The sequence below is a fragment of the Coffea arabica genome, chromosome 3e, assembly GCF_036785885.1.
Source record: "Coffea arabica cultivar ET-39 chromosome 3e, Coffea Arabica ET-39 HiFi, whole genome shotgun sequence".
Classification (NCBI taxonomy): Eukaryota; Viridiplantae; Streptophyta; class Magnoliopsida; order Gentianales; family Rubiaceae; genus Coffea; species Coffea arabica.
In genome coordinates this window covers 3,154,980-3,267,955 of record NC_092315.1, presented here as the reverse complement: position 1 = coordinate 3,267,955, position 112,976 = coordinate 3,154,980, and the positions used below count along the sequence as shown (strand labels likewise).

Sequence of the window (112,976 nt, the reverse complement as noted above, 5' to 3'; positions counted from 1 at the left end):
AAGTGTGTATATTGACAAAAATATTAACAGTTAAAAAAATACGCAAATCACTAAAAATGCTATGCACATCTAATACATAAAATAGCCTTCTTTTTATATTTATTCACTTATTTATTAATTTTCTCCAAAATATATATATTAGAAAAACTATTAAATATGAAAAAATATGCAAATTCCTAAAAATCCTACGTACATCTAATATATGCAGATGAATAAAAATTCTATGTGTATCCAATCAGTATATATAAATTAATTATACTGTTTCGTATTAATACAAATCAATGAAAATCATATGTACTTAACATGTATCTAATATATATATATTTAATTAATTTTCTCCAAAATGTATATATTAGCAAAAATATTAAATATGAAAAAATATGCAAATCGCTAAAAATCCTACGTGCATCTAATATATGCAAATGAATACAAATTCTATGTGTATGCAGTCAATATATATAAATTGATTATACTATTTCATATTAATACAAATGAATGAAAATCATATGTACTTGACATGTATCTAATATATATAAACTTAAAATTAAATCAATCCAATATTTATTGATTCAAAAAACAATTATTCGATCAATAAATACAAATATATGCTTCTAAATTTATAATTTCAAATTGTTAAAAATCATTAATTTGTATATATTATATTTATGAATTTATATTCTTCACTATATTTCTTTTCTTTTAGTTTTTCAATACTAAACTCTTACACTATCTAACACACGATCTTGAATCTTTGGTGAGTTTCATACAAATTACATTCCAATCAATATAATTCATGCACTACATTGCTACTCTCATTTCATAATACAACTACGTTTTTTCCCTATTTTCTATCTCAGGTACTCATTGGTGATATACCCTCGCATATACAAACAAACAACATAGGAGTTATCAATTGCTATCATGCTAAAACTCGATGGATCTTTCAGCTAGAAGGAATAGAAATAACAGAAGGTTGGCCAATATTCGCACAAAAACACTTCTTACATGAAGGAAGTGTCATCCTGTTCACTCTACTCAATGAAAACAATTATCATCTGCAGCTCTTCAGCAGAGACTTTATCCAACAATCATAATTAAACGTGTCCACTATAACTTCTTGCACATAGCAATTATCTATTCCCTAAATTTTCTTTATTCTACTTCCACTTATATTTAACAATATAAAAATAAACATATCGAAATTATTTCGAATTATTAATTTATCTCAACTATTAAAAAATGATTTACATTCCATTAATTTAAATAATATTTACATCCTATTACTCTTAAAAAATTAAATACAAATCACAACAATATTACTATATCTATTTATAAATATATTAATCCAATATATTGTTCCTCTATTTATTATTCCAACTCTACTATCATATAAAACACTCTAAACATTAATTATTAAATAAATCTTACATTATCCTTAAACAATCAATAATGGGCACCCCGCGAAACTCGCGGGGCACAATGCCTAGTATTACTTAAAGCCGCGAAGCCTGATGAACAGTTGATTGTGCCGGTTTCGCTGTGGTTTTGCAGCTCATTTTGTCCTTTTTCGTCTTTTCGCGGGCTTCATGTAGCGCCCTTGCTTCTGCTTCCGCTTGTCCTTGTCGCTTTTTTTGTTGCTTTGTTCCCATTCTGCCCTTTCCCTTGGTTCGCCTGTAATTTTGTCCCCAATTTTGTCCTTTTGTTTCTCCTGGATCTTCCGCTGTTGCCTGACTTTACTCACAAATGTTAGCTTTTCTCCCCAATTTCGTCCTTTTCTTTCTCCTCCATTTTCTTTCTTCAAACTATAATTCTCTCTTCTCTTTTATATTTATTATGATATTCATTAATCAATAAATTAATTACTCAAAATATATATATATTAACAAACATATTGATTTTGTAAAAATAATGCCTCGAGTCACCTTATTGTAATTTAAATTTCTGTAACACATAAGCTCATGTACTATTCGTTGACTTTGAATAAGATATTCATTAATCAATAAATAGATTACTTCATGATTAGATAAATATAATGAGCTAACAAGTGTTAGTAATTTTTGACATCAATGATCTAATAGACTGTTTAAAATTACTCTTTAAAATTGTGTTTTTTCTCCATAACACAGAAGCCCATGTACTATTTGTTGATTTTGAGTAACATATTCATTAATCAATAAATAAATGACTTCATGATTACATAAATATTAATGAGCTAACAACCATGATTAATTTTTCATATCAATGAGCTAATAGACTCTTTAAAATTGTGTTCGCTACAAGGAATGCAGATAACAGAAGGTGGTTCAACCGGCCATGAAACCGGGCTGGTCCAATGCTGATTTGAACCTCTGACTTCAAGCATAAAAGCTACACGCACTCACCACTAGCCTAGCAGTTCACTTGGTGCTTATTCACTCCTTCTATATTATATATTAGATTTTTATTCTTATTTTATTTCTTCAAAACAATAATTTTTTGGAATCTTTTAATAAAATTTTATTATTCTCTAAATTCTATAAATTATGAAATGGATTTAAAAAATAACATATTACACAATTCATTTTAAAAACAAATTTTATTCTTAATAACCTTTTGTGCTTAAAATTCAAAAATAAACTAGATAATTACACTTAGATAAAATTTTATACTTGAAGTTTGGTGGATTACTAATTAAATTTAGGTTTTGTTAATGCTTATAAGAATTAATGATTCTATAATAAATTGGACTAACTGAGTATTTACTATAACATAGTTTATTATAGTTTTAACCATATCAAAAATTATAAAACATAATATTTAAATATATGTAGTGACCCACCGGTTGGACCATTCACCCACCGATTGAACCAGTAACCCGTTGACCCACCTCTTTTACCGGGTTCCTCTCCGGGCCGGGTTTAATAACTATTGTTTACCCTGCTCAACGAAAACAATTATTCTATCAACCTCTTTGACAGAGACTTCATCCAGCAATCCTGATCAACAAATGTTCATTACAGCTTATGAGACATAACAGTTATATTCCCCTAAATTATCCATCATTTACGTAATGAAATAAAAAATTTACCACCAACTATGAAATTCCTCTCATTACACAACTTCACAAAATTTTACCATTACCGCCTACTCTAAATATTTACAATAATAACCACACATATATAAACAAAAAAAACAGATAATATAAACAACATCAAACAATCATAACATACATTTTCTCACCCAAAATATATATATCAAAAAAATTTCATTTTCTCAAAAATATATATATATCAACAAAAACTTCACACACATCTAATAAATATAAATCAACTATACCAATCTATCTTTAACTTCCATTCGCTTCACCAACCATTTTCTAAAAATATCCAATAATTTCTTTCTATTCAAAAAATAGTTATAATTAATTCTATACCCTTTATATATAATTTATCTTCCACAATGTATATATTAACAAAAATATTTATTCTCTAAAAACATAACTTTAATTCAATAATACAAACACAGACTTATTTTCGCTACAAAAACATATAAATATATTTTTATATCCTATTTATTACCCATTTTATATATCTCCACTTTTTCCAAAATATATTTTACTCCAACCAATTATTTTTCACAATATAACATAATTTCTCTCTATTTCAAAAATACTCCTTAAATAATATTCGTTAATAATTGAATTATTAACTTAAAGTTCTTCCATTTTTAAATTAAATAACATAACACAAATGTAACTACCATAAAACACTTATCAACAAAAAATCCATAGCTATTTAATAAATACAAATTAATTATACCACTTTCCATTACCTTCCATTAACTATATTCCAAAAATATTACTTCAATAATATTTCAAAAACTAAAAAATTCAAAATTATACAACCAAAAACCAAAATTAAAAAAAAAACTTTTCTCTAAAATTATAACCTACATTATCATTAAACAATCAACAATGGACACCCCGCGAAACTCGCGGGGCACCAGGCCTAGTATTTTTGTAACAAGGGCAATATCTTGTAATTTGATTCAAGTTTGATATAGTGATGTTACCATCTAACTTAATCTGCACTACTTCTACAGCTTCCTGATACGACGTGAAAATCAAAAGGCGAGCTTAAATTGATTTTGAAGAATACCAGGTTCAATAGCTAAGTAAATGGCAAGGATCAAAATGCAATCCTGCTAACTATAGAAGAAGAATCATGTGTTCATGCTCACCTCAAAATTTTCATACTCGTGGCTTTTAAAAAGAAATCCAAAACGAGAAGGAAAAACACCAAAAATGTGTGCAAAACTCGCAGGATTTGTAAAAGAAAACTGAAACACAACAACATCTCTAGCAGGCCCTTTACATGTTTTGTACTTCCTGAAAAGACCATCTCTACTAAATCCTGATTTCTTTAATTTTCCAGTATATGGAAACTGGAATTAGTTCTAAGCTAAAAATGATACTTTTGATACACAAAAGAAGAAGATCGAATTACAATCCTTCTAAATCAAATAAGGGAACACAACAGAATGAATGAGAAATTAGACACAGGAAACTAGTCAACTTGGTGATCGATCCGTGGAGAGAAAGCTGAACATGACAACATCTCTAGAATACCCCTTCAATATCTTGTACTTCCTGAGAACACCTTCTCTTTGGAATCCTGATTTCTCAAGAACCCTTTGTGAAGCCTTATTGTTGACATCAACTGTAGCTTCCAATCTTTCCAAATACGGCCACTCATCAAATATAGCAGAAGCCACCGTTTTCACTGCTCTCGTCATGATTCCTTTACCCCAGTAATACTTCCCAAGGACATATCCAAGCTCAGCTCTACACTTGCTATTTCCAGAATTTGGAGTCACAGAAATAGCGCCAATTGCCCGATTGTCTATACATATCACTTTTGACCATGGATGAGGAATAGCAATATTCTTGATGTAATCTAAGGCTTGTTCTCTGGAAGCGTAAGTATCCCATATGCAATATCGACTGACCTGATCATCCGTAAGCCATACCATCAAATCATCTACATCAGATAATTCAGTAGGCCTAACTGTGATCACCTCAGATGATTCTTGAAACCCTTCTGATAACTTTGAAGGTTCTTCAGCCATTTTTCCTCTGCCTTTACAGATTGATTGGTGGAGAAAGTCCATGCAACATCAAAGAATCCAAGTGGATACATTTATATACTGACAAAAGTGCTAGGCCGTGCTCTTCAAGAAGGCATGTGCAAAAGTTTAATTGGTCAACGTTGAGCTTTACTTTGTCAAATATGTTCCAAGGAATGATAAAGAAATTAGGTGCTGCTGTCCCAAAGTGTAAATTAAATTAATAGAATTCAGAAATAGCAGACTTCGCTGATTGATTCATGATCCAAGGAAAGTTCTTTTCGGTTTCACAGAAAATGGTATGAACGGTTCCAGGAGATGTTACAATAATATTTTCGTCATTAATACTACTTCATAATGATATCGATGACGTTATGCTTAATGAACAAGAAAAAAGGGCAGCATATTCTTTGTCACCAAGAAAGTATGAATTTGGCAAATCGATAAAGAAATGAATTCTGAACCAATGAGATTCAAAGATTAGTCAAATCTATAGCCTTGTTGGATTGCCATTTCTTTTAAAAAAAAATTTTACGTTTTCTGTAAATATATTTCTCAATTATCTTTTTACCTCACATATATCAAATCGTTACAGTATATTTTTCTATAAAGACTCTAGAAAATAGTTATCCAAAGATCCCTGAAAGTGAAATACATTATTGCAAACCATAAATCTCTTCATAACCAGTTTTTAAATTAACCAAGAATGAGTTTCAAGACCAATAAATGGGGAACATGTATAAGGTTTAGTAACTCAAAACTCGTATTTGTTTCAAGAGATAGTTGTGGTCTCATTTTACTTAAGTTTGGACTTTGAAAGGTCTAAAAGTGGGCTTCATTGGACCAGAGGGCCAGTGTGGCAATATTTGACTGACCTTAACCAATTAGTCCACAATCTACCATAACTAGACAATACCTTTGGTTGCTGTTATTTGCCTTGTCTTGAAGACTTAAGCGACCCTCAAAAAAAAAAAAAGGACTAAAGCGCTGGTGGCAATGTGGCATGGTTGGAGCATGCCGCTCAAGTTTAGACTACTAGCTCAGGAATATGAAGTTTGGAAAGAAAATACTATTAGATTTGAATATTGGTAAAATCTTGCAGAATTCGTGGGTTTATAAATTTTTTGATTTCGAAATTTGCACTTACAAAAGTAATTTTGGATAATTAATTTGTGACAAAGATGTTTTAACATGACAGCACACCAAAAAAAGATAACATTTTATTTTCTCCTCTTGTCTTCTGTTTTGATTCAAGCTTGGTCCAAGTCTGATTTCCTGCAGATACATTACAATTTACTGCCTATCATGCACTATTAAATATGCCCTCAGACATGTAATTTGCTTTCTGAGGCACAAAAGTAGCAAACAGTTTCTTGAATCAATGTACTGCATTTGAGCAGCTTTCCTGCTCAGCAACCAGGCTAAAAGGGCGATTAGACAAGCAAGTCGAGCACTTAGAATTTGAAGTACTTTGCTTGATTTGGTACTTCGTAGATATGGTTCTCAAGAAATCAATAACATCTCTTAACTACAAATCAGAACTCTTGGTTTGCATGCTTTCTGCCCAAACTGTAGAACCTTTTGACATCATTTTCCGGTGCCCTTAAATATCTGTACCCATCATAATTTATGTCTCTAATAAACTTAGTGACATGCACGAGAAACCAGTACAAAAGGGCAGGAAATTGCCAGGTGTAGTCAGTGGACAAAGTTTGGGTGCAGGAAAGGGGCCAAAACAGTGCATCAGTGCCTTCATTTAATCCCCTTCTTTTTTTCATTTTTCTTGCTGTTGGAGTGGGGGTGAATAAGTAGCGCATTACAGTACAGCAGCAATCATCATTGGCCCTCTTATTTATGAAACTTTTACAGAAGCAATCATATCTGACACCTAATGCACATATAATGATATAAAGGGACAAATGGATACGTAGTTTGAGATGGAGCAGAATCACTTTAAAGGGTTAAAGCATACATAGCATATAACCTCCTAAAAAGCAACGATGTTATGTTGTGTAGTAGGCTAATTAAGTAGCAGTTACAAATATATAAATTACCAAAAGTTAACTTAATCCATTTTCTATACGTATTGGACGATAAAGGGTAATGACAACAGCGTTAACTATTGTTAAATCGTTCGTGTTGTCTGTTAATCAACCTATTACCAGGGTGCTTCCGAGACACTTTGCATTGCAGCAGAAGCAGCCACAGCATGTAATCTCAGACTCAGATCTTCCAAGGCAGAGAAGCTCAACTCCATCTGAATAGCAAATTGAGATCGAGCTACAGGAACCCGGCCGACTCAATCTGAACTCTTAAATTGCACGGCCCCAATCGAATCAAGCTTTTCTAACTCAGGTTAATTAATCTACTTTCACAAGTGATATATATGGATGAGAATTCAAGCGTTCAAATAAAGACATTTGTGTGGATTTTCCGCTAGCTCTTCACAGCATATACCCATGCAAAAGCCAACAATAATATAATCATAGCCATTAATACAAGGAGTGGTGATCAATCTTCTTTCATGCTCGTTGCTTAATTATCCTTGTTTTTTATTTTGAAAAGCAAGGGCCATTTGTTGCATACACCTGGCCATTTCGACTCAATCATTAAGCTTTTGCTTGGTGGTAACTGGTAAGGGCACCGAATGAAGAAAACCTGAAACCTTTTGAAAGAAGAGAAATTAGACTAGAAAATCATAAATATAGGATTACCTGCCCCGGCAGGAGTAGCTCAACTGACGGAGACAAGTGCCTAAAGCCGTGTGATAACTGATAAATCAAATCCTCACTATAAATGTTTTGCACACCTAGCATTGCCTCGTATTATTTGCAAATCAAAAGCTAATTATTAAGCATCTAGGGTTCATAGAGTTCTCGCGTTCAATGCTTAAATTTTGGGTCTGACAGTTTAGAACAGGAAAAATATGAAGGAGGGGAAAGGGTTAAAAAAAAAAAAAAAACATTGACCCTGATACACTATATTGGAATTATAACTTAAAACATTTATTATTTACTTATGCTATTTTTTATGGGGAGTTTTTGTGAGGAAAGTGAATGAAAGAGGTGCATGAAAGAGGGTAGGGCAGCAATTTGCAAGTCTTCATGTAATCTTTTTCAAACGTTCTTGTTAAGTGGACCTATTGAAGTGACACTCGACTTGCCTTGTCTCACCAGTTCACTTCACTTCATTTGATGGGGTTCTATATTATCTTTACTTCCAAAGTGGTCCCTAAGCATGATTGATACAATTCCACCCCTATTCAGGTAAAGATAAATTCTTTCATTCATACATTGCCTATGAGGCTGTATTATGCTGTCTACTATATATGTAATACAGATATGGACACATCAAGGACACTCTAATTTGTCCATCTAGCTCCATGCAATTGTTTTGTTTTTGGCCAATTTTAGGTGTTAATAAAGACTCTGAAGCATGCATCTGCAGAGGCCCCATTAATCATCCCCACCCCTCCCTACTGATTTGACATTTATCATCAGTCAGTAACAAGTTGGACAAAAGGATACTATGTGGTACAACTACAACCTACTGCTTTAATTTGGGTTAACACTTAACACACCATTGTTGAGCACGCAAGCATCTTGAATTTGGATAAGGATTTAGAATCTTCTGATTAAGGAAACTCATCCATTATTACTGGGTCAGTGATCAGGTTTACGTGGCTTATTCTCGTATGCTTCACTCTTTCTTGCTGATTTGAAAGCATTACAAAGGCAAGTCGGGTGTGGGAAAGACTGAAAAGAGAGTCGAGTCAAGAGTGTCAAGCGCATCTCCCATCGTATTTTACTGAAGTAAACCACCACAATTCTTCCGAGTACCTTATCGTAGTTAGATTGAGTTCGAATAAAACGAAAGGGAAAAAAAGATGAGAACAGCATATTAATGGAAAATCCTACATTAATCCAGGGAATTAAAAGATGACTCACCTTCTTGATTGTACTAAAAAAAAAGGGATAATTTAAGAAACCTTTCCTAAGGTTTCTGATAATTTTACTGACAGCTCTTGAAATTTGAAAAATTGCACTTACCTCCATTGATTTGATTGTTTTAGTAACAAAATTTTAAAATAATATTAACTTTGTCAATTTTTTAAATGAATACCCAAAATGTCCTTGTGTAATGAGTTTTAATTTATTTTCTTATACAATTATAAGGTTATCTAGTATAATTATAAGAAAATTGTGCCAAATTTTTCATGTCTATACCTACTATTTGATAAACAACTATAATAATTAATTTATCACTACGATAGGATACTTTTGATAGTACTTTATTATGGATTTAGATTTATAAGATAAAAAAGAAAATATTGAAATAATTCATGTAGAGTGTATGAATTTTTTGAGTGATGGGATTATCATAATTTAATAGTGATTTTGGGCCATTTCTTTTTGATTTATTATTAATTTTAGTACCAAAAAATAGAAAACAAAGATCAGCAAAAACAGTGAATTACATATAAAATTAATTCGTCAAAAAAATCACTAGTTCGACATTTGGTTACAATAAAAACTATAAGCAATAGTGATAGTTCTATAGTTTTATTGGTGAAAAATTTTAAAAAAAGGAAAAAAATGAAAAATAATTTTAAAACTCATTCTAAGTATAAGAATACCAAATAAGAGAATTTCATTAAAAAAATTTAAGGGTAAAATTGTTATTTTAAATGACAAGGGAGATATGTATAATTTTTCAAATCTCAAAGGAACTCGGTGAAATTGTCAGGAACCTCACGGGAGGTTTCTGAAATTATCCCAAAAAAAAAAAAAAAAACCCCACCTGCACAACTAGTTTGAAGCAGTATTTTATGTATAGTGACAAAAAAAATATATTAACCTACGTATTGAAAGAATTATTAACTTGCCTGTCTATTAAGGACGGTTTTTATACCTTGATAGTGAAAAACACCTTGACGATGACTTCCTGACCAATTAATTCAATTGGGCTAAGCCAAGCCAGCTGGTTCAAACGTCTTGTTGTTTCTCATCAGACCCTTCGTTATTATCCAGTTAAATCTGTTTGCATGATTTTGAAATTTTTGCCCAATGATGCAGTAGCAGCAAAACAACGGAACTGAGGTGAATGAGAACAAAGCCCTAGGAAGATACGACATACTCACTGGTACCACTTTTATTGAGAAGTAGCAGTTATTTTAAGGTACCTAGTACGTTGATGTGGATCACAGAGATTGAAGAAGTTGTCACTAGTTAACTGTCATGAGCTGTGGCAAAAATTGTTACGTTGTAACCGATCAGTCATATGCTTTGATTTGATCCGGAAGGAGACGATGAGGAAGCAAATAAGCACCACAAGTTGCATGAGAATTTGACATGAAGCTGTGAAAGTGATTTTGGCATTTATAATAAAGTTGAGCATACTTCGACTTGGAACAAAATTTTCTTTAGTGCTGTCAAATCCTTCTGTCCTATCTTTGCTTATTACGATCAGGGTTTGGTTATAGTTTTGGACTAAATTCCATCATCTTCTTCTGTTCATAATCGGTGAGCCTAAACTAAAAGGTCATATTATTGTTAATTACGATTATGAAATTATTGCACCTCAATTAAACCATTTCAATATAGAGTGTGGGACAAAGTCTGACCACCACACCGTCCTAGCACCAATGAGATTGACCTGCGATGGAACAAGAAGACGGAGAAGTGTTTTCGACGCATATTCTTTGTGAAAGTTTTTTTCTGAATTTTTAGTGTCGTTCTATTGTGACTTTGTGAGATAAGATACTAACTATTAGTTACTACATCAAGTTTATTTTCCTTTGAAGTGATTTATCTTTGATTAATGCTACGTAAATTGTGTTGTTGATTATGCCTTTAAGTAAGAGTTAGGAAGAATAGAATGTCAGATTCAGCAAGTTACCAAACAACAAAGCAGAAGGTACAAAAGTAAGACTGTAATAATATTTCGCTTGCATCATAAATATATTTTTCAATCCATCTTTTTATCTTATATAAATCACATTATAAAAAATATTACAGTAATTATTCCAAATAATACTCTATCCAAACAAGCCCATTAATGTTTACTTTTTCACAAGCATCGGATTACCGTAATTAACTTGAAAAAAGCAAGATTAATGGTGATTGTGATATTGTGAGGGTAATTAATTTTGGCTGCCCACAATCATTATAATCCCTCCATTTCAATGATAAGTTTGAAAAAATTGTGTCATTATTGAAGAGGTATGAAAGTTTGCAGCAAGTGACTTGAACCCAATGTTAACTTTTGCCCGACTTTGAGAAAGAGTGGCGTGCCGCTTTATCCATCAATTACGACGACCAGCAGCATGGATCGCCTCTGTCATTTTATTATTATTATTTTTTTGTTTATCCCGTTACAGGAACCCATCTTTTTTAAATCAAAATAAAATTTCCATACATGAAATCATAGCATAGGAGCTTAAATCAACTTCAGTTTAAGAAGTGATATAATAAAGGACTTGTTTTCGATTGATTATTTTAATTGAGTATGAATTCTAATTTTGAATAATTAGATTATTTAATCACTAAAAAGGTAAATTTTATAATTAGTCAAAGTCAGATTTTGTAAAGTTTAAAGCAATCGAGAGCAAGCCAAAGTATGGTTTGAAGAATATGAAATGACCTAAATATCCTTTTAGAAAAAGATTGTTTAATTACATCATAAACACGTTTTTCATTCATTTTTTATTATTTTAATTACTTTTTATTTCACATACACGACATCGCAAAAAAAGTGCTATGGTGTTTTTTCAAAAAAAAAATTTTTGAGCTACATCTTCCAAATTTTTTTCTTCAAGCAGTTTCTATAGAAAAGACAAAGAAAAATATATAGATCCAATTTAGACAATTACCCAGAATAAAGTAAAAGAGAGGTGATTATGGACAAGATGATGATTCCGAAGCCCGAAGGCATACTCAATAAGCTTGGGATACATGAAGTATAAACAAATGCAAAAAGGTGTGGCAAAGGGCAAAACAGCAATTATACCCTTCAAAAAACTGAAACCAGAAAAACCAAAAATTTCATGAAACTCAAATGTCAAAAAGCACTAAACCAAAGCCAAAAACAAAGGACCGCTGTCTTGATTGTTAGACCACTGTTGATGTTAAAATTGTTGCAAATCATCTATCACTCCCAATAAATCCAGTGTTGACCACTGCTTTGACGAATCATGTTGCAAAACAAAATCTTTGTTAACTGTGCATTTTGCCCAAATTCAGCACCTCCCCTCAACCATTTGAAAAAAATGTCAACATGATAGCATCCATATTACCGTACTAAATTGTAACTAAAGCAGAATTTATATAACTTTTGACCTTACGCCCAGTAATATATTCGCAAATTCTGTCGTATAGAGTTCTTTGGTTTTCACGGTAAGCTGTTTAGCGTGTTGGTGCTAGTTGTGTCATAATCTTAGGTATAAACGAATCGAGTCGAGTCAAATTTTGACCTAATTGACTCGAGTCTCAACTTAATTTTATAAAATTCGAACTCGAGTTCTCAATATAAAGCTCGAACTTGAGCTTAAAAAAATATAAAAAATAAATTTAAAAATTTAAAAATAAATAAAATAATAATATTTTTAACAAATAATAAAATATTAGAAATATTTATGTAATTTTACTAATAAAATTAATAGATATACATATATATATATATATAATCGAGTCGTCTCGCGAGGTAACGAGTTGAGAATTTTTAAAGTCGAATTTGAATTTGAATTTCACTTGGTCAACTAGATCTCGACACGACATCGACTTGGTCAGTTAGAACTCGATGTTGATTGAGCTCGGTTCGAGCTCAGAGCCTCAGAGTCGAGCTACTCACGAGCGGCTCGATTTATTCGCATTTCTATCTTAGAATAAAGTGAACTTTCACTCCTCCATGTACTTTTTTGTTTTAATATGAAAAAAAAATGATTTTATTCTCCTTCTCTAGCAAGTCTTGTCTTCCAAGGATTTGAATACACGAGAAGTATTGTAAGATTACTGGTCGTGTGACTGGTGTATAAAGCCGGTACTAATTGGGGTACCCTAGTGGAATTTTCAGTTCAGACAATGGTGGTGAATATGGAGACACTACCATTAGAAAGTTTTGTTGGATGCAAAGATCCTTCAACATTTTGGTCAAAAGACTTTTAGCAAATTAGTTAGAAGCTACTAGCATCATAATACATTAAAACAACGTATGTTTAAAGTAGGTGCGAGTATCGCGTGGTGTATTGAAATCAATCGTTCCACAAGAGTAAGAGGGGAATCTTTCTCATCGAGTAAATATACTCATGAAGAATTCATCATACTTATGAGATGTTATTTACATTATTTAGTAAACCATGTGATATCGTCAAGTCACATATCTTGACCGTGCAATATTTTTCGTTTATCCTAAACAACATTGACTAAAACTAATTTCAATTTGTCAATGGCAACTTAACCACCATGAATGGTATTAAACTCCCTTTCTAGACTGTAACTCTGAAGATGGTGTCGCACCGCACCTATCTAGTTTAGATGATCATTCCCTTTAAGTTCTTATATTTCTTTCTTCAGAGTAGGAAAACATAGGCATTGGTGATTTTTTTAAAAAAAAAAAAAACAACATGACTAAAATTCTCATTGACTCCTTATTTTTCAATTGAGTATATTGTTCTGATTTTTTCCTTGGAAAAGGAAAGAAAAATAGTTATGGTGGGCGTCAAGCATTGAAACGATGGAGAAATGAGTTTGATGGTACGAGAGATGAAGTATAAATAAGCGGGAGTGTACGAGAAAGGGAGCGTAAATGAGACCTCCCACTTATGTTATTAAAAAAAAGAAATAAATCTACCTAAAAACTATTTCCATGTTAGGAAATACAATAGGCTCTATTTTGATTAACTGTTTTTAGGAATATTTTTGAAATATTTTATTGTAACAGTGTATATAAAAAATTTTTACTGTAGATATTTTTTTCGTGATATTTTTGAAGATGTTTTTGGTATATTTTTAAAGTTTAAAAACTTTTTGTGATATTTTTTTTAAATTACCACCACCACCCCTCCCTCTCTTTCTTCCTCATCTTCCATCTCTTTCCTCCTCCCTTTCTTTCTTCCCCTTCTCCCTCCCCGTTTCCCTTTCTTTCTCCGCCACGCCCCCACCCCACTCCTTCCCTCCCTCCGGACTCTGGTCGAGGCTAGATTGAGGCCTCTGGTCACAACATCGTGGCCTCGTAACCATAACACAGCCCCTATTTCAGGGAGGGAAAGGGAGGCGTGGGGTGTGGTGGGAAAGGGAAGGGGAATGAAGGAGAAAGAGGAGGAGGAGATGGTAGCGGTAATGGATATGGGTGGTGATAGTGGATGGCGGTAACAGATAGAAGAAGAAAATGATGTAGATTTATTTTTTTATATATGTGAAGTTATTTTTGGTATATTATATAAATGTAGTGTTTTTAGAGTTATTTTTATTTATATATTACTATAATATTATATATAAAAAATGTATTTTTCAAAAAATGGGAAATCCAAACCGACTAGTAATTTGTTTGATGAGAAAAGGCTAGAAGGATTCAATCATGGAAACAGTAGTGGGGGCACCGGTCCACTAAAGAACTGCAGTTTTGGGGTCCCACATCATAGAGTAGAGAGTTTTTGCGTTAGCCGAGGCGAGGAGAGGAGTTTATGGGTTTTGATAATGATAATGATGGTACTACAGATCTTTTACTTTGCTGGCCCATTGGACCTACACCTGCCCAGTCCGTGACTCTCCCACTCCCACCGCATCTTCTCCCCGTATTCTCTCCTCTCCTACTATTAACCATTAAGACCCTCTTGTGGACCCCATTCCCTTACTTCTGCACATCCTTTCGAATTTTGATTGAACTGCCCCATCATCTTTTTCTTGCCTATTTTGGGCATTTTGATATTTTCTTTTGCTTACGCTAATGTAAAGAAATCTTTTTGAGTTAGCAACCTATATATATATCCATAAAAGAAATTTTGTGTGATGTATTCATATCAGAAATGCTTATATCATTAATGGATCGAACCCGTTTGAATTGCTAATTTCTGAAATTTTTGTAAAAAAATAAATTTTAATAATTCGATATATACGAGGTAAAAAGGTGATTGATAAATGAATTCATTTGAAATGTGAAAAATCTTTTGGAGAAAATTGACAATGTAAACAAGTAGCTATGTTTACCGCATCAAAACTGTCTCGTTTGGATTGATATTTTTAGAAGTTTTTTGTAGAAAAATGTAATGTAGCAATTCGATATATGTGAGATAAAATGGTAATTGAAAAAGTGGTAAAATAGTAATTAAAAATGTAACTTTTTTTTTTTTAGAAAACTACAATCCAAACAATGGTAATTACCGAGTTGAAGGCTTCTAGCTACGGTCTTTGCTTACAATCCTTGGTTATTTCAGTTCAGTCATAAAAAAAAAGCGATTAAAATACACACACGCGCACAATGGTTGTTCCACAGACTTCACACGCATGGGAGAAATAGGAGGTATATCATCTTTTACTTTGTCTTTGTATCATAAAAACGTGTACGATATCAAACGTCATTAACTTTGTAGCAGGTGGTTTACTGACTGGCCCTCTAATAAGCATTAAAAATGATGAAAACATTAAAAAAAATGATGAAAAGCCTGCTTTTTTATGTTGATCAATTTAAAGTCATTCGCGCTCCTTGACAAAAACCTTGTAAAATTTCCAACTCTTCAAGTAGCCAAAGCGTACTTGTCAACGAAAAGATGCCAATGTTGACAAATACTCCAATAGCCTCAGTGCCAGATGCAGAAGTTAGGCAAATCTGTGTAAATTTTCATCCGAGTACATGTAACATCAAATTTTCAATAATAAATCATAGACAGAACTCTATAGGTGTCAAACAAATCCATTTAACTAAATTTACCCATACTCGCTCATAAATAAATGGGTATGAGTATCTTAAATTTTTGCATATGGGTATAAATGAGTTACCCAATAATACCCATTTAATAAATAGATATTGTTGAATAATCCATCAAATCCAATTAACCTATTTAAAATTATCTTCCCCCAAGTCTCCTCTCTTTCCCTATCCTTTTTTTTTTTCAGATTTTTCATTTTATCATGATGTTAACTACTTTTGTTTCAATATTATTATTTATTAGTTTTATCTTACCATTTTATTTTCTCTTAATTTGTTAACTTGCTAATTTTTCAATATTACCAATTTATGACAAGTTTTAGCCTCTTTTCCTACCTTTCCAAAATGGAATTTTATATTTACACACGAAAAAAATACTAGGAGTTCAAAAATTTTTGGATTAAATTTTTATGTTAACTTTTATAGTATTTAGTTCAAATTTTTATATTTTTATTGTTCAATTATTAAATAGTATGCAATTTTGTGACATAAAGTACGAATAGGTAAAAAATTGGTAATTGGACTTATTGAGTATTATAAGTAAATATTTAAAACTAATGATGAGTGCAAAGGGTGGTATAAATTGATAATTTAGTTTGCAAAAATGAATTTAAATGAGTTTATAAAAAGTTAAAATAAATAGTGTATAAATGGATAATTGGATTACCCAATTTATTTTTTGACTTACCTGTTTGTATCTATATAATTAAATGGATATAAATGAATTGACTCACTCATACCCATTACCCTTTTTAACCAACCCAAATACGTTCAAATCATTCATTTTGACACCTCTAGACAGAACTACACAACAAGATGAACATACATGGTAAGACCAAGATGAGCTGCATGTGATAGTCATGAGAAAACATATTACTAGTATGTTACCAACTTATCATCCTCGACCAGGGAATCCTTGCGTGTTTGGATGGAAGATTATTTGAAAAAGATACACGTGTAATATTTTTTATGATACAATGTACATGTACTAAAACAATTGAGTACAAAAAATATGTAAAAAATGTGTTCACGAAAACATAGCGATTTTTTTTCCAAATTCTTGGCCTCTCGATGACTGAAAATTGGGATTTGGCCACGGGGGAAATTACTAGCGAAAAGAAGGTCCAGTAGGGATTAGCAACAAAATTACCCCACCATGTCGTCACCCCCCACCACTGCGTGGATGTGTGTGTGTGTTCAGTTTATTCCCATCCCGCTGACAGCAGCAAAGTACGTGACTCCCACCCACTCACTCATTTCACACACTGACCGTGTACCCGGCTGAAGGCAGGCAGCATTCAGTAGATTGGATTATGGAGAAAGGAATCAGATTAATAGCAGTAAAAACAAAAAGATTATGAGATAAGCAGTTGCTACCGAAATTGAAAAACGGAAATGGAGGGGGCCCTCTTGCAAACATTGAAGTTCAAGTTTTAGATAATTCTACAGCATCTCGTTGTTAGGATACACCACATCACAAATCTAGTACACTTTCTCCTGCATGATGTTCAATGCACCTTCACTATTTAAAGTATATACTTTTGATAAATCCTGATATATTATTGTTTCCAATTATATAGCCTACCCTCAATAATTCTGAATAATTCAAGTTTCATATATTGGTATTTATATGCAATGACAAAAGCGCAGAGTTCCATTCAAAACGGAAAAAAAACGTTGAAGTCATGTGATGTTTGTGATATGATTTTTTTTAAGTGTATAAATCAATAATACAAGTCAACAGTTTTTTTTTTTTTTTTTGGGGAGGGTGAAAAGAGAAAAAGGAAAAAAAAAAAAAACTGATTTTCTGAAGAGCAAGAAAATGCAGAGAGGAATTGGTTTCATCAAAACCACTGATTCCCATGCAACACGCGTCTTTATATCACCATAACAGCTATCCCACTTCACCACTCTGGCCTAGCTCTCTCCACCTCACTCTCACTCTTTCCTTTCCTCTCTCTCTCCCCATGACTATTTTTCAGAACTGTTAAAAGGTGAAAAGAAGGGGGGAAAAAGAAAAAGAAAAACCCGATCTTTAGTGGGAAGCAAAGAAAAAAATTTCTCTGACTCTGATCACCCCACTTAGGCGAAAAAGAGAGGGAGCAAAAGGATTAGGGAGCAGAGTCTTTTTGTTCTCTAATTTGGGAGTTTTGGGATTTTTTTTTTTCCGTTTCTTTTGTTTTTTGAGCTTTTGTCTTGTAGAGAAGTCTTGAATCTACATGAGGAAAAGAAACCATTTTTGCTGAGATAATAATACTATATCGAGTTGGAAGATACAGACAAAAAAGGAGTGCTAAAAAGCAAACAAAAAATGAAAAAGATGTGAAGAAGTTCTTAAAAAGGGGTTTGTGTAAATTTTTTTGTTTGCATGTATCGGTGTCTGGTGTTGATGATGACTATTGAGGTTGGCTTTGCATGTCGGTATTTGAGAGCTGAGTGATTCTTGGTGAGAGGTTTAGGACTTTTTACTCGACCAAAATAAGAGAGCAATAGCGTGAAAATCGGGGAAAAAGTTCCAGACTTTCTGATTTCTCTCTTTCTTTTGCATTCTTTCTTTCTCAGTCTACGGACATGGAAGTTATTCAGGTCTAGAATCCGATATAGAAATGCATATTTTTTAATGCTTCCTTGGCTTCCTCAAGAGGGATTTTTCTTTTAGTCCAAAAAATTTAATCTTTCTTTAGTTCTTGCTGCAAAAAAGCAGTCTTTATCCCGTGTTTATCACAGCAATCAAATTGTGATTTCTGACTAAAGCTCTTGACTTTTTGCTGGTGAGTAATTTGTTCTATCAATTTTGTGTTCTGGATTCAAGTTTTGACAGCAGGAAGTTGAAAATTTTGGTTTGATATTTGATTCAGACAACTTATGCTGAGAAAAAGATCTAGGTCAAGGGACTGTAAACAAGCTCTAATGGCGGATTGTGGTGGTTTGTCATCTCCCAGTGAGACTCAGAGAAGGCCCATTTTTTCTTCTTTATTTAGTTCACCTAGGCTGTTTACTGGTTTTGCCTCCAAGGGGTTGACTGATTCTGAGTCTTTGATGAGCCCAACTTCAATTCTTGATAGCAAACCATTTTCTGCATTAAGGAATCCTTTCTGGTCTGACTCGAGCACTCCCAGAACCCCGAAAACAGAAAATAGGCTTCAATTGGAAAAGCTGGAGTCAAGAGGTGTTGGTCTTGGCCTTGTTGATGCTTTAACTGATGAGAAAGCTGATTCAAATGCGTGTAAACCCGAGAACAGAAAGGTTATCTTTGGTTCACAGTTAAAGATTCAGATTCCTCCCCTGCCTCCCTCTGCTGTTATTTCCCCTGTTGATTCACCAAAATCCCCTGCTGATTTTGGTATCAAGACTAGGAATTCTGTAGTGGGATCAGTCTCACCCGGATTGTCACCATCTTCTGTGAGGAAATCTCCATTTGGGTCCTCAAATTCTGGTCTGGAAAACTCAAATTCGCCAAGGGTTTTCAGTGGCCTTTCTATCAGTGAAATGGAGCGCTCTGAGGACTATACTTGTGTGATCTCTTACGGACCAAATCCAAGGACTACTCATATATTTGATGATTGCATTGTTGAGAGCTGGTCGGGTCCTGTTCAAATCTCTTCTTCAAGAGGACAGAATGGATTTTTCATCAACCGCTCATTGAGCTATCCCTCTGAGAGTTTTCTAAGTTTTTGCTGCACTTGCAAGAAGAATCTTGGGCAAGGGAAAGACATCTACATGTACAGGTTAGCTCAAATTAGCTTTCTTGATTATTGTCATTATTATTATTATTACTATCTGTTTTTGGTTTGTAGACTTCTTATTGCATGAAAATAATCCGGATGGAATCTTTTTTTAAAGTCCATTTGATTTTCATTATTGGAATGTTAATATGTGCCAAATGCATACCCTCACTAAGAATATTGTACTAGTTTTTTTCTCTGCTTCTACTGACAAGATTATGAATTCTAGGCTAGGGAGAATATAAACTATTGATATTTCTTCCATGAACGGCTTGTTACGACATATGTTTAGGTAGTAATAAATAAACAATTGGTGCTTCTTCCATGAATATTTTGTTACTAAAGATAAAGAAGATGATTAGTCTTTCTTGCTCTCCATAACCATTTAGTTTATTGTTTTTGCTATTATTTCTGATTTTTCTTGTATCTTTTATTCACGCAGTAAGTTGTCAGGCCACAGTTAATTCTTTATAATTCTTTCAATATTCTCTTGTTTCAGAGGGGAGAAGGCATTTTGCAGTAGTGAGTGCAGGGACAAAGAAATAATGTTGGAGAAAGCAAGGAAAATACCAGAGTGTGATGATGTCTATGGTATTTCCTCATCATGACAGATCTCCATGGCCTTCATAAAGCTAATAAACACACCATCAGATTTCACCGACATGGCTTCACTCTTTTAGCTAGAAGAATTGAGTTTACGTTTTTCTATATGCATCAAAGACAGATTAAGGCACAAAGTATTGTTCTTGTATCAGTATAAATTTAGATTATCTGAAGTCTGTTTTTTGATGTTTTCCTTTGCAATTTTATGCTTGGTTTTAGATGTTCTGTGTTACAGTTTCTCCTTGTTAACCTGGCAGGGGGCTGCTAGGCTGAGGTATTGTAGAGTTGATTTTGTTGAAAAAGCCAAAAAAAAAGAAAAGAAAAAAAATGTAGGTGATTGCTGTGTCTACAGTTTGTAACTCTTGAAAGTTGGATATGAATGATGATGATGATGATGATGTTGAAAGATCAAAACTTCCATTAATTTTTGTTCAGTAGTGAGCATATATTAATGGTCTCATAATTAAGCACAGATCATCAGGACCAATGACATCAGTTGAGTAGATTCTTTTTCTTTCTTTTTAGCACGTCTTTTTCAGCATCTCTTGATGTCAAAAGATCATTTACCTCGGCCATTATCTATACAAAGCCTCTCATGAGATAATTTATTTTGGAAGTATATGTTTTAGTGGGTTTTTTTTTCCTCCTATGTTCTTTCAGCCTCAGAATACAGGATGAAACCTAAAAGAGGAAAAAAAGAATCAAAGAAGTTGAGTGTATTGTTATAAAAATTCTAGATTGCCATCCATACTTAACTTTATTGCATTTCATTAAGGCAGTCAAAGGGATGGTATTATTATATGCATGCAATGGCAGGAACTAAAAGCAAGTTAAGGGCTTAATTAACGCCTTTCTGATCTGTAAAAGATGGTAGTGTGATTCTTGGAAAAGATTTTCAGCCTAAATAATTGATAATTTGAGAGGATTACTTAAAAAATTCAATGGGTGAAAGACACACTGTCGTAGCCATCATGAAAAGGCCTTTTGGACCATTGTTTTTCTACTTTTGTTTTTTGTCACATATTGGATGCATGGTGGCAGCTCATAAGTCGAATACTAGGAAAAAGTTCATCCAAAAATGAAGGGTCGAAGAAGGGGATGGTAGCTATTTACGCCCATGGTTTCTTATGTAGTCGGTTTCTTTGGAATCCGAAAGTTCTCTCAGCCTTTTATATCAACAATTAGGAGGTCCAAATCCAAAATGGTTGCTGCTGGGGGAGACAGGCATGCATGGGGACCTTAGGCCAGAAGAGAGAAAAAGGGAGGACCAGTGTGCCCTATGAACGGATGCATAAAACTCGTTTTATTTGCGTTCGATTTTTTTCAACCTACTTGGTATCTTGAGTTCAACACCTCCTACCTACAGAAAAAAATAAAATTAGAAAAAAAACCCTACTCAATGTCCAAATTGTCCCTATATAAGCTCATCAGATGAATGGTTTTTTTTTTTTTTTTTTTTGACCAGTAAACAAGATTCGACTCTGATTGGAACTCAAGTTCAATTCATTTAGAACATCGTTAAATATGTACATAAATTATTTCATAATAAAATGAATATTGTTTTTGCCTTAGGAAAGGTCTTGTTTGGACTGCATTTTTTTGAATTTTTTATAGAAAAACTACTGTAACGATTTGATATATGTGAGGTAAAAAGATGGTTGAAAAATGTGTTCACGGAAAACGTAGCATTTTTTTTTGAAAAATTGCTGTCCAAAATACATCGGAAGAGCAATAATACCAAATCTACACCTGAAAATTGCTGCAATTTAAGTTCTGAAAATAGTGTAGTAGCATTAGATTTTAAATTTTTTTCAATTCAAGGAGAGTTGGCTTTTAAACGGCTACCAAGGTTTCACTGTAGTATGAAGAGCCCATGCAGAGTTGTTGGGCTGGGCAAAATTTCTGTAATATCAGATCACTTGAAACTGAGAGGTCAGCCCAGAGCACTGTCTAGTCAAGACATTTATGAGTGTTCATAATTGCTTCTGCAGGAGCAATGTATATAGTATGTATTAGTTATCGACACGCACCCGATGCGAATGCTCCTCATTTAAAAATATTATTAGAAAATTTTAAAGAAGTTGAGAAAAGGGTTGATAGAGTAAAAGAGAGAAATAGTAGTTTAGTGGGGTAAGAAAAAAGAGAATGTGGATATTGGTTTGATTTAGTGGGGTAAATTTGAAATAGAACGTGAATATTGGATTGAAATAGTTTCGGTGGAGCAGTATTTCTGCAGGAGTTGAATAATATGAGTAAATTTAAAAATACATAAAGTGATTGAAAAATATACTTATTATATGCATTATATATAATATAAGAAATGATTGAAAAAAATATATTTAGGAAATGATAAGAAAAATTTTTTCCCAAAATAATCTTAGTATTATGTTTTTAAGGTTAGTGTCATACGTATTTTATTTGACTTACTACTTGTGGTGATTCAAATTGTCTAAAAACCTATAAAATTTTCTGTTAACAATTCTGTGCAAGTAAAGCTTATTTGCATCTATTTGAGTATATTACCCCACGACTTAGCTGAAGTTTCGCTGATACTGATTTTCATTGAAGCAATACACCTCATTTCCTTCTTCCTTCCTCTCAATCTTTGGAAGATTTCTACATTTAAAACATTCTTGGCCCAAAAAGAATTCAATTTGAAATTGCAAATATACATTACTCTCCTTTTTTTTTTTTCAAGCTTGTGAATAATGTGATAATAACTAGCTAATCCACATTCAAGAATTTGGTGGAAAAGCAAAATTATGGATAATCTGTATCTGGAAAAAGTCCATCAAAATGTTCTGGTGGCTATTACAGTATTTAAAAATGTGTAATTTTGTCATTTCATTTCATTTATCCTTATTTAGGACGTAGTATTAATTAGGAACCACTGCCCGTTGATGACAAAACAAGATAGTACTATTGACTTGTGGGCTTTCTGTATTAATGGCAACACCAAAAACTCAGGCTCCTACTTTCTCGGTCTTACCCTCGAAAATTCCATTTTTGTCCTTCTTCTCCCTCTCTGCCTCCTCACACTCTCAGGCTCGCTCCCGACGCAAACGGCAGTTTCACGTCGCCGTCGCCCGCCGGAAATCTCCACCGGGATCCGACATGTCTGTTTCCATCTCTATGCCTCCGGCATCGTCCACCCGACGTGACTCCGAGTCTGAACTTCTACTGGACTCTAGAAATCGTATGTCAGATTAACTACGCATCAAAATCCCATTTCAAATTTGAAAATGCCAACATGAATTTGTCGATCAGTTATTTATTCTTTTCCTTTTTTTTTAATAAGTGGGTCTGATTTATCTAGTTTCTTTTAAGTGGTCTCTGATTTTTTGTTTACGTGTCTTTCTATGAAGGGTTGCTGAGGAAAAGGAAAAAAGGGACAAGTTTTAGTTTTTAGTGACTTTTTTTTTCTCTTCTCTTTGTTTGGTATTTAGTGATTTTTCCCCTTCCCATTTGATTTATAAAAATTGTTATACTGAAAGTAAGAGCTGATGTGTTTTTGTATGTGGGATTCATTTGTTGTAATTAACTATACCGTGAATTGTAGTTGCATTGGGAACTTATGTTATATTCTTTGACTAGAATTGGAAAATTAAAGACTCGTAGCTCCGAGGCCATTGGAATAAGCTATTGAAAGATAGATTCTTGATTGATCCACTTAGAATATGTTAATCTCATTTGTGAGTGTCTGGAAATGTGGTTTGCAAACGATTTTTTTTTTTTTGTCTCTCTTAGAAATTAAACATGCCGTTTATGGATTCTAGTGAAGTCATTTAGCTTTTGATTCAATGTATTACTTTCTATTTACAAACTTCTGGCTATGTGGCTATGTATCACTTAAGTAAGTCTGTCATATGTTAATCTCCTCGTTTTTGGTTACGCTATGGTTGGCTTTCAAATATCAGTATCTGTTTTGCCATATGAGGGTGATGAATCAGATATTGATCAGTAAGCAATGAATACAAGAAAGGACTGCCTGATTTAGCATCCAGTTAATGATGGTAGACCTTGTTCACGCTACTAACAAGTGGTGTTCTGAAGGACTACATGATTGCTGCCTTAATCTTTCCACTGCCCTAATTAGGAAATCATTTGTCTGAACGTAATATAGTGAATCGGGACCGCTAATAATCTGTTGTTACGTGTTAAACTTTTTTGGACAATCTCTCTAACATTTTGAAGCTCCTTATCAAGGCGTTAGAAAAGGGGATTTGCCAACAACCAATGTTGAAGAAGATAGCTCCTCCTCTAGCAAAACTGTGACTCGCAGCAAGAACAGATATTCACTTAAATCTATCACATGCTTTGGAGTAGACCTGACTCCAGATACCATAGCAGTCGCTATGGTATATTTTGTTCAAGGCGTTTTAGGCATTTCAAGGCTGGCTGTAAGCTTTTACTTGAAAGATGACCTGCACCTGGATCCTGCAGAGGTATGCAACTTGTTGCATGGAAAATATCTGTGGAATTTGTAGATTAGTCAATGAGGATTTAGTTTTTTTTTGTTTATACATAGTTCTTTTTTTTTTCTCTAAATTGAAAAACGGTCTAAATTTTGGATTCTAATGCTCAATGTTCTTTTGAATTTGGTAAAAGACACCAATTATGATGGCTTCCTCAGGTTTTTTAAAACTTCAATTTTCACCATTTTGTTAGTTCTGTGAGTTTGTGTAATTATCTTCTAATCTGCATTTTCCATGAGTAAGATCTAGTTTTCCTTTATGCCAGATATTTCCATCAATTTACAACTTTTGATTATGTGCTTACATTGTTCTTTTGGATTCTTATTTTCCATTTATTTCTTTAAATGTTGAAATCTTCTGTCTGTTGATTAAATATATCAAAGCAGCTTCTTTTTGCCCCTCTTTGTATTTGTCTATTGCTGCTTATTCATTTGGCTGATTATGCCATAATAAAACTCTATAATTCGAGTGTCTTCCTTTTTTTTTTTTGTTCAGGGATTTATATTTTATTTTATTTAGACTAAGCGCCAAATGTGTTGGACTTCCAAGATTTTGCTAATTATGTTGGGCTTCAAGATTTCTTTTGTGATTGGAAAATATTGTACATAGCTGCACCCATATCCGTTGCATAGAATTCCCCGGGTGACTTTAAATGGATTGAGGACTGATGAGTTTATGTGTTTGACTAGACAGCTGTAATAACTGGTTTCTCATCATTGCCCTGGCTTGTTAAGCCTCTTTATGGATTCATCAGGTGAGCTTTATCTTTGACATTATACTTGTCTAACATGTCTTTCTTTTCAGCACGTGCGATTCAATTCTAAAAATTATTCTGTCATTGTAGTGACTCTTTCCCACTTTTTGGGTTCCGACGACGGTCGTACTTAGTGCTATCAGGACTTCTTGGAGCACTTTCATGGAGCTTGATGGCCGCTTTTGTAGATGGCAAGTACGATGCTGCTTTCTGCATACTTTTGGGATCCTTGTCTGTTGCCTTCTCAGATGTTGTAAGTATTATGTGTAGTCAATAACTCTACAAGATGCACATTTGTGGTCAAATTTAATGTAGAAGATGCAATTATTTGTTCGTTTTGTTTTAGAGGACGTGGTTTGACCACCAGTAACTTGTACTTCCAGAAAGCAATCGTTTCATATCATTTTTGTGTTTTAATAGTTTAGATCTGAATGCAAGATCTTAGAGACTCTTAAGGTTGTTCTGGTTTCAACATTGTGTCTGTGTATTCTCTGCGGGTTAAGGAGGAAAGAGGAAAGAGAGGTAATGTAGGTGGAGAAGAAGGGATTGAAGAAGACAGGAGGTTTGGTTTTAAAGCGAAGGGATCAGTGGCGGGGGTAGTCAATGGCATCAGGATAGCGGAAAGGTTTCTGTATAGGGAAGGGAGAAAGGGGATAGGTTAGGTAGAGAGGCATTGTTTCATGCTGTCCTTGGGGAGAGAAAAGGAAGCATTGGGTAGGGGGATATCACTGGCTGCATGGGATAATCATTGGCCACAATGTCGTGATTGTGGCGAGTGTGTGGTCACAGAAAAATAGCATTAGAGATCCAATGATTAGCCTCTTTTCTTAAACTACAAGTGAATGTGACAATCACTGTTTAGTCATCACTGGTTGGTGTTGACCGTAACTATTGTACTCTAAAAATTATAGTAGCTATAGTTGGTCAGTGCTTGGTGCTTTTTGATCTAGCATATCGAAATTTTGGCCTGCACATAAAAACTGAACCTTTATACAGGTAGTAGATTCAATGGTTGTGGAGAGGGCTCGTGGTGAGTCTCAGAGTATGTCAGGATCTCTTCAGTCATTATGTTGGGGCTCTTCAGCATTTGGGGGGATTGTCAGTGCCTACTTCAGTGGCTCTCTGGTTGATGCATATGGTGTAAGGTATGTATGTTTCTGTTATGACCTTAAAGATAATATTGTAATTGGTGAGTCATTGCTCATAAGCATTTTGAATCCATGCAGGTTCGTGTTTGGCGTGACTGCGTTGCTTCCTCTGATAACATCTGCAGTTGCAGTGCTTGTTAAAGAGCAGCGTGTGGTTGTTCCAGCAAGGGGTCAGAATATCTCTTTGGGAAGTCCTGGATTTTTAGAAAGCTCGAAAAATAGCATCATTGAGTTGTGGGGTGCTGTCAAACAGCCCAATGTACTTCTTCCCACATTGTTTATTTTTCTATGGCAGGCAACTCCAGTGTCTGATTCTGCCATGTTTTTCTTCACGTATGTGATTTGAGGTTTTAACCAAACATGCCAGTTTATGCTTTTATCTTTCTGAAACCTGAAGCTAAAGATTTCCTTTTCCTGATTTTAGCACAAATAAACTCGGATTCACCCCAGAATTCCTTGGACGGGTGAAGCTAGTTACATCAGTGGCATCACTTCTAGGTGTTGGTCTTTATAACGGTTTTCTAAAAAATGTACCTTTGAGAAAGATATTTATCATAACCACTGTCTTTGGTGCCGTCCTTGGAATGACGCAGGTAAACGTCTCGAGTCTTTTTTGGGGTAACTTATCTGGTGGTTTTTTCTCATAAGTTGCCTGAAGTGTAATTTGGATGTCTGCACAGGTTTTACTGGTAACTGGATTGAATAGGCAATTTGGAATAAGTGATGAGTGGTTTGCAATTGGGGATTCATTGATTTTAACAGTGCTTGGTCAGGTAATCTGGTGTTCTTAAACATTTCTCTGTAGTATAGATTGTGTTTCTGATCCTGCTCCAGAATTCCTGAAAGTTTAACTTTGTTCTCTGCCAGGCTTCTTTTATGCCTGTTCTTGTATTAGCTGCAAGAATATGTCCAGAGGGCATGGAAGCAACTCTCTTTGCTACACTTATGTCCATATCCAACGGAGGAAGTGTTCTTGGGGGCCTACTAGGTGCTGGCCTCACGCAGCTTTTCGGCGTCACCAAGGACAGATTCGATAATTTGGCTTTCCTGATAATCCTTTGCAACCTCAGCTCCTTGTTACCATTACCGCTACTCGGACTTCTCCCTCAGGATGATCCAGATACCAGTTCAAAAGATTCTGGCGATATTGAGACGAAGACTAACTGAAGTTGTTGAGTACCTACAACGGCTCCAGGAACTCCGCTCGGGATACCAGGAGACCGTGATAATTGATTCAACAAATACCTTCATGACCTGCTGTAGGATAGAATTTTGATACGAGGAGGCAAAAAAGGGTAGAATAGAAGCACAGAGTTGTAAATAGAAAGGAACATCCTTGTAAACTATAATGCCCATGCCCTCCTACAAACAGTCAGAATTGGATGTCTATACGTTCTTGGATCCATTTTCAAGCCTTTTTTAGCAACATATGTATGAGTAAGTATTATATATCCATCCAAATTCAGCTAAACGCATTCCAGACGGATCAAAATCATGGTCTAAACATGAAGAATCGACGCAGGAATACATGAGGGCAAATTCTCTAGTGCATGGTGGATGCACGATGCATCTATTCTGTGGAAATAAACAGGCAGGATTTTCAACATGAGCTAGGGACGGAGCCACTGGCCATTTGGTCCAGTGGTCATCACCATTAAAGGTGATGCTGGAGGTCAGGGGTTCAATCTCTGCCTCCCACAAATTTGCCACAATCTGTGGCGGTCTTAATTGACCTTTATCGATGGAGTCTGTACTCACATCGAACCCTCTCCCCTTAGACTAGACTAGATTAGGTTATAGGACATCTATCGTTGCGACAAAAAAAAAGAAGAAGCTAGGGACGGAACCTGTCGTGTGGCAAACTGCTGATCCTGATTGGACATCACATGGTGGGTCCTGTCTTGCAATTTTCCACATTTCTGTGGTCATATCTGAATTATCCGACAAAACTTGAGCAATTGATTGAGGTGTCACTAAGCTTTACCGACTCTGTTGAGTTTAAGCACTTTTAGCTATAATGGCAGAAAAAGGGTTACCTATTTCATTTTCTTTTTTTGTTCGATGTTGCCCCACAAATCTATCCTTCAATTCTTATTGGATAAATCCCACGCTGCGTTTCCACCAGTTAATTTCTACTTTCTGTTCATGCCTTTGTTAAGAATTTAAAATGCATCTCAAATTCTGACATATATATATATATTTTTTTTGTTGTTCGCATTTTTTCTTAATTTTTTTTCTAACAAAGAAAAGGTAGGACAGGATTTAAGAGGCGAGAAGAGCGGCAGGAACTGTTGTTTTGGTACTTTGACGTCAAACTCTTCTGCCTTTGGCTAGAATTATTAACCTACGTGCTAGAACTCATAATTACCATGATTGTTGTTTTGTGCGTTGGTTGATTGATTGATTGATTGCTCGACATTTATTCCCACATCTTTTATCAAACTAGACTCATTGCAATTGAAGTGTATGATAATTTCCCTTCATGATCAGGGGAGGGGGACAACTAATGAAGAAACTCCAATTAACGAAGGACAGGAAGCAAAACATTATCGAAACCTTCTCAACTGTTTCAGCAACCTTTTTTTTTTTTTTTTTTGGCAACATAGAGGTATCTGGATTTTCGGACTGGTAATACTTAATGATCCAACTAAACCTTTTTTTTTGTTTTGGCAACATAGAGGTATCTGGGTCTTCGGACTGGTAATACTTAATGACCCAACTAATCCTCTGCGAGTCGGAAGAGGGCTGCCCAACTTTTTTACGGACCGCTTTACCCGAGATTCGAACCTCCGTGGAGGTACCCCCAACTGGAACTGGGGTACTACCACCAGCTCTAGCCCCGAGGGGCAACTGTTTCAGCAACCTTTTGCTGTGCATATTATTTCTTAATACTGTACACTGTTGCTTCCATTATTTAAGCTCATCATGAAACCTTTAGGTCCTCAAGGTCTCGAATTGTTCCGTTGACCCTTGACAGAACATTTAAACATTTTACACATTTTCCGGATTGTCTTTTGGTACCTTTCACACAAGCGTAATTCATGTAGTATATAATCTTCACGGTTGAAGAAAGCAAGCAACACTTACCGCTACAATATGCGTATTCTGCTGTAATTTTATTTACAGATTTCGTTATATTCATACATTTTAAAAACCAATAGCCATAGGGTAAGATTCTTGGCCTTCTAGTCAACGAGTCTGGACATACCCTAAAGGTTAAAAGCAGTCATATGGGGAAGTTGGAAGTTGAGATCCCGAATCATGAATGATTGAACCTGTTATTATTGCCCAAGTGTCAGAATAAATAAACTCAACGAAGCTCCCCGTGAAGCTGAATACAACAACAAAATACTGCACAGTTTTGGCCAATGATAATATTCCCACGGTCAGAAAATGCTTGATTGATTACTACCGGGTAATCAAGAATTGATAATGCTTTTACGATAATGATAGTTATCATAAGAGAATTAGCATACTTGAGAATTGCCAACAACAATGATGGAACATGATTAACGATAGCAATTAGCTAGACTTTGTCGTTCTCTCTAAGATCAACTGCCTAAAAATGTGCAAAGTAAAAAAAAAAAAAAAAAAATTTCCCTTGCAGGCTGTACTTTTGTTTGGTTCCTATGTTCACACATATCTGGGATTTGGATGTGAGATTATACGTAAAAAATCAAAATAATTAGGCACCAAAAATGATTCTTTTAAAGAAGATTATTATTGGTTGGGAAGAGAAAGAGAAAAAAAAAATGGCTGCAGTTGCAGATTGTGCATGTGGAGAGCCATGTGATGGGCATTAAGCTACGGCAGCATCCATTAAAAATTTCGACATTCTTCCGCTTCATAATAAGGAACCTCTTAACAGCCCCCCGTGAGAAATCATTGGAGCTCTGAACAATGGATGTAGAGCTAAATTCCATGGAGATATAATTGATTGAGTGTTAAACTTACAAATTGATGGGCTATGTTGAGCAGCAGAACTCTTTTAATAATGACGAAAGACAAATGCCAAAGAACTAGGAGTACTATGTAAGGCGACCAACTGCTCCTATATCTTTAGGGCCTCCCTTCAATAATTACTTGTCTTTTATAAGTGCTCACTGCTTGTGTAAGATGTCTATGGAGAAGCAAATTAAAACATGCCACACAACACTACGATGTGCCTTGTTTCCGTCAGAAAATATTGTCGTTTTCCGTGATCACATCTCCCTATCACCTTTTTCCCTCACATATATCAAATCGCTACAGTAATTTTTCCATGAAAAATGACGAAAAATGCAATCCAAACACAACAACAGTGTTTTACTTTGTAAGCCACTCGTGGTAAACCATAAATATTGGGTTATTTTTGGGCAAAAAATTCGTCACCGCTTAAAATCATCAAGTTTCTTAGTCATAATATAGCTTTTTTTTTTTCTCTGAAAGCAATATAGTAAAGAATTTGAGTGCCTTTAATAATATAGCAAAAAAAAAAAAAATCATTCATAAGGTCTCTAAAATTTTGTGTATGAGAATTATATACGAAATTTTAGGATTTACTTTTATGTTAGGGTTGAATGAAAAGCAACTATTGATTTGATCGCCTCCGTCGTCCTCTTAAGGTCGTTTTAGCTGTTAGGTATAGGATTTGAATTTGGGGTCACACGGTTGACAGTGGAATGAGACGGGAGTACTTAAAAAAATAAACTGAAGGAATCATGTTATTTCTTTGTCCTCAATCAAGTGTCAAATTGGTAACCAATAGTCATGAATGGTTGCAACAAAAAATGTATCTCCACCAAGACAAATATCAAGGCATTTGTCTGTACTATTCTTATATGAGCGATGACGCATCAAAATACATCGAAATATATCACTATTTTAGCCACTAGAAATGCTGGTCTCCCACTAGACAAGAATTCACATGATGTATGGTGGACGATGGGTCTGTCTTTCATATGTGGCCATGGCCAAAACCTCTCAAATGGTAGTATTATATGATGGCCTTCGGGCTGAGAAACCCCACATGCTACTCCATGCCCTGTCTGTGGACCATGAGGTGGAAATGCAGACTTTTCGCCATGAAGGATAACACTACTGCAATTTAATTTACAGCTCAAAGGGATTTAACCCCCCCCCCCCCATCCCAAAAAAAAAGAAAAAAAAAAAATCTAGGTCAGCCACAATGCAGGGCTGGATCAGCCAGTTCTTGCAGTTGCAGATGATTTATCTTTAATTTGTTTCAATCGTTTGTCCACAAAAGTTGGCTTGAAAGTTGAAAGCGTAGTAGTAGATATAAGAATTTGCAGCTGACTGATTGCCTCAAGGCAAACTGGCAAAGAAATGGTGCATATATACTACTAAATAATTCCCCCTGCAAAAAAGAAAAAGAAAAAGAAGCATATGTCCACCTCCTTTATTTTCACAATTTAATTCCCACAAAAAAATTGAGAAAAGATATAATTTAAATTTTCTCCTCAGTGTGATTGGCAAAATTATTTTTAGTAGCTTTTTTGTTTTTTTTTTTAAAAAAAAATCTTGAAAGTCTTTTATTCTCAAATTGTACAAGTGCACGTACTTGAATCCATTTGCCGCAAAATTTTGACCTAGCACTCAAAAAGCTTAATGACTGGAAATTAAAAGATTTTAGCCTAGTTATGAAACAAAAAATGTGAATTGAATTTTAAATGATACAAAACTAAAACCTTTGTACTTTTCCCTCATTTAAATGCTTAAGCGCAATAATGATTATCTGATGATTAACGAATAGAAGACTGGCTCGCTTATCATCTGGGAAGGATAGATAGATGACTAGGTCCTCCTTTTATCATGTCTCATTTGGTTGTACCTCAGAATTCTGACCAATACATTTCCCAATCCTATGCTGTAAACTCCTCAATTTTGTACTATGTTCTTTTTCTGATTTCCAAAAGACGCTTATGAATTTGTGTAACACCTATTAGAGTTGAATATGCCATACTAAATCCTAATAACAAAACCGGGTAGGTTTTGTGTAGGTTCGATTGTTCAAATAATAATAATAAATAATACCATGCAATTAACGATCCAAATCAAATTAGACCGGATACCCTATTAAGTTACTAAAAGGGATTTAGGTGAGATTTGAACTACGTAAGGAAGGGAATTTAAGAAGTCCTCCCAACCAACTTGGCAAATGATTAGGGATGGCAACGGGGCGGGGTGGGGGTGGGGGCGGGGGACCCCTCCCCCGCTCCCCGCCCCGTTGCCTATTAATTCCCTCCGACCCCCGCCCCCGCGGGGTTAATAAAATTTTTCTTGCGGGGTTAATAAAATTTTATTATAGTTAAATTTTAATAAATAATCAAGTACTAAAATATCAACACATCATCAAGTTATTATTCATTGTAATTTTACAATCGAAACTCATAAAAACAATTAAACAAAAGTTATTTGAATACAATCTAACATGATGAAATAAATACAACTAAAATAGTCAAGTTTTCACTTTTGGTACAAATACAATCACTAATTCATTATTGTGTTTGTGCTTTTTTTTTGAGAAAAAAGTGTTATTCTATTAAGTGTAATTAGAAATTTAGTATAAATGTATTAGTAAATTTAGTATAACTAATTAATAAATTCTATTAGTAGACATGTCTAATTATTCATATAATTGATAATATCAATTATATTACATACACTAATATACATTATATAATACATCTAACTAATAATATCATTATCATAAGTTTATAACTAATTAAATTATATATTATATATAATTATATATATTTATTTATATATATATACTTTTTTTTTATGGGTGGCGGGGCGGGGGATGTATACCCCCGCCCCCCGCCCCATTTCTAAACGGGGGGAAAAAATTCCCCCCGGCCCCGCCCCCATTGCCATCCTCAGAGTCCCACATATTGGATGTATATCCGAATTCATTAAGCCAAAAAGCTATTGGGGAAATTGTTTAAGTAATAATAAATGTATTTTGTCTACAATGTGTGTGTCAATTCACCATAACTACATGCTTTTGATGTTTGACATGGTAATAATTCCATTATAAAATTACCTTAATCCCACTTGCATCTTGTTCCACATTACTGCAAGTAACAAAGGTGGAGGCTTCTTTAATTTACTATCAACTACCAATTAACCGCGACAAAAGCACAGTGTTTTTTTTTTTTAACATAATATGTACAATTAATGCTGGCTTTAGAAATCTCTTTTGTTGATTATGCTATGATGGACATACTGTCACGTTTTTTATTTTTCAAGTCAAATCAAATTTCCTTTTCTTGGTTCCTTTATCATTACATTACACCAAATAGGCATATTAACTTTGCAACACATAATGCACAACGATTAAATTCATTAACAAACCGTAGGAAATATGTTGAAAATCTGGCAATTAATTTCTCTCGGAAAGGGATAGTATAGTATATATTTTAGGACAATATTAATTGTATAAAAGTGACTGAAAGGTCCTTATTGCTTAATCTCAGATAATGACAGCCAAGTTTTCAACTATTTTTGACCAGCTGAAGTAACGAAATTCTTATATGGTTCTTTAAGTAGAAAATTTCATCAATTTTGGCGAGAACTAGTCAAATTAGACCACCCAATAATTGCCCATATCAAAAACCATCATGGCAGATCAACTTGATGAAAGACTGCCCCAAAAGAAAGCAACCTTCGTCATGGGAAAAAAATAATAATAGCGTAGACCAACCACAGTGCTGAAATGTGGAAAATCTAGAGTATCATGCTTTAATAATTGAAGGTTGTCAATTTTTCCGGTGAGAAAGATATGATCAACATTACGCAAGATATAGGGAACAGATGCACCAATTGAGGCTTTGATGTCTATTGAAACCGGGGGAGGGTTGGTACATTGGAAGGCAAGGTGAAAGGGATTGCAAATAAAAAATCTTGGATTTAAAGTTTTCTACTTAAAAAAGAAGAAGAATGAAACCTAGCTTTTGTGTATAAATAAAAACATAGAAAAAATTGAAGTATGATCGATCACCAAAAAGGGAAAAAGAAAAGAAAGAAAGAAAATTTATCACAAAGAGGGAATGAAAAAGAAAAAGCATATATCCTTATATTATATAAGATTGAGTTTTGTCAAAAAGGAGGTTGAATTTCAACTGCATAGGTAGGGACTTTTTGGGAATTCCTTATATTATGAAGTGTTTTGCAACCTGAAGGTACAAGTCAGGAAAGCCTGTGATTGGGTATATTAACCGAAATGGCCTCCTTTATAGACATTTAAAACTTTAAATGTGGTTGCGTGTTTGGGTATTTATGGTATGTGCAATTAATCTAGAACCATTTGTTGCTTTTGGTACAACTCATATAAGCATGTGGGTTTGTGTAATTACTGAAATGGCCTTTACACAGCACACGTTCAGCTCTTGAACCGCAGACAGCCGTTTGGGACTCGCGCTTTGGCTGAAATTTTCTAAAATGAGTCTTGGCCGCTCTCACAGACAATCGTTTGTGTCTGTAACTTGAACAGCCTTTTTTCCCGCTGTTCTTGGCCACTGTTGCCTAATGTTTCATGAGCTTTCCAGATAGCTTCATGTTTGCATCTGGGTATTAGTTTTTGTATTCTTTGGATGTTGTCTCATGATATTGTTAGCTTTACCGTCCTGATTCTCAGCTTGTCTTTTCATCTTCTCTCAGGTGTGAACTCCACTATTTTGCTGTCATTTATGCCTGAATTTAACGGCCATAAACATGGGTTTATTAATGACTCCATGTTTGGCCTTTGGGATTGGATCTGTTTCCCCCCTTTCAGCTTCGGGGATTGGGATTTTCCATGCCTCTTCCTTTCCCCTCTCATCCGAGTTGATGTCTGAAAGACCCCATTTCTTCGACATTATAGCCTCAATTAAATAGCCAAGCGTTTGTATGCTAATGCCCAAACGGCTGCGCATTGATTATGCTTATTTCAATGCCTCCTCTTTCGTCTTCTTCGGTTTCACCCTTTTAATATTCTGGGATTTGGGCTATTTTTTATGCCTTTCTACCGAGCATCTCAGAATGTTCTTTAGCCGCAGCTACTCCTGGTGATTCAGCTTGAGGTAAGATTTTTCCCGCAATTTTGTCGTTCATGTGGGTGATTTGGGCCGTGTGTGGCGTCGATGTGTGCTTAATTTCTAAAATTTGACACTTAGCCCTTGTAATTTAGCTGCAACATACAAATTTTTTCACAAATTTAGAAGGCCTCTGTAATTTGACTGGTTTGCTTATAATGTTATAGGTTCGGGATAACAGCAAGAAAAAGCTCTCGGTGGGGTTTTTGGAATAAAGTTAGCTTTTTGGGTATCAAGTCATTTGTGTGATTTTCTAATATTTGTCATTTAGGAACAACGTCTGCATCCTAGAATACTGGAAGTGCAATAAGCGCAACTGAAGTAGCCGACAACTCAGACCTCAACTCTAAAAGAACACAAATGGATGTTGCAATACAAGCAGTGGAGACAAAGAAAAGAGACAGCTCGACCACTTTGGCACCCTCACCATCTACAAAGTCCAGTGAAGGAACCAGTGGTACAACCCTTGCAAAACAAAATGAAGAAACCACCAAGAAGCAACGTATCTGAATGCTGCCTATTACAGCATCTAAAAGATTTTACTACTATTATTATCACTAAATAACTGGACATACATAATGTCCTTTTGAACTACTCTATTATCTATCTGGATCATGGGAAACCTATTTGTCCGTACATTTTTGGGAATTTGTTGCATCTACTTATTTGTCTTTGGGAACTTGCTGATTCTAATATTGGGTGGCTCTTATGTTGTTTGTCTCGTAATTGTACCTGCCTCTAATTACGTCGCACAATGTACTATTTTTAGTTCAATGAAAACGCTTCTTTAACCACAGGCACCAAACACCCGCGCGATGCGCGGGCACTCCCCTAGTATTGGCTAAAGATAATAAACATGTGAATGTCAAAAGATTCAAATAACGATACGATGAAGGTGTTGAATTTTTGTGATGGTGATGCTGGTGTTTGATTGAATGAAGGGATTCAATAGTCAATAACTGAAATAAAGACTTTAGGGTGTGTTTGGATCATTGTTTTTGGAGCTGTTTTTGAAAAACTGTTTTTCACATCCCAAATGCTACAGTAAATGTGTATTTCTAAAACAACTCCAAAAACACCATATCCAAACATTATATCAAAAACAACTACATATGTATATTTCAATTATGTATATTATATATATATATATTATATTAATATAAATTGAAATATACAAATTGAAAATTATATATATCATATATTATATAAATATTTTTATACATTAATATTATACATAATATATTATAATATACATAATATAATAAACATAATATGTAATATTGTATACATAAATGTGTAAATATTTATACATTATATATTATGTACATTATATTATAATATATACATTATTAATGTATAATATTATTATGTACATTATTGTGTATAATAATGTCTAATAATGTTAGGTATAATATATAATAAACATAATATGTAATAATGTAATAATGTATATTATGCATAATATATTATATTATATACATACAATATTATGTATATTATACAAATTGAAAATTATATATTTATATATTTATATATTATATATTATATGAATATTTATATAATGAAATATACAATAAATATTACAAATTGAAATATTATATAAACACCATATTTATAATATTATAATATTTATAATTAATATTAATGTATATTATATATATATTAAATATTTATATATTTATATATTTATTTTTACATATTATAAATATTTTATTTTACTTAAAAAATATTTTTACATATTTATAATATATTTATATGAATATTATATATTATATATAATATATAATATATAATATATATTTTACATTTATATAAATGTACATTAACATACATAATATTAATTTTACATATATACATAATATTAATACATTTGTACATTTATATTAATTATATTAATACATTTATAAATAATATTAATATATATTAATAAAATTATAATTTATACATTTATATAATATTCATTTGTAATTTATACATTTATAATAATATACACTTTTACATTTATAAATATATTTATAATATGTATTATATGTAATATAATACATAAATATATTTTTTTATAAATATTTATAAATCTATATTTATATAAAAATATATAATTTATAATTTATACATTTATACATTTATGTAATATTCATTTATAATTTATAAATTTACAATAATATACACTTATACATTTATAAATATATTTATATTATGTGTTATATGTAATATAATACATTTATAATACATTTATATATTTATATATAAATAAATAAATATATTTATTTATAAGTATTTATAAATGTATTATAAATGCATAAATGTATATTTATGTAAAAATATAAAAATATAAAAATTATAATTTATACATTTATACATTTATATAATATTCATTTATAATTTATAAATTTACAATAATATACACTTATACATTTATAAATATATTTATATTATGTATTATATATAATACAATAAATTTATCATATATTTTTATATTTTTATATAAATATATTTATTTATAAATGCATAAATGTATATTTATATAAAAATATAAAAATTATAACTTATAATTTATACATTTATATAATATTCATTTATAATTTATACATTTATAAATATATTTATATTATGTATTATATATAATATAATACATTTATATATTTTTTAGCGAATATATAAATATATTTATTTATAAATATTTATAAATGTATTATAAATGCATAAATGTATGTAAAAATAAAATTATATAAATTATAAATTATAAAAATACCCATAATATGTTTTAAAAATATCTCTAAAAATAATCCAAAAAACATCTACAGTAAAAGTTTTTCATATAGTTTTTGAAAAACAATCTCAAAAACAACTAATCCAAACGGACTTGTATTTCAAAAACTAAATGCTACAGTGCTGTTTTTAAAAAACAACCCCAAAAACAGGTAATCCAAACGGAGCCTTAGGCTTATAAACTATCTTAGCGTAACGAAAAGTAAGAAATGTGCAATATAAAGGAAAGGAAATTTTTTGTTTTGCTCCATGCCCTCGAGTTTCCATTGATTCTTTTTTCGCTGCTTGCTTAGAAGAAGTGGATATTAATACCGAATTATGCAGCACTTGAATAGAACTCCCTGACTTGAAGAATTCAATCTCTCTCTTTTTTTTTTTTTTTTTTGGATAGAGACTTCGTAATTAAAAATTTAATTAAGAATCAGAAACATAAGTAAAAAAAAAAGAAGAACACTCTTGTTTTGATTTCCTATATTAGATTTAGAATATCCAACATTAACATAACTACACATTTTTGGCCTAGTAGTAGTAAGTAGCAGTAGAACAGTTTGGAGCACATAGTTTCAGTTTTCTTTCCGGTACATGCTCTGGAAGGCGAAGCGGGTTTACCAAATAATTGATGAAAGATGGTTTGGCTCTATGGCCAACTGATCGATCTCAAATTAGTTAAAAATTTATCTAAGTTTGGCCATGCAAGAACATATTGATCAATAATTCAGAGGTGGATAAACGCTGCAACCTCCATCCTGCTAGAGATGTCGAATCAAATCTTTCAAACAAGTTTTTCAACTCAAGTGGCATATTGTTCATATATTTTATTATTGAGTAAATAGTGCATACGAACGGGTCAACAAATGCATGGGTTCAAGATGAGAATGGCCTATCCCAACATGGATACAAAGGCCATAAAGCTCGAGAAAAATCAAAAGGAAGCCAGAAAAAGCCAAACGCTGAGGCCAGATGAAGCGATTCAACTATGTCAACCGAAAGTAACCGTCAATCACCCAAAGAAAAAACTACCCCTTTAGGTCCAAAAAGCCAACAAAATGCTTCTTTAGTGAAAGCAAGCATGGGCTACGTTAGATTGGATTAAACCCCCTCAATTGATTCTTTAACGTTCAAAGGGGGCCATCGATTGGGGTCCCCCGACCACATTTGTCTCATTTTCCACTGCCCCATGTCCCTTAGAACATGGAGGAAATTATGGCAGCCTTGCCTACTATAAGTTGCCCCTCTTTTCCCTCCTGCCTCCTCCCCCTGCCGATCTCTACCTCCCTCGTTTCTTTTCTTTTATATATGCCAAACCTCATAAAGCCTCTTTTGCACCAAACCAACACATACTTGTACCGCTATATAGTTCACAAGGCAGCATCAAAAAAGTCCATAAGTTTCAATTGAAGATGTTTAGCCAAGAAGGAAAGTTTCCTTGCAAATGATTGAAAAAACATTAGATTCTTTGCAAAAGTAAGTAAAAGGGGGTCCTATCTGTTGATATTTCTTTGATCGCTTTTTGGAATACGGAAGGTTTTCATCAACAAAAGAGAGAGAAAAAAATGGAGATCGAATTGGTGAAGTGTGATTGTTGTGGACTGAAGGAAGATTGCACTCAAGATTACATTAGTGAGGTGAAGGCAAATTTTGATGGTAAATGGCTATGTGGGCTGTGCTCAGAAGCTGTGAGAGATGAAGTTAACAGAGGGAAGAAGCAATCTGGAATGGATGAAGCTGTGAAGGCTCATATGGCCTTTTGTAGGAAGTACAAATCCAATCCTGCAATCAGAGTTGCTGATGGGATGAGGCAGATGCTAAGGAGAAGATCAGGTGATTTATCATCATCATCATCGTCTTCTTCTTCTAAGAAGTACTCGAGATCATCAAGTACGTCCCAAGTGGGAGATGATTCATCTTTCTCTTGTTACTAGCTGCTTAGATTAAAAGAAAAATTGGCCCCAACTTCTGTTGGAACAAGGGATAAAAACCTTTTTATGGCCAATTCCTAGTTACGCTACTTGTTTTGTACAGAGGATGTTATCAATTTCAATGCAGGCTTTTTAGTTCTTTTCTATTTTCCTTTACAAGAATGTCCATTTCTTTTTGTCTTAAAAATACGGTAAAGAACATCTACCATGCGAGCAAATTCTAGCTTCAGTTCTCCATTTAGGCTGCACATGGTTCTCCACGATAATTGGGCTCAGAAGTACTGCATTCCATTCGAACCAATGCGATTCTGATCATCAAGGCAGCAGCAAAACTGATCTTTGAACATGAATATGATTTTCTTCATCTTCCCTCTTGATCAAGATAATAAATGCTACGTAGAACTTTTAAATTTCTCATAGCTTATCATAGGTGGATACTTTTGATGGAAAAGTGCAAATTACCATTGACCTTGTTGAGTTCTGTTCACATTTTCTTGATGATTTTCAGCGGAATACTTAGAAGAGGAGATAATGAGTGTGTAGTAATATTATAGCAAAGCAACAGAAGCAGAAGGGCTTGTTCCAAAAGGTGAAATGGCACGTTTCCGAAAGATCATTCGTTCTTTTCTTTGGAACAGCATTCTTTCATTATTTTTATTTTTTTGATAGTAAAGAGACCAAAAGAACCTGCAAAAACTTAACGTTAGAAATGTTTATTAAAAGACAACAACATTGCAGGTCAATTCCCCACTTAGCCTAAAAGGACTTTTTTGATTATTATTGCTCCAGATGCCTCAATTATACTTCTTGTTAACTCAAAGTCATTCCCCACTGTAAATAGTGGTTGTACGAAAAGTTGAGTATTCTTTTGAAGAAAAATTCTGTAGTAAACAGTGTATTTGTGATTCTGTATCGATGTTGTCCAAGTTGCTAACATATATTAATGCTTCACTTATGAGCTAAATGACAATTATTGGATGGACAATAATTTAGCCCAATTGGCCTATTAATTCTGTCATTTCATTACAGATGACTCACCAATTCAACTGCACTTACTGCATTCATTTTAGCGAATTAGTTCACCAACTTGGCTAATAAATAATCTTACACATCAAGTGGAGGACCAACTAATCCACAACTTGTACATTTTGGGCTAGGGAGCTCCGTTTGGATTACAAGTTTTTAGAGTTTTTATAAAAAATTATATTATGTCGATATCTGATATATGTGAAGCGAAAAGGTAATTGAAAAAAAATTTTCTATGAAAATTCACGTTCCAAAAAAGGTTGAAAAAGCGTTAAAACTTAACTGGAATCCTTGCTCTTTTGTAGAGGATTTCGGGGATCTTGATTTCAAACTTCTATCCATCAAGTATCCCAAAATTTAATTTTAAAAAAAAAAAAGTTAAAGCAAAACCAAAATGTGAAAGGAAATGAAACAGATGGAGGCAAAAAATTACCCTGCTGCGTTTCATTAAAATAAACTGGACAAAAAGTGACCCCAATCTTTCGGCTTCAATTATAGACTCAGTACTATTAGTATTCATATTAACTAATATTGGCGAGAAACCCAAGAAAGATATATACCAGTACTTCATGTAAGATTTGTTGCACCATTTGGGCACTTGTGACGAGCTTTTATGATTTTGTGAAGCTTAAGAAATTCCGGAGGTCAATGGGTTGCTTGAGATTAAGTCAATCAAGAATTTGAAGTTTTTGTCACCTGGCTCATCCTTTAAACCTTGTTTGATTGATAGCTTTCCTTTCAAAAAAAAAAATTTTTAATAAAATTTTTAATCACCTTCTTATCTTATAAGTATATCATTATAAGAGAGTTTCGCATCAAAAACTTACAATACAAATAGGGCTTTCGACACCATTTATGCTAGGATCCGATCAAAACCAGTTGCAATATGTCACATCAAAGATAAACATTTGAACTTCTTTGCTTTTGCCTGTTTTTGCTTGCTAATAGATGTGGCCACTGTCACTTCTGAAGTACGGAGAGGCTTATTCATGGTCCCAACAAATATACGTTTTATGTCCCTGATACGTTTTATAATTGTATCAATCGAATCGGGTAAGTACTACTTTCTTCATCTTGAGACTAACAATAAAGAGAAAGAAATATATCAGGATACTATGTGCAACTTCCAAAAGAATGGTCCAAATTAGTTTTAGATAAAAGTCCTGTTATGAGGAATGGAGGTAGTATTTTAGAATCATGACTAATAATGAAAGAATTTTAATTTTGCATATACTAACATTGTATGCACTAGCAGACATGATATGTCACATGTACAAGAATCGAAATGTAAATTTAAATTGAAATTAGGTGACATGTATCCACATCCGTTAAAGTATACAGTATCAAAAGATTTAAATTAAAAAAAAATTTACTTCATAAAACTGCTTATTGATGCATCTTAAAAAATCATTTGAGTGAAAAAAATGATGATACATGCCAAAATTTTGCAAAACTTATAGCAGACAAAGCAATTACTTTTTGGGTACAGAATTACACATGTCGAGTGAACAGAAGTTAGCAAGTGGACATTCAAACCTCTAACACCAGAATTCCTAGAGAAACAAAGAGACATGTTATTTGATAATTAGGTCCAGATGTTTAATAAGTAGTAACATAGGTTGAAGGTGACATGGAACCATCTTAATGCTGGCAAACTTATAGCTAGTTCCAGTTACGCATTAATTTTTTTCTTGACTACGTCTAGTCTTGTCCTTAGCAAGAACACCAAAATAAGATGAGAACCAGAGGGGCATTACCAAATTTGCAGGTTAATTAATGCAATCATATATAGAAGACGATAGTGATATAGCATGTTAAATTTAGCAAAGATTTTTCCAAACTGTCCTTTTGCCCCTGACACCGGGGAACAATCTTATCTATCTAATTTGGTTCTGGTTGAATTAGGCCCTTATCTATTTAATAGATCATCTAACGATGCGGGGATTTTCTTCCACGTTAGCTCGACAAATTCTTGATCAAGAAAGACTAAATCGCTTGGATTGAAAAATAGGGTAGACACGGAAGGATGCCACATGGTTATCATTCACGATGTTCGGTATAAACGAGAAAGGAAAAAACAGGATATGGCAGGTAAGTAGATTACTTCTTTGCTTTAAGATTAGCAAGCAAGATTGGAGAACATGTCCACAAAGATCGTCGGTGGCCCTCTTTAAAATCGGCCATCCATTGTTGATTTTCATTTCTGTCGAGATTGAAGAACACGTCCACAAAGATCCTTTTTACTATCGGCCATCCCATTATTGATTTTCATTTCTGTCGAGATTGAAGAACGCGTTCACAAAGATCGTGGGTGCCCGTCTTTAATATCGGGCCATGCCATTATTGATTTTCATTTCTGTTTTTAATTCAACGTGAACATTACTTTTACGAGCTCTCTATATATGCACTTTCGACCTCGTACATCGAAAAGACATTAAGAAGCCTTCGACAAAACCACATTAGTTCGTCTTTTGATTTTCAAAAGAGAGCAATTACTGCTTTGACAAACAAGTTCATAGAGCCGGGGGCTTTGGAGAATTACGTGCAACTAATTTATTGTAACTCACTAATTAAATGGATTTTCCAGAGCAAATACATCATGCTCCTTTAATCTCCAATATTAGGAGCAAAAAGTCTACTATAGATAGGAAATTTGCATAGTAAAATTAAATTTTCAAGATTAAGTAATTTATCTCTCTCACGAGATATACAAGTATTTAGGAATACATTTTATGATTTTACTAGGAATTATTGGAATTTTAAGCGTCATTAGGCTACTTTATCAGAGCCTGAAGGCCCGTAACCCACATCGTGAGTTGCACCAAATAATAATAGTAGGCAAAGGTCGCATAACAAAAAAAAAAAAAAGAAACGAAAGGCCCATTAATCATTGGACCCATTCTCATGACCGTTAGAATTCAAATTTTAAACCTTCCAAAGCTTCATCTTCACCAGCTCCAAGAAAACACCCCAACTCCCCAAAGAAAACAAGACCGACCCCCGAAACTTAGAATCAAGAAACCATGAAATCAGTACCGTTAACCCCAAATTCTTCTACAAAATCATCCACAACGGCAACCAGCTCCGGCACAAGCATGGAATCTGAATCAAGGGATAGCTATTATTTTCCGGGATGTCGAAAAGATGCCAACTGCAACTGCGAAATGTGCATAGAAAGCATGAATGCCACCCTTGATCTTATGCCCCAAAGCAATTACAGAGGCTCTATGACTAAGCGTTCAATTTCGAAGCCTACTCTTCGAAGAAGTCCCATCTCATTCAACACTTCAACTCTTTCAACCCCTAAATCAAGGACCGAAACTGTTAAGATGTCACCGCCCCTGAATTCCACTGCAAGAATCTGCTTTCATGACAAGTTGAAGAGAAAGGAGAAACATTTCAGATTTGGGGTCTCTGTGATTAGATTGCTGTGGGGTCTGAGCTTGATTTTGGCTGCGGAATTTGGATTCTCTTGGGTGGTTTCTGGGATACTTAGGCCTGAATTATCACGGGAAAAAGTGAGGATTTTGGGCGAGAAATCACTTGTATCTAAGGACTTGAATGAAAGGTTATCGTTCTTGAAGAAAGATTTATGGGGTTTGGTTGGTAAGCAGATCTCACATTATAGCTATGTTGGTTCTCCCTGGAAAATCAATCAGGTAAAATTTTCTCGGATTTTAATTATTGGCCAGTGTTCATTGTTCTTAGGGTTCGCTTAAAAATTATTATTTTTTATTTACATGCTTATGAACAATTCTGGGATTCATTCATAATTAGTTAGTTGATTATTGAATCTTCTGTCCCGTATGACAAACGCCTAGGATGGGTTTATTTTGAATTCCCGAAATGTGCTGTACAAATCCCTGACAGAAGAGGTGAGCATCTGGGGTTGGCCTTTGCAGACAGCTGGATTGCTCACAGCAGAATTTTCTTCACGGTCATTCACAATCTTATCAGGAAGAGTCACTGAGGTAACCTACTTCTGATTTTCCCCCCTTTTTCCTTGAACCGACTAGAGAATCCAGCCAAAAGCATAAGTAGCTAAATCAACCATTTGTCTTTCGTTCTCTTCTGTTGTCTGTCATAATCTTTCTGAATCATTGTGATGCTACAAGATCCCGTGTCACTGAAAAACGTTTCAGAAAGAAATATGCCTTTTTCTTTCCTTGACTTTTCTCTCTTTTACAGTGGACAAATGGGGAGGTGGGGTATTTGATTCGAAACAGTAATACTTCATGGGTACAAGGAAAATGGAGTGCTTCTGCTGTTCAATTGGATCCAAATACATGGATTCTCGAGTATCAACAAAGGCCTGTAATTGAGAACTCGAGATTGATTTCAGCAGCACTGCACTTTCTGAAATTCAGACTGATCAGAGAACTGAAAAATGTGCAGCAGGAGTTTTGGCTGATATTTGCATTTGGCAAACAGTACAGCGGTTCAACAGGACAGAACCTCAAAATCCCGACATAGACGGTTTTTAATTCGGTGTTTTAGCTACTTATGAGAAGAGAAACTTCTCATTACTTGTGAGAAGCTTTGGGTTGATTGTCTCTTCTGTCCTAAATGAAGCATGATCAATTAGAAAGTGGATTTGTTTTGTTCTATCAACATCGATGTGCATGAAGATGCACGGGTAGAAACTAGTCCTTGTACGTTAAAAAGCTGGGGGCAGTTGAGAGGTGGATGTGAATATACTTCAGAAAATTTTGTAGACAAGTAAAAAGTTCGTATAATCACCAGAAATCTTTACAAGAACAGGAGCCGTCTCTATAATGCAGAAATCTAGTCCTATCTCTAAGAATGATTTCTCTCTCAAAGAATGAAGTTCTGGCAATCCTCACAGATCCTAAGGTTCTTAATGATTGGAGTGAATGATCTCTTTTCCTCTCTAATCAGCGCATAATAAAGTGCTAACTTCTCACAGTTCCAGAGCCAGACAAATCTCCTTTTCTTTTCCTCGTCTTGATCTGCATCAATCAAAACACATCTGGCTTTTGGAGCATTAGCTACCTTCTTCAGCGTTACCAATTTACCACTTAAATAACAGCGCTTGCTTATCATTTTTATCAGCTGTCATAACCTCGTGTATCTGATTGTCAATTTCAATTTTAATACACCGCTATTAAGGAAATTCAATTAGTTTTGGAATTGCAATGAATAATATTTTTTCAATATACAACTAAAATCTAAGCTAAATAAAATATGGGTTCTTTTTAAACCTCTGAATTTGTTGATTTAGTGTAACTCATACTCAAATTATGTGTGGGAGGAGGGATGGGTTGAATTGAACGAGAGAGTGAAACGATTCAAGACCTTCCACTTACACTTAAACAAAATCCAAATTTTGTGCTTTGCTCTTTTTTTTTTTCCTTCTTTTTTTGGTTCTTCAATTTCCTATGATTTGCAGAATAAGATCACTGATTTGGTAGCAGACACAAAGTCAGTTGTTGAAGAAATCTGGAGCATGCTTCAACATTCTGAAAATCTTACCTTGGACGGACGATTTTCAAACTAAGCGTGGGAAGACAGTATATGCTGGTTGATGACAAAACGCCGTTGCTGTATGGAAAGAAGTAGAGAAGGTTAGAGGGTCTTGGCCACAGCAATTCGCAAAACTGGGAAGTTTCTAAAATTCTTGTTTAATTCAGATTTGGATGCAGGTTTTGGCATGATACTGTTTCTTAAAAACAGTAGTTGGATTGATTCTTTTGTTTTAGTGCATTTTACTACTCAGTCTCCGTTGTTCTCTAATGCAGTTCCGAGCGCCGTGTGCAGTATTGTTACGAAGGAGTTTATCTCCAAAGACTTAGGAAGGAATGAGCAAACCCACAAATATTGCTATGATTTTCTAGCTACATTCCACAAATATTACTATGATTTTCTAGCTACACTCTTTTTTCTTTATACAAAACTTTGTATGTAAAGTGTTATTGATTTTTTTTTGTTTTTTGGTCTACATGAAAAAATGAACAAGGAGGAAAAATCACATGGATGAGACATCAATTATCGCTTATACAACTGAATGAAATTAATGGGCAAGAAATTTTGCATTAAAGGTTCGTATGGTTTGTGCCTAATAAGGTGAAGTGAATATTAATTAATCCACAAAAAGGTAATTTCTTCTCTCCCATTGAAGAATACGCAGTTCAGTAATCAGTGTGTTTGGTAACACCATTTTTTTTTTTTCAAATATTATCTTGCTTGCATTATCAACATATTTTTTCAACCACTTTTTAATATTTCTAATGATTAATTGCAAAATGCAATCTCTGTTACCGGTTTGTAACTTCCACCCCAAACTTTAAATTATTGCATTAAACTACATTCATCTATGCATTTTTAGCACATTCATCTATGCATTATTTTCATCTCTTTTTTTTTTTTTTTTACACCATTTCAAAACTAATATCCATCACAATTCCAGCTTAGATTCCTTATCAACAATCATAGAATACAACTAACCCTCAACATGATCATACACCAACAAAAGTCATTGCAAACTAACCAATTAGAGAATCCAAAACAAGCCAGAGTGATAAACCCCAAGAACACAAGAATAAGAAAAACGGTGGTGATTGGTTATAGAGAAATTTTGATTGATTCATTGGTTTAGCAAGAACAAGGAAAATACAGCTTGAGAACAAAAAAAAAAATCAGCAAGTGAGGGAGTTTGAAAAACGCTCATGACTTTTTTGTGTATTAAGCAAGAGTGAGAGAGCTAGGAATAGGGAATTAAAACGGATTGGAGTTGTTGCTGAGAGAAGAGAGGGGAAAGAATGGGAGAAGAATAGATGGATGATTTAAGGTTTTTGATTTACTCATATTGGGGCAAAAATGCCATGAGAATTTTTTTTCTTGGCTGATTTCTAATTAATTGAGGTGAAGTACAAAAGATTAATAGATTAAGAGATTATAATGCTATAATTTATATTTTAAGGTGCAAATTGCAATCCAAAGATAGTTGAGGGTGCATTTTGCCATTAATCCTATTTTTAACCATCTTTTTTATCTCACACACACCAAATCAGGAAAAAAAAAAAAGTGTTACAGTATTATTCTAAATAGTTTCTTATCCAATCGCCTATGGATTTGTTTATATTTTTCTTCAAAATAATGGAATGATGGAAAATAACATAGAAGTCATTTGAAATATTTCGATTTACCCCATCTTGTTTTTCTTTTCTCGAGCTTTAGTTAGGTTCCATAATTTGACATTTTGGCATGTCTAAAATTGATAAAGCATAGGTCACGCGTGATTTCACACCAAAAATAATACAGGTCTAAACTATATTAGGCTGACTTACTAATGTAATCACACGTAAAATTAATATTTTAAATATGAGGTATGTAAATTATTTTTAATGAAATGTGAAGGACGTTGTGTGCAATTTTCCCTTGTCCTTAACTGCTATAAAAATTTACTCAAAAGGAAAAAATCACAAAAATATATAGAGCGCGAGAAATACTAAACCCAGAAATGTGATTCCTTGAATTGCCCATTCGACTCTCAAAGCTTTCCGTGGGAACATCGGAAACGTCAAGATGGGAGAAGCACTTTTCGAACTTGAAAACGTTCTCAGAAAGGTAATACTGGTATAGACTATTTGCATTTCGATTGCAGAATCAGTCTTACGAAATTACAGCAAGAAAGATGTGATTTTTCCTTATGTTGTTTATTTAGTGAATTCCAATGATGGGTTATTAATTTGTTATACGCATGATTTCCTTGAGACCCTTTTTAATGAAAAGATGGGTTTAAACTAAACTTATGTTTTTAAAATTGGGATATGGTTCAATTGGCAGGAGAAAATCACTAGTCAAGAAGCAAATATACTGATGCAATGCAAGTCAAACGCTCTCAGAGCGTTCACTCTTGGTGCTACTGGTGCTGCTGCTGTGAGTTGGTTTGGTAGGAATTTTGGTTATCCTATTCCAATCTTCTTTTCCATTTTTTGAATTGAACTTCTTATATGTATATTGGGCTTTTATTTAAATTTTTCTGGGGGTTTCCCGTATTTCTTGTGCGATGAACTATAAAGATCAATTTTTTTCAAGAATTAGTACCCATCTTACCAGGTTTATTCTTGTACAACGAGACTATATAAATGGATTTGTATTTTGTCCTATGTGAAAGGGGAAGGACTGGACTAAAGTTTCCACTGTTGCAGTTATGGTCATTTGTTCAATGTCATGTAGTTTTTTTTTTGGGGTGGGGGTGGGGGGTATGATGTATTGATTTTTCAGTCTATAATTAGAGGGCTAATTTCATTAGTTAGGACCATTGAAGCTTAAAGATGTTTAAGAATGGTAGTCATAAAGATGGGATGATGGGGTAGGAAGTGGATGTTTTGGTCTGCTCATGCATAAATTTAACCATATAAGCTTTCTTGGTGGTTTTGTTGCGTTGATCTTGAATAGAGTTCTCATGCCCACATAAGTCTTATGTTATTGGGATCAGCAAGCTGTTATAGATGCTTTTCCTTCAAAAGTGGAGAATTTACTTTCGAACATAATAAAAAAAATAGTGTGGGATTACCAAGTCGATGATGGTGCATTGCTTCTCAAAATCTAAGATGTTTGCTTACTGTAGGAAAATTGCATATCAGTATCAACTGCTGGCACTCCTTTGTAACTACCCTTGCCATTGAATAATTTCAAATTGATCTCCAAAAATAATGTTCCTTAATGTCTTAAAAGCTATATAATTTAGACTTAAGCCCATGAGAGATCGTGTATTTTTTGTGTCTTGTGTGAATCTCTCTACATGTGTTATTGTTCAAACTATTACTAGTGCCTTGTCATCTCGCTGTTCCATAGACTGGTTAATTGATTGAATTTTGCTTTCTTTCTTTCAGCCAGTATGAAGCTTCATAATGTACACCGCGTTTTCCTGACAGCAGGTCTCTCTCTCTCTCTCTCTCTCTCTCTCTGTGGGTGTTGGGTTTGCTGTGCGAGTGTGAACACTAAATTTATAAGTTGATGCATTGAAATGCATATATGCCTATGGAATCTACGAATTCTTCAACACTAGTTTTAGCTAGGGGATATAATCTTGGAAGACTTCGATAAGCAAGTACCTTGGCAGATGTATAGATATGTCTTAAACTTATCTTTTCCTGATTGCACCTATAGATCTGCAATTCTTAAAATCATCTGGGAATACTGAGATTGAGATATCTGGGATATGTTGAATATATTGTCCCTGAATTTTGCAGGAGGTTCTTTTGTTGTTGGAATGCGGACTTTTGGTAGATCTCTAGATTCGTCTCTTAACTACATTCTTTCTCTGGATGGGACTCGGATGCAGAAAGAATTGGGAGTTCTGTAGGTTCCTAGTCTTTTGATCTAGTGCAAAGTTTTTTGATATTAAATGAAGTGAGTTTGTGCATGAATGTCTAGTTACATTGTCCTCCTAAACTAAAATCATGATAGTGATATTTACATTTTTGTTTAGTTAGTTCAGGAATTTCTGGAGTCTTAATGTCAAGCAATGCCATAAAGAAAATATGCGGTTCCGTTAGATTCCTTCACCTGTTGTCCAAACGTGATAAGACAATAATGAGCAGGATTCAAACATGTGTGACTGTTATTTTCGCTGATTAATCCATCAGAAGTGCTACAAGGATACAGGAGTACACACAAGTAGGAAGTTAGACCATGGTTGGATTGGCAATGCCGTTCAAGTGACAGACTTCTCATGCATGTGATGGCTGATTAATTGCTCCTTTCGAGCAAAAGTTCGTTAACTTTTCAGGGATAGGAGACAAAGGATAGATGCGAGAGGTTAAAGTAGATAAAACACAAGTAAATTGATTACATTAATGCATGCTATTATGATGACCTGTGACATAAGAAGAAAAACAAGAGTTGTTATATGATGCTACCGCTACTTTTCATGGTCACAAACAGATGACAGATTGATTGGTAGATCTTTTGTTTTCTTTTGTATTTAGGTGAATCCAGAAACTGGTTTATTCTGCTACTTATGTGTTGGATTTACTGTTGGTGTCTTTATCTGATGTGAGCTGTTCTAGTCTTTTGACTGTATATCTGCTTTTGAAATGTCTTATGTGGTTTAATTTTTTCCTCATGGCAGAATGTTGCAAAAGTATCAGGATGACCCAACCATAATGCAACGTATCTCCAAGCATTTTTACTCAGAAGAGGTTTATGATGATTCATCAGACCGACCAAGATTAAGATGGCGTTTCCGAAACTCCTTTGGAGAAAATGCAGCTTATCCTCTGGTGACTGATGAGCATGCTTCGAACAGTGAGAAATCTGATCAAAAGAGGACTATTTCAAAGAATAGTGATCCGGAACCAAACCAAGCTCAAGTAAGTTTAAGTTTAAATTTAATTTTCAGTCTAGGAAATTTGAGAATTGAAATCCTTCGAGGAAAATACAGAAATAGCTACAGGTCTCTTAATACTTTCTATGCTTGGGAAAATTTTTGAGTTTCTGCATTGTATCACCATTTCTACAATTCTTCTTCCACCTTAATATCCAAAGTAGTACTGGATAATTCACTTGGTAATAGGCTGTGCTGCACTTTATCGTGTTGAGAATGGGACAGAATGCTTCCTTGTTATTTCAATTGCCTGTTAATTTATGTGTAGATTTTGGTTCCTTTGATCTTGGTTGTTTATGATTTTAGATGAATGCTGCTGGTGATGCTGTGGAGAACCCATTTGATTGCATTTTCGGGATTCCGGCAGAGGTAAATGAGATTCAGCAGACTAATAGATCTAATGCTGGTAGATCCAAAGCGGTCTCCAAAAGACATGCTCATGGCAACAAGCGATTTCATCGTAGACATCGGAAGCATCAGCAAGAGGCTTCTGAGGCCTGAGTTCATAAACTGTTTTAGACTGGGGCGACATCCAAGCCATTACCATTACGAGACTCATTTCGGTCTGGCTGAAGCAGGGAACGGCCTTTCATGGTTAAATGCTTATTAATATAGGCTACATAGCTTATATGATTACTTAAAGCTGATTCATGAACCAATTCTACTACGATGGTAAGTTGTTTCACGCTAAGTTATGAACAAGCTGTGTCAGCCAGCTTCTTCACAGTTTTGTCCTTTCAGGAATGATACAGTTGTATGCATGAAGGTTCTTTTGGAATAGTAGGATTTCTTCGTGAATTCTTTTGTTTTGTTTTTTTTTTTCCTTGGGGAAATACGGTTTATGTACTGTAACAGTCAAATAAGTACTCCCGTCTTCTGTCTGCTACTAGTATAATTTATCAATTGAATGGTTGTAAGCATCCATGATTACAAAAATCTTTTGTACATGATAAAAAAGAACTTTAGCTTTTGACAAGTCGAAATCATGCTCAAGATTATCATAAATATCATATTATCATCATCATTACTGTATAAAAAGTATGATGAGTCTTGACAATAATAGAATGTAAGAGTGTATGCCTAAATTACCCTTGTGTCTTTTAATTCGAGCCATTGCATTTCAATCATGCAATATTATACCAAGAACTTAGCTTAAATATGATAATCTTCCCTCTTCAAAATTTTTATAACTATAGAATGCACAATAAATTTTTAATGGCTTTGTACACAATAAACATTTTTTTTAGATTCCAATAAGTCATTTCCGTTAAGTTTTAACAGATTCTGTCACCTTTATAATTTAGTTCAAAACATGACGTGTCGTATTGTATATTTTGAAACCATAGAGAGCTTTTCTGTGTATTAGGTTTACCACAGAGAATTTTTTTGTTTTTTACCCTTTATATTATGCTAACAATCAAAATTTTACACAAAAATTTAATATATTAAAGATTTTATATCTTGGAAAAATATATATTACTGGTAATCTCTAAAAGCACCCGAGAAAGTAGATTGAAATTTCGCCCCGTACAACTTTCTACCAGCCCGTCTTTAATCTCTAGCCTCTATATTCGATCATGAAAGAAAAAATTGTCCTTATACATATCCTACTTAAAATATTACTATATATAAGGCACAAAACCAAGCCATACCTGTACATTTGGCTTAACTAGGTCCTGATGCCATCTTAATTTCCGGAACTCTCTTTTCTGTCCATCATTTTAAACGTATATACAAAAGTCCCTAATGAAAGAGATAATGGCAGATGTACACATCTCAAAGGTTTATATGCATGTTGATAGATATCCATGGTCTACATGCATGCATGACCTATAGGACAATATATTAACTTTTGAGAAAATTCTTCAGCAAAAATGCGTCGTCTTTAATAGGTCATACCAAAAAGATTATACGTAAAGCAGTTAATTTCATGTAATCTTAAGAGAAGAAGCCTTCATTTAAAACCATTTATATTGTCTGTGGTTCAACCTTTTTGCCACACCAAGAATCTTAATCTTATAAAATAATCTTTTCCACTTTAATATTATTCGATTCTTTTTATCCATTTATCTCCCTACAAATCTCCACCTCCATGAGAATTCATCCTTTGTGCAGCAAGAGAAACATGAACATGAGGGATGCTTTTGATTCTTCAGTCAATGGACATGCCCTCAAGAAACTCAGGAAACTTCCTCATGTCTTTGGCAAGGTCCTAGAATTGCCCTTTGGGTCTGATGCTGATGTTGATGTTGAAGATAGTCATGAAACCATTCGCTTCATCGCAAAAGTTGAGATCGATGGCGAGGATGTTGCTAATGAAGTCAGGGCTCACGCCGTTGAGATTCACCCTGGGGTTACCAAGATTGTGGTGAGGAAGGATGAAGGAGATCTGGACTTGTTGCTGGACAAATTGAACATAGATACATGGCGTTTTAGGCTTCCGCGGTCAGCTCAGCCGGCCTTGGCTTCTGCGGTGTTTGTCGATGGAGAACTTATTATCACGGTGCCTAAAGGCAATTCTCGAGAGTTTGGTGATGGAAGGGACGTGTGGCTCGGTGACAGCCGGCTGGTTCTTGTTCAGTGAATTAAAGCTTAAACATTCAAGAAAGGATGATGAGATGGTAAACATAAGGGTTTGCATGAAATGCAAATGTTTGTATTGCCAATGCATTGACGCATGTTTGTGTTCTGAATCTAATGTGCCTGCTATTTAATTTGTGTTATTTCTGATGTACTTGATCAGGAAAACATACAGTTTAATGTCTATTTTGCTTTTGTATTGCCAGAGTTTCAGTAGACGGTTGAATGGCTATGAATTCGGCTGGAAAATTTGTATGGAATCCTCTGTTAATGATTTGCTTTTGCTATCTTTACTATAAAGTAGATACTCCTACGATTGTTGGATAGATTTACGTTTTATGTGTTGGTTGACAAGGTGATTCAAGGACAAAAGACTAGGATGTTTATCTATACTCATCTGATGTTTCTCCTCCTCTTGATGATGCTCTCTTCTACACATCAATTTTCCTGTAACCAAACAAATGGTTTTTGTTGCCTCCCAATTTAGCCATAGAACAATGCTCTCTAAGTGCAAAATTTGGAAGCTTTGGGCAAGCTAGATTCTGATTGAGGTCTGATCACCCTAAGGTTCAGCTAAATTGATCACAGCTCCATGCCTAACAACCCTTTAGGTTGATGAAACCAGAAATCCAGGATTTACACACAGAAGATGAAAAATTTTGTAAATATCCCAACAACAATTTGCAGGCCTTTTCATATTTGTACCTGCAATGAAACAGAGCACCGCTGAACTGAAAACCAAAGAAAGACAATGTCATTAACACGATGATAAGGATATCGTTGTTGTTGACATTGATTACCCTTCGCTATTGTCTTTCTGGTGGACATGGATATAGCCATTGCATGTTCACTTGATAAGAAAATATTCTCCTAGAAACAACAGAATCACATGCCAACTAGAGAGACGGGGCAACAAAATCCTTGTAAAAACTACACACAAAATTTTGGTACAAGGCTTCTACACAGAGTTGTATAGACACACGACGAGCAGCTTAAATCGCTCAATTTTCAGTTTCCAAGTTAAAGTGATCCTTGAGAATATGTTTGGGAGTTCTTCCAAATCCCTTTGCCACTTCTTTCATGTCCTTGAATTTCGTTATCTCTTGTTTCAAATGGTCCACCTTGCTAAGGAAGGAATCAAGTACGGCATCTGCATCAGGAGAGGGCGCACGCTGTGAAAGTGTGGATCTCTCATGGTCAAGCTGTTGATACAAATCTTGAATGCAGTTCTTCTGGACAGAAAGGGCTTCCTCTGCAAGTCTGTATTCAGACTCCTGCGACTTCTTTAATGCCATTAGAATCTGATCAATTTCGTCCTCCAGTACCAGAGTTTCCACTCGATGATCAAACTTCGAAGATAATAGTGGCTGTAGGAATCTGTTTGCAGGAGGATCCTCGTGATTCTCAAGTTCCAAAGCTCCATTCTCTGTATGAGATCCACAGAAACTAGTGAATGCCAAGGCCTTGAATGCAAAACTGAATCAAATTATCATAGAATAAGATGCAGAAAGAATTTAGAATAAGCACTGTCTGCATTTAAGACTTTTGTTGTCCCTTAAGAAGGTCAAATACTTTTGACCAGTGAAGGAACAAGAACTCAGGTTATCTTCAAAAAATGAATGATAGCCTCATAACACTCATAAGGCCAGTCATATACAACAGATGGGGCCCAGCCAAAAACTTAATCAACTAATCCATTTGTCAAGATGATGATGCAGTTGTATGGATGTATTCTTTGAGACAGTCAGTAAACTACAGTATCCATCTGTAGGCTTGCTGTGGAAAAGCTACAGTGCAAGAAGTCTGTACAGAATTAGAGCTTCACCCAACAAATACATAAGGCTCGCTTAACTGACAATTGCTACAATCGTAGTTAGCAGGAATTAACATTCACAGATTTCTTTCATTAACACAGTTTGATGGTCCAGGGAGGATCGTGCACTCAATAGAAAAGTTTATTCGTGATATTGAGTCTGAATGCAGATGATTAAATGCTCAAACTATCTCTTTCATTTAAACTCCCCACATGTACAAGTTATGACTTTTCTCTATTTGCCTAATCTTTAATGTTGTCAGATCCAAGCTATAAAATTTCCTACATGGTGCAATTTATCCATCAAAGAAGACTCTGTCATCACAAAATTGACTACTAATTCCCTGCACATATGCCTCTCTTCATGTGATTAGGGCTGCAAACGAGCCGAGTCGAGTCGAGCTTTAGGCTAATCGAGCCGAGCCTCGACTAAATTTTACCAAGCTCGAACTCGAGCTCGAGCTCGACGAGCCGGCAATTTCGAGCTCGAGCTTGACTCGAATCAATTCGAGCCGAGCTCGACTTCGAGCTCGAAAAAAATAAAAAAAATAATTATTTTATTTTTTAAAAAATAAATAAAATAATATTTTTTTAATAAATAATAAAAATATTAAGGATATATATGTACTTTTACTATTAAAATAAAAAAATAAAAAATATATATGCTTAAAATAAAAAATATATATATACTTAAAATAAAAAAATAAAAAATATTATATATATATACCCGGCTCGCGAGCTAACGAGCTTAATATTTTGAGCTCGAGTTCGAGCTCGATTTCGACTCAAGCCAGCTGGAGCTCGACTCGAGCTCGATATTGATCGACCTCGACTCGCGAGTGGCTCGATTCGTTTGCAGCCCTACATGTGATGTCTCTCAAAAACTACTCTAAAGTTCCTGAAAGAGCATCTTCACAAAAGCAAAAGTTGAGAGCTTTAATTCATCTGAATATAATGTTAAAAACCAAATTGCAATAGAAGTTACCTTCTGTAACTTCAACTATTTCTTCCTTCTTCCAGACATCTTCAAGGTCTGCACCCTTTCTGAGCTGATGTTTACAAAAGACTGGTCATGATGCTGTCTTGAAGCTGTAGAAACAATAGATATTGCTTGACTAAATATATTTCCTAGATCAAAATAGTTACTGAGCTATACCTTTGACATTGCCAATGAGATCTGATCCAACAACTGTTTCGCACTAGCTCTCCGAGAGTCACGCAGAATAGATATGCCAACACTCAGAATCATTTCAATGTCATCCCGCGAGTCGATAGATTCACAGGTCTTTAGAAGTTTTCTGACATGTGAAACAAGATCCAACCTTGAATCACAGCGCCTGCAATAGTATTCTGCATCCAAACCAATAGTCCCCCCAACTGTACCAGCCATATAAGCCCGGAGACCACAGTTTAAATGGGCAACATGACCACAAGCATAACCATTTAGTAATGCTTGGCACCTAATATAACTATACCCACCATAAGATGAACTTACGGTCTTACAACAAAGAATACAACAACAATCTCGGCAGAAACCAGGTTCACTGCAGCATATATCACAAAGCATGACTCCTGAAGCACTCCCAACTGCTCCTAAACTGGTACATGTTTTGTTACCAGCCTTGCAAGTCAGATCTGCCATTGGGGAATCAGAGGCTGACGTTTCTTCTGCCTCCACAGAGGGTGGATTCTCCTCCTTATCATCTACACCAAAGTTGAGCTATCAAATTGAAGAATAGCATGGGAAGCTGAAAACAGTATAGTGCAGCCAAGTAGAAAGATCAAAATTCAAATGAACAAGGATTTGCAAAGTGAAAAATTCAGTCTTCTGACTAAAGAAATTTTTTGCTATGAAAGAATTCAATCTGAATGTCCTCAAGAAAGAAGAAAAGACAACTCTCAATCAGTTGATCAACCAGAAAAGAAGATGAACCCTGAGCCCTTGCCAGTTCCCAGTATCCTTTCTAATTAATTTGCAAGCCTCAAAGGCTTAAGATGACCAGAATTTTAAGTTAAGATCCTGTTAGATGCTGAGCTTCTAATATCCATCAGCTTCATTTCCACTAATCAAAATGCAAATAAGAGTGGAAGAATCTAAGATCCCTATGATTGACCTTAAAACTTGTTGAAGTTTAATCATGCATAAGAAATTGATATGAGTTCATGTACAGAAATTTGCATATACTTGCTAACAATACCGTTCATGTTCTCATAAATCATATGAAATTATATTGCTCACAGACGATTACAGTAGATAAATTCTGACGCAAACCTGTCATTCCAAAAAGGCGTAGCTGCTTTGAAGGGATCTTCCAACTAAATGAGGCAAAAAATGCATTAACATCAGCATTTGGGAATTTTGCCCGGATAAACTGCTCAACTGATTGCTTGCTTGCTAAGCCAACTTTCTTACGATGAGGATCCTGAAGGTGTTTAGGAGGATAAAGGTATCTATCCAAGAAGTGGCCAGATGATGCAATCCTTTTCCCCACTCTCCAGCTCCAGTTATCCCCAGGCTTAGGCCAGTCAATGGGAGCATAAGGCAACCCCTCACCATAATCACCTACAGAAACACGATTAAGGTGAAACCCATTTTCTTCACGTGTCCCAGATATGCTTCCACTACTGGCATCTGGACTGTCAATCTCCATATCTTGTTTTTTCGCCCACTGACTTAGTTGGGATATCTAGCTGCATATAAGGCAGAAAAATCCACTACAACGGTTACTATAGACATTCATCTCACAACTTAGAAAATTGTTGCCATAAGGTCATTTAGCTAAAACAAAGCAAAAGAAAATCTTCGAGAATCTTGAATCAGCAATTAAACAAATGAACATGATGAGATATCAGGGCCAACAATAACCTAATAAAGACTTCATTCAACTATGCCAACCAGGGCTGCAGTTGATTCAGAAGAGCGAAGTTCAAGCTCAACTCAACGGCAATCAAATTCACAAAGTCTAAGCTCAAACTCAACGCTATTGATAGGGACCTAAAAAGTTCACTCAACTCATCTTAGCGTGATATACCTCTGCATCCTTCAATCAAAATGACTCCATGTCCAAGTCACACTGTTCTGGCCATCATCACATCCATTGAACTTCTATCCCAGAATGTTTTCGAAACTCTTAACCATTTCGCAGCAGAATTTCAAGTTTAAAGTTGAACCAAAAAGAGCATCAAATTCAAACCCCAGTAAAAAAACAAAAATTTCACCGATCAACTTTAAGAAAAGCAACTAACACAGTCCCATTAATATTTCGACCATTCTTCTGTCAAAGAGTCAGTGATTCAGCTCCTCACTATTGAAAAATCACAAATTTTGATAAACTATAATTTTTATAGTTATCCATTCGTTTGTGAAGTTTAATTTTCTCTAAACAAGTACCATAAAATACTCAAAAAAAAATCCGTATTAATTTATGATTCACGTTTACTAGAAGTCAAACGATAACAGAAATGAAATCTATAAAATTACAAAAAAAATTACCAAGAAATGCCAAAAAAAAAAAACACAGATTTTCAGAGCAATGCAAATTCCGAAATCATTCAAAATAAATAACATTTTCAATTGAACAAATGTACAAGTACTTTTCTGCGTGTATAGATATCAATGTACACGAACACACGCTAATACACACAGTCGTATGAGTTAATACCTGAACGAAATACGCATTATCTGGTGAGAAGCTGAATTTGATTGAAAACAGGGAGCTCACCTAATTGAACCCAAAAAACAAGAATTTTTTTGTTAAAAAAAAAAAGGGAATGGAAGATTTGGAGAATTAATTGATCAATTAATGAAAATGATGATTAAAAAAATTTCAGAGCTTGATAAAAGAACAATTGTACTGGCGAGATATAATTATGGAAGATTGCAAGTATTGTGTATGTACGGAAAAACAGAAAAATGCGGGAGTAAGGATTTTACGGTGGGGTTGAGCTGTATCTGATTCAGAGAAACCCCAAAAACCCCATCACTCTGTTGACTCTGTTAGTCTGTTGGTGTCTGCTCCGTTTCAGTTTTAATTTCGTAACGGCAAGTCGGCAACTTTTGATTAATCAGCTTTGTCCAAGCTTGTTATCTGAAATTCTAACAGTGCCCTTGGTTTTTTCCTTTTAAATAAAACATCATAATTTCATTAAAATTTCAAGAGATGCTGATCTTTTTCTTTTTTTTTTCCGTAAAATTTCAAGAGAGACAACTATCTTTTCCTTGTAAAATCTCAACACAAAATTCAAAAGGCCTTAAGGATACTCAAAAGAATTTGATTCAATATCAACGAAATAACAATAGATCATCTATTATATATCAACCCTAACAAAGGCCTATATACAAGTTGTGTTCAAAGATAAAATACTATAATAAAAATCCTAAAATTTTTATGAGAATACCTTGAAGAGATGAACAATCAATTCCCACGAAACTTGAGAAAGCCTTGAGGGTATTAAGGAGAATTTGATCCATTACCAATAAAATAATAGTCTATTGTATTACTCTAAGGCGCAATTATATGTTGAAATAGAAAAAATTGCACCAATCATCCTTTACATTTTATGGATGTGAAATAAGTTAAAAATAATAATAAAAAAAGAAATAAGCTAATAAAAATTTGTGATTCTTTTTAATCAGTAAGCATTTTCACACTACTGAATCTTCAAAATATTTTGCATAAATGGATACATTTAAAAAATGTACAAATTTAGACATTTAAATTAAATTAACAGATAACTATTAGATAATATCAATCAAATCTCATAAAGAAGAGCATAATTCAAAAATCTAAGGAAAATGGTCGTAACATGGATTGTTATCGGGTATTAATAGGTTTCTAGAATAACTCAACTCGGTATGTTTGGATAGGAGATTATTGGAATAATATTTTGAAAAAGAGTATTGTAGCACTTTTTGTGATATGATATACTATGTGAAATGAAAAAGTAGTTGGAAAAATGTGCTTATGATGCAATAAAATAATATTTTATTCAAATAACAACCTATCCGAACAATTCAGAAAAAATAAAGAAAAGAAAAACCCAAGCTCCATAAGTTAAGAGGCTGATTCATAATCAAGCTAACTTAAGTTGATAAAAATTGATACAACCCAAAAGATTTCAGATTTGTATTTTTTTATAGTTATTTCTTTTATAGCTTTTCTAATGTTGAGATAAAAACTTAATTAAGCTCAAGAACAAAAGAAGAAATCAAATCCAACTCGACAACAATAATGTTCAAATAAACCCTTATTGCACTAAATAAAATAAGAATAATAACATTATGATAAATCAATCTCACAATAACTAACCCAACTTGGTTTGGTTAGTTAAGAACAATTTTATAAAGTATTTTAAAAGGTTATATGTAATTAGTAGTAAGTGTAAATGCATGTCGTATGTGCAAAAAAAAAAGTAAATTTTAAATTTAAATTTAGATTATGTGATATGCATCTGAACCTATTTGTTAGTTAAAATTTCATTGACGCTGCATAAAAATTAATTCGTTACTATATACTAATCTAATATTGCTTGTGAGTAAATTTTACTCTTTCCATCTGTAAACGATGATATCTCCCGTTTGTAAATGATCTCTTTACATCTTCTATATTGTATTAATCATACGAATTACAACTCAGCTTGTAATTACTTGTAAAAAAAATAATAATTTGTTGGTTATTTATCAGTAAAATATTATTATTTTTGGTTAAAGGAGACTCCAAGCGAAGAGTCAGAACCAAAAATCTAAAGGTGGAAAGGGTGTGAGAAGAGATAAAGGTTTAAAACCAAAAAAAAAAAAAAACCGGTTGGTAAGTGATTTAATCGGCTTTTAAGGTAGCTTATCAGAAAAATCAATCCAAAAATGACAAAAGCACCGGAATACGCATCCCAGCTCAAGTTTTTAAAGGTCAAGTTATATTACGAAAACTATTCAAAACAAAAGTATCTACCGATGAATCACTGCATCAAAATCCAGTCAGTGAGGGGATACCAAGAACTAGTTAGCATTTTGCAACCAATCTGCATACCACCTTGAATACAAAATAAAGTTCGCCTTCACAATTAGTAAAATACAGAACGAGTAGTTGTGACATAGTCCAAGCACTAGAAACTAGAAGGTCCCATACCAAGAGGTAATGCAGATTCTGATCAAAATGAAAACCCATCAAGTGGTGCAAATTTAGCTAGAATCTCAGCCTCTTGCTCAGCTGATCTCTTCTTTCTAAGCTCCCATTCTTGCTTTTCAGAATTGGCTACCTGAACATCGTGGACAATCTTTGGGAGACACTCCATGACTTTTTTTTGACTGCAGGAGTATTGAACGATCTTTTTGTTGGTCAGCTTTACATTTTGAGTGATCTCTGGCCGACGTGATTGCAAAGCAGCAATTTGTTCATCAATTTCCATTAGAGTTAACAAGGCAGATGCTTCGTCCGCCTGACAAATTTCTAGTTGCTGCTTTGCTACGCTGTATTCATTCCTGAGTGAAGCAACAGTAGCCATATTGGCATCAAGGTCAGCAAAGAACTTTTCAGCTTGTCCTGGTAACTTCTTAGCCTCTAGGAAGATGTTGCTGGCCATTGGAATTTCTTCAATCAACTTTAGCATGGAAATTTCTCTAGGACTCAGTGTTGGATCGTTTTTGAGCTTAGACGCCAGGGCAATGAGTTCAGTAAGCTTGTTGGAGTCAGCTAAGCTAGCAAAACCCATGGCAAGAAGAGAAGAAAGTTTTGATCGGATTTGAGTCATGCCTTCTTTGTGCGAAGAAGCAGCAGGGTCAGAAATTTCGGCTCTAGTGATAGGCAGAAAGAGGATTTCATCAAGGGAATTCAGGAAATAATCAAAGTCCTCAGGAATCAATCCGGGCTGAGATTCGTCAAGGGATTTCAAACCCTGTGGTTTGAGGTCAATCGGAGAGTGGCATGCACTATCATGTGGAGACACAATAGCATGACTGTCAGAGACTTGGCTACGTCCCGAAATCTTGGTTGTTGGACCACTCGCAAGTGTTTGTTCTTCTACTGCAGGCACATCTACCATGAGCTCTTTACCGCACCGCCTAGCAGATTTCTGGCTTGGTTTCTTTACTGCAGCTTTTTGTTTTTTATTAGAGACTTCAACAACTTTTACCAATTTACCCGATTCTTTTTTCAAAGGGCGTGATTGGGGACTAGGACTGCATTTGCCTGCAAGAAAGAAAAGATTATCCTGACAAGTCCATAAGCAAAACACCTTGCAGGAAGAAAGGGAATTTTAACTTTGTTGCAGAAAAGAACTTTGAGCAATAACTTGTACAACTTACAGAATTCCCGTTGAGAGCTAATGAAGGTCACAAACCCGCAACACAAAGCTGTTACTACTGCTATGATGGCAGACAAATGTTTTATGAATTGCTTATGAGTGCTATTATTTGGATGGTAGACAAATGTTTTATGAATTGCTTATAAATTTCCCTTGGTTCTGATGCTAATTTGATTTGCAGGGTTCAGAAATCATGGTGAAATAAAGTCTGATAGAATGAGGAATTGGATGGGTACATCATGATACATTCAATCAATTCCATACGTCTAACAAGGTGAGGTGCCAACATTTTTTGAAAGAGTGCTCACGCAGTCGTATACTTTCAAGAAGAATTTGGCAGAAGATAGAAGGTCTGAATCATGTAAAAGTTTAAGCAGATATCCTTGAGGAGAAATGGGTACATAGTTTTGCATAGACAAGAAAAGGGTTTGAAGATCAAAAGTCTATTAAATTAGACGACAGCAAATCAATTCAACTAAAGCATAACTTTAAGGTAGAAAGCATGTGCCTATTAGCTATGTTCAAAGGAGAGAAGTACAATGTTTAACAGAGTGTGATCATACAACCAAATGGAACAGAAGAAGAGGTCTCTAACAACAATGTAATAATGTACAAAGATTTCAGGTTTCAGAAGCCAATTGATGTCTACTGAGACTATAATGAAATATACCCAACTTGTAACTTAAGAAAGACATAGAACCACCATCTTTTGGTAATGAACTGCTACAGATTAACCACAATATCACCAAAACATACTACGTATATTGGTTCAGAGCTAATAAACCAAAGTCCAAGTAACTTTTATATACTCATTATCAACTGTCCTCAATCCATGAAGATTATATTGGAAAAAAATAACGAAACATAGAATACAGTCCACAAAGCAATGTCAACACGCAACGTTCAAAAAATCTCTGCACATTAACAATGGCAAATTGCTTACTTAGTTTTGAAGAATGAGCTTCTGCTGGAACATCCCAAGTGAATGATGCAAAAAATTCTTCAATGTCAGCTTCAGGGAATTGTGATTTTAGATAACGTAAAACAGATGGCTTGCTCTGGAATAGTAGTTTTCTAGTAGGCTTCTTTTGGAGCCTCTGAGGAGCATACAAGAACCGATCATTGTAGAATCCTGCCACCCTAACTCTGGTTCCAACTCTCCAACCCCAAATATCACCAACATTTGGCCAATCAACTGGAGCATATGGCAAACCTTTGCCCGACGCTCCAGGTGGAACTGGACTAGTAAGAACTTCTGATTTTCTTTTCAAGGGTCTGCAGTCATGACCTGCCTTGGAAACATCAGTCTTCATGTTTCCTCACCTTGCAAAAGTCAAGCTCAATGGAATTCAATGTCTCTGGTGCACAATTAATAACGGGATAGAATTAAGAAAAGTAAGCAGGTACAAAAACGACTAGATCTTATTCCACATCTATTCTAGCTAATAAAAGTTCAACAAGTCTCCTTTTGGCTGCATTTTCGATTTTCAAGCTCTTGCATTAGAATATGTCATGTTCCGTAGCACAATGTTTTTTCCAATGGATTCATGAGCTCAACTATGAGTCAGTCATGTTAATTGATTGATAGTTATGACGTGTAAATCAAATATTTTACGGGAAGAAACACATGAATTTAATGCCAAATATCCACATTTCTTGCATAAGTTTCAAATTCTAACTGAATTAAAAAATTTAGCTAACAAGCCTACTGTAGAGCATAACCGAAAAGCTAACATTCTGTCCTAAACCAAGTGAAACTTGTACGCTATACTATACCATACATCCCACCACTCATAATACTCAAATGGACAAAGATTCTGATAAGCATGCAACTGCCTACATGTATTAGGAGCCACTCCCAACAGATGGAATACAAAGATTATACTGATCACTAAGTGATACTTGCACGCCTTTGTACAAAGTAGAGTCCCTACACCAATTATCAAGAAACATGTTTTTGTCCTATGATGGTGCAAAAACTAAACACTTGAGTCAAAGTGGATGCAAAAAGGGGCTTGTTACAACATATTTGCAGAATGAGAAGTGAAAACTCCAGATCCGATCATCTTTGGTTGCTGAAGTAGCAAACCAAATGGATCGACTAAAGCATGAAAAGAAAACCCCAAAAAAAAAGTAACTAGAAAAAAAGCTAAAACAGAGATGAGAATGTTGACTCTCGCACTAGATGAAAAATATTACCCCAAATACAACTGATTTTTTCATTAACAACATGCATCTATCTATAATTTCTTGTAAAACAATCCCACCACTCAAAAGAAACGGTTTGATTATGTCTCTCATTCCCCACCCCAAGCAATCCCCCAAACCGTATGTATATCCACATATAAAACCAAAATAAGGGACGTTGTTAAAATGCAGGAATTCTAACAGAAAATAAAGAAAATTGCATTCAATTTAAGAACATTTGCATGTCACGCTGATCAAGCCAAGAAATGTGAACAAAGATCAAAATAATACTTACGGCAGAACACCTACAAGTGAGTGTCTGATCAGAGAGATAATTGACAAAGATAGGAGAAAATTGGTAAATGGTTCAGCTCCAAATGTTAAGGGGTCTTTGAAAGCATCTTCTGATGGTTACTACTTACTAGATTGCAACTTAAGAGGCCTTTAGCCTTTAGGCTCAGCTATGCTCTGTTACTGCATGTGAGTGTTTAAGTGGCGTTGAACGGTGATCTTCTTCAGACTGGCTTTCTCTATACTCGTGTCCAGATTATTGGAAGCATTCCGTGACAACTGGTAGGAAATAAAATGACTATTTCACCCCTCCTAGTTTTCAGCCTTTGTTTGGGAATAGGGTGAATCAATACTGTTGATACGTTATTATTTGAAATCATTTTTTTCCTTGCATACACATTTTACCTTTCTAATTACCTTTTTATTTCATATACATTAAATTACTTGACTATCTTTCTAATTACCTTTGTATTTCATATATATTAAATTACTTGGCTATATATATGCACGAAAAATTTGATATAATAGCTTTTCTTTATTTCATATTTTTTAAAAAGTAAGGAAAAAAGCACCGGATATGAGGCATGTCAACTCCTATTTGAAATGGCAGCTATATTTTCGTATTATTATGCACCTGCAAGTTATTGTAGGGATTTGTTTTCCTCTTCTGCAAAAAAAATGTCATTTTATTTATCAATGTAAACTTTGGATGTAGTGCTACAAATGAATCGAGTCAAGTTGAGTTTTGACCTATCGATCTCTGTTTTGACTTAATTTTATCAAGTTCGAGTTCGACGAACTCTCAATGTAAAGTTTGAACTCGATATCGACTCAAATTCGAATCGAGTTGAGTTTAAACCCGAGCTTAAAAAAATAAATAAAATAATAATTTTTCTTAATAAATAATAAAATATTAGGGATTTATATTAATTTCACTACTAAAATTATGTATATATATACATACACACACACATATATATACATACACTGATACACATAATCAAACTGGCTCACGAGTTAAGTATCTTTGAATTCGAGTTCGATTTAATTAGTTCAAATTCAACTCCAACTCGATGTTGACCGAGTTCACATCGAGTTTTGAGTCGAGCTGCTCGACTGGTATGCAGCCGTATTTAGACCAGATACAATCACACCTCCAAGAAATAAGATTGGTGATTTTAACGCATTGTAACCTTATCACATCTACGGGGAGCTCAAGCATTGAAGTTTCGGAACTATACATGGTAAAAGTCCACTCATGCTCTTGCATAGTATATGAGCAAAGTTTTTACTATCGTTTACACTTTTGAACTGCTTAGGGCAATTCACATGGTATAATCGTAACGTACATACGTTATAACCATTGAGCTTTTACATCATATGAAAGCGTTATAACGTTATGATCATTGATTTTCTATACGATATTTTTAGCGTTATTTAAGTATTTTTGACATTTTTAAGAGTTCTGAATTCTATCTACTTCCATCACTAGTATTCAAATGTGCAAATTTGGTAAATTGTTAATGGCAAGAAAAAAAAAAAAGAATTCTACGGTTTAAATTGCAGAGACACATTCTCTTCTTTCTTTTTTTTTTCTTTGGATGTTTGAATTGCATATGTATACTCACCTTTATTTTTTCGTTTTTGCATTGTTTAAATTGAACGGCTATATTTTTTTCTTCCTTTTTGGTCATTGATTAAATTGCACAGCTATCCTCACCTTTTATTATTATTATTATTATTATTTTGAAATTGGCACGATGTGAGCATGATACAAAACTGAGGAGCATTCCAAGTTAATTGCACAACCGGAGTTTCATCCATGCCGGAATCAATGGTGTTACATACGCAATGATAAGATAGTGAATAAGCCTTTTGGGTTCGGCAAGATGGAGATGCATGCTACGAAAAGGCCTGGACGTTCGGGCCATCCCTTTGTTGAGTAGGATACGTTAAAACATCAGCTCCAAGCATGCAGTTCTACAAGGTCGAAATGGCCATTATGCTCTTATGCATCTTATTCCAACCCTGCAGTTGTTAACGAAAAACAAGCACCACAAGAAAATTACTACCAACTGAAGAAAAACTTACTAACTTTTTTTTTCCTCTTCTGTAGATTCTCAAGTGAAAGCATTATGTTAAGTGTGTAGAAATTTTGTAGCGAACACCAAAGAAAATTTTCATCATCACTGGCCTTGTGTAGCTCGAAGGTGATCCTCCCGTCAACCATGACATAGATTTATAGGATTGCTCTCCAAATAAAATTCACCATTGTTGCCTGCTGATATACCTTGCTGCCTTGTCTTTGCCTATATGGTCATTGTCATTCTCTACCAAGAGGCACCTCAAGGGAATAACGTTCCGTATTGGTGTTGCTTCTTTTTTAGGTATGAGATATTGTGCACAATATGTGCATGTACTTGTTCATGCCTACGCCAATGTACTATATTGCTGGGAATTTTATGTTTTCTTCTTCTTTTTTTTGGAGGAAGATGAGAAACTACATTAATTAAGCTACAATTGAGTCAGGTGCAGTCAATCTGGGAAGTTTAACAAAGCACGGTGAACAACATTGATGGGCATGAAATCTGAAATAAGGCATTTATGTTGCTGCAAGTCTCAAGGTTTCTTGATTAGTTCGCTTTCATAGTTAATTGAATTTTACATCTCCCCAGAGTATATGTACAGTTTTAGCTCCATGTTGAACTTCCGAGGAATTTAGATGTGTATACATTAATCAGCTTTTGCTCAGATTGTAAATACCTTTTAAGGGTGGGCACGGGTCGGATATGCCTCGTCCACTATTTGGTTGATCCGACCTACACTTTGCAGGTTAATCATTTTCTAACTCTTACTTACCTCGCATTTTAGCGGATATTCACTGAAATAGGGTCGGATCAATGAGTACTCACTTCGTCTTACTTATCATTTAATTTTTTTAAAAAATTATTTATATTAATTTAATTTTATATTTTACATGATCATCTAAAATTTAATAAAGACTTTATCTTAAAAAAAGTTTTTCAACGAGAAGAAAAAAAAAAAGAGACGTACATTAATCAGGTGGCTAGCGAATGCGCACCAGTCCTCTTTGAAGGAGCATCTTGAGCAGATTCCAACAAGTGTTGATTTGACTCCACGCTCAATCTCCGATTCCCATGCAAAGATTCTTCATGCATTGTCATCAATTGTTCTGCAATCTGATTGGACGTAAAGTAGCACAGATCAGTACATTAAACAGGGAAGCAGGAGCAGGAACGCAGTAATTGTCTGGACCTCTCATGAATTATGAAATGGTGACTTTTCTAGATGCAGCGCAGGGGCCCTGCATGCTCTACTGCTACTGATGGAATCCTGTTGTCTCACATATGAAACTTATGGGCATATACAGCTGAAACAGACGAAACTTCATAATCTTTATGAACATTTTAAGCAGCTAATTAAGATTAGTACCTCCTCAATACTGCCATCCTCAATCTCTGTGTTGAAAGAAAGGAGTAATCTCTCGTGCAACAGACTCTCTAAGTCTTCTATATGAAGAGATACTGTATTTATATAACAATTTACGAGAAGTAAGGCCCTCTGCTAAACCAAAAATTCCTGTTATAGAAGCAAAAACCCAAAAAATAAAAATAAAAAATGGAGCGATGGCTGACTTAAATGGTCTTGAGACACCACATTACTCGTCTCGACTCTTGTAAATTTAAATTGCATGCTTCATGCTCGGGTCTTAAATTATACTTTTCTATCATTCGATCTTGTAAAACATTGCATCATGCCAATTGCACGGTTAAACCATACAGTCTCAGGCCGCACAACTGGTTCATAGATTAAGATCATTAGTTAGAGGTACAAACGTATACAGTTTGCTGTATGGCCAATGAGACTCTGGTGTAATGACGAAACTTGACTCGACATATAATTGGATTCTTCGGCGCTATCAAATTCAAGATGAAAGGATTCGCATTCGGTACCTTTAGGTTGAGAAAACCAAGAGTTAATTTCATAGGCTAGTTGCTGAGATTTCATGAAAGAATCACGGCCACCCCATTGGTTTTGGACGGCCATTTGTAGGGCTGTCCATCTTGATAACAACATTGATATTCCTTCATGGAAGGGACTAAAAGGAGAGGGAGATTCATCAGGTTTTAGATGTTGACAGGATCCAGCCATTATGAACCTAATATTAAATCTCCTCCTCCCTCTCTTCGCTGGAAGAAATCACAATGCCCAGAGACAGAGAGGATTGTTAGGCATTGATGACAATGCCATAGTTTTAAGGTGAAGGATGGTGCGAAATCGGGATCGGTATAGCCCTTTCAGCGAAACTCGGGAAAGCTTGGCAATTATTTGTGAGATGCCCTTTTTAATTAAAAAGAAAAAAAGAGAAAAAAAAAAACACAAGGATTTCTATAGCTAGTTTACTAGCATTATGTTACATGCAATGCACGGATTTATAAATAATAAAAAATAATTTAAAATTTTAAAATAATGTAAGGATTTAGACATTTAAATTTACGTCTTGGAGTTTGAATTTAGCAAACAATGACTATTACATAACATCAACAAATTTATTAAAAATTTAAAATGATTCAATAATCATAGAAAATGACACATGTCAAAGTATTAAAAATATCTCAACTGAGGAATGAAAAAACAAAAGATTCTTTCTACATTTGAATTTGTTCCATCTATATTGAGTTTGCGTTTATTATAGTGCAGTATTTTATTATTCTTACACAGAGCTTAGGGATTAATGTGGCTAATTAAACTGTCTGAAACATCTAGTTCTTAAATTGTGCACTTATCTAAATTTGAAGAATTTTGTATTAATCAGGCTGATGCCATTGACACAATTATGGTTGTAATTAAACCGAACTGCTTGCGAGCAACTTGGTCAAAAACTCGATTTGAACTCGGGTTGATCGGGTTCGAGTAGCTCGATAGATTTTGCAAGTCGAGTTCGAATATCCAATAGTAAAATTTGATAGTTCATTGGGCCTTATCAAGCTTTTAATTTTAATTCTTTAATATAATATTATTATGAAATTACCCTTGTACTCACAAGAGTAGTTGAATTTATGAAATTTTTCAAGTCATATGAAATTTTTTGAAGGGCAATAATGTCTTTTTCAAAATTCCCAAATTTTCCCGATTCAATCTCGATGAAACTCGCAGTAACTCGACCCTCATGTGAGTCAAGCTTGAATTCTATGAGCAATTCATCAAGTTCGAGCTCTAACAATGCTATCTACTCAAGTTTGAGTATCCTTTTACATGTCGAGTCAAATTTGAATACAGTGATACTCAATCTCGATTCGACTCAATTGTTTTTTTTTAAAATAGAAATAAAAAAGAATGAAATATTTTTATTATTCTAAAATTATTTTATTTTTATATTTATCACCTAATTTCAATTCTAATCCCAATAACCTTAAAGTAATATGATAATGTTAGATTCTTATTTTTTTTTTCTTTGTAAAATCTAATTTTCTATCTCCGTCTCTCCTATTTCATTTTCTAGTATTAATAAGTGTGAAAAAAAAATTTGAGAAAATCCTTTTTATTTTTATGTATTTGGATCTCTTAAAGTGAAAACAACAGGAAGAATAACCATTCTAACTTTTTATTTTTAATTATATATAATAAATGGTAAATACTTTTAAATTTTTTTTACTATATTGGTTAGATTAATGATGAGGTAAAATGTTTAGAAAATAATATCAGGGATCAAAGTGATTGTATTACTGTAATTTAAAGAAATAAAATGATAATAACAATGTAGTAATGCTATCTAACAAAAGGGTACTTTTGTCCGAATATTTATCATGTTGAGTTGAATTATTTATGGGGTGAAACGACTAAAATATAACGTTAAGAGTTAAACTGATAGTAGTGAGATAGTTTAAGGGATTAAAGTGATAATAAGTCTAAAAAAAATGGTACAAGAATTTAGCAATTCATATGGCGATTGATAAAATTTTTGAAGCTCTTTTGATAGACTACTGGCACCGGACTACTAGTATTTGGTGGCCATTTCCCCCGTCCTCCCGGCTCCGGTCTCTCCAATACCAAAAGGAACAAGACATTCACGTAACTCTTTAATCTTCTTTACTCGCCAAACTCCACGTAGACACCACAAGCAAACACCAAGGAAACCGAATTTTCCCACAACTCATTCCATTGCTAATCTGAGAAAAAAGAAAAGAAAAAGAGCCAGAACCATTATTGAAAAAGGTATAGATGGCAGCTGCGGCGGCTAAGGGAGTATCCCTCAATCATGTCTCTAGGGAATCCTCAGATATCCAACGCTTGGCTCAATTCTATATAGAGGTTTGTATGCCTTGACAATTATGTAAAGATTGGATGAAAATGGGGAATTCAGCCTGTGGGTTGGTTGCAGGTATTTGGTTTTCAGCGGGTAGAAAGTCCAAGGTTTGAGTTCGATGTAATATGGTTGAAGTTGGAACCATCCTTTTACCTTCATCTAATTGAGAGGGACCCTACCACAAAGCTCCCTGAAGGTCCATGGAGTTCCACCTCTGCAGTGGCTGACCCCAAGAATCTCCCCAGGGGTCATCATATCTGCTTCTCTGTCTCCAATTTCGACTCCTTTGTTCAGGCCGTCAAGGTTGGAGTATATATTTGCTGTGTACTGCGTTTATTTATTTTTTATTATTTTTTAAGTCTGATATTTTGTGGGTTTGAATGGACGGGTTATTTTGATGAAATGAATGCTGTGTTTTAAATTGAAACTTAAAAAAAAAATTGTAGCTTTGTTTATTGTGGTTCCAAACTACTCAAGTAGATGTTTGGATCAGAGATCTTCTTTGTTGCTCTTAAAGTTAAAAGAATACAAGAGTACAGAAGTCTCTGTCTTAGTGTACAGAAGTCAATATCTGACTTCTGATTCTTATTAAGCAGAGAAGTTGCTGTTCCAAAATTGACTCTAGTGTCAAGACCGTATTAAGCAGACAGCAATGAAAGAAGAAGTCTTTTTTGGTTGGATACGTCGGAGGGAATCCTGTGATCACTGCCTTCCAGAGGCCCTGCAATAGACAAGAAATTAGAACCTGAAAACGTATGGGCCTAAAAGATGGAACTCAAGATAGCCGCTTGATAAGAAAAACAATAGCAGTAGCATTCAGAATTTACTTACACTGAGAAGAATGAAATGACGAATTTTTCATCCTCTGAGTCCATTGGATTTTTAACTCTTCTTGCATCAACTTTCGTTTGTTGTTCGTACATGAGATTTCAGAATTCAATTTGACGGCATTAATAATGCCAAAACCTTGCTGTCTTATTGTACAGAAACTATTGCAGATTTGATTCTCATGTTGGTTGGTGAAATTTTAACCTCTAATTGTTGCACAAATTATCTCTTGTACGAATAAGTAGTTGTGAATTGCTGAATAAACTGATTTCTTGAGGACTGGCAACTTTAAATCTGGCATACTTTAGGTACCATTTAGTAGAAGGTAAGTTGGGCTGTAAGGTAGAATGCAAATTGGATATTGCTATTGAAAATTTGTAAAGAAAAAGCACCTGTGGTATATCTGTTCATTCTTCTCTATTGAGAAACAAGGACATGACCCATAATGACTATTAAGTTAGCTGACTAGCCTGATAATGTGCCTTTTCAAGATAATTGAAGAGCGAAGGTCGGTTCTTCAAATCTTTATCTGAAACATTCAATCTAACATGGATTTAGATAGCCAAGTTTTCTTCTTTTTTTTTTTTTAATGGCAACAGTAGCGTTCTCAGTTTTTACACTCTTCTGTGCTCCTCCACTACTTGATGTGATGCCTGGGGTTATATAACTCTCATTATTCTCATTTTAGAATTTTGCATCTGATGCAGTAGTTGAATGTATATGGTGTGCATGAGATCAAGATTGGTCTTGATATCTCAGAAAAGTCAAATTGTTGTTTGAGAAAGTGTTTGTATGACTTCCAGTAATTAAGTAATGCAATTAAGCATTATTCACATTTTCGAAATCTTAGCACTGAGTAGTCTGGATATTGAATATTCCAACTTGTCTAATTGTTGTGGCAGAGGTTCATATGGTATGTTTCAAAGAATATGTCAGCTTAGAAATCATTGTAGTTTAAGTTCCCAGTTTGCGAGAAGGGTTGAGCAAACAGAAACTTCCACTTTACAGATAAAGAATTTGCATCTGCTGCATCATTTAGATTATTTGAAACAGTTTCCAAAAGAAAAACATTGTGTAGTTCACTATAAACTTTTTTAACGTGGAACAGTTACCCTCTGCTGATACCAAACAACACCAACCCCGCCCCCAAATAAGAAAGGAATTTTCTTTTGTTCTTTCCTGATCTCTATATGGTGAAGATAAATATGTTGTCCCTTGCAGGAGAAGGGGATCCAGATTCATCACAGGACTCAACCAGATGGGAAGACCAAACAAGCATTCTTCTTTGATCCAGATGGTAAGTTTCCTGTTGGTAGTTTAGTTAAATCAGCAATTAACTGGACATTTCCCGGGAAAGGAATATAGAAGGGAAAGAAATAACAATAGAACTTTGAAGTGGACAATTCATATCACAATCCGGCATTTTCTGCAGATGTAGATCATCACCATTTTGGCATGTCACTACCAGTTCAAATGATCCTTTATGAACTTTGCTTCTAGTTAATATCTGCAATCCAAAGCTCAGGAATAACTATGGTAGTTTGGTTCAAACATGTAATCTTTTGCAGGTAATGGGTTAGAGGTTGCTGGGCGAAGCGAAGAATGATGGACCAAATGCTTCCCTTTGAGGCATGGCTACATAATAATGCAGCATGTACAAAACTTGGAATACTCATGGTTTGAAGTTGAAGCTTAGATTGTTAGTCCTAGGTCTTATCTTATCTTTCTGGCCTTGCTAGATAGATAGATATTGCAACATGAGGATATATCTATGAATTCGATAGGACGATGTCATCCAAAAGGGCAAACAGTTGTAGTATGTGCTTTGGCTTCTGTGTTTTCATCAGTTGATGATGCACTACTTTCTTGGTGAAATATCTATCCACAAATGCCCTGTGAGAATTATATGTAATGGAATAACCATCCAGTTGTAGTCGATACAGGCAGAACGCTGATATTATATTTAGAATGCTACTACATTGGTTTTTCAGGAATATTATGTGCCTACTTCATACAGAGATTGATGCTCCGAAAATCTTTTCCGCTATAAATTGCTCCAAACAGTCTATTATGTAACCTAAATTGGAGACCATTTTGCAAGTTTTCATCGTCTAAGAAGGTGCTTTTTATGCATTCCGTTTGCCTTATTTTCCCTTCTTTGCGATGTACCAGCAAATTCGTGACTTTGTTACCTCATCATATATGGTTAGTTTACTAGACTCTTACGAGAAATGAGTTTGTTTTGCCAACTGTTAATAGATCAATAGACTAAATCTCGTATGTGTAGTTTCACCAATGGGGTGCCGCCCGAGGCATTGCTCCTCATGGTGAAGACAAATTAATCTCTTAACGCGCCACTTGCGTCTGCATCGCTAATTCATCTGCTCACCAATTGCCACTGATCAATGAAACAGAAAGGCGATTAATGGTTTCCATTTTTCCCTCTCGACGGTGATTAACTTGCCAATTTTGCATGGTATATAGCATCTCATTTTACGGCCGAAGGCTCAAAGCACGAACTTCTTAAAATCAATTTCCCATCTAAACCAAGAAACAAGAACAATTGCGTAATACTACAGCAAAGAGGAGCCAAGAACAACCAAGAAGGCCTCAGGAAGGTCAGGAGCCAATCAAATATGGAGATGTTTTTCCAGTCACCGGTGAGCTTGCTGGCAAGCCTATTGCCCCGGGGGATGCCGCAAGCCTGTTATCCCGACATCGTCTCGAGAGCCCGAGACGGTGACGACGTGGCCGAGTTTTTGAACCATGCTTGAGTATGATTCAGAATTCTGGATTACCCAGGTAGACAAATTTCTCGGAATGCATTACTCAATCAAGTTTTCCTTTTCATGTTTTCATCATGTTTCTTTTTTCCTCTTCTTCTTCTTCTTCTTCTTCTTCTTTCCTGTCCAGCTAATAGCTCATTGTGAGTTTTTCAAAAATCGATCTTTCCAGTTTTGATGACCAAGTTTGGATTCAAACAGTAGCAATACCCGTCAGTGGACCAGATGTACTGTTTACATTTCCAAATTTAAAAGGGCCCTGAACAACAGGAAACTCGACCAACATTTCTGTCAAAAATTCTTGAAGAAACTTTTTTTTTGTCACTCACAGAAATCCTAGAGGGGTAAGTTTATAGATGCACAGTCACCCGATGATGATAGCCTTCTGGATCTGGAATTTATAAATAGAAGAAGAAGGACGAGTGCCCTCGTGAACCTTAAATGCCAAAACGTCCCAAGGACAAATTGTTGCCCTCCAAAAACTCTGTACACTTTTACTAACTCATTTAGCGAGCTAGAGCTATGTAAACTTGACACTTGTGAGTCCAGGATTTTTCTCTGCACAGTAACGTTGCTTTCGTGTAGAATTTCTACTTGCAAAGCTACTCAAGGACTACACTTTACAGTTTACATACCCACATGCAAGGAAACGCACATGCTCAAATATTTGATTTTGTGTACTGCATATCCTCCAACTTCGCTTTTCGTTTTGTTCTTCTTCTTCTTAGTAGGGAGTAGTAGTATTACTATTTATGTTCTATGTTCCTTTACAGTGCTGCAAGGGTGGCAAGGCCATTTGAGGGTCGTTGCTTTGATGGAACCGGAGTTGTTGCTTGGACACGTAGAAATCAAGAAGGGTTAATGCAATAGTCGAATTCTGATCTGCCCTGTTGCAAGCCCGATCGATAGCTAGGTTCTTTTGCTTAGAAGAAAATGGTAGCACCAAGTCTTGTCTTACACTATAGAAAGGTTGAATTCCATGCTCTCGAACAAAATAGTTGATAGATAGCATATTCTTGATTTTATCTTGATCCAATCTTTCAATTTTCCTTTTTCCTACTGAAACTATCAGCATCATGTAATTTTCTCTAGACAAGTCAGAAGACTTGACTGCTAACGTTAACAGAAAACCAATGATTATGCTGATTATCTTTAGTAACTTATAAAATGCAGAGAATACATATTAGTTGACTTAATTTTTTACTGGTGCAACATCAAATATCTTTTTATTTTCTTTATAAGCTTTTAAAAGGAGAAGGGTGGGAAAGAAAAAGCAGGGAAGGGTTGAGAAACTGACACGGTGAGAGTAGAACCTGCTTTTAGGCCGGTTGATATAAATTGTTAATTACATTATTGTAAAATTTTTAAACAATGAAGAATAAATTTTTTTAAACTGTCACTGTAAAAAATTTTTATACAGTAACATATTTGAATGATATATAATCTCCACTGAAATCTTAGATTTACTTTCTAGAGATATGACATGCATGGACAGCTGCTACTGGTATAGAAAAAAATATTTACACTAAAATTTGATTTAAACAAAAAAATATATAAACCTTGGTCAATGACACAGTTACACATACAGACATGCATGAAGTTACATACACATATCCACATGAATATTCTCCACGGACACATAGTCACATACACCCATAGATACACGCACCAACCGTGTAGTACAAAAGAGATACAAATACACTGCTGGCCAGTATAATATATATATATGCCTATTATGGAAGACTTTTAACTCTCCCACCCTGGTTAAAAGAACTGAGAATGGCCAACATCTTCAGAAAGAACTTCTACCTCTGTGTCTCCAAGATCAAATGCCTCCCCACAACTCTATCTCCACCTTTGACGCTTGAAGAAGAAGAAGAAGATTATCATGACAACGCTGTACCAATCAATATTCCAAATGCCAGCACTTCATCCTCACTCAAAAACTTCAACTCCCTCTATCGTGACCTCAGCTCATCAGACGCCCACTCCAATTCCAAGTCTCTCACTTCTTCAACAGACGACTTCTTCTCCTCATCGGAAGATTCTGATGATAATTCTGATTCCATCCCTGATTTTTCCACCATTTTCGCCTCACAACGCTTCTTTTTTTCGTCTCCAGGCAACTCGAATTCCATCATCGAGTCACCGGTAAGGCCGCAGGTACCGGAGCCAGATAACACCGTAGTCTCCGGTGGTGTTGCTATCCACACTTATTCACCGGACCCTTATACTGATTTTAGAAGATCAATGCAAGAAATGGTGGATGCAAAGGAATTAAAAGATGTGAAAGCTGATTGGGATTTCTTGCATGAGCTTCTCCTGTGCTATCTCAACTTAAATCCAAAACATACTCACAAGTTCATCATTGGTGCTTTCACTGACCTTATTGTATCTTTAATGTCATCCACAACAGCGGGACACAGTGGCCAGAAAGCCGATGATCACCACCGTAAATGTGCGACATCAAGACTTGTTGTGTAACCCTTTTTTCTCATTTACATTTCATTTTTTTTTATTAGGTGTAGGCCTGTAGGAGTGTGGGGGGTCTTTCTTTGTTCTTTTTTCTATTTTTCTTCACTTTTTTTTTTCCTTCGTGCTTTAAGGGAGAAAGTAAACTTAGACTGGGTCCTCTTGTTGGCTTTCCTTGTCTTTGCAGGCAAAGAACTAGTTCTTGTATTATGAGGACAAACCTAAATAGAAATCCAAGGCAAGCGTGAGAATATGATTCCTCGAATGCTGTAATTTCTCTAACGTCTAATGTTCGTGTATATTGTAAAATGTGGTGCTAGTAAAGAATGTCTTTTCTCGTGATGTGTAAATTAATCTGTGTGTTTGTGTGAATCTTCTTGGGAAACGTTGGATGCCTTGGTATTCTTGTGGTAATTGATAACGAAATTATTAGAGGGACAGGGAAGTTCGTTTGTTGTCCTTAATTTTGTATCCTGGTCCAGGGCACCCCACTTTCATAGGCTTTCACATGACCAAAGGTGCTTTGCGGTTTGCACCCACGAAACCAGAATGTCGCTAAAAGGGCCAGTAAAACACAGGTGTTGAGGACCTAAGGAGGCCAGTGCTACTTAAATAGGGGACGGGATAGGCTGCATTTCTACCTTGCATATGGTTTTGAGTGCCAAAGTACCAAGATGCAGATATATTTCCACTTCCTTCCATTCAGTACTTTCATGAAATGCAGGCTGGTCCAACACCAGTAGCAGTTCTTGTATATCTTGCGACTTTAGCATTTGGGCTCTTACATATCTTAGCCGTGTGCCATTTGTCCCAGCCTAAGGTAAGATTCTTCCTTAAAAATGTGTTATCAAACTTGAGGTTATTAGTTGATGTGCAAGGTTACCGACATTTTCAAGTAACACTCACAATTATTTTCAGGTTCTATGACAGATTGCACCAAATTTCTTATCCTCGGTAAGTAGTTTGCAAGCTATGCCTGCTGTTTGAGCTATTTTGTCTGCGTTAGCTAAGCTGTTTTATTATGTTAGGTAAATCTATTCCGACAAATAACAAGAAATTAGAAGTATGGGTTGAGTAAGACAAATTTACAGTCAATTTTGTCACATCATTACCAAGTCACAACTCATTTGATGACCAAGGACATTAATTTAGTCCACCGGGGTTAATGTAAGCTACAAGATTAAAGAAAAGACAAGAAGACGCAGACGATTAATTAGGGAGGAGAAAAAACGAACTTATGATGGAGAGGTTACTCGACCAAGTGGCTTTTTTCATATGCATCAAATAGGTTGATTGAAAGGAGAACAACAATAATATTATTTCCATGAACAACTAGAAGTCTAGAACTCTAGAACCAAGCCCAACATTGCCCTGAATGGAGAGGCAGAGATCAACTTTTCTTGTTTTATCTATGCAGTTGTCTGGGCTAACATTAATTTGTACTCTTCTGATGTTTCCTTTTTCCACGAAACAACACAATCTGTACTTTGGGAGCAATCCGTGCATTATCATCATCCGAGAACTTTAGGCGCTAAGAAATTGCGATTAGTGTCAAACTGTCAATTGATCCCTTTGAAATGTAAATTGTTTCATTTTAGCCCTTGAAAGTTTACATTTGATTTTATTTTGGGCCCTCAAAGTTTCTCAACCAAAGCTAGGCATCGTCACATCTGTTTCATAAGCCATCCATATAAAAGCCACAAATCTTGAAGTTGAAGGTAAAAAGAATAAGGGGGAAAAAAAAAACACACACACACACACACACCAGTGAAAAGGCCATCTAATAGTTGGTAAGAAATGAAAAATAAACGCATATCTTTACCCCAAGTCACATGGTGTTGGTTTGACTAATGTACTCTCTAAAATTTGCATAGGCATGTGCACTCTTGGGGGCACTACCCTGAAAGATATTGATGGAGGCATAGCGGATGGATTAAAATAAGGTTTTACATTTTTCCATGGGCAAAATTGAGAGAATTAAAACCCAAAGAGCTTAACTATTCTGGAAAGCCAAACTGCCTTTGATCTAAACTAGATATAAGACATTTCAGAGAATGCTGTTTATCTTCGCAGGACATGGAAGCCCAATTATGCGCGAAAGCAATTGAGAAATCTAAAGCACTAGCGAGAGAGTTGATTCAATAGTAACAAGAAGATATAGTATTAAAACTTCACTACTGTCATTTTTTTATGTCATGCGGGGGAGACACAAGAAGAGGATCCAAGAAAGAAAGATATCGCACCACCAACCACCTCTTTGCTAAAAATTCTTAATTAGTTGGTTTAGGTAAGGATATGAGGAGATACCTACTTCCCATGAAACTGCTATTAATTAAGAACTGTTTGTTTTTGGGAGAATGAGCTTTTGGTTGGGCATACTTGACTTGGTATGTGGCGCTTAACTTTTGAAGAGACAAGAAAGTGTCTTTAATTAAAACTGCTCTGACCCACGAAATTTAAGCATGCATGTATGGTTTAGTTCGATTAAAGAAATTGGTAGAGACAACTTAACTTAGATTTTGATGAGGACAAATGCACAAATTGAAAACTTCATAGGGCGTGAGTAAGGTCCAAATGATGATAAACAAGCTTAAGCAATCCTAAGTTCATCTTTCTCCATTCTATTAACAAATCACATATGATTCAATTGCCAGGATTTTTAAGTTGTATGGGGCATTGGGATCTAACAAATACCAATCACTTCCCATGGCATGTGAGTTTACTACTAAGAAGTCCAATCACATGTACCAAAAGATGTTTTTGTTTGCACGATGTTCAATTGAGCCCAGAGAAACCTCTTTCCCCGTGAACCAGCTGAACTTGAAGTACTATTGTATGTTAATGAATGAGCATGCTTGATTTGCAATTACATTGGTGATTATACAGAAGATGTTGATCAGGAAGAGAAAAAAAAAAGGAATATATAGTTTGATTACACTTGGGCTCATTCAGCTTAAGAACAACTTTGTCACTTTTCTTGGATTTTTTTTCCACCCTTTTTTTTAGCGAGTTTCATGATTTAGTTGGAGCGGACAGCTTGGACTGAAATGGAGGCAATATCTACATGAAAATGACTTTAGATATCTATAATTTCATCACTGACGTGAGAGGCCGCCGGCCACATGAGGATAAATGATGTACAGCATTTGGTATCATTTCACCACCTGCAATATGGTAACATGGAAATGACAATCTACGTGGAATTTTCATGGAGAATATTGTTCTATACAACTACATGGAGAACATAAAAAATCAATTATGGTGATTGGTGATTTTCTTGAGGAGGATATATGACTAGATTTTGCGGAATTAGTTCCCTCTTCCAAAAGTACTACTAGTAATATTGGGTACAATTGCTTTGGACTTTTCAAGAATTCTGTTGTTTTTTTTGTTAATGGGATTACAAAGTGTGTGTGTGTGTGTGTTCTAAATTTGGACATTTGCTCTCCCTTAATTCTGTAATACTCCACAACATAACTAATCTAGGGGATGAGAATTAAACAAGGTTTTAATCCTCATGCAAAGTCGAGTGATAACTATGAATAGACAGACACCAATACCATCTTACGTTTTGGAGAACGGATAAAACTATGCCCAATTTATCTTCTGTAAATTCTGTTAATTGAACTTTTGCATAGTTGAAGACACGTCCTCGTGATTGGTGAGGCAAATTTCATGATTGAAACTGGTTGCCAATAATTGGGACATATCATACTGTTGCGGAAGATTGAAATAACAAGGCGGAGCTGGAAATTTGTCTAGTTGTGGATATGTCATTTCAATCTATTCAGGCGTCCAAATCCAGTACCAAACAGTGAAAAAAAAATTTAGAGCGAATCGTTAAAAACAGTGATCCAATTTTGGAACTCAGTACCTGAAATACATGCTCTATGGAGCATGTGGTTGCAGATTGAAGATATATACTTCATTTTCTTGTCCATTGGTTTGGCTACTTCCCTGGAATTGAACTTTTTGGAATCTTTCTTCCATTTGCACTTTCTCCTTTTTGTCATTGATTGTTCTGTATGAATGTGAACAACAAAATTATTCTGAGCCCTCTCAGACTCCACGATTTATTCACGTTCACCTTCTTTTACAGTGAAGGGAACATTATGCTGCAGCGTAGGCCATGGCTTCAGAATTCAGATAACTGGGGTAGATTCTTGTTCACGAAATTTTCAAACGGTTGGCTGCACCATATGTTTATGGTAGTGATAGTGATCCAACTCTCCCGGTTGTGGGTTTTCTTGATTTAACTCAGACTCTCGTTCTGCCAAATACTCCATGCAACAGTCAACTGATTGGCTTGTTGGGATGAGAAATGAATTTAAAAAAATAAAAAATTATCTAAAAATATGTTGCTTTATTTGAATTTGATGTCAAATCTTTGGTTGTTGCAAGAATATAGGCTTCTTTAATTTAGCTTGCTTCAGCTTTTCAAAGATATAATTAGAAATGTTATTTGCAAAATGCAATTTTTTTTTTTTGTTGGGCTTACAAGTAATCTCGGGGAGACTGTTAAGATAAATTCAAGTGTTAATTTTTTTTTAATAAGAGTGAAATTGATTTTAAAAAATATCTAAATGCAGGGAGAGAGTACATTCACATGGTAAATTAGGTGCCATTTAGATATCTTACTGGATGGGATACTCATTAAATTTTTTTTTTTTAACTCTACACAATCAGTTATCTTAAGCTAGCACTAGATAACCAAAAGATCCATATTAAACAAGAAAGACTCAAAACAATTACTACCAAGGTACCTTTTTCGGTTCAAGTACTAATATTATGATTGCTACGACTTAAAAAAGTAAGTATTAGTGTTGGGGCATTTTAAGTCTGGAGAACAAACCCAAACAGATGGCAAGATTGTAGTCTAGAAGTGCTATTTTTGTTCTATTGGTGTAAGCACAATTACAAAAGTACCCCTAACTTTGTGTCCTTTTTCCCTTGCTCCATTTGAACTTTAATTTTTGTCAACGAAAACAACTTCTAAAATATTGTTCTCAAAATAAAAGAATAAGACGAATACTCAAATCTCACCACATTTGCTCATTGATTTAGGGTGCGTTTGATAAAATTGAAATTTGAAACTTGAAATATGAAGTTTGAATCTATTAAATTATTGAATTGTTAAGTGTTAAATCTAATACATTTGAGTGTATATCATATTCAGTGATAAATGAATAGTTTATCACTTAATTTTGGGAGCAAATTTTGCCTAGAAAATTCAATGCTACTTAATTAATTCAGATGCTTAATTTTTGGTTATCAAACCGTCTGAATATGTTAAGATCTAATTCCATTAAATTTAGGGTTAATCACATTTTATCCCCTTAAAGAATACCCCATTTCTCAGTTTATCTCCTAACCTTTAATTTTGCTCACTTAACCCCCTTTAGGACAAAATTGCCCTTGCATTATTTTGACTTTTCATTTACCTTGTTTTCATTTCTTTGATTTCTTTTTCTCTTTCTTCTTTATTTAATTTTTCCTCTTTCCCACAAAAATCTTCACCTTAATGATTGAAATTAAAAAAGAGGAATTGTAGAGATCTATCTTCTCCTTAAATGATTAAAAAAAATAATCAAATCACTTCCCTAAAATACAATTTTTTTAGCCTTTCAATTCTTTTAATTTTGGGTTTTCCTCTTTCCTTTCTAGTTTCTCATTTTATTCTCAAGAAAATATCATAAGATGAAATTGTTTTTCTTTCTTTTATTTATTTTTCTCTTTCTTCTCTCTTTCATCCTTCCCAATAGAAATTCCATTTCAACGAAAATTTTTGTTTTGAATTTGTAATTGCATATTTCTGGGTGAAGGTTTAAAAGGCATAAATAACTAATTTTGATTTTTTGTATGATGCAACGTGTCACAAATTTCAATTGCTGATTATTAATCAGGTCACAATTTCATCTTAAGATATTTTCTTGGGAATAAAATGAGAAACTAGAAAGGAAAGAGGAAAACCCAAAATTAAAAGAATTGAAAGGCTAAAAAAATTGTATTTTAGAAAAGTGATTTAAATATTTTTTTAATCATTTAAAGAGAAGATAGATCTCTGCAATTCCTCTTTTTTAATTTCAATCATTAAGGTGAAAATTTTTGTGGGAAAGAGGAAGAATTAAATAAAGAAGAAAGAGAAAAAGAAATAAAAGAAAGGAAAACAAGGTAAATGAAAAGTTAAAATAATGCAAGGGCAATTTTGTCTTAAAGGAGGTTAAGTGAGCAAAATTAAAGGTTAGGGGGTAAATTGAGAAATAGGATATTCTTTAAGGGGATAAAATGTGATTAATCCTTAAATTTAAGTGCTGAATTAGATTATCAAACAGAACCTTAATAAAGTTTTTGTAGTACAAGAAAACTTTTTCAAATTAACCGTGATAGTATATATAGCGTCATTATATATAAAATTTATTCTAATAGACAGTGAGACAAAAAAAACATATTCTTTACTTCTGTTTCTTTGGGTTAGGAGATCCAAAAAAGGACTTGGATTTGGCCCAAATGACTGAAACAAAGCTGCCAGAGTCTAAACTTTGAAGTCCATAAAGAACCCAACTTGCAGTTTGAAAGTGCCGTAAGGCCCGAAACTCGCACAAAGCAAAGCTGTTAAACTAAAGGCTACTGAATTACTATTTTTTTTTTCTATAATTACTGTAAAAGCTAAAAAATTCCTCTGTTTCTCAGAAATGGCACTTTCCCTCTCACAAATCTCCCCATCCCCCTCCTCTTCTTCCGTACCAATTATTTCACCAAAACTCCACCCCTCAAAGATTACTTTACCAATCAAATCCCAACCCACTTTCACAAAGTTGATAAACCACATCCCACTAGTCACCACAGCCAGAAAACCACGCCCCATAATTTTCAAAGCAACCCAAGAAAGTACGAACAATACTAGTACTTCTGAAGCTGAAACAAAAAGCCCAGAAAATAAACCGGAATTTGGTGATAGAGTCACCCCAGATGGGAATTCTAGTGAGGGTGATGAGGTATCCCAGTTGGGTGCTGAAATCAAGAAGGCGATGCAGGAGAGGGCTGAGAAGGAGCAAGATTTGTTATGGAGTGGGGTGGCCGAGGAAGTGAGGGAAATTGAGTGGCCTGCTTTTAATAAAGTTTTGGGAACTACTGGGGTTGTTCTGGCAGTTATTGCTGGTTCCAGCGTCGTTTTGCTCACTGTTAATGCCATTTTGGCTGAACTTTCTGATCGGGTTTTTGCTGGAAGAGGCATCCAAGATTTCTTTAGTTGATGAAGATGGAAGGATAAGGAACAGGGTATGGTTATGGAGTTGTGGTCTATAGTGGGAGAGTGTCTAGCTTGTTATCCTGGGGCTGCCTTTTATTTTTGCGTTTTTTCCCTAATACTGAGTTTTTGCCTTTGCTTTGGCTCTATCTTTCCTTTTTAAATTGAATTGTTTGCTCATTTTTAATGTGAATCCTTTACAACCTCAGACTTGTAATTGAAGCATTCTAAATTTGTTCAAGGGCGTTCGCCTCACTCATCATGTTTATTTGTAACTGTTAAATGTATGGCTCCTACGATTTCTCTTCTTTGAAGTAGATCTAATTACACATTTTAAGCTCCTTGAATTGGAATCGTGTTACAAGTTGGAACTCGGGGAATAGGGCAAATTACTGGTCACGGTAGAATAAGATGATAGGGACAAAAAACCCAAGAGCAACACAAGATCCATTTTTTGGGGTTTAACCAAGGCAGTTGGGGGTAACTTGTGCTGCTAAAAGAACACTACCAGTTCCCCATGTAATCACTTCTCGGAAACAACATAGAGAGTTCATACCCTGCCATTGTTAGTTTAGGAAAGTTCAGTAACTGTTGTTAGATGAAAGTGATCTGAGGGCTCCCTGCAGTTGTTCACGACATCATTCATTTTTGGAAGTCGAACCACTAAACGAAAAACAAATGCAGAGGAAAAGCCTATTGCTCAGTATCCTTCATAAAACTTGGGCAAGTAACTATTTAAAACTGACAGTTTAATTCAGTAAATGCAACAAAAAGGAGCTAGATTAAGATGTTAAAGACTTAGGATATGATGCAGCAAATTAGAGATGATACAGATAAAAGGGCATCAAACAGACACACGTTTCCTATTCATCTCCACCAGCAGGACCGACAAGAACTCCCTGTGCTGAGCCTTCCTTTTTGCCACCTTCATCTTTCATTTCATCTGCTTTACGAATTCTGATTTTGTATTTAGCCTCAAAATCAGCAATTTCCTTTTTCTTCTTTTCGAGGGCCTCATTAAGCCGAGCAATTACCTCCAGAAGACCTTCCTTATTCCGTTGAACAGCTGGTAGGACCTCTTTAACTGTTCTCTCCACAAGCACGCCACCAATCATTCGGTAACACCGCCTTGATGGATCAAGTGGTTGTATTGCATTGATTACCAACGAGTGCTCACTAACTTCCATCTCTAATTCTGTGATTTTCGAGTAAATTTGGTTCATTTCAGCCCTCATTGAACCATAAACATTCGCAACAGCTTGTTCATTCACTGGTTCTGCTTCAGCTCTGCCAGCCATGATCCTGAAGAAAAATAATAAAAGCATTAACAAATTGTGAATTTGCAGTATGCTAAATCTTCATCATAAGGCAGATGTGGTTGCTTAACGCGAAAACATAATCCTCTAGTTATCCAAAGTAACCATGCTCATGCTTTCATTAAATGAAGTTTCTGCATCTCGTAAGCCTACGCAACTTCATTGCACAACAGTCTTACACAATGGGCACCAACGACAGCAAGCCCATAAATAAAAACATTGGCCACTTTTACCATTTATTTCTCCTAACAGTTTCAAGGAATATGAAGGTTAATATGGCACGATCTGCAGACCATTGACATCATTCGTATCTTTGAAATATTTAACTGATGCTCAACTCCTCGTTCCTTCAAAGTTCATTAAATTTTTCAGTTGTGGAATTCATTGTTTTTTAGGAATAAGTTTTCAAGAGTTCATGGTGTTTTTGTAAATAGCTTTATTATACAATAGCAACAGCAGCTGTTTTGATATGAAAGCCATGGTGCTTAAGTATCTGAAACAAAGAATTAAGATCAGAAGGATGTTAACACTCCATGTTAAACCCGTGGTCCCGTGGTTTCTTCCTGATAAAAGACATGAGGAGAATCAAAATTGAGTCCAAATCATGTTTGAAACAAATTACCAGCTACGCAAGGATTTAATGTCCTTGGTGTTTGGTACTGCTTCCCTGGGCACAGGTTGGCAGTCAATGACTACCTCCCTATCTAAGACCAAATGAAGCTACCAGACTAATTATCCATAATCTATGTGCCATTCCAGAAGATTTTACTAACCCTGCACCTGCCTTGGCAAATTTTAAATACCAGAGTAATAATATATACTTCAACAAGCCTTGCCAAACCACAAATCAACCAATTGAGAAAAGAAAATCCATTGTGCCAGTTGAAAAGCCATGTATAACCTGTCCAGGAAAAGAAACCTGCCTAAAGCACAGCCAGTTCTTTTAAATCTCTGCCTACTCTCTTAATTACAATAGGAAAATCAGTATATATAGAGGAAAGCTTTTCAGACGATAATTTTTGTTTTTACTACTCAATATCTCTGCACCAAATTTTATACAGTATGCCCTCAAACCCAAAAAACTAGCATTAGAAATGCTGTACAAAAGCCTAAGAAACACCAGGAATAATTCATCGTGATTCCTCTCTGTCTAGGCTAAGGGGCACTTATGAAGCTCACAACCCCTAAATACCTATCAGAATCCAATATAAACCTAAAAAAAATTGGAGACCCCCAATTCAGAGTGCACCTCCTCAAAACTTCAACTCCTACCTAGGAAAGTATCAATTTTGAAAAATCCCACTAAGACAGAAGGCAATGGTAGGTCTTAAAATTTAAGTAAACATCCGATCCCATTTACCGATAACCCCAGAAGTTGGAGAAACAAGAACAGGCCGCAATTGATTAAGTTCATCTAGATGTACGACCATAAATGGTTTTCGAATTTTCCAAAAATCCAATAAATATAAATGAAAAAAAAAAAGCTTACAGCCAAAGTTTAATCTAACAAATTGATACACACAGGAAGAACGAAACAAGAAAGAATATTAGGAGCTTACTCACTTTGTTGAACTAATATGCGAATTGGATGCAGGAGAGTTAATAACGGGATGAAGGGGGAGGTTCTTGTTGCGGCAGTTGTTTGGGAGGGGGTGGTGGTGGTGGTGGTGGCGTGGTGTGGATGTGGAGGGGTGGCCCGGCAAAGGAGCGCAGCTGTAGAGACTAGAAAGGGCTCTGAGCTTCAGAATCAGAAGTACGTAATTTCCTGGGCTTCGTCTATATTTGGTCTCAGTCAACTTTGCCCCCTCTTTGTTATTCAATCTCATTTTGTACCCCTAAAGTTACTTGACCTCTCACTTTACACGTAAATTTTTATTATTGATACATTACATCTCTGATTAACTCAATATTATCGGTTCATATCAAATTACCTTAGTCATGCACGTAATTTTATGAGATTACACAAATCCTAGCGAACCAAATACTTAATGTTCAAATTTTGCTTGCGTACTATATGAAGAGTGTGGATACCTCGGCCTGCTCGGTCTTTATTAGTCCGTTCACTTCCTGTCGGCAACAAATACCTCATCTCGGACATCCCCAGACGAGGTAATCGACGAGGTTACTCTGAAGAGGGGTTCCACCTCATCTACTTTCTTGCCCAAGCCTACCAATACTTCAGTTATTTGCGTGATTTGTGATTGATGGAGTGACTTGACTACCAACTACTCTACTAGTCAGACTTATACCTGACACAGCCGCCCTAGACTGCCTCATGATGTCAGGCAGGGGTAGACCTTATCATTCCATCGATAGGCACAAATGTTAAAAAAATACTCATCTAATACTCCCAAATGAGGTATGTAATTTAACCCGCACATTTAACTCTCAAATTGTATCTAACTTAAGCGTCGGAATGAGATCGGGATACAAGACCCCGTCTACTCTTCATTTGGCAGGTGAGCTCGTGCATTCGTGACTCAGCTCATCTAACCAGATCTCACCTCGTCAAAGAGCATTCGAGTTCATTTGAATATTATAGATTGTTGTTCAATTTTGATTCATTAACTTTTATAAAGGTGTTTGAATTGAGCGTTAACAAAGTTAACTAAACAAATTCGGACAACAATTTATAGTTGTAATAATATTCGAACGGAATCAAACATTCTTCATACAATACATTAAAAAAAAAAAAATTCGAGCATCATTAATTGATTTCCTTGAGCTCGTACGAAAGGAGTAGTATTGGCATGCAATATATCTAAAACAAAAACTCAGGTGTAATGTGGCAGGCAACATTTGGTAACTTTGCGCTGCAAAATGTCAAAAATAAAAGTTTGAGGTATAAAGCGGATTAGCCTGGAAGGGGAAAAAAACTAAAGGACATCAGAAGAAATATTACGATTTTGTAAAATCTTGAAGATGTTCAAATACTGGTTTTTGTTCCCCAGCACATGAAGATATTCATCCCATCATTTGATCAGACTTTGGATCATGTCCTATTGTAATCAACCCTAGAAAATAAGAGCAAGGGGGCCAAACATTAATGCATAAATGGTGCATGATATGAATTAAACATACTTGTTCTTGACCATTTAGACTTGCACTCAACGCTCAGACGTCAATGAAAATAGTAAGGGAAGCAAAAGGAAAGAGGAAAAAAAAAAATCAAGTGGTATTGACATTCTATCACACTTTGCAAAGATTGTAAATCAATTAGTCTTTACTCTTAAGGATTTGATATTTGACATCCTGCAACTGGTATTTTATTTGTAAAATCTGCGCTAATGGGATAATGCACTATCGTTTTAACAAAATGCTGGGCGTAATTGGAGAAACAGGCGTTAAAATTGTTAAGATATAAGAACGATCTTAAAAGTGCATTGGAGAATAATGCGAACCAACAGATGGATGTTCACGTCTCCTACTTGAACAGAGCTTCAGATGCAGGAGTACTATTGGCACAGAAGAAAACTGCTGAAAAGCCATCAAAATAATGCAAGCACAATTTTGTCAAGCACAATTTTGTCAAAAGAACACCACCGAATATGTTTTTCTATCATCTTTGAACGGTGCCATGCTGTTACTCTAGTCCAAAATCATACAGCAAAGTGACAGAGTCACCAATATGCAAGACTGCAGTGCAGTATCTGGTATTCGGAAAACAGAGGCACTAAATTTATTTAAATTAACAAGGAAACACACTGTATCCTCTTCCAAATACTTTGTTTTCTTCCAAATCCATGCGGCAAACACTGTGTGTGATCTGGATCTAGGAATTGGCTCAGGGCTCAAAAGTCTGGCTCTCAGCCTCCTTTCTCACTGACTCAAATAGCACAGAAGACAAGTATCGTTCACCGAAGCTGGGGAACACCACCTGCAGAAAAGTTGTAGCAGGGTCATGGTTAGTAGCAAATTGTAGCTCTAGTACGTGCAAGGAAGATTTTTTGACTAGTTCATAACCATTTGTCCAACACTTCCTTACACCAAGCACAGTACATTGTATAATACTTTGTTTAATTTCATTTGAAGTCACTCATTTTGAATACTAGTTACAGGGCACACAAGCAGTTGCTTGACCAACCTCTGAAACCGAAAACACACTGGGTATTCTGGTTTGTCGTTGTAACTTCAAAAAGACTGCATTTCCATGCACTATAGAACTGATAGATTTGTGGTGAATACAACTCTTTGATTTAATAGAAGATCAAAATGATTGCCGGCTATAATCATTGCCAAGACCATTCATAACGGAAAAAGCCTTGGAAAACATAATACGTTTCTTGCTAAGTGCATGACCTAACACAACTGCATCATTATTGGTTCATAACTTAGGACTGCAATACTTGTCCTAGCCCTACAGGTTAATTTTGCTCTACATTTTATCCTTCTCAACTCCTTTAGGATAGATAGGAGTTGAAACAACTGGGTCATGTATTATAATTCACTTGTTGACTTCAATAGACAGCGACTTCTTAGGGCAAAGGCTACATTACAACTAGGCAGAGGCACTATCCATCCACATAAGCATGTAATTCCTCAAGGTCCTATCCTCTAAAAATATCACAGACCACCATATTTTTCTCCGGAGCACCAACAAATTTATTTTCTGTGTACAATTTTGATTGGCAGGAGCTCAAAATCTTGTAAAGGTTGCTTGTGATTAGCTATGCTAGGATCAGGCAAAAAAGTAAAAGACTTACAACAAAGAGTTTCCCAGCATTTTCTGGACGCTTTGCGAGCCTGATTGCAGCAGCAGCAGCAGCGCCAGATGATATTCCCGCCTACAAAAAGTGCTTCTGGGTTAGGATACCACTGAAAATAAAACACAAACTTGCAACAAGATAGGCAAACATAAGCCAAAAAAGAGAAGAAAACTTAAGGAAACCAAATTTTTACAGAATGCAGAAAGCCTAAGAGTTGAACTTACAAGTAATCCTTCTTTCACAGCAAGAAGCTTTGCCATTTCAATGGATTCATCACTTGAAATCTGGAAATTCATAGATATTCAGGCCAAGATAAATGTAACAAACAGAGTATTGATGATAAAAGAATAAGGTTATGAAATCAAACAGAAAAAACCTACTTGAACTACTTCATCTACTAAGCCAACATCCAAGACACCGGGAACAAATCCAGCACCAATGCCCTGGATCTTATGAGGACCTAGCATCATGAACAATTCTTACATCAGATGAGATGAAATAGTAGGCCAGAACGATGACATAAACCTGACTACTCTTAAGCTTATTAAACAAGGAGCAAGATATCAGAACGAGAAATCTTTTCAGTTGTTATCCATCAAGAACCTCTTTTCATGCACAAATAAACACCAAAGAAGCAAGACATTAGAACAAGAAAGGTAAAAAGAAGCTAGTCTTTCGTGGAAGCGATATCCTTGAACATCTGTCTGCCCCTCCCCTGCTGATAATTCAAACTCCTCCCCCTTCTTCCTCCCCCACCCCACCCCCCCCCCCCCCCCCCACCCAAAAAAAAAAACCAAAAAGCCCCCAAACCCCCCATAACAAAAAGGGAAAAAAATTGCGAATAAATACTTTAATTAAGTGAACTATCACATTATTGCATTCCCAACTACTAATCTCCTGCCTTTATCAAGCACTAGAGGTTCAACAGTTCAGACCATAACAGATGCAAGTGAAAGAACTGTGTTGCTCACCAGGCTTTCCTCCAGATAAAACAGGACTTTCAACTGGCTCTATCCCATATAGCTGTTACGCAAAGTAGATAAAAGAATGCAGATCAGATTGCAAGATTCAAAAATAAAAGGAACAATGAGGCTCAACTCATTATCCATTCTAAGCTGACATATCTTGCTCACCTTTATATTAGGATTCTGCTCCTTAAGGAATTTTCCAGCTCCTGTTATTGTACCACCAGTACCAATTCCAGAAACAAGTGCGTCAACTTTGCCATTGGAGCCTTTCCAGATCTCAGGTCCAGTGGTCTCATAATGTATCTACACTCAGTATAATAGAAAAAAGTTTAACAGAAGAAACCACCAATTACCAATAAGCTTGACAAATGAGAACAATACCTTTGGGTTGGCAGGGTTCTCAAATTGCTGAAGAATGTAGGAATTAGGTGTCTTGGCCTTTATTTCCTCCGCCTTCTGAACAGCACCTTTCATACCCTTAGCAGGATCAGTGAGAATCAATTGAGCGCCAAAGGCAAGGAGGATAATTCTCCTCTCAAGACTCATCGAAGCAGGCATAGTGATGATAAGCTTGTAGCCCTTAGCTGCTGCCATAAACGCTAACCCTATCCCGGTGTTACCACTTGTAGGTTCAATGAGTACACTCTTCAACAAGAAATTGAAACAAAAAGAAAAAAGGTCAGGTTTTCTCTCTATGATCAGAAAAATCACAAAACTCGAGCTCTTCCTATACCAAAGCCATTCCAGCAAAGATCTGAGTTTCTAGTGGTAAGACAATTCAGACTACATCTCAATGACTACATGCACGTCTAATGCTAAAAACACCAGGCGTGAATAACTAACCTCCCCAGGTTTAATGATTCCCTTCTCTTCAGCATCTGCAATCATACTATATCCAATCCTGCAGAATAAAAAAGTATTAAAGAGCATATCAGTGCCATTCTAGTAACATATGAGCACTCTTAGATGTTGAAGAAAATAATCGCCCACTAAAATTCAACCAATACCTATCCTTGACACTAGAACATGGCTCCATCAGTTCCAGCTTGGCTGCAATACGGCCAACACATCCATCCACAACATTGTTCAAATAAACCAATGGAGTTTTACCAATCAGCTGCGTATCAGTAGCACAACCGAAAACAATCAATCAAACTCAAGATTGAAGCATCACTTCAACATTTATCATTAACAAATAAAACCATAAAGAAAACAGGAAAATGGATCAAAGAAGTTGTGGAGACTGACTTCGGTTACATCCTTAGCAATCCCAATCTTATCCTCGGCCATATTTCCCAAATAACTTCCAATCTGCAACGAAAGGAGAAATCAAACTCACAAGTTCTTTGCTATAAATAACTTAAAATGTACTCTAAAATCATATATAACCAAGCGGGATACCGACACAATCATAAATCTGATTAACAAAGAAATCAAATGGGCTCAGTTGGAACTTATCTTCTTCCACCAACTACTAAAGTTGACGATATGACGTCAAAACAATTTAAAAAGCAAACTTATCCAATAAAAATAACTCAAAGGGATTTCCTTTTGACCGAAAAGCTTCCATCTTTCGCAGGATAATCATCAAAGAAAGATGAAAAATACTAACTTTTTAACCAGGAAAACATAATCAAGTAAATTATTAAAAAGAAGATTAATGAAAAAACACAAGTAATTACAGAAAATTACTCGTTTCTGGGATCGATGCGTTCACAATTGGAGGCAAAAGTAAATGACCCCGTCGAAGCTAATACAACAAGAAGTCAGCAGAATTATGCCAATGTTTCTACGAGGTACTTGTAGAGATGTAATTAACGCTAATTTCAATATATTAATGATTAAATTTGGGGTGACTGGCAGAATTGACAAGTAAATGAACATGCCCCTAGTATGGGCCTATATGCAAGAGAATTAGGACAACTGATGTACCTCTGGCCCTGGCCCTGGCCCGTTTTTGGTTTCGTCCAAGTCTCTCGAGACAAGATATATAATTGTGTTTATCTGTTTGGTAGAAAACGAATTTTTGATAATTTATGGACCACATTTCCTTATTTATCTTCATAGTTTTTTTTTTTTTTTTATGTAAGTGGGGGATTTCACGCTCAATACCTCTCGCATTTTCTTATTTATCTTCATCGTTGACTTGCCTATTTCAAGTCATTGACAACATCAGTTTATTGTACTTGTGTTTTTCTGTTTTTTCTACTCCTCTTTTTTTTGTCAACTTCAAGAAACCTGACTATTGACTTTACAAACCTAAGTCCACAGTACACCTCAAAAGCCATGGAACTAGTGAGGGTACTGAGGAGACTTATAACCCCAACACCCAAACCCCCCCCCAAGCGATGTGGGATAGAAACCCCACAGGGTGCCCCGCTGCTAAGACCTAACTAGACCCCAAGCCCCCCGTAACGGAGTTTCTGTCTTTTTTGTCAACTTCAAGAAACCTGACTATTGACTTTACAAACCTAAGTTTTTTCTACTCCTCATTTCATTAAAAATGTTATGTTTTCTATTTTGGGTGTCCCAAATTATTTGTCATCTTACCTTCGTTTGGATTGACCTATTTTTCAAAAAATAGTGGTACAGTGATACACAAATAAAAATAACTCAAAAAATATTTCATTCATATAATATATTAAATATTTCAAAAAAAATATTTATAGTAAAAGTTTTTCATATGCACTACTATAGTAAAAATATTTCAAAAATACCCAAAAAATAGTTAATTCAAATGCCATTTTTCAATGTCATTCCCACATATATCTATATTTTATACTAAAATCAATTTTGAATTTTGAATTTATAAGGAAAATTTTGAAAATAGATCCACAAACATCACCAACCATCAAGACACTATTCTGAAAAAGTTGGAATTCTAAAATATGACAAATAAATTGGGACGGAGGGATAAATTTGAGGGGACGAGAAAAAAGGAGTTAGATGAACGTTGAACCTGAAAACTTGTTTAGTAGAAGAATGATCAACTTTTGGTCCCTAGTGGAGTATTTTGACTTAGAATCAATTATAGCAACTAATAGTGGAATAAACAGCTTTTGCAACACTGACTCAATATGGTTCCCTTAACCTATATTTACACATACGCGACGACTTTGCCCAATTATTTTGGAGCCTCATATAAGTGGCTTACGCAAAAGATTTTTGGAATCTTGCACAGTGATTGTAATCCCGCTCATGTTCATCAAAAAAGGTAACTACATTTTCTGTACAATGACTTGGGATGATAAATTAATATCAAAAGTTTTTTTTTTTGGGTTGACATACCCAATTAAATTCGAAAAAAGGGGATAATTTCATATACTTCTCTTGATGTTTCTGACAATTGCACTTCAATGCCCTCTAAAATTTAAAATTACGCTCACCTCCTTTTGATTGACACATTTGATAAATATTGTAGCCCTATTTTTAAAAAGAAAGTTAAAAAAGTGGAAAAAGGTAAAGACACATGAATTTTTGCCAAATTTACCCTCTTTATATTCTGAACAAAATATTTGCCACTTTATTTATGAAAATTAATTAAAAATAAAAAAAAATATGAAAGTAGTAAGGATCCTCTCAGTACAACAAAGAGTGCACATACAACTCAGCACTTCTGACCGTTAGAAGCAAGAAGGAGTTGAGAGGTTGCAACAACTCTATCTTAGCAGCAGTTAACCTGCATAAAAGTGTAAAAAATGCATCCTATTTGAAACTCTCAGCATTATTCCTCTCTATGGCAATTGAGGAATAATAAAATCAATTTTGCTTCTCAAGATAACAGTTGAGAAATAACAAAATCAATTTTTCTTTTGAAAATATTCACGCCAAGAAGCAAAAAAAAAAAATTTGTTGTAGGCAAATTATTTTGACATTTTTGCAATAATATTAGCCACGACATTTTGAGAGCAAGTTGGTCATTATGAGGCTTTTGGTGCTGGCATGTTGTCACATCCATAGGGGAGATAAGTATAATTTTTAATTTTAGAGGATATTTAAGTGCAATTGTCAGAAACCTCGAGAGAGGCATCTGAACTTATCCCAAAAAAAAAAAAAAGAAAGAAAGATCAAAACCAACTGTCATTCGTCATTTTCGTTCTGTGAAATCCTTCGGACGGCAGCTTTGCTTTTGATGTTTCGGCTAAGTAGCTAAAGAGCAATTGTCATAGAAGAGTTAGCACAGCAACATAGGTTTTACAACGAAAAATTGGGACTTGTAAAGATGATATCCACTCCCTTTTATTACCAAAAAAAAAAAAAAGATGATATCCACCACCTGTCGCAAATGGATTTATTTGGTTGTTTCTTTCTACTTGTTCTATTCCAGTTTTGTCCTGTACTTCGAGATCCTTTTAGGTGGCACAAGTTAGTGACCCAAAAAAAAAAAATATTTTTTTCATACTGGATAATTATTCTTTATGGCAAAAAATTTCTCCCTAATGTATTGTTATTTAGTAGAGCAAATAGATCGGAAGGATGTGGTCTAATACGAACATACAGCAAGGAATTTGTTGGGTCATTTTCAACGTTTTCTTGCCAACCAGTGCGTTTGGATTGCAATTTTTTTAAAAATTCCAATTACTTTTTTATTGTACATATATTAAATTGCTACGATATTTTTTTTCAAAAAAAAATACAGAAAAATACAATCCAATCATTTCTTTTCTTTACTTCATTATTTATTTTGGGTAAGACTAGAGGTGTCAAAATGGGTGACTTGGGCGGGTTTGGGTTGGGTAAAATGGGTAATGTGTATAAGTGAGTCAACCCATTTATACCTATTTAATTAGATGGGTATAAATGGGTAAGTCAAAAAATGAATTGGGTAACCCAATTACCCATTTATAACCCATTTATTTTAATTTTTTGTAAATTCATTTAAATTCATTTTTGCAAACTAAGTTATCAATTTATACCGCTCTTTGTACCCATCATTAGTTTTAAATATTTACTTATAATGTTCAATAAGCCTAATTACCAATTTTTTTCATTTATACTCTATTTCACAAAATTACATATTATTTAATAATTGAATAATAAGAATATAAAAATTTGAACTAAGTACTATAAAAGTTAATATAAAAATTTAATCCAAAAATTTTGAACCCCTAACATTTTTTTCATATATAAATTTAAAATTTCATTTTCGAAAGATAAGAAAAGAGGCTCAAATTTATCATAAATTGGTAATGCCGAAAAATGAGCAAGTTAACAAACTAAGAGAAAATAAAATAATAAAATAAAACCAACAAATAATAATAATAATGAAACAAAAGTAGTTAACATCATGACAAAATGAAAAATTTGAAAAAAAAAATGGGTGGGGAAAAAGAAGAGATTTAGGGGAAGAGAATTCTAAATGGGTTAATTGGTTTTGATGGGTTACCCAATAATACCCATTTAATAAATGGGTATTATTGGGTAACTCATTTATACCCATATACAAAAATTTAAGATATCCATACTCATCTATTCATGGGCGGGTATGGGTAAATTTAATTAAGTGGGTTGATTTGCCACCTCTAGATAAGACCCCGTCTTTCTGTTTCTTCTTTGTATTCATTTTAGTTTTTTAGAGTTTCTGATGGAAGTGTGCAGAAGCCCGGGTCATTTGGGCCCAACATAGTTGAAGTAATAGGAAAAAAGCCACTGATTTCAGTCATCCAAACCATGATTTTAGCCCAGCAAACCAAAAAGTTAAAAAAGAAAACTGGGTTAACATTTCTAGCCGACATCAAGAAGAGAGATATTAATGCATTTTGAAACCAAAAATTAGATAAGATAATAATTTTAAGCGAAATTAAAATGCAGCAGAATTTTCCTACCACAACTAAGATGAAACTTGTGTAGAAACAAAAGCATAATGAACTTTTAGTTTTAGAGGACAAGCCCGTAGCTATTTCTCCCAAGTAAAAGAGGCCCATACCATATGGCCAGCAAACAGGTACAAAATTGTACACCCGGTTCCATTCACCACATCTGCCTAGAAAGTGTAACGAGAAGCCTTATTAGCCTAAACCATCCTGAAAAAATTCGATCAGGAATCAAAACCTTATCCTCTTAAACGCCAACCACATCCTTTGTTTGCACTCAAAAGGGCTCCTAAGATTTCATCAACCAGAGCAGAACATGGCAACACTTCAATTTACAACATCTCCTTCCTTCAATCTCATTAAACCAAGAAATCATGCCAATGTTCCTGCTTTGCAATTGCACGGCCTCTGGTCAAGGCCAAGGTTGAATCGCCACCTGTCGTGCACTGCCAGGTCTTACAAAGTTTCAATTGAGCATGAAGGTAAAACAACTGAGCTAGAGGTTGAACCTGATGAGACAATTCTATCCAAGGCATTGGATAATGGCTTGCCTGTGCCACATGACTGCAAGCTTGGGGTGTGCATGACTTGCCCAGCTCAACTTCTCAGTGGAACAGTTGATCAAAGTGAAGGAATGCTCAGCGATGATGTTGTGGAGCGTGGATATGCATTACTCTGTGCATCTTATCCAAGATCAGATTGTAAAATTCGGACTATACCGGAGGAAGAGTTGCTCTCTCTGCAGCTAGCAACAGCCAATGACTAAAGCTCACGTCCGATACCTGTTCCATTTTCGAGTGTTAGTGTAGAACGAGAATTTTTGCTGCTACAATTTGGTACTGACAAAAGTACTTTCTTTCTTCGTGGTCTCATTCCTGTCTCCTGTTTAAATCTACTGCAAAGATTGAGTTATGGTAATCTACCATACTGTTGGGCATAAGAATGTAAAGTACTGATTTGCTGAATGACCGATATATAAATCATCTGATAGTATAATTACGGGGTTATGTTCAACGCATTTCTTGGAAGCATGATGTTCTGAAGTTTTCACTGAAACAGGGAGAAAGAAAGCCGGATCTTCTGGAGCTGACACTTGCCTACAGCAGTTATGCATTGTTAATTATAAAAATTCAGAGACACGTCTAAATAAAAGGGGGTTCATTCCAAATGAGCTCTGCTCAAAAGTAATTAGGACAGGTATATTGATTACCTTTTCTTTTCCAAAGGACAATAATTATCACGAAAATAAAACGTTGTCTAAAAGCATCAATTGCAAGTAAAAGGAGAATAGCATGAACCCGCACTACATTGTTATTACAGCTCCAGAGAACTTGCCTTTGCTATATAATCTGCTTACTGATTGACCGGGAACAGATGATAAATTTTATAGTAGCATCATTTTCATGTTGCTTGTTTTCACCACAGATTAACCAAATGATTTTGGTTATCAACGCAAGGCAATAAGTAATAGTTCTTCTAGCACAGTAACTGCCCAAAACATGGACCAAAACACATAGTTGGTCCAAGGAGATAAAAGTAGGGAGTTCATCAATTCTGGGATAATATATTTACTTCTTGGATCATAACCATCAAAACTGAGTACTCTCGATGTTTTACATTGTTTAACTCATTGCTTTTCTTGGCAATCCATTTTATCAATCAGACAGTCATTTTCCAACCAACAGAAACAGAGTAATGTTTTTATATCAACAGGTCTATCCCTGTCAAAAAAGTCCTCTGTGACCATGAAGTTTACCGCATACCTACACTAATCAAAGATTGATTGAGGGCGAGTTAAAACATAATCACCCATTTTGAAGTGGCTACAATGAAATAAGAGAACTAAATTTTCAATTAATTTGCTGCATTCATAAACAAAGTGCGTGCCTTTCTAAATAATTTAACCATTTTAATCGACATTACTTGTAAGTTTTTGGTTGGAAGAGACCACCTTTCCTGACTTTCCTTTGCTTAATCTTCACCTTCACATTAACTCCATGATCAATAATGGATTGAAGCACAATCTGCAATTTCCCTTCCAATTTCTCTCCCTTCCTTGGTGTATATACCACATTGTGAATATCATCAGCCAAGGCTCTCTGTGCCAGCACTTCCCCAACAGCAGCACAAGCAGTCCTATTCTTGGTCGACCCCAGATCAAATTTCATATCCTTGGAAATAGAATGTGCCACGGCAACAACCTTGCTAGTAGCTCGATGAATAATGCTGGCACGCACAGAACCTTTGGACACATAAATATCCAGAGAGAACGGCTCATGATATGGAGCAGTAAGCTGATTAAATGTGGGAGTCCTGAACCTCTTTCCATCAAAATCGCCTCCCACTTCATTAATCCCAGCAATCAAATCCTCATTCCTATCAACTCCATGATATCTTTCCTTGGCTAGGCCAGAATTAGAACACAACTTCTCCTTCTTCTTCATTTCTTTCAACTCATCTTTAAACTTAATCGAATTTTTTTCAATTCCTGCAGCCACATTATGATTCTGTTTTTCCTTCTTCGTGTTCTCCTTCTGATCATTCTTGTTCTTTGAAGATTTCTTCCTATGGAAGTCAAACTTATGCTCTTCATACTCCTTAGAATCCTTATCAAGCTTATAAAACAAATTACCACGAATCCTCATATCTTCAATCTCATCAAAATCAGGGTCCTCCTTATTTGGAGGCATATAACTCAACACCCCATTGTACTTATCCTCCTCTTCTTCACTCAGGAAAGCTTTTTCCTCACAACCCAACTTAGTTTTCCCTTTCCAGGCCTCAATTAAACCAGAAGACATCTGCCAAGATTCATTATCTACAAGCTCAATCTTGCAATCCTGCAGATGATGTCCACTGCTCTCTGAACACAATGGTGAAAGCTGGATTCTGTTAGTATAATTACCAAAAGAATCTCCCTTCTGATTATTATCAGGTGGGATGTGCACTGATTCAGCTTCTTTAGCAGGAAATGTAGTTGAAGGTCTTGAAAATTTACTATAAGCCCATGAAAGATTACGAGGATATGCTAGTGATCTTAAAGTCGTCGCGACCCTTCTAAACATGGAGGTCATTGGAGGGGGAGAGGTGTTTTTTTTCCCTTCTTAGCTCTCTCGGTAATACAATCGAACAGTCGGTAGGCACCAGAGGCTTGATCTTTTGCGCCAGAGTAAATGTTATGGGCTCATGGCCTCTGAAGAAGCATGACTAAAATGGAATGGGTAAGAAGCCAGTTGAAATTGGGTTGGCCTTTACTAATACAGGCTTTTCAATTCTGTTCTTATTTTCTTGGTTTGATATATCTTTCTTGATATGACTTTGAATTCAGAATTTTTGCAGTGGAAAAATAGCAAATTTAAGCCGTGTCACATAATCCTTTTTAAGGTAGAAATATATAATTCGTGCATATTATTTACACCCCCAAACTTTGTTAATAAGCACTTTACATCCTTTAATGAAAATTCCATGCCCAAGCATCGAGTTAAATTGATAATTCAATATCAACTTTAAATATACATTTTTATACAAACCAAATAATGATTTATTTAGATTGTTGTCAATACTTTTTTTTTGTTCTCCTTTTATTTCGATCTTTGATTGCTCTCTTTTAGCTATTCTTTTCATTATCTATGTTAACCACCACCTTGCATCTTACACCCTCAAAACTCCTACCATGGCATTCTCGTCACTTAAAGCTTGTAAATGGAGGACAAGCAAATCATTCCATCAATAACTTGGACAAGGTTAAATTTTACGTCACTCTTCATTAAATGAATACTTCAGAATATAAAGCACAACCTAAGTAAGATCCTGTTTAACAACCCATTTCAGCATTTAAATTTAATAGATTCAGATCTTAACATATTCAGACCGTTTGATAACGAAAAATTGAATATTTAAATTAATTAAGTGATACTGAATTTTCTAGACAAAATTTGCTCCCAAAATTGAGTAATAAGTTATTCACTTATCACTGAATGTGATATGCACTCAAATATATTAAATTTAATATTTAACAATTCAATAACTTAATAAATTCACACTTCAGACTTCAGTTTTCAAATTTCAGTTTTATCCAACGAATCCTAAGTAATAGTTCGTGGACGTTTTTTGGTTACAAACCCGTTCCTTTCTGAATCACAACCCTACTACCCCGCCGCCGCACTTGTACCAAAAAGAACCGTGATAACAAATTGTTGTGAATTTTGAAACGGTTTATATCTTTGCAAGAGTTATGTTACTTTTTTTCTTTTAGTTTGAAAGAGTTATTATTAGTAATAGATAGCAAGATTATTTTTTTCCTAGTTTGAAAAGATTAATAATAGATCAAAATTAATGGATCGTAAAGAAGTAGACGGTTCTAATTAAAGCATCTAAGTTAATTACAATTCTCGGAGCTTTGTCTTTCAGAGGATCCTAGTGATGGCTCTTAGCAACTGTTTCAGTCGAATACTCATCAAATTTCAATAGTCTTACTTACCTCACGGGCAAAAATTAAATTCTGAGCTTACATACGTCCAACTTGCAAAATCCGAAAATGTCCCGTGAGACTTTAATCAAAAGCATGGACCACATTGATTAACCCATTCATTTGTCCCATTTCAAAGTCACATATCAGATAGGACGAAATGAATCATTATGCTGACGGGTCCAGAATCATTCCTTCAATTCAGTAAATTTTCGTTTTTGAACGGCTCCATTCGGATAATTGGAACCGCCTTTGACAAACTTCAGGTAAAATCACAAGCGCAGGTAATTTACAAAAGTCTAGTTAATGGTGCCGATTGGATATTCGTTTACAGGTAACCCAAAAACTTCTGCATCCGCGCATCCCTCCACAAATCTTAAAATCCGACAAGAATTTGACCACCGAGTGGGCCAAGAGAAATCCCACCTCGTTTAAGCAGCACAAATATCTATCTTAAGGTACTTCCATCCTCAAGGCCAGGCCAACAGCCAACAACCACACAATTGTCAAATTCTCATGTTGCAACATGAATTATTTTCTAATCAAGTGGCATTGCACCGTATATACAGCTGTGCAACCTACAGGACCCATCGATAATCAGTCTAAAATAGAGCCTATCACAGCCTTAAATGTATCCCGCAAATAACACACTAATATAGATCATTTTCAGACATGGATAAGGCGGCTAGCAACTGAAAGTTCCTTCAACATAATGCTATCTCTACTCATAAAGGACCACTTCTTGTTCAGAGGTCCTTAAATGTACCTAAACTCAAGGTGGAGAAATGGACATCTCAAACGTAGCCGTAAGCAAAGTCATGGCCAGTTTCCTAATAGTTCTCGCAAGCCTTTTTGTTAAGCATCTGTTTTAATTACTTTTCACAACCACCTAGTACTACCAAGTTTCATTAACATCAGACATACAAGCTGCACTTGACGAAGCAAGCTGCAGAACGAAAGATCAGAATTAAGGATTAACACACAGATAACGCTACCATTAAGGTTAGTGATTACAAACCATCTTACAAGACATTTGCATTGGGTCATGATATCAGTTGTCACCATATCAGAGGGCCAGTCATGTCTATCAGTAGTAAGGCTGCTGGTAAGCTGGTGCCATCGGATTGCCATAGCCTCCATATGCAGGATACGTAACTGGAGCTCCAGGATATGCTTCAGGCGAGTAAATGTAAGGGGAGGGGCTCCTGCTTCCGTGTCCATAAATGGCAGGAGGGGAGGGATAAGCTGGCACACCAGCATGGTATGGTGAGTGTGAGGGAGACCTAACAAATGTCGGGGCTGCAGGAAAAGACGAGACATAAGCATTTGTCAACCGGCCTGCCTTGGCTGGAGGCACGTGTTCTCCATTGCTGGCACGCGTTCGTTTATTGGCAGGGACAACAACTGGCTTCCTTTTCTCGGTCTTAGTTTTCTCCAATTGTTCAAGGCGCTTCTTAAGGTTTTCAGGTGGGAATTCAGCCTCAAGTTTGTACTCTTCAATGCACTTGATGACAGCTCGAATTGCTGATTGCTCTTTCTTCGCAGCCATATGCTGTAGAAGCATCAAAAAGGAGTATTGATTAGAGAAAGCATGACCAAATATGAGACATTAAATTTGCACTCTAAATTGATTCCTTTTCATGGAAATAAAGTGGGTGATACCATAACCAAAAGCAAGTTGTGCAATAAGAGCTCCCTTGATCAAATACCACATTAGTATCAGATGCTGTACATTTAAGTCTGCATGTATAATGAACCACATGGAAGTTTGTATGCAAGTAAGAATTGCATCAGAAACAGAGAACAGGACACTCAGCCATATAACCAAGATGCAATGAACAGGAATTACGTGTCAAAATACAAGCAGGAAGAGACATCCAAACATAAAGTGCATTTAAGATGAAAATGGTTGGGAAAAAAAAAATTCATCCAAAAATAGTATTTGAGCAATACCGCAGCTCGACCAGTGTTGTTTGGATCTTCCAGAATAGAAGTAGCAAGCTTTTTTGCATCCTTTAGAAAAGCTTTTAAAAGGGGGACAGGTGGAAACTCGTCGACGAGGTCAACTTCAAAGATGAAATGTACAGCATCAACCTGCTGTCCTCGGCTGATCAGTTCTTCAATTATATCTGATGATAAATGAAGAACAAATGCTTAGCTTCTATAAGACATTTTGTGGCATAAGAATGTAATCCAACTAATCCATTAAATTCAGAAAAACCTGTTACAGCATACTCCAGGAAAAATAGAAAAGCAGGTAAATGTTCTATGAGGTAGTTTCTAATTGGGATGCAAAAGCACAAAGAAACCAAATTAAACATATAAATTTAGGCATAGGGGCAAGCACGGAAGGGCTCTGAACCAGGTAGGCACATCTATATTCAAAACAAGTTTGGAGGTAAAGAACCATGAGAACAGCTTTCAAATAAAAAACTGCAACAAATCTTTACCAAGAATCCATCTCAGATTCGGTATTCGGTCATCAAAATATGCGCCCACCGAATCTTTAGACCATTATACAGATTTAAGTCGCTTTGCAGAAACTAACCATGGCACACCTTGCCGAGATTTGGAATGATATCTTAGAGTATTACATTAAAATTGATATGGAGCACAGGAACAATCACCAAAATGCTTTACTTGAATTTCGACGACTTGGTTCGTAAATTGAGTCATATAATAATCCAACAAAACTTAGATTAAACGAATCTCCATCTCCACATAAGAAAACCACTTCGTCTAATTGAATCTATAAACAAGATCAAAAGCATACCAAGTTGTTACCCTTTGTAACAACTTCCACAAAGTAAGGTCCCATCTTCAGATTTTACAGCACAAATCATAGCAGAGAAGCTTCATGCAACTCCATTCAAGGTTGATCCTTGGTTCATAAATTGAGTCATATAATAATCCAACAAAACTTAGATTAAACGAATCTCCACTCCACATAAGAAAACCACTTCATCTAATTGAATCTATAAACAAGATCAAAAGCATACCCTTTGTAACAACTTCCACAAAGTAAGGTTCCATCTTCAGATTTTACGGCACAAATCATAGCAGAGAAGCTTCATGCAACTCCATTCAAGGTTGATCTTTTCTCACAACTCTAAAGAGCTCTACTTCTCCTAATTGTCTTAACTTACAGTCAAATGCCTCAAATCAGAATCAAGCAAAGGACGAGGTCAAATTTTGCATGCAAAATCATAGACAAAGAGTTAAGTTTACACCAATAGAATACCTTAAACTTTAAACTAAAAGCGTCCAGTGAGATACATCATGCTTCAAAACATACATCTATTCCTCAGGATCTAACAATTTAGATTTCATTAAAAGCATCCATCTTTTTTTTTCCCTCTCTAATTACTCAAGACTTCTCAATTCCTAAGCTTTCTTAGTTGTGGTTCTCCCAAACTAAGAAAAAGAAAACTCGTACTACAACCCTTCCCATAGACATCCAATGAAAGGGATCATTTAACAGTAATTCTAAAAACACCAACTTTAATACCACGAAACATTCAACAGATCAACCCAAAAAAAATTGAAAAACAACAAGTATTATTATTATTTCAAGGAAAAGAAATTGCCCCTTTCACCCATGCACGCATAATCCAAAATTAGAAGAGGAAAAAAAAAAAAAGAGTACCAGGCATTTTATCAGCAAGGCCAAGAGAAACAGCAAGCTTAGGCATCTGTTTCCTCCAAGCAGAAGCCACAACAAGCTTCCTATACAACCCCAAATCCTCTTCCTTGACAATTCCAAAAGTAACCAGATGCTGCAGAAAGGTATGCACATCAGGAGTCTTCACATTCTCAACCCCACCTCTGTCCTCCAAGCTCTTCTTCCATATCTCCGCAATTTCCTTAGCTTTCTCCTTAATACTCGGGGTCACAAGCATCCTCTTCTTTCCCAGCATCGGATCCACCAAGACTGGAACCAAGGACTCCAGCAACAAAACACAAGCCCATCCCAAATCATAATTCCCATTATTATTACTGTTATTAGCACTATTATCGTTCCCCTTCCTGGTGTCCACCGGAAAAACCTCCGAAATCGCCTCAAGCACGAATTTCGGAGGATCAACACATTCCCCTAAAGCCTTGGGAATTTCCTGCCTCAACGACTCCAATTCCTTCTTCCTCACAACAACAAACCCCCAGAAATTCTTAAAATCCATCCTTATACAGAAAGTCTTCAACTTCAGAAACACTCCCAGAGAATCATCCACTTCACCCTCACCGCTTTCAGCTCCATTACTCACCCCATTCTGCTGCGCGAGAGATAAGATAGCACCGGCCTTGGACTTCTCAACTTTTTCCAGCGCCATAGAGAGGACAGTGGAGAGAGTGGACTCCCGGCAGTTGAGCTCGTCGAGCGAAGTGTTGGTCTGGGAGTCGAGGGTTTTGAGCTTAGCTTTCAAGGCGGCGGACTTCTTCTCGAGGTTTTGCTCGAGGGAGGTGAAGTGATCGGAGAGTTCCTTCCAGAGGAGAGTGCAGCTGGTCATTAAGGAAGTCTGGCGTTGAAAGTCATCGAAACTCGGAGGAGGTTGGGGGGGAGGAGGCTGAGTCAACTCGCCGGGATCGGCGATTGAACCCATTGTTTTGGGCGGGTGAAAAAGGAGGATGAAATGAAACCCTAGTAGTAGTAATTAAGGAGAGTAGGAATGAATAGTCGAAGGAGTAAGAATGACTTTGGGGGTGATCCGATGGCCCCCCACCCTGATGGAGAAGGTAAAGCGAAGTTTGAAAGGGGAGGACGAGATGGTGACGTGGACGATGGATGGTGGGACACGTGAGCTCGTGTCTGCGGGAAAAAGTTGGGTTGTTTGGGGATGCTAACGTGCGCCGGGGGTGCAAGTTCGGGGCAATTTCCCGCTTAAAAAGTACAAAGGTGAAGTGCGATTAGAAAACACCTGAATTTCGGCTTAATGCATGCATCATATGATGATTATGAGCCTATATTCAGGACTAATAACATTTGTAATCTTCATTCACCTTATTCTTTTTTCTTTTTTTTTTTGACAAAACGGTAGGATTATATTATTGTTTCGGACAAAAGTAATTACAAACGAACAAAAACTGGATACATACATATACATTATTGTGTCGTCGGTACAGTAGATTGGGATTAACCCGTTCCACATCTTGATAAAAGGATTGAGCACTAAGACGGATACTAAGATCATTATTATTACTTTGCACTATTTTTGGGTAAAAGGTGCATTTGTAAAATAAGTTACTCAACTCTTGGGATGTCTTGTGAGTATCACAGTTGTTATCCATACATCCAATGATTTTTTCCGTTGGATCACACTTCATTCACCTTATTCACTTTGTTTTGTTCTGCTCCTTACTATTGTGCAATTTTTTTTATTTTTATTTTTTGGAATCTTGGAATAGGGCATGGTATTCTTTTTTGTCCCATTATCTCACATAACTTTTTGAAGTGAAGTTATTTTTTTTCTTTTAACTATTAAATCGATGTCTCCTCAAAAAAGTGAATTGAGAAACTGTCTAGTATGAATTACTCAAACTATTTTTTAGAAATTTTTGTAGAAAAACATAAAAATTAATTCATGTACCAATTTTGAAATTTCAATTTCCTGAAATACAATTTCTCGATGAAAGTAATACTCCACAATCTAATGGCAACGCAATTTTACATTTTGTAGAAGGCAACCAAATTGGTGTGGTAGGAAGAGATGATATGCTTGATTGATTGATCCTTAATTAACAATCAAGTGCTCCCTATTAACGTGTGATGTGCGAATCGGATAGTTTAGTTGGTTTGGTTCTGTGGTTGGAATTTTTTTAAAGGAAGAAAACGAAAGGAGATGGCATGGAATCATTGAGAAATATAATACACTGGTACTTACTAAAATACCATTCAGGTATATATATATATATGTTTTTTTAAGGTATTCTTGTCCCACGAGCGTCGCCACTTAATTGACACGAGAGTCTACTCTAAAAATTCTAAATCATTTGTCTGCATTTAGACCTAAAAAAAATGACTACTATTGGCATTTAGACAAAATAATTGTGTGGTAAAATTATTAGAAACCTATCATTTTCTTTTTGTCTCGACAATTCGTACATTTGAAAGAAACCAAAGCCCCAAAAATTCGAAGCTTTAAACAAAATGAGTTAGTAAGTCATTAAACCAAATTTGGAGGCATTCGTTGTCATCATGCACCCCTATTAGTTAGCAGCATTCGTTGTTGCTGGGAATTAGTAGGACTGGATTTTTTAATCAAGGAGTTTTTTTTTTTTTTTTTAATTTTATATGACCAATATGAAGTGGATCTCATATCCTCGTGCAGTTTTTATTTTTTTATTTTACATTTTTCAATCACTTTTTTATCTCATATACATCATGAAATTGTTAAAGTATATTATTCTATAAAAAAAAACTCCTGAAAATTGCAATTTCAATAGGCTAATTTTTTTCTTCTTCTCAAAATTTCTCAAATTTGAGAGCGGATGAATGTTTAACACCTCTCGTATATTTTGTATGTTTATCTTTAAAAAAATCCTTAAAAGACATTGGAGTGTGTTTGCACAAAAAAAATTACTATTTGAAATAAATATTCAAAGAAAATATTGAAGTAACATTTTTTTTCCAATGTAATATATATATATAATAAAAAAATATATTAACGATACAAATAAATAAATAAATGGTACTAATTTTGTGTAAATAATCCACTTATGAATGAGAGAGAGGGAGAGAATTCAACAAAGGACAATTGAATTACAGGACGAGAGGCGACGTGAGATGAGGTGGGAAGGAAGACTTTCCCGGAAACCGAAGAAGAAGAAAAAAAAAAAAAGAAAAAAGCAAAAGGTTAGGCGGGGACTGAAAAGCCGGGGAAAGTGGTGGGGTTGGAGGGAGTGGCCCAACCCTCACTGACCACCACCACCGCATCCCACATGGTTGTAGTCAGATAAAGTAAAGACATTGCCGGCCTTCAAAAGCAGACATTGCCCTATACATTGCCGGCCTCTAGAGTCTAGTCCATACATTTCTGTAGACTTGTGGATGTAGGTAGGGTTGGTTGAGCTTTTAGGATAATATCCTCCTATTCCCGCTGTTTGGAAATCATCATCATATCATTATTATTATTATTATTATTATTATTTCAACAAAATCATTTCTATTGTCTTTTTCATTACCTTCTTTTTTTTATCTTCTACTACTACATGATATGTCATAAAAAAAAAAAATGCCACCATATTATGTAATAGTAGAAAATTTTGTTTCGTTGAATAATCCGAACAATTTAGAACATAGAGCTCAAGTCAAATGTAAAAAAAAAAAAAAAAAAACTCACAAAGTCTACAAGAAGTTTCATTTTCATAATAATGACACTACTGAAATACACAATGCTCAAGTCATGTTTTACAAGAAGTTTCAATCATGATGACGCTCAAGTTAAAATTAAAATTTAAAAAAAAAAACACTTGACCAGCAGGAATCAAGGGATATTTCGAAATTTAACCGGTTTAGCATACGACAACCTGAAGTTAAAAATATATATATATATATATATATAAGTAATAATTTAGAAGATCAAAATGTCGTATATCTCCATCAAGAATAGGATTATGAGATTGGATCTCACATGCAAAGGACTAGAGAAAGTGGGATTCATGCTCCAAGTGACAAAAGTAGCAAAACAAGAATTCTTTAAGGAGACAAGAATGGTATCTCTAGGAAGGAAGGAAGTGTTAGAGATAAGGCTCTGTTGCAGAGGAAGCTGGAATAGTGCATGCAATGGAATGGAATGAGCAACTGAGTCAGGCATGCGCGTATCATATGCGTGTCCTGTAACTAAAGCTGCTCCTCCATTTAGATTCTTTGGATCCAGTGAAGTGAAAGACTTTAATACTACTAGTACAGTACTCCCCTTATTGTTCCAGAGATTGTGGTGTTATTTATTACTGCTGTTTTCCATGTTTGAATATCCGTTGGTTTCGCCCCCACGTGAATGGGCTGGTGGTTGGCGCCTCTTCCTCGGGACCGTTAGGTCCTGGGGTCAAACCTCCGCAGCAACATCAGTTCCTCCGTGCATATATCGTGCTAGGTCTGGTTGGGACGCTGGGCTGGGCCGGAGTGGGATTAGTCGGGCCGCCTTTACGGACTTGACCCGGACACCCACTCCGTCAGGAAAAAAAAAAAAAAAAAGAATATCCGTTGGTTTCAGATTGTTACTGCGCTGGCAGTGACAGGTTATTATTATTTGTTACTTTTTTTTTTTTACCGACACGATATACCTACAATTATTCTATGTTAAGGGAAGGGAATGACCTGAAGAGGTCGAGAGAAAATCGAAAGGGACTGAATCACCTACCAATAGAGGTGTGCAAAATCGAAAAATTTCGATTTACCTACAATTATTCTATGTTAAGGGAAGGGAATGACCTGAAGAGGTCGAGAGAAAATCGAAGGGGACTGAATCACCTACCAGTAGAGGTGTGCAAAATCAAAAAATTTCGATTTACGTTCGAATTCGGAATTTCGAATTCATTAATTCGAAATGAAAATCGGATATTCCGATTTCGAATTGGTCGAATTTGACTCGAATTCGGTAATGAGATTTTTCAAATCGAAAATTCCGATTTCGAATTCACAATTCGAAATTGAAATCGAAATCGGAAATCAGAATTCCTATTTCGATTTTAAATCTGTTTTTCACATATATATATATAATATAATATTTATATAATAATAATAATTTTTATATTCATGAATTCGGTAAAATCGGAATTTACTGAATTCCGAATTGAATTCGGAACAAATTTGAATTCGGAATTGGTGAATTCGAAATCGAAATTGTTCGAAAATTCTGATACCAAAATTCCGATTTTAAAGTTTTAAATTACCAATTTCAATTTCGATTTCGATTCACACCCCTACCGACCAGCCCAGACGAGTGCATTGCACACTCGGTTGGAAACCACTTGAAGTGGCTTGCCACATTTTTGTGGCCAACGGTGGGAGGCAGGCAGGGTTCCACGCCACCAACTTTGGTGGTGGTGGTGGTTTATTATTATTTTGTTACATGTAAAACCATAATTCATTCTGCCCGGAACACAACCATGCAAATTCCTCTACTAAGACTAAAGGATTCCAGGCCTTGTGGTTCGATCAAAATGGTCAGGTCATCATGTTTTTATCTTTTTGCTCTTAGTTCAAGGAACCAGAGACACTGATGCCGTTACCAGCTAAATAAATTGAATTTTTGGGGCAAAGTACACTTTTTCATTGGCATGCCGTATAATCCAACCTTTATTTCCTAGTACGAAGCTCAATCCATGTTGTATTCTTCTAAAAAACAATTTCCAAAGGACACTTGTGTCGAAAATGCTTCTTTACAAGCCATCGCAATCCCAAACAGGGCTTGAAGACCTCACTAACGAGTACGAAGAATTAACAAGACAGCAAGTCACACACGAACATCCATCCCCTCACGTTTACGATTCTACAGTAATTTTCAAAAAGTCGACAAGATGCTCCTTATCCAGTAATTAATAAGACATTGATGATTCAAATGTGACGAAAAATTGAAACATCCATATAATGAAAGCAAAGAAAAGTTTGCCCTACTCACTCTGTCAAAACATTTCAAATGCAAAAGTTCAGGGAAAAAAAGACTTTCCGCGCCTCTGCTAACACGCACCAAAAAGAAGATAACGACGACGACAAAGAATAAGCTATTGCAACAGGATTTTTCCAAAGGGCATCTTCATGTTTTTCCAAGTGACTGCTGTATACATATGGATAAAGCCTAAAACATCTGATGGGATAAAAAAGTATACGTTTCACCTTCAAAGTCTATATCCATTTCACCAAACCAACCAACTGTACGAAAAGAAAAAAAAAAAAAAAGAGACTAGCATTCATTTACCAAACCTACCAACCGTTGGGTTACGTTATACCGGAAGAAGCTGCATTTCTTTATGCATCTCCCATTTGTACCAGTTAACTATTAACAGTTTCAACCC

At 35.2% G+C, this 112,976-nt stretch overlaps 18 protein-coding genes across 31 annotated transcripts; 10 read left to right on the top strand and 8 right to left on the bottom strand.

Annotated features, from left to right (window-relative positions):
• Positions 1-4,285: 4,285 nt before the first annotated feature.
• On the bottom strand, positions 4,286-5,118 carry LOC113736394 (uncharacterized). The gene has a single exon (XM_027263336.2). The coding sequence runs from the start codon at positions 5,104-5,106 to the stop codon at positions 4,549-4,551; it is 558 nt and encodes a 185-aa protein (XP_027119137.1). The 5' UTR covers positions 5,107-5,118; the 3' UTR covers positions 4,286-4,548.
• A 13,277-nt stretch (positions 5,119-18,395) lies between these two features.
• On the top strand, positions 18,396-20,765 carry LOC113738266 (FCS-Like Zinc finger 8-like). Its single transcript, XM_027265514.2, has 3 exons — positions 18,396-18,794; positions 18,882-19,751; positions 20,248-20,765. The coding sequence occupies exons 2-3, from the start codon at positions 18,889-18,891 to the stop codon at positions 20,354-20,356; spliced, it is 972 nt and encodes a 323-aa protein (XP_027121315.1). The 5' UTR covers positions 18,396-18,794; positions 18,882-18,888; the 3' UTR covers positions 20,357-20,765.
• Positions 20,766-23,242: 2,477 nt separating this feature from the next.
• On the top strand, positions 23,243-28,199 carry LOC113738265 (folate-biopterin transporter 1, chloroplastic). Its single transcript, XM_027265513.2, has 9 exons — positions 23,243-23,547; positions 24,558-24,796; positions 25,516-25,580; positions 25,671-25,833; positions 26,577-26,725; positions 26,807-27,061; positions 27,153-27,321; positions 27,409-27,501; positions 27,596-28,199. Exons 1-9 carry the CDS (start codon positions 23,298-23,300, stop codon positions 27,893-27,895), a joined length of 1,683 nt encoding a protein of 560 aa, XP_027121314.1. The 5' UTR covers positions 23,243-23,297; the 3' UTR covers positions 27,896-28,199.
• An 11,507-nt stretch (positions 28,200-39,706) lies between these two features.
• Positions 39,707-40,636, top strand: LOC113737104 (uncharacterized). The gene has a single exon (XM_027264356.2). It carries the CDS (start codon positions 40,125-40,127, stop codon positions 40,491-40,493), a length of 369 nt encoding a protein of 122 aa, XP_027120157.1. The 5' UTR covers positions 39,707-40,124; the 3' UTR covers positions 40,494-40,636.
• A 3,830-nt stretch (positions 40,637-44,466) lies between these two features.
• On the top strand, positions 44,467-47,376 carry LOC113737198 (uncharacterized). 2 transcript variants are annotated; one of them, XM_027264462.2, is made up of 3 exons: positions 44,467-45,175; positions 45,338-45,487; positions 46,927-47,376. In XM_027264462.2, the coding sequence occupies exons 1-3, from the start codon at positions 44,540-44,542 to the stop codon at positions 47,032-47,034; spliced, it is 894 nt and encodes a 297-aa protein (XP_027120263.1). In that variant the 5' UTR covers positions 44,467-44,539; the 3' UTR covers positions 47,035-47,376. The 2 variants fall into 2 exon arrangements, with proteins under 2 accessions (XP_027120263.1, XP_027120262.1); XM_027264461.2 differs by lacking the exon at positions 46,927-47,376 and adding an exon at positions 45,705-46,728.
• Positions 47,377-48,965: 1,589 nt separating this feature from the next.
• LOC113736405 (uncharacterized) lies at positions 48,966-52,806 on the top strand. The gene is made up of 6 exons (XM_027263349.2): positions 48,966-49,103; positions 49,323-49,428; positions 50,375-50,419; positions 50,735-50,843; positions 51,616-51,856; positions 52,177-52,806. Exons 1-6 carry the CDS (start codon positions 49,062-49,064, stop codon positions 52,369-52,371), a joined length of 738 nt encoding a protein of 245 aa, XP_027119150.1. The 5' UTR covers positions 48,966-49,061; the 3' UTR covers positions 52,372-52,806.
• Positions 52,807-53,697: 891 nt separating this feature from the next.
• On the top strand, positions 53,698-54,710 carry LOC113737206 (uncharacterized). The gene has a single exon (XM_027264468.2). The coding sequence runs from the start codon at positions 53,963-53,965 to the stop codon at positions 54,452-54,454; it is 492 nt and encodes a 163-aa protein (XP_027120269.1). The 5' UTR covers positions 53,698-53,962; the 3' UTR covers positions 54,455-54,710.
• A 467-nt stretch (positions 54,711-55,177) lies between these two features.
• Positions 55,178-60,347, bottom strand: LOC113736715 (uncharacterized). Of its 7 annotated transcripts, XM_027263793.2 has the most exons (7): positions 60,198-60,347; positions 59,926-59,985; positions 59,296-59,393; positions 58,536-58,954; positions 57,420-57,967; positions 57,249-57,312; positions 55,178-55,876 (listed from the first exon to the last, which is right to left on the bottom strand). In XM_027263793.2, exons 4-7 carry the CDS (start codon positions 58,912-58,914, stop codon positions 55,452-55,454), a joined length of 1,416 nt encoding a protein of 471 aa, XP_027119594.1. In that variant the 5' UTR covers positions 58,915-58,954; positions 59,296-59,393; positions 59,926-59,985; positions 60,198-60,347; the 3' UTR covers positions 55,178-55,451. The 7 variants fall into 7 exon arrangements, with proteins under 7 accessions (XP_027119594.1, XP_027119590.1, XP_071940452.1 ...); XM_027263789.2 differs by lacking the exon at positions 59,296-59,393; XM_072084351.1 differs by lacking the exon at positions 60,198-60,347 and having other exon boundaries at positions 59,277-59,393; positions 59,926-60,187.
• A 1,810-nt stretch (positions 60,348-62,157) lies between these two features.
• On the bottom strand, positions 62,158-66,274 carry LOC113736574 (uncharacterized). Of its 4 annotated transcripts, none has more exons than XM_027263604.2 (3): positions 66,045-66,274; positions 64,506-64,920; positions 62,158-63,447 (listed from the first exon to the last, which is right to left on the bottom strand). In XM_027263604.2, exons 2-3 carry the CDS (start codon positions 64,873-64,875, stop codon positions 62,411-62,413), a joined length of 1,407 nt encoding a protein of 468 aa, XP_027119405.1. In that variant the 5' UTR covers positions 64,876-64,920; positions 66,045-66,274; the 3' UTR covers positions 62,158-62,410. The 4 variants fall into 4 exon arrangements, with proteins under 4 accessions (XP_027119405.1, XP_027119403.1, XP_027119406.1 ...); XM_027263602.2 differs by having other exon boundaries at positions 64,506-64,885; XM_027263605.2 differs by having other exon boundaries at positions 66,059-66,274.
• A 2,825-nt stretch (positions 66,275-69,099) lies between these two features.
• LOC113737909 (uncharacterized) lies at positions 69,100-70,219 on the bottom strand. The gene is made up of 3 exons (XM_027265047.2): positions 70,015-70,219; positions 69,494-69,585; positions 69,100-69,240 (listed from the first exon to the last, which is right to left on the bottom strand). The coding sequence occupies exons 1-3, from the start codon at positions 70,211-70,213 to the stop codon at positions 69,100-69,102; spliced, it is 432 nt and encodes a 143-aa protein (XP_027120848.2). The 5' UTR covers positions 70,214-70,219.
• Positions 70,220-72,013: 1,794 nt separating this feature from the next.
• On the top strand, positions 72,014-75,190 carry LOC113738264 (lactoylglutathione lyase). The gene is made up of 4 exons (XM_027265512.2): positions 72,014-72,373; positions 72,444-72,671; positions 74,418-74,493; positions 74,765-75,190. The coding sequence occupies exons 1-4, from the start codon at positions 72,284-72,286 to the stop codon at positions 74,800-74,802; spliced, it is 432 nt and encodes a 143-aa protein (XP_027121313.1). The 5' UTR covers positions 72,014-72,283; the 3' UTR covers positions 74,803-75,190.
• Positions 75,191-77,748: 2,558 nt separating this feature from the next.
• On the top strand, positions 77,749-78,716 carry LOC113738263 (transcription repressor OFP11-like). Its single transcript, XM_072084348.1, has one exon. It carries the CDS (start codon positions 77,759-77,761, stop codon positions 78,461-78,463), a length of 705 nt encoding a protein of 234 aa, XP_071940449.1. The 5' UTR covers positions 77,749-77,758; the 3' UTR covers positions 78,464-78,716.
• Positions 78,717-85,091: 6,375 nt separating this feature from the next.
• Positions 85,092-85,952, top strand: LOC113737907 (uncharacterized). The gene has a single exon (XM_027265046.2). It carries the CDS (start codon positions 85,144-85,146, stop codon positions 85,702-85,704), a length of 561 nt encoding a protein of 186 aa, XP_027120847.2. The 5' UTR covers positions 85,092-85,143; the 3' UTR covers positions 85,705-85,952.
• A 424-nt stretch (positions 85,953-86,376) lies between these two features.
• Positions 86,377-88,854, bottom strand: LOC113737906 (prefoldin subunit 2-like). Of its 2 annotated transcripts, none has more exons than XM_072084346.1 (2): positions 88,577-88,854; positions 86,377-86,999 (listed from the first exon to the last, which is right to left on the bottom strand). In XM_072084346.1, exons 1-2 carry the CDS (start codon positions 88,837-88,839, stop codon positions 86,561-86,563), a joined length of 702 nt encoding a protein of 233 aa, XP_071940447.1. In that variant the 5' UTR covers positions 88,840-88,854; the 3' UTR covers positions 86,377-86,560. The 2 variants fall into 2 exon arrangements, with proteins under 2 accessions (XP_071940447.1, XP_071940448.1); XM_072084347.1 differs by having other exon boundaries at positions 88,573-88,706.
• A 1,682-nt stretch (positions 88,855-90,536) lies between these two features.
• On the bottom strand, positions 90,537-94,710 carry LOC113738261 (cysteine synthase). Of its 3 annotated transcripts, none has more exons than XM_072084344.1 (11): positions 94,620-94,710; positions 93,936-93,998; positions 93,695-93,804; positions 93,531-93,588; positions 93,069-93,332; positions 92,853-92,990; positions 92,691-92,742; positions 92,100-92,179; positions 91,944-92,003; positions 91,717-91,797; positions 90,537-90,890 (listed from the first exon to the last, which is right to left on the bottom strand). In XM_072084344.1, the coding sequence occupies exons 2-11, from the start codon at positions 93,975-93,977 to the stop codon at positions 90,798-90,800; spliced, it is 978 nt and encodes a 325-aa protein (XP_071940445.1). In that variant the 5' UTR covers positions 93,978-93,998; positions 94,620-94,710; the 3' UTR covers positions 90,537-90,797. The 3 variants fall into 3 exon arrangements, with proteins under 3 accessions (XP_071940445.1, XP_027121310.2, XP_071940446.1); XM_027265509.2 differs by lacking the exon at positions 94,620-94,710 and adding an exon at positions 94,380-94,577; XM_072084345.1 differs by lacking the exon at positions 94,620-94,710 and adding an exon at positions 94,093-94,152.
• Positions 94,711-98,444: 3,734 nt separating this feature from the next.
• On the bottom strand, positions 98,445-101,849 carry LOC113736743 (uncharacterized). The gene has a single exon (XM_072084342.1). The coding sequence runs from the start codon at positions 101,572-101,574 to the stop codon at positions 100,420-100,422; it is 1,155 nt and encodes a 384-aa protein (XP_071940443.1). The 5' UTR covers positions 101,575-101,849; the 3' UTR covers positions 98,445-100,419.
• LOC113736744 (ferredoxin C 1, chloroplastic-like) lies at positions 98,817-99,514 on the top strand. The gene has a single exon (XM_027263827.2). The coding sequence runs from the start codon at positions 98,817-98,819 to the stop codon at positions 99,264-99,266; it is 450 nt and encodes a 149-aa protein (XP_027119628.1). The 3' UTR covers positions 99,267-99,514.
• Positions 101,850-103,889: 2,040 nt separating the features above from the next.
• LOC113738260 (FRIGIDA-like protein 4a) lies at positions 103,890-107,685 on the bottom strand. Its single transcript, XM_027265507.2, has 3 exons — positions 106,615-107,685; positions 104,922-105,097; positions 103,890-104,520 (listed from the first exon to the last, which is right to left on the bottom strand). Exons 1-3 carry the CDS (start codon positions 107,564-107,566, stop codon positions 104,056-104,058), a joined length of 1,593 nt encoding a protein of 530 aa, XP_027121308.2. The 5' UTR covers positions 107,567-107,685; the 3' UTR covers positions 103,890-104,055.
• Positions 107,686-112,976: the final 5,291 nt, after the last annotated feature.

Excerpts from the sequence above, each read along its gene's own strand:
- LOC113736394 (XM_027263336.2), bottom strand. The coding sequence starts at position 5,106 with ATGGCTGAAGAACCTTCAAAGTTATCAGAAGGGTTTCAAGAATCATCT.
- LOC113738266 (XM_027265514.2), top strand. The coding sequence starts at position 18,889 with ATGCTGAGAAAAAGATCTAGGTCAAGGGACTGTAAACAAGCTCTAATG. Across the intron at positions 19,752-20,247 it reads AAAGACATCTACATGTACAG|AGGGGAGAAGGCATTTTGCA; the intron begins GTTAGCTCAAAT and ends CTCTTGTTTCAG.
- LOC113738265 (XM_027265513.2), top strand. The coding sequence starts at position 23,298 with ATGGCAACACCAAAAACTCAGGCTCCTACTTTCTCGGTCTTACCCTCG. Across the intron at positions 25,581-25,670 it reads CCTCTTTATGGATTCATCAG|TGACTCTTTCCCACTTTTTG; the intron begins GTGAGCTTTATC and ends CTGTCATTGTAG. Across the intron at positions 27,502-27,595 it reads TTTTAACAGTGCTTGGTCAG|GCTTCTTTTATGCCTGTTCT; the intron begins GTAATCTGGTGT and ends GTTCTCTGCCAG.
- LOC113737104 (XM_027264356.2), top strand. The coding sequence starts at position 40,125 with ATGGAGATCGAATTGGTGAAGTGTGATTGTTGTGGACTGAAGGAAGAT.
- LOC113737198 (XM_027264461.2), top strand. The coding sequence starts at position 44,540 with ATGAAATCAGTACCGTTAACCCCAAATTCTTCTACAAAATCATCCACA. Across the intron at positions 45,176-45,337 it reads CTCCCTGGAAAATCAATCAG|GATGGGTTTATTTTGAATTC; the intron begins GTAAAATTTTCT and ends ACAAACGCCTAG. Across the intron at positions 45,488-45,704 it reads TATCAGGAAGAGTCACTGAG|TGGACAAATGGGGAGGTGGG; the intron begins GTAACCTACTTC and ends TCTCTTTTACAG.
- LOC113736405 (XM_027263349.2), top strand. The coding sequence starts at position 49,062 with ATGGGAGAAGCACTTTTCGAACTTGAAAACGTTCTCAGAAAG. Across the intron at positions 49,104-49,322 it reads TTGAAAACGTTCTCAGAAAG|GAGAAAATCACTAGTCAAGA; the intron begins GTAATACTGGTA and ends TTCAATTGGCAG. Across the intron at positions 50,420-50,734 it reads CCGCGTTTTCCTGACAGCAG|GAGGTTCTTTTGTTGTTGGA; the intron begins GTCTCTCTCTCT and ends TGAATTTTGCAG.
- LOC113737206 (XM_027264468.2), top strand. The coding sequence starts at position 53,963 with ATGAGAATTCATCCTTTGTGCAGCAAGAGAAACATGAACATGAGGGAT.
- LOC113736715 (XM_027263793.2), bottom strand. The coding sequence starts at position 58,914 with ATGGAGATTGACAGTCCAGATGCCAGTAGTGGAAGCATATCTGGGACA. Across the intron at positions 57,968-58,535 it reads ACGCCTTTTTGGAATGACAG|ATGATAAGGAGGAGAATCCA; the intron begins GTTTGCGTCAGA and ends ACTTTGGTGTAG. Across the intron at positions 55,877-57,248 it reads AATAGTTGAAGTTACAGAAG|AGAATGGAGCTTTGGAACTT; the intron begins GTAACTTCTATT and ends GATCTCATACAG.
- LOC113736574 (XM_027263604.2), bottom strand. The coding sequence starts at position 64,875 with ATGAAGACTGATGTTTCCAAGGCAGGTCATGACTGCAGACCCTTGAAA. Across the intron at positions 63,448-64,505 it reads AGCTCATTCTTCAAAACTAA|GCAAATGCAGTCCTAGTCCC; the intron begins GTAAGCAATTTG and ends TCTTTCTTGCAG.
- LOC113737909 (XM_027265047.2), bottom strand. The coding sequence starts at position 70,213 with ATGGCTGGATCCTGTCAACATCTAAAACCTGATGAATCTCCCTCTCCT. Across the intron at positions 69,586-70,014 it reads TTGGTTTTCTCAACCTAAAG|TATCTCTTCATATAGAAGAC; the intron begins GTACCGAATGCG and ends ATATAAATACAG. Across the intron at positions 69,241-69,493 it reads AGGATGGCAGTATTGAGGAG|ATTGCAGAACAATTGATGAC; the intron begins GTACTAATCTTA and ends ACGTCCAATCAG.
- LOC113738264 (XM_027265512.2), top strand. The coding sequence starts at position 72,284 with ATGGCAGCTGCGGCGGCTAAGGGAGTATCCCTCAATCATGTCTCTAGG. Across the intron at positions 72,672-74,417 it reads CCTTTGTTCAGGCCGTCAAG|GAGAAGGGGATCCAGATTCA; the intron begins GTTGGAGTATAT and ends TGTCCCTTGCAG. Across the intron at positions 74,494-74,764 it reads ATTCTTCTTTGATCCAGATG|GTAATGGGTTAGAGGTTGCT; the intron begins GTAAGTTTCCTG and ends AATCTTTTGCAG.
- LOC113738263 (XM_072084348.1), top strand. The coding sequence starts at position 77,759 with ATGGCCAACATCTTCAGAAAGAACTTCTACCTCTGTGTCTCCAAGATC.
- LOC113737907 (XM_027265046.2), top strand. The coding sequence starts at position 85,144 with ATGGCACTTTCCCTCTCACAAATCTCCCCATCCCCCTCCTCTTCTTCC.
- LOC113737906 (XM_072084346.1), bottom strand. The coding sequence starts at position 88,839 with ATGAGATTGAATAACAAAGAGGGGGCAAAGTTGACTGAGACCAAATAT. Across the intron at positions 87,000-88,576 it reads TCGCATATTAGTTCAACAAA|GATCATGGCTGGCAGAGCTG; the intron begins GTGAGTAAGCTC and ends ATTTTTCTTCAG.
- LOC113738261 (XM_072084344.1), bottom strand. The coding sequence starts at position 93,977 with ATGGCCGAGGATAAGATTGGGATTGCTAAGGATGTAACCGAA. Across the intron at positions 93,589-93,694 it reads TGTTCTAGTGTCAAGGATAG|GATTGGATATAGTATGATTG; the intron begins GTATTGGTTGAA and ends TTTATTCTGCAG. Across the intron at positions 92,743-92,852 it reads AGCAGAATCCTAATATAAAG|CTATATGGGATAGAGCCAGT; the intron begins GTGAGCAAGATA and ends TTTGCGTAACAG.
- LOC113736744 (XM_027263827.2), top strand. The coding sequence starts at position 98,817 with ATGGCAACACTTCAATTTACAACATCTCCTTCCTTCAATCTCATTAAA.
- LOC113736743 (XM_072084342.1), bottom strand. The coding sequence starts at position 101,574 with ATGACCTCCATGTTTAGAAGGGTCGCGACGACTTTAAGATCACTAGCA.
- LOC113738260 (XM_027265507.2), bottom strand. The coding sequence starts at position 107,566 with ATGGGTTCAATCGCCGATCCCGGCGAGTTGACTCAGCCTCCTCCCCCC. Across the intron at positions 105,098-106,614 it reads CCTTGCTGATAAAATGCCTG|ATATAATTGAAGAACTGATC; the intron begins GTACTCTTTTTT and ends ATTTATCATCAG. Across the intron at positions 104,521-104,921 it reads ACAACACTGGTCGAGCTGCG|CATATGGCTGCGAAGAAAGA; the intron begins GTATTGCTCAAA and ends ATGCTTCTACAG.